Genomic DNA, 143316 nt, shown 5'->3' with positions numbered 1-143316 from the left:
GCAAGAACATTCGTTCGCAAGCCTTCTCGCTCACTTAACAAGCAGCTCCAGGCTCAACTCAGCTTCTCCATCTTTTAGTCGACCCGCCAAAACTCCCAAGGCTTTCTTCAGTAAGCTCCGATGGTCGGGCTGGCTGAATCCAGACCTGCCATTTGAATGAGCACCCAAACACACACAAAGACTTGTCTGATCGAATGTACCTCGGGGGCACAAAAAAACACTGATCCCTGGTGCGAAGTACTGCTTTCTCCTGCTCACCAGCTGAAGATGGTGTTGAACACTTGCAGGAGAAGCTGACAGCAAGTAGATATTAACTGGTGCTCCTGAGCATCTGTGGTGGGCCCGTCCACAATACCGTCATTGTCAGAGAGCAACGTCTGAAGATGCAACAGAACCGGGCAGACAAAAGTTGAAATAAGGAGGATCCCCTTTTAATCCCAGTCTCTTCTTTTCTACCTGAAAATAGTTGTGACAGTTCTCCAAGTGGGAGCAGAGGGCAGGCAGCATCTGGACACAGAAGGAAGCTACATCCTTGGGGCTTTTCTGTTGCAGGTGGGAGAAGCCCATGCTCTTGTCGGCCCTCGCCTGTCGCCATATAAATGACAATGAATAGAGAAGAATGGCTTTGTATGAAAGGCTATAGGTACCAATCCAAGCTATATATCATTGTAAAATAGTATTCAATGGTTTTTTTATTCCCCCACACAACTTTAATAACCACGTCATTTCGTAGAAATGTTCTTATTTCCACAAATGAACACGTTGACCACTTTTCAGATCAGATTTAAAGAGGAACTCAAGTCAAAAAATATTCTTGACTATTTATGATCAGTGCTATATTCTCTGGTAATGGATGCGATTTAGGTAGTCCAGGTGTATTTAATGCTGTGACCTGTGGAGTCTATTTGTGTGCTGTTGTTCTGGCAGTTATGCACCTTGAGAAAAGGCATTCTCTTGGCCAGGGCGGCCGTCAGACGAAACTCCAGTTTGCGAAGCATATCTTCCAGCAGGAAAACCAGCTCTGCCGGACCCAAAAGAACCTCCTGGTTCTCCTAAAGGAGATTCAAAACATACAGTGTGCTTTTGGTTTTAATTTTGGGGTCCCCCTGGAAAGGACACCTTGTCTCACACCTTGGCGCCGACATCAGGGTCCAGCGTTAAGCGGGCTCGCAAGCCACATTGCAGCACACTGAGAATCTCCATGTCAAGCTCTCTGAAAAATGGCCTGTAGGATGCCAGGTTGACTCCTTGTCGGGCATCCTTCTCTTTCTCTTTCTCCCTCTCCTTCTCTGGATCCTTTAAGAACATGTACAGGCTCGTTACTTATAAGTGGTCCATAAGTCAAGTGTACAAGAAAATTATACATTTTTATTGGTAGTGTGTTAGCTCAAATTTAGTTACTTGTAAGCCTACATCTAAATTAACTTTTGTTGTTGTTGTTGTTGCAAGTTTCTATTTTGTTTACCGTGATCATCTAAACCAAAGCAGAAATGCGCTCACTTCAAATTTGACCAAGTTTAGGCTGACTTAGCTTCCACCCCATTCATGCACATAAAAGCTAAAGGCAGAACTCAAAAACATCCACCCCCTAAGTCAATACTGGAATACAATTTGTATTCATTGTTCACCTGCTGTGTTTCATCTTCTGGCGTCTTGTCCTCCCCCGGAAAGCTGCCTTGAGAGGAATTCTTCCCAGGCGCCTTCCTCTTCTTTCCAGAACCATCTTGAAAGCATATTCAAAAAGACACCCTCGGCTCTCAGTGCCTTTTCCCTTCCTTGGATGTTTTTCTCTTTTTAAATAATAGAGCAATAATATAAAATATCTCCAGTGCCGTTTGCTTACCTTTCTTTGTCTTATTCAAAGGAGCGGCGGTGCTGGGTACAATCATGTCTGTGCTCTCTCCATCAAAATTAGCAACAGGGGGAACATAGCCAGGAGTAACTAAAAGCAAGAGTGTCATTTGAAAACTCACTGAGGCCTGTAATGAGAGTCGATACTGTGCATGTGATGCCCACCGGCTAAAGCCCTCTCCAACAGGGTGTGAAGGTAGGTAATGTTCTGCAGACGGGTCATCACTTTCATCTTCATGTCTTTGTCCTTCATCTTACAAAAGGCATTTACCACCTGCCAACAGACACAACAGCCGTTATGGTGACGGGCTGTACAAGTGGACAATTTTGACATCTATGTCAGTATATCTGTTAGTTTAAAGTTCAAATTAAAGTGGTGGCCATTTTGAGTCAATGCAAGACCTATGTATGATTCACTAAATAAGACCACTTGAGTTGGTGGTATGGCCTCTACCTGATTCTATATCACAATATTGTAAGAAATTCTGCTCTATTTGTTATGTACTCTATAAGAGGAAATATGGTGGACTCATGGCCAGCATGTTTGCCTCCCAGCTCTGAGGTTTAAATTTCGACTCTGGCCTTGTTCTCTCTCAGTTTTCTTCAGTCACTCCAGTTTCCTCCCTGATTCCGAAAACATTCATGTGAGGTTTGGAAGATTTTAAATTGTCCATAAGTGAGAATTTGAGTGTGAATGGTTGTTTGACTTTGTCTTTAGCTGCCCTTCAATTGGCTGGCGACCAGTCGAGGGTATACCCCAACTCCTGTTGAAAGTTAATTGGGATATACAGAATCCAGTAGAGGTGGGAATTTCTGAATGTCTCACGATTTGATTCCGATTTTTGGGTCTGCGATTCGATTCATAATCGATTTTTGATTAAGAACGATTTTTGCTTCAAAATGATTTGATTGACAATGATTTTTGCTTCAATCTATAGATGTGCAAGGAATTGTAATGATCTACTCTAGTTTGACTCACTAATGCTAATTAGCGCGCTACTTGCGTCACTTTTATCATTCAAAAGAACAGCTCCACACTGCAAAAAAAATTTTGGAATAACTTGATTGTGACTTTTTCCTTCCACTCTCTAATGTGGCTACAACTTAACAGTGTATTAGACCACGTGAAACCACACTGCCCCCAAGTGGCCAAATTGGGTACAACACAAACAGCGCTCCCAATAAAAGGCACACACAGACAAAGGCAAGACAGTATCAAATAATTTAAATAAAATCGATTTTGGGACATTTAAAATCGATTCTGAATCGTACTAAATAAGAATCGATTTTTTGGCACACCCCTAGAATCCAGGTCATCAAATGTATGACTAGGACACCTTTCCATGTGCAGTTACCTCTCTGAACCAGTTGATGGTGTGAAATAGCAGAGTGCAAATGAACTCCTTCTCCACTTTGGACAGGCTGTCTATTTTTTCTACAACATCCATGTCTGTTAGGATGAGAGGGCAACCTGGAATCCCCAAAACATGCACACACATTTATTAATGTTTTTTAACAAATGCTCAATAAATAATCATTCTAATTATTTTCTCACCCAATAATGCATCGATCTCCTCTAAATCTCCTTGGTTCTGTTTCTCCTCACAAAAGCGCAGCAGGCGGAAAAATGGGGACAAACAGAGAGAACTCCTGATGACAAAAAAAAAAGTGTTCAATTCACCGGATGTCAGTTAAATATGGAATCTAGGAAAATGACATCAAAGTAGCCGACTTGTTATCCTTCTTATCCCGACTATGCTGCTCCGCCCTGCTGAGCATGTCTTTGGCCAGCAAAGGCATCAAGTTGATGGCAATGCCTCCTTGACTCTCATCCTGATCAAGGTCATACATGACGCGGGCTGGGAAAGAGAAGGACCTGCGACCATAACCAGCATTAACACAGAAGGGTTAATTATCAAAGGCACAGATGAAGTTGAGTTCCAGTTGCTGATCACTGACCCTGATATTTCTGGACCCAGATCCACCACAAAGTCACCCTGGAAGACATCTAAGACTCTGTTGCAGATCTTTTCCTGCACATGAAGAAAAAGAATAGCACACCACACTGAATAAAGAAATGTCATTGGTTGAATGCAGAGAGACACTGAATTATGGCTATTGTCAAGAAAATTATTTTTCTTTCTCTGCTTCTGCTCGTTTTAACCAGCAGTGCCATCAATAATTGCACTAAGGCATAAATGTTCAAATTTTTAGTTGTTTTTTTCTAAACATTTTTTTAATGGATTCCAGATCAAAGATGAGCTCATCAACAGAATAATAAAGATGTTTTACGGCAAAACACCATCAAAGCATCCATCAGATTTCTCTGATATCCCTATACAATCAACTCAGAACTCCATTTGCATGGCTTATAGTGATCTAAACCTGCAGCACAAAACACACAGTTTCTTGTTTGGAAGATTTGGTAGTCCTACTTACCTGTACTTGTGGGTCCAGAGAGGAAGTTTGAATCAGATTGGCCAGCTCATCACAGTACAAAGCAGCAGCTTCAGGTGACGTCTCACTACTGGACTGCACCAACTCCAACAGGGCTGACAACTGCAACAAGAAAAGAAACCATACATTTTGTCCAACAAACTTCAACTGGAATGAACCGCTACAAACACAAATATGAATGAAACAAAGTATACAGCAACTTGTCTTTATGTGTACCTGTCTGAATGTCTCGGGTGGTAATGATTTGTCCTGAGTATCTTCGGCTTTAGGTCTAATTGTGCAGAGCGTGATGGGGAAATAAAATGAACAGGCATAATAAAAAAAAAACACAACAATAATCTGTGAGGAAAAGCTCTTACGCGATGGCCCCCATGCTGCCTATGATCATAACGCCACCGATGATCCCGATGCGCTTGTACTTGGGCACGGTGCTGGAGAGTTGTTTGCGGATCACAATGTGCATGTCGTCCTGAAGGGAGGGAGGGAAAGAATGTCAGACGCAGGTCCAAAGTTATTACAAATAGGGCTGAACGATTTGGAAAAATAATCGAATTGCGATTTCACCCCCCCCCCCCTCTCAATATTGTGACTGTAATTTTTGGCCTTTTTTTTCTTCTTACCTTTATTCTAACTTGTCCCCTTCAGATGCTAGGTAAATGCAGTATGTGGAATTTGTATCAAATTTATGGTGGAACAATTTTTCTGTACAACATTGGTGTTTTGTATACTGCCTCTGTGGCAATTATTTATTTTGACATCACTTTACCCATCGAGTTTTCTTTTCTTTTGCTGTCCTGTATTTTATACTCATGAGATTTCCATGACAATGTTTGTTTATCTGGTCCATTTTATTTTTACAATTTAATCAAACTTATTGGTGCTGTGATTTATGTGCGTGTGTGATGTTGGTATTATTTATTGGCAAAATGTGTCCTTCCATAATTAGGTCTTCCTGAAGTAGATAAATTGAGGTGATATAGATATGTATTTTCATGTATTTCCAAAAGGCAAACTGTAATATGCGCTTGCACCCATGTAGTGCGTGAGAGAAAGAAAGAAGAGAGAGGCTGTCTTCCATTTTTTTCCTCTTCCCTCAAATTGCAACCAATTATTTTAAAATTGCTTTCTACTACATTGCATTGCAATGTCAGTTTGATTTCAATTAATCACTCATCCCTAATGACAAATGTCCCAAATAAATGATGAGTAAACACCTGAATGTGTGAGCCTTGTTGTGATCCAAAAGCCAGCCCGCTTAGCAGATGGAAAAGTCTGCGAATTTGCTGAGGTGAAAGATTGTCCAGGTAGTCCAGAATTCCCTGCAGAAAATATTGGTGTTACAGTAATTAGTTGTGACGAGGCTGACAAATTTGTCGTCGCATCAGAAGAATGACAGAGACAAATGTTATCAATCTTGGTGGAAAAAAAGAGAAGATCGCTCTTCTTTACCAGAACGGCATTTTCTAACATTTTTATTACATAAGCAAAAACTGAACCTATAAATACTTAGGGAATAAAATTTATTGAATCGATGTAAAATTTGACATAAAAATCACTATATTAGGCAGCAATTTAAAGAAACTCCTTGACAAGGATAATAATATAGGTAATTGGTAATAGGACGGGCCTGGGGGTGTCTACCGTCTTTGGAAGAAAGCATCACTCTGCTTTCCTTTCATCTACATAACTTTTTTTCTGTTTCACGACGGCAGATAAAACGACCTTCGCCTGACCTTGACAAATACAGCATACGGTCCCATTTCAGCAGGTTTTTCAGTAACCAGACCGCAGAGCAGCTCCAGGGCCATGTCCACCTCGCCGCCAACACCACTGCAGACGTGGGTCACCAGTGAGCCCACAACCTCCTTCAACAGAGTAGTACATGAGGCATAGTTTATATTTTTAAAAAGATGAGACACATTTGTGTATTTAAACAAAAATGCTAACCTGTTGGCAATATGTACCAAAAGCAGTGAAGGAATGCCGATACATGTGCCCGGCAAACGGGACCACGCACGGGTCTGGCGAGCGCAGCAAACTCTGAGCCAGGGCTAGGATGGAGGCAAAATATCCCCGTAGGACCTGAACCCAGGAAGAAACCCGCACGTCAAATAAATTAAAATCCTCCCAATCGTGCGTCAGTGAAAGCACTTGCCTGCTTGTTATCCTTAAAGGTCTTCTGTAGCAACGCTTCGGAGATCAGGCCAGTCCTCACTTTCATCTTCAGCACCTTCTCGGCACCCCGGCGACTCTGGTTGGCGTTAGTGGAGTGGAGGATGAACAGCACCAGCAGATCGATCACCTGGAGTAGCAGCAACAAGATTTTATAATATAGGTAACGCACAGATGACACAAAAAATCCAGAACACATTTCTGGTGGAAGTTTAAACATTGACTGCTTCAATAAAAGTTTTCGTATAGAACGAAGAGCAATTTAATAATTACAGACCTGTATCCAACTTGCCGTTTTTAAGTAAGATTTTAGAAAAAAATTGTTTTATCCAATTAAATTATTTTTTAGATACTAAAACCTGACTAATATTTCTATTAAAATATTAGTCTGGTTTTAGGATGAACCATAGTACCAAGATTTTAAATGAATCAGGTGTGATAGAGACCTGAAAAACTTAGTCTTGGTGCTACTGGATTTAAGTGCTGCTTTTGATACGGTAGATCGCCACATTTTATTAAACACTTAGAAGCCAGGTGGGAATCTCTGGTACTGCTTTTTACTGGTTTTATTCCTATCTCACAGATCGATATTTCTTTGTAAGTATGGATACATGTTCCTCTGGAACCCATGGAATTAAATGTGGGGTTCCCCAAGGTTCAATTTTAGGCCCATTACTTTTTAATCTTTACATGTTTCCCTTGATTTCATTGTTTAGCACCTTGAGTTGCATTTTAATGTATGAAAGGTGCTTTATAAATAAAGTTTGATTTAATTTGATTTCAGTTTAAATTTTCAGGGTTGTAAATAAAATGAAACTTTTGTGTATTGATTTTTTTTTCACAATAAAAAAGTGTAAAAGCACAAACATATTTTAACGAATATTGAAGTGGCAACTTTTGAGTAATTTTTGGCCTCAACATGATCCAATATAAGAACTGCATCTAAGATTCCACTTAAACAACAATAGTATCAGTTTTGTTTAAAAATGTCAAATAATTATTATTTGCATAGCAGTGTTTTACTATGATAAATCACTGAACAGCAAACGACAACCACAATACTAAAGAGTACTTAACATTTGATTAAATAAATTATTCTCTAACAGCGTCAATCGAAACTTTGCATTAGGTTGCGCAAGTGTATTTTATTCCTCGATTTCCATACGTGTGTGTCTACAATGAAACTATGGCCAGTAGATAACAACTGCGTTAGACGTATCCCGTTCATTGACTTAAAAGTATGACATTCACCTTGTGGTCCACCACTTCTTCCACAGATTCGATTGCCTGTGGAAAAAAAAACAGTAGTGCCATTGAAATATCTGGTTTTGTTTAAAACAGGAAGAACAGTTATTAACAATTGTACACCTTGAGCCAGGCTTCAGATATGGTTTTCTGGAAGCGCACTGCTGACTTGATGGCATCCACAATCAGTGTAATGACATCCGGGCTGCCAGTCGTTGCTGTCGTCGAGTTGGACCTGATCCACGCAAAAGACTTATTAAAATTAGGCTTTAGCAGCATCATTTATGTCTGATATGTGAGTCATACGTTGCTGCTCCTTTGCTCTTCCGACGGCTCTGGGACAGCACAGAAGGGAGAACACACTGCTCCAGTTCTAGTTTCTGACGGAGCTCACACACCACCTGCCAAAAAATAAATATTGCATGATTATACACTCATAGGCCACTTTCACACTTAGCTATGCACCACACATTCTATTGTGATCCAATACAACAGCTGCCTTTAATGCTCACATTTTAACAATACAGTATAGTCAAAAAAGCTATTACTTTAATATTGCATTTGTTCATATGGTTGTAGTTTGGAGTGGTGTACAAAACTGAGGATTATTCTTGAATAAAAAAAGAGGTTTTGTTATCATGTTGTCATTAGATTATGCTTTGGCCATGGAGTGCACTTGGAAAACATGAATATGTTTTGTTTTATCCATAAACAAAACGTGCTTTTGATGCTAGCGCTCTGACCTCGTATGCATCAGATGCCGAGATGGAATGCAGAATAAATTTGACCACCACAGGCAGGTCTTCCAGTTGCACGGCGGTCAAGGTGGCCATAACGGCACCACGAACCTGAAACATTAACACAAAAACACTGAAAATAGATGGTTGTTGACATAAAATGACTGTAATTCTTAAATGGTAAAAACCTACATTTAAATCCACACTTTGATCACATTAAATTATTTTTAATCCATTGTAGTGCCTTAGGAAGGCAAATTAATTTAAAAGAAAATCCCAATACTTCTGGACATAACATACAGCAGTTGACTTCTCTGAAATGGGGTACGTGCATACCAATAAACTCAAATTAATAAGAACCCATTTGAGTTTGTTCATATCCCGCGAACATTTAATCGACCTTATCATCATAAACACCAACCACACAGTTTGGGAATAGTTATATAAAGACATCATAGATGACTTTCATCAAGGAAGGGCAGAAGGCCACACATAATTTAACAATTGAATCCAGTATTTAAAAAAAAAAAAGTACACTGGGGAATATTTAAATATAAATATTTATATTCTAATTAAGAAGGTTGCCTTATTTTTTATGCGGTACTAAACAATAATAAACTATACACTGACATTGTTAACTTTCGGCAACAACAATACAAAGACTGACTGTTCATGAACTGCATTTGAGTAAGTACCTCAGTCAGCAACGAGGAGCTGAGGTTCAAGCTTGACAGCGCATCCAGGATTGCCACAGTCAACTGAGTGTTCTCCTTCAGCAGAGAACTGCATGGGTGAGAATTGTTCAGCAACATGGTCGCTGATTATGATTCTAGCTGCTAGTCTCCAGCACGTACTTCAGCTCCCCGGCTATATCAATGTGCTGCGAGTCGTCCAGTATCTCTGGCAGGCTGGTGATGATATCACGCTGGACGTCCACCGGTGCCACTGCCAGCAGCTCCATGAGCTTGGCCGCCAGCTCCTACATTAGACACACACACACACATTAAAAACGCAGAAGTACCCAATTAGCATTCAGCATCTGTGAGCGCCTAATCAGAACGTTCACAGAGCAAACAATTGAACCTGTCGTTAAAGAAATGACTACCTTGCTTTCCACAACTCTGTCAAGCCACTTGAGCTGGTTGATGATAATGCGCGGAATACTGAGCCCGACATCGTCAGCACTGTGAGACAGAACAAAAAGTACCATGACAATTATATTTTACTTTACTTAAAGAAATGAATAGCAAGATCTTTAATATTCAGTCTGACCTGTTGAGCATATATTCAGGTAGTTTCTCAAGCAACGTGTTAATGATAAGTGTCTATATCAAGGAGAGGAGCAGACATCAGTGGTGCATATCCGAAACACATTCTCATTTATATTCGGGACCAGTCGTACCTGAAGCATGTCAATGCCAAGCAGCATGCGCAGCAGGCTTTCCTGGAAGGAGCTGACGAAGCTGCAAAAAGAACAAGTGCGTGTCAAGTACATCTCCGGATGCTACTACCACACGTTCGTGTTGAATTTGAAAGTCACCTGGAGTCATCATCGGGCAGTCTTGGAACACAAGGAAGGAGGCAATTTCGAAACCTGTCGGTGTCCTCAATATGAGACTGCAGTCCACTGATGAATTCCTGTACAATCTGTGCAATGACATGCCAATTGATCTTTAATCACCAATGATCAATGTTTGCTTTAATGTTGTGTGTTTGTATGCATCTTGTTGCTTAAAGCTTAATAACAAGAGCCATAATTACTCTACCAAGTACCATATTTTTCGTACCATAAGTCGCACTTTTTCCCCATAGTTTGGCTGGTCCTGCGACTTAATTGTGGTGACTTTTCTTCGGTGGTTGGCAAATACTTTTGGTAAGACATCTTCTTTAGCATGCAGAAGAAGGTGGCGGTAATGCAGCAAAAGTATTTGTCAACTGCCAAAAGTGTAGTAGAAGAAGAAATAGCTGTAGTCATGGCAACTACCGGTAATGTGACATATCGCTATTTTAGCATGTGGCTTAAACCACAATCCTACCTTTGGCCACAATGCAACGCAGGAGTCTAATTAAGGTAAGCCATTTTAAACTAAAAAAGGAAAATAATTTGTTAATAGTAGAAGTGGAAGTGTAGGGATCAGGTGGATTTGGAAATCTTCATTGTTTGTGTTCGGAGAGGCTCCCATTAACTTCCAAACATAGCCTGTTACAAACCAATCAGCAGCTCGTACTTCCACTGCTTCAATCTGTATGGTCTGATGCACTGGCCTCCGGCTCAGAATGGTCATCTTGTATAATACATTTCCCTATAATAATATGACTTATACTCCAGAGCGACTGTTTTTTTTTTTTATGATGCATTTTTTGACTGGAGCACATGCAAATATTCCTCCCACAAAATGTTGGTGACAAACAACACAACAACATTAACTCAAATCTCTGCTTTTTTTCCCCTTCAAATTCATATCAGAGATGTTTAAGTGTATACTCACACCAGGGTACCTCGGACTCTTCTGTAGCTTTTGCGTTATCCTTTTTTGAAACACCACCTGATCAACAGCTGGAGAGAGATAGAGGCACGAAAAAAAATGAATGGTGGGTTACATTTTAACAACCGGACACGTTTTTTTTAATTTACCAATCTCGTTGGAGGCACTGCCATGAGTCAACGTGACGCCCGCCTCTCGTACAATCTTACTAAAAGCACTTTCAGCTATCTCTTCTGGCGCAGACACTTTAGACTGGCGACCAGTGGTGCGACTCTTCTTTGACTCTGTGTGCAAACAAAACAAAACAAAAGAAATAGGCATATAGTGTTGTGGGATACGGACAATACAATTGCTTGTATTACTGATTTAATTAAAGGAACCTTATTTTGCATTTAACTGCTGATGGTAAGCTACCATTGAGGCATGTCAAATCCTACCCTAAGTCTATTAATTAAAAGCACAGTGCCTGGTGACCAGTCTCGGGGATAGTCTCCAACTCACTGATGACCCTAGGGATTATGGATGGATGCATCGTGGGCCTGGATTTAGACATCTGTGGGCTGTTAGGGGCGGGGCCTGGGGGAATTGACTGTTGTGACATCAGCAAAGATGAAAGAGCAAAGGCACAGTGCAGCTTGAAGGTTGGCTAAAGTCAGTGAATCTCAGTGAGTTTTAACTGATAGCAACTCGTATAAATGTGAATTCTATTGCCACTCACGGTAAAAACCGCTGAGCGACTGTAATCTTGACAACACAAGAGGGCCTTATATTGAACAAGAAGATCCGATGAACAATGGCCAACATAAGCAAAAACTGTTGACATGAATATGGTCTTTGTCCGTGCTCACAAAACAATTACATTTTTGGATGTCAGGATAATTGAACACTCTAAATTGTCCATAGCTACATATGAAACGTTTGCGTTTATATGTGCAACATATGAAACGTTTGCGTTTATATGTGCAACTGGTCAAACTGATTGGTGACCAGTAATTACTTAAGCAAAGTAATATTATGTTTAATTATATTTAAGTAAATTCATTTTCTTTTCGGTATATCTTTTATTTCTAAATAGTTCAAGAGTTTTTTCAAAGTTTAATAAATCAGTCAATTTCACAATGTGTACAACTGGGGGGGGGGGGGAACTACTGTACTGATCTACGCCAACGACATATAGTGACAGACAAAACAATTAAAAGCTATTGCATTATTTCAGCATTTATACTTTTTGTGACCACTTTGTTTGTAAATGTGCCTGGGATATTGCATTAACTTACTAGTAGAAGAAGGGGCGTGTTGCTCTCCATTATCCACAGGCGAGCTTCGTCTTTTCCGCAACATCTGGTAGACAGAAACACAAAGTTTGCTACATACAAGACCAAGCTAATAACGAAGCTTGTTACTCCAAACAACTCGTTACGTTACACAGCAACGGCAAGAGATATAGCCGAAGTTAGCATGTCATGTCGAACGGCAGCAACCGTAACATGCCGATCATTCGAGGGTGTCCGTTATAACAACGTTCCGCTTTTGACAATCATAGGAAATATAACCTTGATAAGCTGTTTGACACGAAAAACTGGTCCCCCACAGACGACCTTTTCACTGCGACAAACCTTACAGAATATAATTCGCGCCAATTATAATACGTCACCTGTCGGGCTAAGGGACTATCTGCCATTACATGGTGGAAGTGTGTATATAGAATCACGGAAATGTGTAATTTTTCAACTATATAACCTACATATTGCATATTTAAATGTATTATACTACTCAAATCTCCTGTCATGCAATGGCAAAATATTTTTTTTCCCGGTAAAATACATTTTAATTATAAAAATAAATAAATAAATAAAAAATGCAAACGGTTTCTGGTTCAAGTGTATAGCTTGATTTAGTTATATTGTGGTCTTGGCTGGGCGGTAGCCTGAACTTGCTAATGACATTTACCTACTCCGGCACAGACTGCGCTGATAAACAGACACACCCCAAAACACGGTACCTCCACAAGCACATCCGACAAAGAGGATAGAGAGAGAGAGAGAGAGAGAGAGAGAGAGAGAGAGAGAGAGAGAGAGAGAGAGAGAGAGAGAGAGAGAGAGAGAGAGAGAGAGAGAGAGAGAGAGAGAGAGAGAGAGAGAGAATTCCTGTATTATTATAAATATTGAAAGTATTGCGAGAGCTTCAAAATTCACACTAGACTTGAATATTGAATACCATTTAGTTTTTTTCACAATACTCGTTTAACGTATTGTTCTGGTTAGGCAGTGAACTATCTTGACAGATGATGGAAGCTCTTTGGCACACCTCAAGGTTTCGTCCAGACTTTCGGGAAGTGGATCAGTCGGTTTACGCAGGGACTTTAGTCAGAAGCGATATTCTCGAGCTCCGCAATGGCAAAGCGATTCTACGATCTCTCGGGCAAGACGTTAACGGGGGAAACTTTTAATTTCTCCTCGCTTCAGGGCAAAGTGGTCCTGATCGAGAACGTCGCGTCTCTCTGAGGTACGACCACCAGGGATTACACTCAGATGAACGAGCTCCACGAGCGATATGCCAGCAAGGGGCTCGTTATCCTGGGTGTACCCTGCAACCAGTTTGGCCACCAGGTAAGGAAAACAAACTATGCATTTTTTTTTCATTGTTCTCTTGTTATTCAGTACCCCCCCCCCCCCCCCCCACTACATTTGAGTTGCTATTAGTAATAATTTGGTTAATTGAATTGTTTCAACTGGAAATTTGCAGAATTGCAGGTTTGTCAGGTCATAAAGGCTTGGCTTTTGTGGTGTACACTACAGTAGTTAGTCAACACATCAACTTTGACACCTAAAATGCTGGAAAAGATTTTTAAATAAAATAAATATAAAATAATTTGCATGCATGTCTGGTCATGAGTGGAGAAAATGTTAATTGTACTTATGTTTTAATGAATTCCTTTCAGGGATTAAGATATATATATATATATATATATATATATATATATATATATATATATATATAATGTATTAATTTGCAAATTTATATCAAAATAAAGCAAATATTCAGTCATAATTGTTCTGGGTCAGCAAAGTGGACTATAGGTTTACATGTCTGCTTTCCAATTTGAGGGCTACAGTTTAATATGTTGGAATGAGGAAATGGCTCAACAGTTTACAATGTTTACTACTCAACACAAAAAAAAGCTATTGCTATTTACAATGTAGTTAATTCTTAAACTGCCATGACCAGTAACATTGTTGGCAAGTCATTGATAGATTCCATTGTTTGTAGTCATGAAAGAGGAAGCTCAACACACTTCCCAGAAAGTAATCTAACCAGTTTTGTTATTGTTGCATATTTGGATTCATGGTTTGTTAAAATAATCCTTATGATGATAATCACAGGAAATGGTTGGGAATCATTAGACAATGACTTATACTATATTAGTATTGATTTGAGATTGGTGAGGACCGATAATATACTTAAGGCAAAATAATATGATGTCCATTAAGTCCTCCTTGCCAGTAGCTGGTTCACATAGCAGTGGTTTGACAAATCATCATGTGTGTCAGAAAGAAAGGTCTTTGTTTACAATTGTCTGTCATTGTGTTAATAGAAATGTTATATATGAATGTCTGAGAGAGAAAAAAGGGGTTCAAACATCCCAACTTTTAATACCATCATTGCTGTCTTCACATGCCAGTGTAATGTTTGTGTGCAGGAGAACTCCAAGAATGAAGAAATCCTTCACTTATTGAAGTACGTCAGACCAGGGAACAACTTTGAGCCCAAATTCAAGCTCCTGGAGAAGGTGGACGTGAACGGGAAGGACGCCCACCCGCTGTTCGTGTTCCTACGGGAGCGCCTCCCGCTCCCCAGCGACGACCCCACCCACCTGATGGGCGACCCCAAGTTGATCATTTGGAGCCCCGTGTGCAGGAACGACGTGTCCTGGAACTTTGAGAAGTTCCTCATCGGGTCGGACGGCGTGCCCTTCAAGCGCTACAGCCGCAGGTTCCTCACGAGTGACATCGAGGGAGACATCAAGAAGCTCTTGAGCCAAGCAAACTAACAAAAGTGTGTCGGGACCACCTGTGCTCTCGTGTCGCCATGTACGCTGTTTTCTGCTTTTTTACTCGATGAAGGCGACCTCTGAAACCAAGACACTTGTGAGGGGGTTACCAGATGCACTGTAAAGAAACAGAACACTTCAGCTACGTTAAATACATGTAAAGCACAGCTGTGGTTCAAAAGAACAAATAAATGTGTTTCTTGAATCTTCCTTCATGTTTTTGTCTGTCTCCTTGTAAAATTATGATCATCCCATGCACTACTTTCCAGTCTATTTTGCAACACACATTTCACAACCACCACTGGAACATAAACCACACAGCGCTATTATTGCCAGTACAGCGAAACCACCTACATCGAATGAAGTCAGTTTTGTATTGCACACTTCAGAAGCCAAATTTCAAAACAAATTATCCCTTAAGAAATGCCACGTTAGCAGTTTCTATCACAGCAACCCAGTGCCAGGACTTTTTTTCTTTTTAAAGCCATTCAGTACCGTTGAAAACCCACTGTAAAAGAGGATCAAACCAAATCCTATGCCACATCTCAAATTTGTGAACATGGAGTGCTACCAGTGAGCTACAATTCCTGCTGACATTGTTCAGTACCTTATTTGAATACTCAGGAAGTGAAGTATGCAAAAAGCTAACTTTCTTTTTCTTAAAATAATTTTTCAATATAACACACAATACCTGCTCTTTTTCCCCCCCTACACCCCTCACAATCGATTTGAAAGTAGTCTGCGGTCTACCAGTTATGGTAACAACACAGTGCACTCGGCCTCCTATTTGTCAATGAAAACCAGACATTTTCATAAATTTATACCAAAATCCCCCGGGACGGATTCCAAACAAAGCATGTTATCATTGAGGCATCCAGTCTTTATTGTAGTTTGACTTCAAATATTTTCCATTTAAAAACAAATCCTGTAGATATCAGCATGATAAATATAAGGACAAGAATGTTTACACTTATTTAAAATAGTGTGATTATTTACATTTTTTTCAGTTAGGTTGGATTCTTTTGAATTCAATGACCCAAGACCAAAATCACTGATTAGGTTTTAAGCGTTTCAATTATGATTACATATGACATGTCAGTGGCATGTGGAAAGCAGCGCTTGCCTCTGCATGACAGCGATCAGTCATTTTACCACCACTGCTAATACCTCAAGTGCCTTCGAATCAACAGCACAATCAAACATCCATAACTCTGATTAATGTGATTGTTTATTAGAGACTAGTCGAATCTATTCAATCTAGGACAGGAGTAAGATCATTGACTGGATGCTGCTAGCCCTGCCTCCATCTGACAATACGCAGACTGACCAGGAGGATCAATCTTCTTGAATAAAGCTCTACTTTATGTCTCCTAACTCAATGTGCTTGTAAGACATCAAACAATGTAGCCATTTCAACACAGCGGCGCATTCATGAAGCAGTTTGGAACTATATGACAGATCGCAACCCTGAATGCCCGGGCTGTACACCAAAAGCAGGTAGATGTTGTATTCACGAAGAAGTCAAAGTGCCTCCGTAACAGTCAGACAGCAGCAAGCTAAAGGCCGCTTTTTTTGCAGTTTACCACAACTCCATGTGTGTGTGTGGGGGACAGGTGGCTCATTTTGGGGTCAGAGAGGCTGACAGCAATGCCAAAGTAATGTCCAGAACAAGTGGAGTCGACCTCACAGCAGGCTCATCAAAACTGACTTTCATACACAACTCAAAACACTTTGGTTTAGGGGATCTTTGCATTTGGCTTTTACAAGAAATTTCAACTGCTTTGCGTGGGGGGCTTCAAGCTTTTTGTTCATCCAGAGTGACCATCTTCCTCTTAACTAACTAGCTTTACTTATTATTCTTTCCGGTCAGCTGACAACAGACATAACTCAAAGAGGATATTGTTATGGTGAGGATAACTGATAGTCTTGGTCACTACAGCAGCGTCTGTGTGTCTGTTTGCCATCATGAGTTCAATTCAAGTCCATGTGGTCGTCGGCAGCGTCGGGGTCTCCTCCAAGCGAGGCGGAGGGCTGACCTTCCTCTTCCCTGCGCTGATAGAACAGCACGTAGGCCGCTTTAGTCTGCGAGGGGATGGCAAGGGTAGGGTTACAAAAACGGGGACACTTGACACCGAGGCTGGAGAGCATCAGACGGGAGTGGAAGCTATCGAAATGACAATGCATTGTATGAGGAATGCATTCAAACTCACCACAATCTGGTCCTCCGACGAGGACGACACACTGCTGTCATCGAAATAATACCACTTTCCGTCCACTTTATTCTTGCCGTACGCCGTGTCTGTCGGACAGAGGCAATTGTTAGCTGATGGTATGTGAGCACAACTTTCACTAGCAAAACACATGCGAAAGCAACAAACTGGAGGAAACACGAGAGATGTCTTGGTACAGGAATAAGCTGAATCATATCATGTCCACACAAGTATTGGTGATAAAGTCTTTTCCCTTCATTTATCATCGTTTCTGTGCCATTTCCATGACTTTCTTCAATCATCTGATTGGCTAAAATGGCCTTGACGTTTGGGGCTATAAAGAAACGCAAGATTTATTAAGATGCGAACGAAGGCCCTAGCGCTAATATAATGCATCACTGGGCCTGTAGTACCCTATAATGGAATAATTCCCTGAAAATGTAATAACACCTGAATCAATGTTAGGCGGAAACTTTATACATCCAAATATGGTCAAATAAACCTTCCCCCCCCAAAAAAAATTATACTAATAGTCAATCCCCACTTTGTCTGTTACTTTTTCCACAATATTAACCAATTTAAAGCTGTGAAAACAGCTTGGAAACAAATACAGTGCCGTTCTGTGGAAGTTGCGTGGCATAACTGTCATCGCTATTTAACGTCTGAGTGCATTTTAGACAATAATTATTATTTACTTTGACATTTTCAAGTCATCTTTATTTATATAGCGCTCAGATCGCTGCAACAAAGTAGAGTCAGTGTTGTATAATATTGCAGCGCTATTGTTAGTGTCTGTTTATTTAGAACAAAGAAAAATCTGCTCAACCAATGAGCAACCAGCCGTGGTTTAGGCCATTGCCAGCTGAGTTGGTCCAACAATGTTGTGGAAAAAAGGTTGAGGGAAAAACATGAAAGAATGACAACTTACAGTGGCCTCCTCCCATTCCTCCGTAATGGTTGGACACAGCGACAAGGTCATACGTGTGAGGCCCAGTCTTGGGGTCGCATAAAAACTCTGACATGTTCAGATCCCTGGTTAAAAAACATCCAACATAACATATGTCACTGAAACAGACACAAGATCAAACTGTGGTAAGCATGAGTCATCATTCAGAAACTGATTTGGAATGTTTTCTGTTAGTAGTTCTTCCTCTACCAGGCCACAAGAGGAAATAGGCTGCACAACAATTGTTGGTCTAACTTCTCTCTTTTTCTTTTTTTTTCGTTTGCCATTGTGACTCATGCACGCTGGAAAGGTTGCTTCAGATGAAAGTTAGGCACGCAAAACCAACCATAGAAAATAAGGGTGTCATTGTTTTTGTTGTTTTGTTTTTTTTAGGAGGGGTGAGTGTCATTTCTTATTTCTTAGTGTCAAGTCCAACATCTACTTCCATATTCAAATCACAATGTCAGTTTGTTTTCAGAGCCATCTAGCGGCATGACAAATAAGCGCCCCCCCCCCCCCCCTCTCTCACAAATGACATCCACATTGACATACTCCACTCCACTACACTTGCATACCTGATGGGAAAATCCACCACCGTGTCCAATTTGTCCCTCCAGCATCTGTTGTAAGAAAAGCGCTTTAGGTGAACGACCAGGATACGAGGCAATGACCAGAGGTCGAACTTTTTCGTGGCCCGCTGGTGTTTCTTGCACGTGGGACAATACCTGGAAAACAAATGAACATAAAAGTGAAAAAAATTAAATAAAAAAAAAACATTTTCATTTTTCAATATACAATTAAAAGAGCACTACAACTTTACCATGGGTCATGAGCGCCAAGTGTCTCCATGGTCGTGAAAAGCTCGATGCATTCTCTCAGAGCAACGGTGGCTTTCTTTTTCTGGGGCTGGAGCATGCTGTCATGCTTCTCGTATGCCTGAAAAACAAAATCGTGTTGACATGAAAATAAAACACACAAAAATAAACAAATGCACAAAAACACTAACCTCTGCTTCCTGTTCATCATAACACATCTTCCTGGAGTCAGAGTCCCAGTCGATAGCCACAGTGGAATGTGCTGCACAGATACAGCCCCATTAGAACAAGCTGCTACTTAAATACGCAAAATAACAGCGTAATTATAAAACAAACTGACGATTAAGTTTGAGGACGTTTCCTTCACAAGGCAGAGGGCTGATGTTGGCTGTTCCATAAGAGTTGACAACGCTGAAAGTGAAGAGCTTGTTCGGTAGGGAGCCCGTCTTGGCTTTGTCCTCTTTCCTTCCGTTTTCCAAATCAGACGTTTCCTCCTCTTCCTCCTCGGACTGGCCGTTCTGCGGCTCTGGACTCACCTGGTGGTCCATGGCCTCTTCCTCCCCTGAGAACATAAAAAAAAGGCTCCAATTAAAGATGGCAGAATAACCAATTAGTCAATTATCCCCAGTGAAAATTGAGTGGAACAGATTGCTGATTGATTCTGTGAGGCAAATTGTACTGGGCAGTGTCAATGCACGTTCAACTAGTTTGTTACCCGAATAAGCACTAAGACTATTAAGGCATCTATGGACACAAATCCTTCAATACGGCACAACTACTTCTGGCAGCATTAAATCTACTCCTGGAAATGGAAGTTGTGAACATCCCATCCTTGTCAAAAAATACAAAAACTGCCATTGTCAAATATAATCGGTGTCAATCAGAGACTTGAGCTATTTGGTAGAAACAGGTGGCTGAAAAAGACACAAAAATGATCAACCAAAAAAAGAGTTTGTCTTGCCACGGAATATGTCTTGATGCCCTCCTTACTATGTGCCCCTCATTAGAACAGATACTGTCTTTTATTCCTTCCTACCATTTTTTGTTTTTCTTTTTATCTTTCATATGAAGTGTTTCATTGGTATGCACTACTCTTATCTCACATATTTATTTATTGCAATCCCATAACCTATTTACCATGTATTCTATGACGATGTCTTAATTGTTTGTTGTAGATGGGGCAGAAAGCTGTAAATTAACTGCCTGCACCGGGATCAATAAAGTTGCAAGAATCCGAATTGTTCGTTGAAAGAAACAAGTACAGCTGCCTTGATTCAACTTGTATTGATTACCCTGACTTACTCTAGTCCGTGTAGTAAAAAAAAAAAAAGAAAAAGAAAAAAGAAGAACAGGTGGACAGCTTCCCTTTCCAACAAAAAAAACAAGTGTAAAAATGAATAATTCAGCGATAAATGTCTTTATGTGGTGACAACATAACCTTCATTTGTATTTTCTGCTATTTACAATAGTAAAGCAATATATTTTGTTTCTAAAAATAAAATTTTCCTCCAAGGCAATCAAGGAAATTTTGAACCAGCAATTCCCATTTAAAAATAAAGTGACCGAAGTTAGCCACTGACCATCATACACGCCGTTAGTTTCAGTGCACGTCCCCGAGTGGTTGCTGCCGTTACTGGAGCTGGCACTGCAAGAGGCGCCGTCCGATAGTGGACTGCCGCAGCCACCCAAGCTGGCATTGGCACTGGATGATGTGGAACATTCAGGAACTTGACTGCAGCTGGCAAAGGTAGCTGAAGCCGAGGCTCTGCTTTCAATCCCCGCGTTTGGTGGGTGTTTTACATAGCGCCTGCAATGGGAGATAGAACGGATCAGTTGAGTAACGGACACACCCAGGCCTCCTTTTCTTGTTATCAATGGCTTCTCACCCAATCCTCTGAAGGATCTTCTCATAAAGAACGTCTGCTATGAGGTTTTGCCGGGGCACTGTAATGAGTAAAGGCTGGCCAAACAGCATAGTGCTGGAGGAGCTTCCGGCGTGTTTTGAATGTCGCTCCCTGAAATAGACTGGTAGGTTCATCGTGTCGCTGTCCTCCAGCTGCACCTCATACCTGTGCCAGACAAACGCACACACATGCTTGTCAAGCAGGAAGTAAGCACACACAAAATTGATCAAGGAAATGTCTTACACAAAGATGTCATCTTTATCCACAATTTGATTGAGGCCATCGTCCTTTCTGTAAATTTTATGGAACCTATGATTATAAACATCAGCCACCACCATCTAAAAGGAAGACATACAACAACGTGAGCAGACGGAATTTCCGTTTAAGCTTGAAAATGTAAGAATGAATCTGATAGTGTCGAGCCCACTTGATTTTCAGAGTAAAGTGTAACGTCTAACATTTTCTGGAGGAATTCCACAGAGTCTGGACAAAGCGCTGCATAAGTCCGTCACCGTGCCCAGTTTGTGAACCACAACTCGATACTATGACAAGAAAAGAAAGTGAAATGCAACATTAATCAGCAAACGACACACTAATACAAAACATACATTCTACAATGTCAAATAGAAGACATTTTTAAGTTGTTTCTTACACTAACATACCCACTTTAAATATTACATACAAATGATTGTTTGACTCTATAAACAAATGCCGAGTTTATGTTCATAAGTGCGCCTTCTTCCCACATCACAAAAACATGCAGGTAAGGTTCACTGAAGACTAAATTACTGATAAGTATGAAGGCGAGATGGAATTGTTTTGTGCCTAGCAATTGGTTGGCTACCTTTTGCACAAAGTGAACTAGGATAAACTACAACTCAGCCGCCATGACCCTAATAAGGACAAGCGCTATAGGAAATGGATAGATGTATTCATACATCTTATTTTACATAAAGAATATTGTATTATTCAGTTATGTATGTATTAGTTTCCCAAGACAATTAAATAATTTGCATGCACGCGTGTGTCCCGTAAATTCAGTAAGACAGCTCACCTGTGTGGGTCTGGACTGCGGGTCTGATCGCACAAGGACGACCTCCATGGTTCGGTCGATCTTCATGGGCAGAGGCAGAGTGAGGTAGCAGAAAGGGTCGAAGGTCACAGATACTTTGGAGCACTCCGGACACACCAGAGTGGATTTGAAGAGGCCATGAAAAATGTCGACAATGACAGAGTCATTGCGTAAGCGATGGTTTTTCCAGGCTTCTGCTGCGACAATCTGGGATGAAAGGTCAAAATTTTAGATTGGCAGTAAAGTGTCATCAAAAGAAGTTAAAGAGACGATGCAATTTAAAAAAAAAAAAAATCCCCGTGCCTGCTGTCAAGAAGCACAAAAACAACACAGTTTACATACAAAGTGTTTACACTCCGGTAGAAATTCAGTTTTGTCCAGTTTTGGGAGGAGGTTCTTTCTGTCAAAGTATGTCCTTTTGTTACCACCACAACAGAGTGGAGAAAAGAAACATTGTGACACAGTCACGAGGGCTACTCAGTGTTGCCAACTTAGCAACATTTCTGACCCCTTTAGCAACTATGTTTCAAAAAAACAACAAATCTAGTGAGTTTTTCCGGTATTATTGGAAATTTTTGGAGATGTCCACAGTTCACCCCTCTGCGTTCAGAGACACATCGCTTAACACTCCACTATTATTATTCTATTTTATTAGCAAAACATACTGCATGGCTTCATTTCTCTACCTCATCAGGACGGCCCTCAGCATCCCTTTGGGCCAGATAAGGCTTCTTCTTCACACGGTTCAGATCCTCGTGGAGCCCGTCAAGCAAGAAAGCCAACAGCTCTTGGGAATCCTGCTGCTGATAGCCTGAAAACTGGGGAGCGAAGCGCCCCACCTGGGTCTGGAAATAAAAATGGTGAAGTTCGATTATTTGTCCGAACATATAAAGTTTGTCTCAGAGGACGTACTTTGAAAGTACGTGGGGCCACAGAGCTGCTCCGGCTGAGCCACATCTGCTTCACTAGATCAGCGTAGGCCTCTGCAATCTCGCCCCGCATTCCCAGCGGATTGCCCCGGTTAATCTCGGCCTCGTACTGGTCGTTGAGGAAATATTCGGTGAGCGGTGACGCGTTGCTCAGGCACTGTGGGAACAAAAGAAAAAAAGTACACGATTAGATTATGTGAACAAGAAGTACACAAACATATTTCAGTCAAGTTAATACCTGGAGAGCAGAGTTCATGAAGCACGTGTTGCCAAGATTACTGAGACCACATAGGCCAGGCTGGGACTGCGACTCTCTATAGTTGTAAGAGGAGCTGTAGGAATTATAACTCCCCAGTCTGTTGGAAGAGCAGTTATGAATACTGTCAAGAACAACACTTCAGGTAAATGTAAAAACAAAACATTCAAATGTCTGAACAACTGCTTTCATTGCTGACACTGTCCCCGCTATGCAGTCATAGTTTAACTTTTTTTTTGCATACATTTGTTTCTTTAAGACAGGCAAACAATCTTCACTATTGCTGATTTAACTGTTAATGATATGTGGAGATGTAACAGTAAGTTAAGTGCCACTACAAGACTTAAGTACACTATTCATCCATCCATCTTCTATACCTGGCTGACATTGGGAAAGAGGTGGGCTACAACCTGGACTGAATTGCCAACCAATCACAGGGCAGATATAGATACACTCCTAATGACACTCCCAATGATGCCACTGAACAATTTAGAGTCTTCAGTACACATAATTACATGCAAGCACGAGGAGAACATGCAAACTTCACACAAGAAGGCCAGAGTCACAAAACAAACTCCAAAATGAGAGGCAGACTAACAGCTAACCCTCCATATCATTGCCACTACACTATAAAATGAATTCGAATAAATGAAACTTTGGGTGTATAAGTGTTACGTCAGATACAGACTCTTGCCTGTTGCCAGCCGTGGTGCTGTTGTTGAGCGTGTAACCGGCCCCGCAGCTGCTGTTTCCATTGATGACGGTGGGGGAGATACTGGCTGGCGAGCTGGAGGAGAGTTTTGGGGAGGTGGTGAAAGTCCTAGATGAGGTTGTACTAGACCTGGTGAAAAAGAAAACAGAAAATGCTATTAAGAAACAAAAGGAAAAAAAAGGGGGAAAAGGGTACAGGTGTATTTATTTACTTGGGATGAGAGGCTTGCCTGGGCCACGTTCCATCTTCATTCCTGCGCTCAATCACAAGCGCCTTTGGGGACAAAGAAGCTGTATTAAAACCAACAAAACTATGCAAAACCAATTTACTCCTCTCGAGTGGTCTACACTTTGCTCATACTTTATATCAGGTGCTTGCACAGAAACAAACTACACCAGTGTCAGTGTTTTCGTAAAAACATTATTATTGTGTTATGATGTATGTCAATGACACACACACACACCACTATAATGCAATGGTGTTTTTCCAGGGATTAAATAGTTATAAAAAAAAGTTTTTTAGTTCCTCCACATGTACCAAAGTCAGATTTTCAACTTGTTCAGCACCCTTACTGCATTGATAAATGACATATTTATGCAATTACATACTCTAAAAACAGTTGGGTTAAAAATAATATGGGCCAAAAATAGACCGATCCCTCTACTTGGGTCAATTTGACCCAACTTTGAGTCAAGAAATTGGTCTTTTAGTGTAAAATAACTATATTTATATATTAGTCAGATCCTTTACTTGGGTCAAAAAATTGGATCATTTTGTATAAAACAACCCAGGAAGTTGGATCAAATTCGCCCATAAAGTGGATCGGTCCATTTTTTATCCATAATTGGGTTACTTTTAACCCAACCGTTATTAGAGTGTACAGTCAGGCGTACACATCTTTTTCCATCAAGTTGTCACTGATTCTGTTTGTCTTTCATGTCATCAATCATTTGGCGCACTTTAAACGCACTTAATCCAATTTTTATACAAGTATAGTCTTGTAACGTTCCAACTTTTTTTCTTCATAATTTGCCACTTTTTCTTTTCAGTGTGGCCCTCATACTTGTTTGTACTTTTCAAACCTTTGGGAAAAAAACATCAAAATGAAAGCATACGAAATTGCTATTTGTGTCTTTCATCCTTCACTCGCTGTCCGGAGGCGGGTGTCCGCCTTCACTCAACCCAAATCGATCTGGACTACGCCGATGACATTGTAATTCTCGCTTCTTTCCTGGATACTCTCTCGGATGCACTGGTAAAATTCTCGGAAAAGGCCTCCCCATTAGGGCTGACCATCAGCTGGGCCAAAACAAAAATACAGTCTCTGTCCGACTCTCTGGCGATGCCCTCGCTAACAGCCAAGAGGTTGTGGTCGTCCAGGAGTTGAGAACCCGAGATACTCCGCCGCCTTCAACTGGCCCGCAGTGCATTCGGTAGACTCTCCAGGGTCTGGCTAAGCTCCTCCATCCGTTTATACACCAAACACTGTCTCCTCAACGCTCTTATTATTCCCGTTCTCCTCTACGCCAGCGAAACCTGGATGCTCCTGGCAGCTGCCGAACGCCAGCTTGACGCGTGCCATAGACTGCTGCTCGCCCACGACAGAGACGCATTCCGGCACCTAGTCGCTACGATCGGCTCACATCGGTCATGCAAAAACCTTGACTTGACTTGTCTTTCATCCAGAAAACATTTGTGTTGTGCATCAATCATTGTGCTTGAACAAGTGTATAGGTCTGTTAACGGTGGCTCAGTCGTTTCAGATCCGCCACCAACCCTAAAATGTTGATTTATCTTTATCTTACCTGCCCCTGGAAGAGGCCAGCATCCTGTACGGTGCTGTCAGGCTTGTTCAGTTGCTCGTAGGTGTTGCTCGTATATATGTTCCAGAGCCTTGTTTCCTTTTCTTGTGGAATATTGAACAGTGTCCTCATCTCTTTTTCTATGGTATCTGGGGTAGAAAAAAAACAGCATTTGGTGAAAAGGGGTCATCGACAGGTCATCCTAATGGTTAAAGGGAAGGCCAACCCAAAATGTTTCTTTACAATAATATGTTCTATGCAGCCCCACTAGACTTAACACAGCATTTTGATTAATATTGCGTTTGAGCAATATGAGCTAAGCAGCAAAATCCACCCATTTTTATCTGGTAACAACCAATTACGGCTCGCCTGTTTTCTGAAGCTGAGCCGTGATGTTATTTTCGGCCGACAGCAGCTGGCAAAATGGCCGAACTTTGATATGGATAAGAACGGGTGACTTTTGTTGCTTAACTCGTACTCCACAAACACAATTTTAATCTGAATGTTATGTTTAGACTATTGTGGGCATATACAACTTGATTGCAAAGAAAATTGTTTGGTTTGAATTTCCCTTTAAACAAGCCTCTGGCAAGTCTCTCACCAATGGTGTCCGCTTTACTGAAGTGCCGTGTGACCACAACGTCCATGTTATCATTCTCACACAGGTTCAGTTCCAGCAGATAGACCTCCACCTTGCAGTGTTTGACAAACATTCCATGTTCAACGACCTGGGGGAGAAAGAGAAACAATACTTATGCTGACTAAAAGTGCAAGTTAAGTGAAAGCAAAAGTAATAACCGAAGGTAATAATACGCAAGTAAATAGTAAAACTGAAAACAAAAGTAAAGTAAAAACAGATTACCTTCCTAACAATGGGTCTTTGGTCACCCAAACAGCTGTACCAACTGACAAGCTTATTCCATGCCTCAGTTGGCACAATGACATAGTCCAGCTCATCTATAAGATGGTCTTTCAGGACCTGTTTGTCCTGGTCTATAGGAAGGAAAAATGATACAAATGAAGATAGTGGCAACTTTTCTAAACACTGTTCTAGAGGCTATAAGAGGCTGTGACCAAATGTCAGTTTACTTGAAAACAGGCCCGAGTTATCAATAGGTCCCGGATAAAGGCTACGCTCTCCAACGTTGTACATGTCCGAGTTGTCGAAGCCCACATATTTCTTCCACTGTTTGAACCAGCGGCTGTCCACTAGATACCTGTGGAAAAACATTTGTATTGAAGACATGCCAGCACATATCTAATTTTGGATATCAAGCAAGGACTCAATGGGCTGTGAGATGAGGAAATATATGGCTTGAATATTATGCAACTGGGACATGCCTTGAGATACCGATATCTACATCTCTCACTGAAACACTTGAGCGCTTCCCCATTCTCAATCTGCTTTACCTAAGAAGCTTGCTTGAAGGAAATCACAGGGAAAGACGACAGTACATGAAACTGAACGTAGAATTAAAATGGAGGCCGTAAACTGTACGACATCCTTTTTCATCTCTAACCGCTGTAGAATGAAAACATATTTTGTTGCTTTGTTATGATTATGATTAAGAAAATGGATGGATATTGTTAAATGTTTGAAGTTACGGCTTCTATTAGCACTTTGAGACAGCTGCAGCTGTTGTAATGCGCTATATAAATAACGATGACTTGATTTCTACTTTGATTTGACCAGACTATCACAAAGTCCTAGAGACACTGATACTGTACGTCAGTACAGTACTCAGTACTTGTAACAATGTTCATTGTTAACACATTCCTACTTGTTTATATTCACCACACTAGAGTATGTTCTTCATCCGTCTTTAAAAAAAAAAATCTCCTATGTATGTATGTACTGTTATTAAGTGCCCTCAATTGAATGACAATAACGAAGTGAAACTCGTGTTGTGAAAAAGCTGGATGTTAAAATGTCAGGGACAAAAGTTATTTTAATTAAATTAAAACATGGAATGACGACTTCAGACGCTCTAAAATCCTCCATAACTACATTCAGAGGAAAAAAACAATTGATGACTACAGTACATTACCTATTGTCCTGCCCATACTGCTCTTCTCGTGAATAATGTTCCATTTAGTATGACATTGTTGAATTAAAACATGACAGTAATTTTGATGCGTCGATTTGGAGAAACTTTCAGGAGGCACGAGCTTATTGGATATTTTAAATAAAGCGGGTCAGCCAATCAAAAAAGAAGTTCTCCAAGTAGCAGACGAAATATATCATCAAGATATGTTATAAATAAATTATGTTTAACTGTTCTATTCTAACTTGAAGCCTTTTTTTTTTTTACCAGATTTTCTATGGGTGATATCACATTGAAACATTTCGGGAGGGAACTTTTTTTTCTTCAACACACCAAAAATAATAATTTCTCTGAAACACTTCATCTGATTTTCTAAATTATTGGTGCATGGTTGAAGTAGCCATTCCAACGATCTTACATTTTTGATAGACTAAGTTTAGGAAAATGTTGCACATACATGTATTATAATTACAACTGTGACTTAATAAATGGCATCAACTATCAGTACTATAGGAATTTAAGTACTTGTACAGTTACCTTATACCCAACATCTGACTGATTAGATCAATTCTAACAGGACAACATAGGGCGGAGCAGTCTAAACTATAGGGGAGCGTTTGCTAAGTACACCGTACTTCGTATTAAGTACAATAATGTATTGCCTAATATAGTGTCCCACTACTTCACATGAGCATGACATGACAGTGCTGGATAGTCCTGTCATGGTTCTGGGTCTTCGACCGGCGGTTCAATCCAGAATCCGGAAAACAGGGCCTGTACAAGAGCCAGTGATCTACCTCATCAGCCGATGACAAAGGGCGTTGAATCCAAATAGAAACATTTTAAATCAATGCTCATACACAAAATCAGCAATCGTGCTGCTGAGCTATTTGCTGACAAAAGCTATTAAGTGTCAAGTGTTAATGGCTGAACGCGGGGCAACAATGTAAGAAATTACACATGGGCTACCTACCAGCGAAAGAGATTTAAACGTCAATTATTATAATGAAAAAACTAGCGTTGTTGTTGTTTTATTTGTTTGTTTGTTTTAAGAGTAGCAACTAAGCGGTGTTAGCTTCCTTGTTGTAGCATGTTAGCATTTCCGGTTTAGAGCTTTGCTAATGGCTAGCATCAGGCTAGCATTGGCAAGCTCGCGCTAGCTTATCAGAAGCGCCCCGAGTCGGCCCCGGCTTGGCTTCTTCTCACCATTCGTCGCCCTTTCTCAGCGTGGTCTTCAGGAGCGAGCCGATCGTTTGTTTTTGGTTTTCCGTGGACGTGGCTGGCATCTCAGAGTCGGAATCCGCCGAGCCGCCCGAGTCGGGTCCGCCTCCCTCGGCCATCGTGTAGGCGAGTGTACCGGTATCAGTAGCGCGCGGCTGCAAGCCTGCAAGGAGAAGCTTCTCGAGGCGCTGAGGGCGTTCTTTCTCTACGGTGGCTGCGAGGCGCAAACGGGTTGCTGCATTCCCGCCCGGCGTAGCTGCTGTTATCGTCGTCTCCTCGACACCACACACAGGCACATTGTGCCAGCATGTTTCTCCACACGTCACGCTTTTAACATCAATTAAACTGATTAGAACGACTTTACGTATTGCAATAGAAGTATGTGCAACTGTTATTTACAATTCAAAGTACGTAGACCAGTCTAGTCACTGAACACTGAACAAGAATCTCAATGTACAAGTAATATACTCAAGAGTACTATTGCTTTAATATGACAAGTAAAAGTACAAACCCAAGATAAGAAAATACTCAAGTATTGAGTAACAGGTGAGTAACTTTTTTTTTTTTAACCAGGGCATTTATGTCCATCCATCCATTTTCTTCCGCTTATTGGGGTCGAGTCACAGGAGCAGCAGTTTTAACAGGGAAGCACCGACTTCCCTTTACCTAGCCACTTCATTCAGCTCTTCCGAAGGGATCTCAAGGAGCCAAGAGACAGTTTCTCCAGCGTGTCCTGGGTCATTCCCGGAGCATCCTCCTTGTTGGACATGCCCGTAAAAACCTCACCAGGGGAGGTGTCCACGACGCATCCTAACCAGATGCTGTTGATCTCCCACTCCACCAGTACCTCTCCTCACTCAAAACAAGGCCCTACTTTAAGTGCTCCACTTGGGACAGGATCTCATCCCCGACCTAGAGAGGGCACTTCACCCTTTTTCCGACTTAAGACCATGGTCTTAGATTTGGAGGTGCTGATTCTCACCCCAACCGCTTCACACCTAGCTGTGACCCGCTTCAGTGAGATTCTGTCCATAAAGGTTCTGAACAGAATCTGTGATTTGCTGCTTTTGTATGTTTCGTCTGTTTACCCAAGTCTTCACCATCATACTTTGGCTCAAACCTACACTCTTGAACATCCTCTTTGTATTCATCTGACCAGGTTTGTTGCAACAGCTTTTTAACAGATTTATTCAACTGAAAAAACTGTCCCAAGTGTTCTCCAAATTCAATCAACTTATTGGAATCTGTGTCCATCCAAACAAGCCTTTTGGTTTTCATTTTATTTAGTTGGTCTGACTGTTTTGTTCAGTGGCTTCTATAGTCTCTGAAGGTTGCACTTCCGTTACAGCTCTGTCCATGGTTTCCTCTTTAGGTTCCACTTGTTGAGTTTCCATGTTAGCGTTATGTATTTCAGTGGCAAGATGAAAACCTTGCTAGCCGCTATTAGCTCAGAAGCAAAACAAATTCCTTGTGTTTCCTTGCGTTTAACGCACGTCTACTGTACTTTATCCACGTTGTTAGTAATTCATTTGAGTCTGTACATGCTTTTGAAGACTGATTTAATTACTAACAAAACAGACAATGAACATATAAGACCAGGCAAGAGAACTGTGTCTGCTGCTCAACACTGCCTGACTGAGCCGTATTTCACACAAAGCCCAAGATCAAATCTTCTTGCTGGACGCAATATACCGGTACATCACCGTCCATCCATCATCTTCAGCTTACCCAACCTGAAAACCTTCCTCCTGTGTGGGGCCACACTGCTGACACTTCAGTCATGTGACTCACTGGCTCTGTTTAATTGGTCAGATGGAGTCAAATGTTACGACCAGTTAAATGGATTGGTGAAATTCATCTAACAAGTCTTTCTGACAAACCAAAATAGATTGCGTAATCAATAAGTACCTGTACTAAAAAAAATTACAAACATACATACATACAAAAGTACATTGTGTTAACAAAACCGACTGACACAATTTATCCAAAAAGTTACTTTAGTAACGGAGCTTGTGACTAAGCACCTCTTACTGTATGCAACAAATAAAAAACAGTTATTTAGTCAAAATGGGTTTTAGTGTACAAAACAAACACTGGAAGGTTAAAACAAAATACATCTTTTACACCAAAACAACAACAACAAAACAAAATCAATCTGTCACACTTGACTGCTTCTTGTGCCGATTAGTAGTCAGTCCTTAAGATTTAGGGCCCTATTTTCGTAGACTGGCGCACATGTGCGCAGCGTAAAAAAAGAGGCACACCTTCATTTTCGTCCCAGGGTAAGTCTATGAAGTTTACTGCGATTCAGAATTTTGCAGATCATATTGCGCCTCGCTGGGTAATTCATTACACACCCACGGTGCACCTGCCAATTTGGTGACAGAAAGTAGACTACAATTGAGACCATATAAAAGCAGGTCTAAGTTGTGGCACAGGTGGTGTGACACGAGGTGAAGCAGGTCTCGCTACCCCATCAGTTGTTCACATGTGCAACCGGAAATAGCAAATTAGTGCCCGGCTGTACCGTCGTAAAAAGAAAACCACTTTACGCCCTTACGAGGAACAGTAAGTATGGAGCGGTCAACAGCGTCGCAATGATGTCGAACACTACGCCTCCGTTCGACATCGTTGCTACAGCAATCTGTCAGATGGGTCAATAATGTAGCTCAGTCTAAACATGGCCAGATCGGATTTGGACACTTGCTAAAGACAGTCCGGACAGTCAGTCCTAAAGATCGGAGTCAGATATGTCTGCAGTCTGCACGCAGCTTTGGGATGAGGATTTAAAGAGTAGAACCATGAGTGGACCCAACCAAGTCGGTTGTGTTCCCATGTACCACAATACTAAAAGAAAGAACACTCCACCCATTCGCACAATTAAAGACTCAACTTTGCGCTAGACACGAAAATAGGGCCCTCACGACACAAGTTGTATTTTGCACCCGATGGTGCAGATGAACACAGTAACATTAGCTACACATGAAATAGTATGAAAAAGGAAGTTGTTCACATTATTTTACCTATTTGGCTTTACTATGACATAAACTACTCACAAAAACTAAAGTACACTGTATGTGTGCTTCTCGGGTGAAATTTCAGGATGCACTATAACCTTTACAGGTGAACTTGATTTGGCCTTCTCTCAACTTTTGAATGCACATATCCAAGTGTTTAGAGATGGACAATTACATTCAGCTGTGAAGGCTATAAAACATTTCATTTTCATCCTGAAATTTCACCCGAGAGCTGGATATGCCAAACGTTTTATGAATAATGTAATTCGCAAGCAAATTATAATGCAAAAACATGACTTGTCTCTCCCAGACATTCTCAGTCAATCATGACAAGTTAGTACAACGTGAAGAAAAAGGACCTCAAACAAAAGGAATGTAAACATTGCATAATAGGGAAGGATTTGTCCCATCTCAGTGTTTCGAGAGGGGGAAAAAAATCCCTGCATTTAAGCCCCCCTAGCAGGAGAAGCTAGCAGGGCCTCAGAAGATACCAGTGGGCAGCTCCTTGCTAAAAATGCCGTCAAAGTCCAGTTCCATACTCATGAGATCCTCCTCCACACTCTCCAGTGCCCACTGGTGGTCAGTCAGTTCCAGAGCCTCCCACTCCGCCTGGAATAAAGGACAAATATGGGTTTTAGTGTACAAAACACCAAAGCCCACCTAGAGTTTCAATTGATGTCATGCATGACACCGTGCAAGACCCTAACTTGTTTCATGTTAAATCAGTAAGCATCAACACTAAATTGCCCATAGGTGTGCGTGTGAAAAATGGATTGATATTTTTTCTAATATCCTTGAAGGTTCCACTAGATTTTAAAAATTGCAGGAAATTTCTATTAATGATGGGTAACACCTTATTTGTGGTGCAATACTATCACATTTACTATGGGATTAAAAAACAACCTAGTATATACCTTAAAAGCTTTATTTGTGTCAGCAGGCATGGCCATGGCAGCCCCGCTCATCTGCTCCTGCATAATCCTTGACTGGTCTGCCCCTGTTAGGATTAGCAACACATTTCAAATACTCGTTATTCACGCACGTCACATTTTAACACCAAAAATAAGTTTTGATCAACACCTAAATAGATGTGTTACCATTGTCCTGGCCAAGGATTAATGAGTACATGCTTCGCAGTCCGAAGACATTCAGGAAATACCACGATGCTGAGCTCACCCTGAATTGTCAAAAGAACATAAACAATAACAATCCCAATATGTGTTGATGGCTGATGTATGACCTTACCAGGAAGCATCCAATGATAGCAGCTCTATTCCTTGTTGCAGCATGGGCTTGAAGCGCAGCGTGAGAGGGAAGGGGACCTTAGCTGCATGAATGAAGCACAGAGTGCGCTCACTGTAAACAACGTCACATCTTGTGGCACACATGAGAGTGCCAAATAATGCACAATTAAAAAATAAATAAATCATTACTCGTTACAAATCCCGAAAAGGTCCAGTTGATCCAGCCTCCAATCAGGATCATGGGAAGCACATTGGTGACGTTTCCTTTCATCATGTCTGTCAGCATGCTGGGGTCTGCCAGAGTAAAGCAGCATGATACGCAGCACATTCTTACATGTTTGCTCAGTGTCTTTTAAAATCTAAAACTATTTTTTGCTCTCCAAAGTAATACCTCAGCTAAACTAAGATATACAATTAGAATCGCAGAAGTACAACCTCTAACATAGCATAATAATCCATCCATCCATTTTCTATTCATGGTAAAGTGTAACGATAACCTTAAAACCAGAAATGGAACTTAATTGCGACATAGGTAAGGTTGACTGTTCAAAACAATTACATGAATGCAATTAATAATGAAATATATACATATTAATTTTACCAAGAAGATGCCAACTGAGAGCATAATGGCTACGACTGACGAGGAAATGTTTTTTGATTACCAGTCATTGGCGAGGGCGGAACAACCTTTCTTTTTGTTTTCTTAAAGAATCCATCTTCTTGATTATTGAAGTAGAACTTCCTCATTAGGAAGGACTAAGAACACGGGGGAAACAATGTGTTATTGTTGGAAATTCATTGCAAAACAAATGGTACGCAGGAGTGTGTTAACACTTTATGTACAACACACACCAAAATACATACTTGTTTGGGAATATATTTTCCATTTTCTCTAAGGATTCTGCTCCGGATGAGGACCTGGCTGGAATGAACATGAACATGCATTCACTGCACTATTTGTCCTCGTACTGTTTTGAAATGAACAGCCTCATAATACATGAACCTTACCTGTCTGACACCTGCTCTAAAGTCAACTTCTTGTCACTTTGAAGAAGAATGGACACATAGTGACGGATGACGCCGACGAGAAAAGTGATGAAGACAATGGGCAACACCACCCACAGTCGGATGTTGGAGTCGAGCAGGAGTTCTGGCTCAGCCATTCAGCCTGCTGCTAGTCAGCAAAGAGAAGGTGGACGTCATGTATCCATCACCAAGTGATCAAATGCATGCAGACATAAATTCTTGTTCTACTAGGTTATTAATCATATACCGGTGAACTATAGGATGACTGATGCATTAAGTTAGCAACCAGGGTCGTAAAATGGCATATGATGCTAACCGTGGGCTAACATTAGCCAGCCGCCTACCTTTATTTCCTTTCTGATGAGCGGACACAGTTGCTTTCCTGACGTGGCGTACACCAAGAGTGACGTTTCTCCAGTGTGGAATCCACAAGGTGTAAATCGGTCGAATTGGTGGTTTAAAACATGTCAAAGCTTTGACAGACGCTTAATGCCATTGCGTTGTGTGATGAGATAAGAATTCAAAACTGCAGTGCATCCTCCTGACCTGGAGATGGCGGTGGCAAGCGTTTAATCTAGTGCTTTAAACTGCGCACCGGAAGTATATTTGAAGCTCACTCCCAGGCAAGAAGGCAGATGGTATGTGAGGATGGCTTTCATCATTATCATAATTTTTTCAAATCAAGCTTATAGAGATATTTCCTTAACGGTTTTATAACTTAAAAACGCTGGACTGTCGATTATTCTTTCGACGCTAGCATGCTTTACTTTGGTGCTCTTCTTCTGTATTTAGTCATTGCATGAATTATTTTTCGCACTAAATATTTTTGGCAATTGTGACCAGGCGGTCCTCAGTTCACTACGGTATCGATATACGACGTCGCGATTACGAACGGTGTGCATTGAAGTAATTTGCGCAGTGTCATCAGTGGCGTAATAACACGTCGTCACGCTGCACAAGAAGGCACACTCAGTTACTGCCGTGTTTGTCATTGGAATTTCTGTATAGCTTAAAAGTGTTTTACCTATGACTTTACTACTTCGTTAGCATAGTATGTGATTCTGCGTTGCAAAATGAGTACAAACGTGGGTTGTGTCGCCACCGGAGGAGCAGAACAACGTCAAAAGCTGAGGATTCCCTCCACAATGAAGTAGTTAACATGCATCCCAGGTCGGACTTGCCTTTTATTTGGAATAACATTATATTGACTGACAGGCATGCATCAGAAACCATTCCCCATCTTTGTAAAGGGATGATGGTGCAGGTATTTGTATTTGGTATGTCTCTCTTTGCCATACCGAGTTCCCACATAGAACAAACTGGGTAAGGAGCAGAAAGAGTAAGTGCTTTGCGCTCCAGCCACAAGGTGTACAGCTGTACACAAACATAGTGCAGCTCAGCCTTTGGCAACTGACGTCCGGTCTCCAGGCTAGTTATATAGTTACTTTTGGTACTATGTTAAACTCATTTGAATAACTGCAGAATGAAAAGGGAATTAGCCACATTTGAGCAGCATTTTATACAGCCTGTTATAGAACAAATGCATTTGTATTTCATGTAATAATTCAATACAGTATGATTTCAAATGCTATTTTTGGGCCATCTTTTGTTGTTTTTTTGAAAGCCACAGTTTAAGAATTATATTTTTCCCCTCAGTTTCTTGGTCAAACATTTTCCTGTCCAATAGAGCATGGGAGCTGATAAAAGGTAAAATGTACTATATTCACTATAATAGCTCAACAAACATTACATTATGTATATATTCTTTACAACAGTGGCATGACTCCCATATTCTGGTTTTATTTCAGGCCCAGTCGGGGCGAACGCAGTGGAAGATATGGCTCGGATGGCCAGAGAGATGATCCTCATTGGCGCGACAGACATAGTCGTGATTATGAGAGGGATTACAAGCGCCAGCGGGGAGATGACAGAGACAGTGACCGCTTTGAAGACTGCAGAGACAATCGAGAGGTGAGGGATAGCATATTATGGACCTTTTCCTGCCTTGATATGATACCATTATTGTTTCCTGCAGAGGAGTCGAAAACGCCACAACAGCGATCGATCAGATGATGAATATGATGGCGACTATGCAGACCACGACTACAGAGAAGAGCAGGAGGAGGAGGAAGAAAACAAGACAATTATGCTCAGGGGTCTCTCTCTTAATGCCACCGAGGAAGATGTACGTTCAGGTGTCACTCATGCTTTTGAAGGAAAAAGCTTGCACGGGAACTGAGTTCCTGCCTTTCGACAAAGCACAACTAGCAAACCTCTGCCTTTATTCCCTGTGTGTTGCCTGCCATATTGCAGATCCGCTCAGCACTGGAGAAGCTACCAGGTCCACAGCCAGTGGATATCCGCTTGATGAAGAAAAGGACTGGTGAGTGACGCGTGTGTGCTCAGTAGAGCGTCCTGCTTTCACCTTCACAACTCTCGCACTCCTCCTTCGACTCTCTCTCCTTGATTGGTTTGTGCTGATGTGACCAAATATGAAAGTAACTGTATATACGTGCAGTGGAACCTCCAAAGCCAATTTTTTTTTCAAAATTGAGAGTTCTGAGCATGTGCGATGTCAAAATCCCACGAATGTGTTTTGCCTTTTCTTTTTGTGATTGATGGTAAAGTGTAATAATTACCATGAACCTGGAAATGGAACTTAACTGCAACATAGCAAAGATTCTGGCTGCTCAGTACAATATGAGGAATATAATTGATTAAATGTAAATTTAATTTTAACAACCATATGTTACTGCAAATACAATGTAGCTGAAGGCATAATGACTAATTGTAGTGGATATAAAAAGTCTACACACCCTGTTTTGTTATGTGATGACTTTGTGAAAAAGGAGACCAAGATGAACTGTCTCATAACTTTTTCCACTATTGCCAGGAAGGCTGGCAAGAGTCTAACAACAACATTGAAGGAGTTGCAAGAGTTCCTGGCAAATACTGAATGTTTTGTATACGTGACAACAATCTCCCATCTTTTTCATATGTCTTGGGCTATGGGTTGCCCAGAGAAAGATTCACGAAAAATATCCGAGCCAAGAACTATTCTAAAGAGTGCTGTGCCCTCGCAATCTGACAGATTTTGAGCTTTTTTGCAATGACGAGGTGTCAGTGCTGGAATAAAAGCAAAAGGTTCTGCAACAAAGTATTTGGCCAGGTTATTATATGTATTCTTTTTTAATTTTTTTCTCATTAAAAGAAAAAAAAAGTTGCACTGGCTATAAGTCACATTAATGGTGGACAAGGTTTTGAAATGATCTTTTTTTTTTTTATGGACTTCACTTACCAGAGAAACATGAAATTTATACAATACATTATTAACAAGTGTCTTCAAAGGTTATGTGGTTTTATATCATTTTAGTTGTATTGAGTGTTGTACAGCGTTAACCTCTCCTCAAACCTTCTGAGTAATAATGGTGTAATGTTTCCTAAACCAATCAATTTACTTGGAAGACATTCCAGCATCACAAAACTATTAGTGTTCTTTGGAGATTCCACTTCAAAACCCTGCCATGTTTTTTTCATATTACATGCTACAGTATGATATGCCGACCCCCCCACAATCCCCCTCTTGACGTTTGTTAAGAGAACTCGTCCCCTCCGCTTGACTTTGATTTGGACTGAACACAACACGCCCATTGTGAGTTTGAACATTGCACCATAGCCTTCTCACTAACACACCTCCCGTCTATATTTGAATGCTGTCTCTAGGTATAAGCCGAGGTTTCGCCTTCGTGGACTTTAATCACTTGCAAGATTCTACCAAGTGGATGGAGACCAATCAGGTTGCCTCAACAATCACCAAGTTTCAAATTACTCTTGGCGATTAGAGCCCCGATACCATGATGATAATGCCATCTTATGACGCTTATTTAAGAGGATGTTTGTGATTTATGATACGCTTTCTCGCAACCTTTCAACCAAAAGTTAAACCAAAATGACTGAACTGCTCAATTCACACTGTTTTCAATTTAGTGTACACTGTTTTTTATGCTATTGGGAACTATTCACAATTGTGCTCTGCAGATAACATTCCTCAAAAAAAAAAAAAAGAAGCACATATTCTGCTCCAGCTCAGTCTCGTCTTCATTAAACACTAGTTGAGGCTGAGGAGTGAGCTGGCAGCACTCCGGCCCCAAACACAGCTGTTAAAAAAAAACACACACACACTTTCTCGTCTCTCTTTTCTCTCTCTTTCTCTCTAGCCCCTTTTACACAGTCTATAAAAGCCAGCATTCCCCCTGTGTCGCTGTTCTCTATAAACAGTACTGACACGGAATGGGAGAACAAAGCTGATCTGACTGAATTTTCCACCTCGAGTGAAGGAGGTGCGAAGTTTAAACACCTGACACTCTCTTCTCCAGCCCCTTTTGTATATCTCACACCAGATGCTGGCACAGACACCATCACGCATTTATTTATCAGATGGTGGGATGCCGTGTTGCTGTAGCCAAAGCGCACAAAGTTGTAATAATAACCTGCATTACTGGGGGCGTATAAATGCTGGATTTTCTGTTAAGGCTCTGATATTTTGTGGGATTTCTGTGTAAAAGAGGCTAATGTCTGCTCCCTTGCTCCCAATGGCTCTCTTGCCTAAGCAGCGAGCGTTAGGCCAGCCACTCTTTCCTCTCCCCACCGCGCTCATTCGCGTGGAGATTCGGAGGCAGGTGCCTCACCTGCCTCCATTGCGTGAACACCCGGAAATCTGAAATGACGTGCCTCTCTACTCCACAGAGTAAGCTGATGATCCAGGGTAGAAACATTGCAGTGCACTACAGCAACAGGAAGCAGAGGTTCGACAACTGGCTTTGCAGCACGGTGAGGTTATTTGAATGCACATTTGGATTCCGATTAGTCACCTGAAAACAATTTAAACAGTGACCTTTGTCTTTTCATTCACAGTGCGGTCTTTACAATTTCCGGAAGCGGTTAAAGTGTTTCAGGTGTGGGGCAACTAAAACTGGTAAGTTGACACCAAGGTTATTACAGTTAGCGTAAACTAACAAAATAACTAAACCTAACATTGGAAACACTTTTTTATTAAGAAAATAAAAACGAAAATGGGTTTTAAAAATGTAAAACGATCTGAAACTATATTTTACACTTATAAAACTAACTTTACTTACAAACGAAAGTGTAATTCTGATATTGCTGTGCGTCTGTACTAGTGGTGTTCCGATACCGGTATCGGGAGAGGCCCCGATACTGCATACTGCATGGTATCGGCATTGGCAAGTACTAACAAGTAACATGCCGATACTATTATTTCCAATGCTAATATAGGACTTTGTAGGCAGCATCTTGTGTCTTGCTTGTGCACGACATTTACTGATGTGTGACGTGTTCACTGCATGTCGAGCCAAGATATCCTATTGGCCCTTGAATGCTCTAAACCAATGGCAGGGCAGCTTTTTCATATTGGGGGGGAAAAAAACTATCGGCTGATACTTCAAAATTGGGTTTCGGTATCGGGGGGCCAAAAAACTGTATTGAACAACACCAATCAGTACAGAAAAAAGGAAGTCAAACCGTCTTTTGTCGAGAATTTTCTTTTGTGTTACTTTATTACACAATACGTAGTGACTTTTTGTTTTCATATTGCACTTGACAAAACACTCCATATATAAAAAAAAATAATAAATAAGTTACTGCTAAAACTAACAAAAAATAAACTCAATTAAAATTAATAAAAAACTAACAAGCTGAAAACTAAACAAAATGTAAAAAAAGCCTAAATAAATTTTTTTTTTTAATAAAAACTAACTACAATATTATGAAAAAATCCAAAACCATTATAACCCTGGTTGACACTCAAGTAAATTAAATGCAGTGGAACCTCTAAAGTCAATAGTTACACAATGGTGTTTTTATCTTTTAAAGAAAAGCAATTTGTTTACTTATTTGACTGTGGAGATTCCACTTTCTAATGTTAATTTCCATGCTGTATTTGTGACTGTTGACTATTTGTCATTCATCCATGTAGATGGAGATGCAGCTGGTTTGAGCGCAGAGTCTCAGCAGTTTTGGGAATACAGTGGGGACAGTGAGTGCAACTTTTGTTCATAGATCGCATCCATTCACACGGTGCATGTTTTTTCTTAAATGTTTTTTTCTGTTCACAGCAATAATTCTGAGGAACCTTCCCACTGCGTGCACTATTGACGAGATTTTGAAGGCTTTGGCACCCTTTGCCAACTTGTCTCCAAGCAACATCCGCTTAATCAAAGACAAGCAGACGGGACACAACCGAGGCTTTAGCTTTGTTCAGCTTTCCTCTCCCTTGGTGCGTTAGCTTAGTACTACATTACACATGTATATTCGCCGGTCAAAGCATTACAAACTTTTTTTTAGCTGTTGATGAGCACATACAGTTTGACATTGTTACTTTTTTTTCCTCACATAGGAAGCTTCGCAGCTGCTCACCATTCTCCAGAGCCTCCAGCCACCTCTGAAGATGGACGGTAAAACAATTGCCGTGGATTACGCCAAGAGTGCAAGGAAGTAAGGGAATACACACACTCCCCAAAAAATTTGATGATACATACAGGTGCATGTCAACAAATTAGAATATTGGGAAATGTATTCCAGTAGTTACCGGTACATCCAAAAAGAAAAAATCGTATTATGCAGATTCATTAGACACATAGGAAGGCCAATGCCTAACTAATTTCTATAGTAAACAACATCACTGTGATTATTGTGGGTTTTTGTTAGCTGGAAATTATGATAATCAAAAGTGCAAGAAATTAAATTATGTGTAGGAGTTGTTCAGGCTGCACCACTTGGCCACAGTGCAGGTGGACTGTACCTGCGAAACGTTAAAGTAAATTCTGCCATCTGAATCTTTATTTGGATATGTACCTGGAATTGCTAACATTGATAACATGGTGGTATATATCTTCTTCTTTTTTTAAACATATGAAGACCATCCTGTGGTATAGAGTACTTATGATTGTCTATATCTTAGCATTTTTTATTTTTATAGCATTAGACTAAGGCACATGCTTCTTCACATTCACATTGCTGAAACAAAACAAAAAAAATCATCAATACTCTGTCGCATCTTTCCTTTTTCAGAGAGTCGTCACAGGCAGATGCGATCAGAAATAGCGCACTTTCAGTTGCCAGCACAGCCATAGCTGCTGCTCAGTGGTCAGCAAGCCAGGTACTGTAGATTGAAACAGACACTGATGTTTTGGATATGTCATTATAAACTCGGTCACTAAGTCTACCTTGTCTGATCTGCTTTTGTTGTGCTTTTCCCCCTCTATTGTAAGGTAAAGCAAGGATTACCCATTACCCCTCAAGAGAGCTATGCACATCAAACACAGGTTAGATCACTGTACTTGCGTTGATTTTGTGACTTGGACATGTTTATCTAATTGAAATGGATCGGTGAAAAGAGCTGAATATGTGTTGCAAGTTACCTATTCCAATACAGTATTATTATTATTTTTTAACACAGTAAGTAAAATGTAATGTATATCTTTAAACTTTGTATTTCATTAATTATGGAGAAATGTTTTATTAATTTATTAACTGCTGTATGATTAGTGTTTTGGTCATCCAGATTAGATTGTTGTGAGTGATAACCAAAATCAATTTTATTCTCACCGTAGGGACATAATTTTCAAGCGTGGCAGCAGCAACCTGAAGGATTGCCTCCTGTCACTGGTGATGGATTGCTTGGAGGTAATTCAAACTTTTTTTTTCTCTATAAAAAGCTAAGAATGCTAAGTGCATCTTTGCCATTTGTGTAGCTGCTCCAGGGATGAAGAATATGCTTCCTGCAGGCGTAATCTTGCCGCAAATTTTGCAACCCGTCATTATCAACCAAGCTGCCAAGCATGTAAGACGAATATCAATTACTTTTTTACATTCCTCTCATGTGTGCTTAATACTTGTGCTGCCTGTCACATCAGTTGGCAGGGCCACTCGATGCAACCCAACTGGCTTCTAATTTTGGTACGCCGGCACTGGACCAAACAGCAGCCAACATTGGCATCCACAATGCTGGAAATGGTAAAACATCAGATATGAATGAGACAAAAAAAATGTCAACCGTATGTGTTTTGCGTACATAATTAGATCTTTTTGTTTGTTTTGGTTTTTTTGTCTCACCTGCAGCTGCCCCAGACCCGTCCACATACCAGTATGATGAGTCTTCTGGTTACTACTATGATCCAAACACTGGCCTGTACTACGACCCCAACAGTCAGGTATCATAGATCTTTGTAAATCTAGGATTTAAAGGGGAAATCAACCCCCAAAAAATGTATTGACAATAATATGTTTGATGTAGCCCCACTAGTCTAAATACGGTATTTTGGTTAATACTGTTTCAGTGGAATATGGGTTAAGCAGCAAAATGCAGCAGTTTTTATCAATATTAGAAGGCGGCCATTTTGCCACTTGCTGTCAAGTGAAAATGGCATCACAGTTGCTCAGGTCTCAGGTAACAACCAATCACAGTTCAGCTTCAGAAAACGTGTGAGCTGTGATTGGTTGTTGCCTGAGCCCTGAGTAACTGTGATGCCATCTTCAGTCGACCGCAAGTGGCAAAATGGCTGCCACCTGAGATAGCTAATAACCGCTAGATTTTGCTGCATAATTCATATTCCACAAATGTAATGTTGCATCAAACACCAATATCATCCCATCATCTCATTGAGCACATTCAGCATGCCCTCCCAACCTGCAGAGGGCGAGCACGCACAGATACAACTATTCAATTAATCAGAATGTTATGTTTAGACTAGTGATGTCACATATAACATATTATTGTCAAGAAATGTTTATGGTTGACTTCCCCTTAATACAGCTTGACAAACATAAGCATCTGAACCTGTTAGTTTTGATTTTCACATTAAGGGAGATATATTACACTTTTTTTAAAAATCATAATTTCAGTTGGTTCCCAGGTGAAGAATCCATGATTAAAGTCCACACCACGTTGCTATTTCTCATGCAAGTGAGCCAACCGAGACTCCTAGCCACAGTCCAGCGGCTGGCCTGCTCGTGGCAGACAAAATATTTACTTGGTTGTTAAATGTCATGCTTGATGGTTGAGCAAGCACTCCAGAGACACAATTATTTGTATCTAATACATCTTCTGGAACATATCCTCTTTATTTCTAAAAGTATACGGTCTGGATCAAATCCGAAAAAATAGTCGTCATATTTGTTACATCCCCGATTTGCCACAGGTAACAAACTAATGCATTCCTATTATGCTTCTTGTGTGCATTAGTACTACTACAACTCTGAGACACAGCAGTACGTCTACTGGGACAGTGAGAAACACGCCTACGTTCCTGCGCCGTCTGCATCGGACACAACGAGCTCGGCCACGTCCTCCTCAACAAGCAGCACCAGCAACAAGGAGCCTAAAGAGAAGAAAGAAAAGCCCAAAAGCAAGTCGGCACAGCAGGTATACACGACACTGAACTTCCGTTTATATAGAGACCATTTGAAAAACTTTTTTTTCTTTTAGTTTCAGTGTGCAGCGCTCTTTTTAACATGACAAATTTCCTCTTTGACTCAATCAAATAACATTCCAGATTGCAAAGGACATGGAGCGTTGGGCAAAGACCTTAAACAAGCAAAAGGACAGTTTTAAAACAAATGTTCAAACAGTGGGAGCGTCCAAGGATGAAGAGAAGAAAGATGCTGCAGATGCATGTTTTTCCATTTTTGAGAAGAAGGTAGTAGCATCCAAAAAGACATGTGTCATGGGTAGATCATATTTATTATGACCGCTTATATTATGAATAGATTTGAATGGCACTTGCTTCCTCTCAGCAGACGGGGGCCTTGGAGATGCCGACACTTCTAACTGAACAATTCAAGCTGACAGAGCAAGAGACTCCAGCTAAGGTTTGCTTGCTCCCCTGCTCCCATTGACCCACTTTCTACTACAAAAATGTGAACTTTTAACCGTTTTCTCACTGACTTCAGAGCACTCCAGTCGTCGCTAACGACAAGGAGAGCGAACCCGAGGAGGGCGGATCAGATCGCAAAGCAGACGACAGCGGCAAAATAACCGATTGGGCCAAGTTGGTTTGCCTCCTGTGTCGCCGGCAATTCCCCAATAAAGATGCTCTGCTGCGTCACCAGCAGCTCTCTGACCTTCACAAGGTGAGGATCAAGGAACAGCAGGCGATCTGCAAGTTGTCATGAATATTCTGAGCGGCGCCATCTGCTCCACGCACGACGCTGCCCCACCAGATGGAAAATGAATGTTAGATGTATAATGAGTGAATGCCATCAATGTGTATATCTAACAAGATCCAATGTTACAAACATCTACCTTTTTATCAAGACAATAATGCCAAGGTTTGATCAATACTAATATTTTTCAGTTAGGAGCCCTCTCTGAATATTGTTATTTCTCTGTACATAACAAAGAGTCTTCTGAGTGCCTGTATTGATCTTTCGTGCTTTAATTAGATTTCTGTTTATTTTAGCAAAACCTGGAAATCCACAGACGGTCCCAGCTCTCTGAAGCTGAGCTGGAAGACCTGGAGAGGAACGAGGCTGAGGTATTTTCCTTGTTTTTGTTTTAGTTTTTAGTAATATTAAGCATTTATGATGCACTGTAACTCCTTTGTCAAACAATTTGGTAAAACAAAATGATTGTCAACAAATCTAGTGTAACCTCAGTTTAGTTTTTTTCTTTTGTTTAATACCTATAAACTGTCACTAGGAAAAACTACTCTATCTTTTGAATGTTTTTTTTTTTATCCCTCTTGCATAATGATGGTTTTAACTTTTTTTGTTTCACTTTTTACAGAGCACGTACTCCTAATTATACTCAAAGCAGTCAACATCGTAGCTCATTTACAAGAAAAAAAAACTGTTTTAAATTAATCTTAAACGTGCTTTAGAAGCGCTTCAATTTGACCTTAGACAACGGTGTGCATGGATTGCAGTAATTACGTGATCTATGAATAAGTTGCCATTGTCAATGCCACAGTTGAAATACAGAGACCGAGCAGCAGAGAGGAGGGAGAAGTACGGCGTTCCGGAACCTCCTAAGAAACATTTCAAGCGGGCCGCTCCAACAGTGTAAGTACATCACATCACCCCCCCTCCCCCCCAAATTCACTTAACTCCAAACACAGTAAACTGTTTATAAAAAAAAAAAATGCCATACTGTGTGTTGTCAAGTAAAAGTAATACTTGTCTAATCATTACTATTTTAGTACATTTACTGTACTTGTGTGACCCGGATCAGTTATTGCCAGGTAATCATGTTTAAAAATTAGAATAGTGTTGAGATTAGGTTATTTTTTCCTATAGAAGTTTTCTGTTACGAAGTAGTCTGAAATTTTAGTTTACAGTGAAGCCTGTTATCCATGGGAGATAGGGATTGAGCCCTCCCAGCCATTTACCTAAAACGGAGATGATCATAAAGCATCAACACGATGCTTTTGGCGTGTGCATAATCTGAATGCATATTACATAGACAGACAACTGTATTCGATATCCTTCACATGAGACCCATCAATAGTATTAGCTAGCGTACTAGCCTCAATAACATGCTAGCACAAACTGGCGTGACATCACACATGGACAAATATGCACACTGGCACTTTACACAAATAGTATTAGTAAGTTATCAAACTCATGTTTTTGCATGCACACATAATTATAAATGTTAGGGAAGTAGGCACGTTGCATTGGCAAAGTAGACATTGTAAGAGAAACAAACATACTTTAAATTTTGTTGCCTTAGGTCGTAAATGTAGACCGTCAATGAATCTAACCTAACAATAACACAGATATTCCACCAGATGGCATAAAAGTAAAACAATGGACCCCGTATATTTTAAAATCAATTTGAAGGAAAATCAAATGGATTTACATTTAAATCCGATTTTTTTTCCATCAGACTTTCATTTTCTTATTTTAATCGGTTTTAAATGAAACAGAAAAAAAATCCACAATTTTATTTTAAAATGATGATTTTAAGTCCCATATGCAGCCAAGTGTTACTCAAATGCACCAATCTCCAATAGACACTACGAGCAACCCACCAAAGATGGCCTGACAAGCGATAACATCGGGAACAAAATGCTGCAAGCCATGGGCTGGCAGGAAGGGAAAGGCTTGGGACGCCACCAGCAGGGCATCACTGTTCCCATCTCAGTGAGTGCTTTCCTAACACCTCTCTGCACAGATGTTCGGCACATCTTCCCATTCCCCCATTCAGCAATTAGTGCCGTTACCTGAGGGACGTGTGCACTGCGTCTCCACTAATGATCGTCTTCATGTATGCTCGCAGGCTTCCTTAAGGACCAAAGGCACCGGTTTGGGAATTAAAGGAAGCGCCTTGGATATGCCGGTATCCGGAAACTACAAGGATGCCGTCCGTAAAGCCATGTTTGCCCGCTTCACTGACATGGATTGAAAAACGCAACCTCAACCGCAATATATTTTTATGGAGAAAAAAAATCCCATCGGCGTACCACGTTCAGGGTTGCCCCTATGTCAACTGTGTGTGTGTGTGTGGGGGGGGGGGGGGGGGGGATTATGCTCTGGATTAGACCTTTTAGTACAAATCAATGTGCTAAATGATCCTACTTTACAAAATACAGCTGAATTCACACTCTATACTTGTAATGTAATTTTCTACGACATGAGTTTATCTTTCCAACTGACCATTTTAGTTGCACAAAAATGTACAGGTACATGGGTTTGTAAAGACAATTGTAAGATTCCTTAGCAATATGACAATTAAAAACTTTTTTTGTAACTATTTTACTGTATTTAATTTTCTCTGTCATCCTGTGTTTATATAAGCGTACGCCGACCAAACCGCTAATGAAATCCAATGCATCATATTGTATATGAGAACAAACGTTAGCCTGGAACAGCTATAAGTTGTAACTTTACTGTATTATTCTTTCACACTTTGTAGCTTTCTGCTTGGTCCTAATTAAAAAAAAATTCTCACCAGTTAAGTGAAATTGGATAATTTCCCACAGCACACTGGTTGAGAATCACTGCTGGTTCTTGGTTACTTACTTCCCTCCTCAAGCATCACGCAACAATTATAGATGCTAATCAGAAGTTGACACTTTAATACGGAAGTGTATTGCATTCACTTTTTTCACAGTTTTTTTTTTTCAGAGTAATTTTTGGGGTGCGAGTTTAATTTTTTTTTGGGAGGGGGTATGATTTTTATTTATTTTTTGTTTTATTGGATTTTTTTTCCCCTGTTTAAAAAAAAAATTTGAATGTTTTTTTTTCTAATTTTCAGAATATTTTTCCCCTGTCTTTCTGAATATTCTTTCCTGTTTTTACTGAATATATGTTTTTCAGTTTTTTAAAAATAATTATTTTTCTGAATATTTTTCCCCGTTTTACTGAATATTTATTTTCTGTTATTTTTGTTACTGTTTTTCTGAGTATTTTTTTTATGGCAGAAAAAATATTCAATAAAACAGAAATTTTCTGTGTGTTTTTTAAACTACACAAAAAAGCTGAGGTGGCTCGGGCATCTGGTTTTGGATGCCTCCTGGACACCTCCCCGTAGAGCTGTTGTCCCACCTTTGGGAGGCCCCGGGGACGACCCAGGACTTGCTGGAGAAACTATGTCTCTCGGCTGGCCTGGGAACGCCTTGGGATCCCGCCGGTGAAGCTGGTTGAAGTGGCTTGGGAGAGGGAAGTCTGGGCTTCCCTCCTGAAGCTGCTGCCCCCGGGACCCGACCTCGGATGTGCGGTGAAAGATGGATGGACACAAAAAACAAAACTTGCCAAAAAATTAGTCAGAAAAATAGGATTTTTAACCTTTTTTTTTAAGAATGCAATACACTTCCATACTTTCATAGTAATTGTGTAGGAAACATTCCCTTTTGCTTCTGCTGCCATGGTCAGCCGTGTTCAGACTGCCTCTCCTACGATGACGTGGGGTGATTGGGTACTGACCAATCTTTCTGTTTTCCACAATCCTTCTTTATTGGAACACACAGGGATATATGAAGACCTCCAACACCTTCATTAACCACCTCTCTCTTGATTAATGCTGTAATGCATTATTGATGCCCCCATGTCTCAAAAGGGTCACTTGTGAATGCCCCCTCAGTTTTCAGCATGGCACCTCAGTGCTCAGCTTAGCAGAATCTGTGCCAGTTGACTAAGCCCCTTTTGCATAATACAGTCAGCGCGCACACTCGCCCTGTACATGGGATACTTGTACATCATGTCCCAAATGGAAGAAGTAGATCAAAATAGGGTTGAACTCTTGTGCTGCTTTTACATCCCAAAGACAAGTTCTTACTTGGATTCAAGTAAACATTTTAAGATTTCTTAGGCCATGTCCTTATTGTTGTTTTACAGGGTTTTGTCTAGTTTATAGTGTTGATGCCTTTCTTTCTTTTTTAACCACCATATGCATTGGTAGTAAAAAGTCTACACACCCCTGTTCAACTGCCAGGTTTTGGTGATGAAAAAAATGGGCCCAAGATCAATTTAAAAACATTTTCCTCTGTTAATGTGACCTACAGTATCACCTGTGTATTAAAAAAAAAAAAAACTTCAATAGTGGTCCAAACACTATCAGAATTTTGTACCTTTAAAACATGTATGATATGGTAATAATTTATTTCTGGCAGTCTTGTCCAATGAGATTTCAGCTTCAATGTGTTGCCATGTAAATGTAACCTGCCCCAACAGTTTCAGAATCCCAAAAAAACCTGGACATTGTTGAGGTTAGGTCAACCAACATAGAATAGTTGCTGGCTATCTTATTTCAACCCAGAAAATTATTTTTGGGGCACTTTTAGAGCAGTCTGTATCAGTACTGCTAGCTTACAGACAGGAAAGAGAAAATAAAAGAGGTCTACTGTGTCTGCATTAGCATCTATGGTGAGTATGAACGTAATTTACTTGACACTTTTATATTGATAAATAGTGATTGTTGTGTAGTGGAGGTGATGTATTGGAAGATAGGGCTAACTATGTTTCTTGGTTAATAATAGTAAACTTCATCCTCTTTACTGTCGCACATAACTATATAGTGTTTTTGTACATTATTTTTTGAAAGATGATGGCGTTATTAAGATGTTGATTAGGTCACTTTAGTCCCCATTAAAAGCCCATATCTGATTATTTTTTTTCTTATTCATATTTTTATAGCATTTTGTCAATGCAGATATTTCTTCCTTCAGGGAATTCCTCCTGCAGAGATGCACCATGTTGAAGTAAGTTTGTGTGTGCTTGTGTACTGTTTCTGTCTTGTTTCTTTGATGCTGAAAGAGAAGCTTGGACAGGAGGCCACACATTGTGAAGTTGAGTAAAAGAAAAGCGGGGGGGGGGGGGGGGGTATCCCAGATGATTGAAGTGCAGAGAGAATAACAAGCTGCATACCCTCTCTGCTATGACAGATGTCGTCTCTTGATAAAAGCTTCACAAACACTGATTACTCTCGCTCTCTTGTATTATGTAATAATTACATTTGCTGACAAGATGCTGTTTTGCTCTTGTGTCTTTCCGGACTGATGGATGTTGAAATCTTCTGTGGGATGAACAATGATATCTGCTGGCAACAACTCTCAGTGCTAAAGTATTAGCCCATCAATGGAGTTTTGCCATTGTGTGTTAGCAATAAGCTAGCCGGGCATGCTAAAGGCAAGATTAATTTTTATTTTTTTAAGTATACAAAGGGCAATTGTTTTGTTTTGTTTTTAGCTTGATAGAAAACTTCAACTGAGAGGCATTAAACAGCTTGAAGCCTCTTTTTTGTTTTTTAAGATTACAAAAACTCGCAAGTCGGATCTCTTGTATTGTCCATTACAAACAAATGTGTTTTTTCTTGATCTGCCTGTTAACATGTCTGTTACGCTGAATGTTTGTGCAATGGTTCTGATGAATTTTTCATCTTTTTTTTAGCTTAAAAATTAATTGTTTGGTAAAATCAACGTGAATTTGTGTGTACTAGCATAATCAGCAGAAAAGCTGCCCACGAAGATTGTGCTGGTTAAATGACAAGTAATAGAAAAGCCAATTGGGGACCTCTGGACTAGACTAAGTTTATTAGGTCCCGCAAGGGTCCAACGACAGGATGAAATAGTGATGAATGACCAGTAATGCTATCTTTTCTTCCTGTTTCTCCTTATTACATTTGGTATGTGGGCCATGTTAAATTGTCATCAATCAATGTCAATAATGTTTTCTCTGCACTGTCCTTTCTAAGTGCCATTGAAAAGGGTTGTTTGTTTTTGACTTCAAATCCGAGAGAAGCCCCCACCAAGGTGACTCATGCGCCTATACCTTAGGCGTATAAACATGATTCACAGATTCATGGAGAGCCATCTTTGCCGACTCGGGAAAATTACATATCCTCAGCATGGTGCTTTACTTGTTGCCCCATAGCGACAATTGGCTCGTCTCGACCACATGAGGAATGTGCAGGGCCAGTGACCTTGATTGAGTCTGATTGCAGCATCTTCCAGCATGGCTCAGCAAAAATGTACTAAATGGTGGTCTGTGATGTGATTTTTTTTCTTCCTTTATGTTGAATCGACTGAAGGCCAGATATCAATGTAATACGCCTTAAAACATGACACATCAGAAAGGTGCTTCATGCTCCCACAGACAAATACTGTAATTCCACTTTTTAAACCTCCCTTTGAAGCTTTTTAATCTACTAATGCTTAGTTTTGCACTTAGTTGACTGACCTCCCAGAAGTTACAATTACTCATTGTTTCCAAAGCAAAGTCTTGCTCCCTTTGTGGTCATGTGTTCTTCTTACAGGGTGTCAACTGAACAGCTTGAAAGTCTTGTTTGACTAGCAAACAGAATCAGAGCAAAATATTATTTTTCATTTTAGATTAAAAAAATATATTTTATTATATGTATTTTTTATCTAAAAATAAATAAATCTAATTTTCAGCAAGTTATTTCAGCAATGGCAAAAGGGTATTTTGTAATGGGATAAAATGCCACACGGAAGCCATAACATACTCATTCATTTTCTGCATCTTATGACTGAGGGAGTATGCTGCAGGTGCGTGTCTTTTTAGTGAGCTAAGAGAAAGGGAAGAAGAAAAATGCAGTCCCTTTAAGCAACGTGTGGAGATGACCTAGAAATTGAGTATACACACACCCACACAGGCACATAGGATTTGAGCACATGACTCCATCCGCCATATACGTTGTTCATTGCGTATTAAGTGACGTAAATGCATTGCAATTGGACAGGTTCGTCCGGCAGGTCCACGTGAGTTGTATTTTTGGATGCTATTAAGGAGACGTCCACGGGTGTTGAAAAACGAGAGAGAGAAAAAAAGATGTATGTGTGTGACGTCCTCACGCTCATTCACTGCTCCGCCGCCTCACTGCGCATGCGCGAGCAAACGGGCGGTAAATCCTCCGCGCTAAATTCCTAAACACATTTTATCATCATGCCAACGAGCGTGTGATTGATTTTATTTTTTATTTTTTTAATGCCTGCTTTGACTTTTCCGTCCTCACAACATTAATCAGACATTGCCATTCGCCTAACGATTAGAAAGGGGAAGAAAACAGAGGTGGGAGGGGGGGGGGGGGGGGGTTGTTGGGAGAAGGAGAGGGCGACGGGTGGTGGTGGGGCTCCATCAACATTCCCAACAATCATTTTGATTGGAGTCGCCGCCGTGCGTGCGGTAGGCGGACCTAAACAAAAAAATAAATAAACGCGCTCTTCACATCCCACCTCGGAGGAGATTAGCGACCACAATAGAGCCAGGGGGAGGCAAAACCCATGACATTCACCACGCAGGGGGGACGGCGGCGGACGGGGCTGAAGGCAGGCAGGACGACACGCGACTGAGCGGTCCATCTCGTCCGGAGATATTCGAGAGTTGGACGACACTTTGACTTCTCCGGTAAGGCTGCTAATGACTTGCTCTAACTATATGTCATATTAGAACTGAAAACGTCCACGTGACATTGGAAGAATAAATGTACAATAGCCTATTTTTAAATAGTGTTTAGGACATGACGAGATTTCTGTTCCAATGTCCTCATGTTTCAGCAAGAGGACAAATGTACCTGAAGGGGTGACTCCATCAAGAACGTTAATACTGATTATAATTGTATGAATATGTTTTTTTTTCTCTCTCTCTCAGCCTTTATCGAGCCAAGGTTTTACGTGGGAAAAATCCCATGTCATACCATGAAACAAAACTATCCTTGCAGTGGTGCCTTGAGATAAGAGTGACCCAACCTGGGTTTTTCCAAGTGATTTATTTTTTGCTTAAACTGTTGAATACGCCTCTCCCAGTTGATAGTTACTGTCAAATTAATCAAATTAGATAACTGCAAATTTTATTTTTTAAAACAACCACAGATTTAGCTTTTTTACATTTGCTTTTAGCTTAATGCTAACAAACAATACAAACCACCATAGACAGGTTAACGAATAACATCTGTGTCATAGTGTTAGTCGAATACAAGCCAACATAACAATACTCACAAGTAGGGGTGCACCTCTCTCCACAAAAGACGATTCAATTACTGTTTTTGTTAAATGGGGTTTGAAAATATTCAAGGACGGTTCGATCTGAGAGTGGAACAATTCAATTTAGTTCGACTCAGTGGGATTACGGTTTGATTTGTTCTCAGTTCGGGAGGGTTTGATGCAATTACTTTTGTTGTTCTTGCTATTTTACATATACCACATTGAAATGAACTCGCCAGTACTGTAAATGTACCATTTCCCTCTAAGACATCTCTCTCCAATAAAAGACGATTCAATACGATTTGATTCGATGCACTTGCATCTTTTAAATCCCAAAACGATTTTAAAGTTTTACACCCTTACTCACAGGTATGTTTTTTTTAATCCTTTGCAGCAAATGACTATTGTTACTGCAGTTTACTTTGGAGTTGTGACTGTCTCCGCGTGTAAATCTTTATGCATTATTATACTTCCCCCTAGTGGCACACACAGAAATAGCTGCACAATCACAATGATTTATTCACGATACACAAATTTCTTTACTTCTTCTTTACAATTCATTTGATCATGTTATTACTGTATTTTTTAAAAAAATAAATACTATTATAGAGTGCTATTATTCTTAATGAGTTACACGTAAAAAATGTTCATTTGGGGGAGGACGGAATGGAAAATTGGCATTTCCGTTTATTTCAATCGGGAAAGATTATTTGAGATGCTAGTGTTAATTACAAACGTGGACAAGAACAAATTTAATTTGCATCACAAGGCACCAAAGTCTATATATACTACTGTACTTATATACAGTAATAATTGAGGCAGCGCTTGTCATGAAGGGATCATAAACATCTCAGCGCACCACCAATTCAAAATGGTCCCAAAAGGCAGTTATATATATATATATATATATATATATATATATATATATATATATATGAAGCACTGAAATAATGAGGATCTCCTTCTTACTGAAATCTGAGCCTGCTTAGTTGAGCACAAAGCTACCATTCTGCTGTATGAATGGCAACAGGTGGATACACAGGTTAATTGTACCTTCTGTCATCTGGTGGAATAGCATTTAATTGTTCTGCCTGTCATTATAAACCAGTAGCATTAGATGAAGAAGGACAAAGAACATGATTTGTAGCAAATAAATAGCAGTCATGCCACAGTGGTTTTGAAATCACTTGTTTACAGCACGAGAATGAAATGAAATTTTGGAGTGCTTGGACTTGGGTGTTTTCCACAAACAAACTAAAGTGTCACAAAAAGTATACAGTATATCATGAAATAATGATTTCCTTTTCTTGATTTATACATAAATGTACTTCATTTTCATGTTGCATTGAGCACAAAGCTTGAATTCTCTTGAATGAATGGCAACAAGGGGATACATAACACAGGTTAATTGTACTTTCTTCTTTAGTGGATGAACATATCATTTTTCAAATGGGTGATCATTTTCTGCGACACAGTGGCAGGGAATCACTTTATATTGCATTATACTTTACCTATACAGGTGGTAGGACTCTAGTGTATACTAGGAGTCCATTGTAGTCCCCCAAACTAATGTAGCCCATTGAAAAGTCAGAAAAGGGTCCAGGTATGTTCCTGCATTTGGCAAGTTTCAAATGTAAAAAAATTATTAGTGACGAGCCATCGTACCTCTAAAGGTGCAATAATCTACTTTGTTCTGAAGTATACGAGCTTATTTTTCTGCCACCAGCAGCAGCCGGCTCACAGCGTAACATTGTTGGGTCAGCATTTCTTGCTCAGGGGAACTTTATCCTCTTTTACACTCTTTTTTTAATAGTCTGGCCTGAACATTTTCCACCTTCTTATGTAGTGTCAGAGGTTATACTAGGCCAGGGTTCTGCAACCTGCGGCTCCGGAGCCACATGTGGCTCTTTTGTCTATTGTGGCTTCCTGTGGATCTCTTAAAAAAAAAAAAAAAAAAAAAAAAAAATATATATATATATATATATATATATAGTAGATTTTTTATTTATTAAAAAAAATCTTCAAATTATTTAACAATTTAGATTGAGTAATAAAATATTTAAAAAATGTCAGAGTCTACATTTTTAAGTTGTCAGAAAAAGATGAAAGGTTGATCAATAAGTTTTTAAATGATACTTTGTTAAATGTCCAAAAAGGAAGAGGAAAAGCAAAAAATTACCATCAAATGTCCATGAAATTGCCAAAAGTGTCAGAGAATTTAAGATAAAATGCAGAGAAAGAACATGTTAAAAAAGTAACCATAAAATGTGCAAAAACATAAGAACGGTATTAAATATCTTTGGAATTGAAAAGCCATAAAATGTCCAAAAAAGGAAGAGAAGCAGAAAATGACCGTGATATGTCCATAAAATTGCCAAAAATGTCAGAAAGTCAGAAAAGTCTAAAAATGTATGAAAAAACAAAATCCCAAAACGAATGTCAAAGCATTGGATGCTGCATATTTTTGTGTTATGGCGCTGCGCTAATTAGCTCTTGTGCCCTCAGTACATGAGTCTAACACTAACACACTGCTTCGGTCATCACAATGTTCAAATGTTTTGCGGCTCCTGACCGATTTAAAAAAAATGTATTTGGCCTAAAATGGTTCCTTTGACAGGAAAGTTTCTGATCCCTGTCCTAGGCTATAGTTTTACTAAAAACTGTTGCCATTTTTTGCTGAAATTCTTTATTTAAGTATGTGACATGCTGAGCCAGAGCTCACGTCTGGCCCACCTTCAGGAATGCAGTATTCCCCACAGGGAGTTTGCAGTGAGAACACGCTGATCAAGTATCAGCTGGCATCAAGCGTGCTTTACTTTTGATCCAGCTGGTGATATGTCAGACCATGTCTCCTTGAAACGCTACAATTTTGTGTTGTTTTGATACATGGTATTTAGTTCATCCTTTTTTATTTTTCTCAATCTAAACAAATACAAATGTGATAGCTATTCTAGAACTAATCAGTCCATGTGTGGAATGTGTGTGGGCTGGGTTTAAAAAAAAAAAAATCAATATTGAATTGATTTTCTTTTTTTAGCCTGATATCAATTCATATAACCGTGAATCGATTATTTTAATATCTCTTTTTACAATAAATTAATAAGAAAAAATAGAATTTTAAAGGCCAACATTTTTTTTGCAATTGACTGTTTTCTTGAAATTTACTGTTCACATGAATTTAAAAGTATTTTCTTACATTGATGAAAGACCTGACTTATTATAGACAAATCATAATCTTTTTAATTATTATTTACAATTATTGAATTTGAATTATGAAAACATTTTCATCTCATCCTTGCTGATGTCAATGTTTGTGTAAGACTTAAAACTTATTCAAACCCCAAAAAGGTCTAAATACGTTTTTTTTCATTCCCAAAAACGTATTTCTACGTTTTTAATTATTTTATTTTATTACTATTTTTAATGCTAGAACATACAGAAGGCTTTGATGCATCTTCTGACCTGAAAAGGGCGCTTAAAGCAATAGTCATTATTACAAAAAAAATGTCCAGCAAGTGGCAGCAGAGTATAAGAGATCAGCCAGGGGCATGTTGCAACAAGCTCTTTTTGCAGTGTTTTCAACAGGAATGTGAATAACTAGGAAACTTAGCTATATTCTAATGCTAATTCCTGCAAAACGGAAACAGATACAAATATACTTTTTTTGCTGATGAAAGAAGAGGCTCTAATCTTTCTTTTGGTCCATGTTTTATAGCAATAGAACACAATATTCTGTGGGCCTTGCAAAATCAGTCAAAATCCAGTGAAACAACTTGGAGCGAAGGTGGTTGCTTCAGCGAAAATGGCTGGGAGTGAATTAAATGATTATAACATGTGTTACTTTCATAAATAAACTAAATCATTTAGCCAGTTACTGCCTCCCAAAATTTAATTTGGAATTTAATGTTTCTGGAGTTTTATATTTAAGAATAATTTATGTTAAATAATTAACCAATATAGGATTGAAGTGAAGTGAATCGAGTAGAAAAAAATCTAAATCAAATCGAACTGAATTCTTGTGAATCGAAATGTAATCGATTGAGGAAAATAGAATCGATACCCAGCCCTACTAACTAGTGAATGAATACCTGGCAAAAGCGTGGATGACCATGATTAAAAACGCATAAAAATGGTGCCAAGCAATTAACTGTGTATTGACTCCCCATCAGTCTTTGGGACCTCCACAGCAGTGTAACACTGTGCAAGTTGTACTTCCAGCTGGATGAATCCATTTGCCCTCACCATGCGCCCTTTCTTTTGCTCATATCCCGTGCGATGGCGGAGAGGCAGAAGAAAGACAAGTGGCAGATGCCAACAGAGGGTGGCACTTTGTTTCGGGGCACATGACTGAGCGAGGAGAGGTCTGGTATTATACAACAGTTGGCAGGTTTCAAGTTGATTGTTCTGACTAATATATGGGCATACGCTTTCCTCTGTGGTTGTGTCACTGTTCTCCTTTGTATTCGCTCACTGGACATGCCGCCTTTGTCTCCACAGCGCAAAACTTACCTCACTCGGATGACGATGTGCAGGAAACAAAGTCTTTTTGTTGTTTGCTGGCTCTTAGAGTATGTATTCTAGGGCAGCGTTTTCCAACCTCTATTGATCCTGGGCATATATTTGACATGAAAGCGATGTCATGGAACCCGCTAAATAGTAATTTCACACAGGCGCACAAACTGAAAAAAATTCCAACTAAGTCTTATTTAATATCGCAGTGGTAGTGAGATAGCGAAGCAGTAGGGGTGTGACAAAAAATCGATTCTCATTTAGTACGATTCAAAATCGATTTTAAATGTCCCCAAATCAATTTAAATGTATTTATTTAAATTATTTTATACTGTCTTGCCTTTGTCTGTGTGTGCCTTTATTTGGAGCGATGTTCACGTTGTACCCAATTTGGCCACTTAGGGGCAGTGTCGTTCCATGCGGTCTAATACACTGTTAAGTTGTAGCCACATTAGAGAGTAGAAGGAAAAAGTCATGATCAAGTTATTCCAATAAAAGTTGTTTTTTTGCAGTGTGGAGCTGTTCTTTTGAGTGATAAAAGTGCCGCGAGTAGCGCGCTAATTAGCATTAACGAGTCAGACTGGAGTAGATCATTACAATTCCTTGCACATCTATAGATTGAAGCAAAAATCATTGTCAATCAAATCATTTTGAATAAAAAATTGACCTGAATGGAAAATCGATTCTGAATCAAATCGCAGGCCCAAAAATCGGTATCGAATCGAATTGTGAGACAGTCAAAGACTCCCACCCCTACTAAGCAGGCAGGCTATTTGGTTTTGTTAAATGATTACTTTTATAAATTAATCATTTTAGAATGTAATTATCTAACTCAAATGACTTAAATATTTTTACAAAAACTGCAGGAAAAAATTGATTATTGCAAAGGGGAAATTGTACTAGAAAAGTGGAGGGCAGCGCCCTGGGTTCGAACCTCCGGCCTGCAGTCCTGTAGTCCAGCAAGGTTAGAAAGCTTCGAAGTAACCTTTGAGCTAAACCTCCACAGGATGTGACTGTTGATTATCATCAGCACACTAGATTTTGTTGACTCTTATCCTTACTTAATGTTTGTGCATTTTCCATAATAATCATGATTTTAAAATCCAATAAATGAAATACAAAATTGTATTAAAAACACAAACAATTCTAACAAAATTATATATTTTTTAAAATAATAAATTCATATTCCAAGGTGAAATGTAATCAGAAAAAGCAGAGAACAGTGTTCTGGGTTTGAATCTCTGGCTCATGGTCCTTCTCGTTTAGTTTAACCTGGCAATAACCAGATTGATTCACTCAAGGGAGTTCTTCACATTATCAATCTAGGACTGCTCCACGGTGATTTGCTCTGGAAAGGCGGGACTTTTAGTACGATACTTTATGATGATTGGACGATGCGGCATCTGCATGTTTGTTTTGACCAATCACGGCAACGGATGAAAATGTCATCTTCGGTCTCGTCTTAAGGAAAAAAACAAAAACCAAAACACGAACATCTTTACCAGATAAAAATGCAGAAAGGTCCTCTCGCTGTTCAACGTTCAACAAGGAAACGGTAAGTAATTATGCGAGAGAACAATTAATTGCAGCAGCTATTTGTTCATATTTGTTTCCCCCGACTTCCTGGTTTCGGCACAGCTGCATGTCCTGCCCTAAACAAAGCCTGATTGGTCCGACCTAAAAAAGGTCGGTTAACGAACACTGATCTGTATCTATTACTGGATAGCCGATAGGTCAAGACTTTTGAAGCCGCGAGGCCGCCATATTACTCCTCCCAAGAAACGTTTCTTGGCATACGATCCTATACATTTACGGGACATTTGAGAGAAACAGCATGATTTATGATGTTTTAAATGTGTCAAACATAAACAAGAGGACTTCAGACATTTTACAACCTGCCTTAAATTAATGTCTAAATGATATGCTTAGTCATATTTACTGGAGGAAGCTTGTATATTTTTTTGTAATTTTTTTTATTAAAGAATTTTACCTGCCAAATATAATATTGGGGTCTAAGGAACTGAGCGATAAAAGAAAAAGGGGGTCTTCAAAGCAGCACATACTGTTCACTTGTTAGAAAATAGTGACCACCCTGCCAAACACCCCCTTTCCCCCTGGCCCTATATTATACGCATATGTCTAATCTGTACGTATATGTATAGCTCATACAGTATTCTGCTCGCGAGATGGGAGGAGTAAAATGGCCGCCCTGTGGCTTCAATGGCTTGCACGGGCGCGTATCGGCTATTCAGTCATATACAGATGAGTGCTTGCGAACGTATTAGCGGGAGCAGTACAAGATGGATTCTCGTAGTATTTGTGAACAAATACCATGAGAATTAATCAACTAAACCACCGTATGATACGTCACGGAGCATCATCGGCAAATAAGCACGACAACGCCAAGTCATTCTGTCCTGAATGTTTACGATTCTCTCATCGTCAACTTACATATGAATGTGTATGAACGCCATCGTGTATGTTAATATGCATGATCAACCCACAGGGAAAAATCAGAAACAGATGGTCTGTTTGACACCATCACAGTGTTTACTACTTTTATTTCAGGCAGCTGCTGTGTTCATTGTGAAATGTCATGGGGTTAGAGTAAGGTTATTCACGCCTCTGTAGCTATTTTTATACCCAAGCAAGGACGTATGGACGAGCCAGAGCGGTTTTATCCTAATATCCCGCGAGATGCTTCCGTATCCGATCATCCAGACCATCTGAGGTCTCTGCTTTAAACCCAGTATTTTGCAATAAAATATTTAGATAGATCTATTGGCTGCCCATCAGTAAAATGGTGACCGTGTTTAATCGTTTAATCTGTTGAAAAATCTCTTTCTGATAGCAGGCGGAAGGATTTTGTCAGTTGCCTTTCCTCCATCCTTTCACTTCACAAATCGCTGACTGCCGACGATGCGTTTCAACAGATTAAGATTTTCAAAATTGCTCCCAATTAAGTAAGCGTCCGTAACAACAAGATCCTGCTGAGACCGTCGTCAAGTTGGAAGCACTTGTGACTTAGATGCACATTTGATCATTCTGTGAGGAAAATCACAAACACGCACATTGCCATATGAATGACGGAGGATGAATCAGAGTGCACAGTCAGTCTGTTCAAGGTATCACTTTAAGAATAACAATCAACCAAACTGCTCCGGAGCTGACGTCTCTCAGGACAAAAGGCGTTTGCGTCAGAGCGCTGCGAAATTGAGGCTCAACTTGCGCTGGCAAAGCGAGGTGCTGATTTGGAGGACGGCTCAAATAAACATCGCCTCGCCTGTTGCCATGAAAAGACTCATTTATTACTCCCACAAAGACCACCGCAATGTGTGGTTTACTCACCCTCCTCGGAGAGCAGTGATAAAACAACTCTGGATGATCAGATGTGTTTCAATGATTTATTACTCATTTTCATCTCCCAGTTCACGTTTTCAGGAAAGTTGCTTAACGGTTGGTTATTTTCTGTCTCCTAACGACTTGTGCGGCACAATCCGACAGCTGACAAAGGTTTATCCTCATCCTGTCAGTCTATCTGTGTTCTGCAGAGTTCTATGACGCATTAGGAAAAGAAAAACATCAGAGGAAGAAAGAGAGAGAGAGAGAAAGGGAGAGAACTGCCGTTGCTTTTTGCTAAGGAATTAATTAGCTCGGCAACACGTTTCTGCAGATGTGCGCATATTTTGGCTTGTCAGATAATTTTCTGCATGAGAAATTTGTATTTTTAGCATCTACATACAGTATAACTGCTAAGAAATGGCTTCTCTCATATTGTCTCGTAGGGGTGGGAATCTTCGATTCCGATTTTTAGGTGTGCGGTTCGATTCAGAATCGATTTTCGATTCAAAATGATTTGATTGACAATGATTTTTGTTTCAATCTATAGATGTGCAAGGAATTGTAATGATCTACTCCAGTCTGACTCGCTTAATGCTAATTAGCGCGCTACTCGCGGCACTTTCATCACTCAAAAGAACGGCTCCACGCTCCAAAAAAACAACTTTTATTGGAATAACTTGATCGTGACTTTTTCCTTCTACTCGCTAATGTGGCTACAACTTGACAGTGTATCAGACCGCGTGGAATCACACTGCCCCTAAGTGGCCAAATCGGGTACAACATGAACAGCGCTCCCAATAAAGGCACACAAAAATAAAGGGAAGACAGTACAAAATAATTTAAATAAAATCGATTTTGGGACATTTAAAATCGATTTTTTTGGCACACCCCTTTTGTCTAGTATATTTTTAGGATTGGGCCTAATTGGTGGTATGATGCTTTGACATACAAGTGAGCCGATTTATGAGGTTTCCGAGATATGAGCCATTATTCAGCTCCTTTTTTTTTTTTTGCTGTTGTTTTGACTTGTGAGCACAAACTTGAGATACAAACCCTGTATGGTGACAACTCCATCCATTCACAGTAAGCAGAATTTTGGCCGATGGTGAAACATTTTTCAAAAGAGTTGTTTCAAGCTCTGGCTAGTGATTAGCATTGATAGTCACAGTGTTAAGGATGTTTGAACACAAAACAGACAATATCACAATACTTGCAGGCATAAATGAATGAATGAATTTGCACTATAAACATTAATTATTTTATATTTAATTCATTTATATATATTTTTTACATCCCAACAGAGAACTACACAGCTTTAACGGATCAAGTCCATTCCACAGTTTTTACACCCAAAACTGATTTTTTTTTTTTAAATGTTGGTCCTCACTTTACGTGTTTCAAACAAATAAAATAAATAAAGCCCAAGTATTATCGTTTCTTTCTCTTAATTTAAAGATATTCTTAATACAAAAAAGCCTTTCCAGTGTCTTCAAATACACGATATCCATACATTTAAAAATAACAGATCCTATAAATAATTCATTATATATTGAATATATATATTCATTATCCTATGCGAAAAATAACACCATTTATTGCAGGTTACTCAGTCATTAGAAGTAGGCTCTTTTTGCCCGTATTGTACTGCCCCCGGTGGCCAAGGTGGGCAGACCAGTAGGAACAACACAATGAGCTGAATTCAAACAGTAAATCAGAAAGCCAAACTGTTATTTCTTTATATCCAATTTCTTTATGTTCTTACAAGTGTAGTCATTGGGGGAAAAAATCAAGGCAACTCTGTGTCCTCAAATAGTGGCCTCGACTCTAACAAAGACAATGTATCTTCATTTTGCTCGGTCAAAATAAACCACGGGTAAAGGATATAGGGTGACATAATTCGAACGCACTAATTATCTTTACTATAGCCATGTTCCATCAAGCGATACAGTTCGGTTCAGTACACTGCACCCTGAAGTGTTTAAGTGTTTCCACCACAGGTATCCATCCAATCACGATGCTGATAGCTGCATGAGCTCCTCAAATAGCATGACATCATAGGACCAGGACAGACACCAGTGATTTCAACGAAAGGGAAAAACATGTCGCAATATATTGCAAACGTCTTTAAATTCCCTCCCACAGAGTTGATAACAAAACCTTGTTGTTTGTTGTGTAGACAATTAGCACACAAAGCCTAAGGTTTAGGATAATAAAACGTTATTTTTGAGAGCAGGGATTCCCAACCACTAATGTGCTGTGAGAGATCAACAATTTCATTTAATTGGTCAGAAAATGTGGATTTCGAGATTTCTCTCAATCTATGCCGGTGACGTATAGTGAGTCGCGACTGACTGAACAATTATGGAACGCTCTTCCACTATGTGGCAGAAAATGCAAAATTAATTACACTGTCGTGGCTCCACCAATTTTTTTCGTTCACGTTCACCCTTATTTTGTCTCTGGATTCATTGATCCTTTTTTAGCTGCTTCTTTGCTCAGCTTCTTTTTACTTGTCTTAAGAACTTTGCTGACACGTTCTTATTGTTATTATTTGTGATTATTATTATTAGGAGCAAATGTGCATGCTGGCAAAACAATAGATCCGTGGATTTTGAACACGTCCAAAAAGGCGACTAATTACGAACACAAACGTTACAAAATGCGACCTTTTCGGAACCTTGTTGAACCCTGACGCAACATTCGGCAATGTTCGCAGCTCAGTGGGATAGGGGCTTTAGCACACACACACACACACACAAGTGATGTATTTACACACATAACTAGTGCTGTCACTATCAAATATGTTTTAGAATCGATTAATCTATCAATTATTCAATCGTAATCGACTAACCGGTTTCATTTTAATTTTGCATAGAAGTGTATACAAAAACACTTTTTCCTTTATTACTTTTCATTAACCAGTGATTGGTGTTTATTTCGTACTTAGTATTTTTATAGTGATAAAAAAAAAGAAAAGAGATTTGATGTTGTACTATGTTAGCGTTTCGGTCATTGATTTCCAAAGTAACAACAGATTAAATATTTTGATTAAACACAGAAGATAATCATGAAGGACTACAGAAATAAGTGAACAATTACTGTTGATATGCTGAAATCAGGCGATTTGGACAATTTTCACCCAAAAAAATGGCTCCAAACGATTACTCCATTATTAAAATAGTTGTCGATTAATTTGATAATCGATTACTTGTCGATTAATCCATTAATTTTGACAGCTCTACACATAACGACCTGCTGAATTTCTGAAATCTTTCCAATAATGATCCGTATCTCTCAATATTTAGTACAAGAATTACAGTATTTGTTTTGATTAGTAGTTTTTCACTACTTACTTTGGATGCCATACATTCCAACCAAGTAGGCGTGTCCTTGTGGCTAAGTGATAGGACGGCAAAGCCTCTGTTGCCTTTGGCGGTTATCGAACACAATGATTGCAGGGGCGATGACTCTCACCAATCAGCTGCGCCGTTTGTACCCGCGCTGCTTGAGGCCATTGAGGCGGCACCCTTGTAACCAGACAGCCCATCGACCATTGTCCTTGAATGGCTTCCCCTTACTCTCCTTGAGATTTGTAGACCCCGTGAGTGGCAGCGCGGTTCTGTGCGGCGATTTGTCCAATGTGAGAGGCCATCGCTGCCGTCAGCAATTCTGCTACAGCTGCACACGAATAAAAGACCGTGGCATTTGCTGAATCCAAGGTGGCATCTTTTCAATTAGTTTTTTTGTTGTTGTTGTCATCCTCTCGAGTGGCCCAGCAAACTACAGCCAAGGGGGGCCCCGGCAGTATAATGATGCCCTGGCACAATAGTACCACTGTTACCCAACCTGTTCCCAGGAAACGGCACAACATGCGCCATTGTGCACTGTGCTTTGCTGCCCAACCACGTTGCCCGAGTTTAGCCGGAGACACGGAGAGGCCTGGCTGTGCGGCGAAGCTCGCGGCGACGCGGTTGGGAAGACAGCTTCACAGGAATGATAGATGACGGCTAGGTGTATTCACCTCTCGCTGTGCTTGATGCGCTAATATTACAAAAAGCTACATTAGAGGGAAGGCTATGGAGCGGAAGAACCCTGGGGGGTGGGGGGGGGGTATTTGCTGAGTGCTTGCCAAGAATGGTGCTACAGAAAACCCTTACATTGTTGAACGCTCCTCAATAAACAAGGGGACCAAGGGAGAAGTGTCAAGCAAAACGAGAAAAAAAACCACAGCTGAAACCGGTTGGTAGCTGGTCCGAGCTGGTTCCCTTCTTTATCTCTGCGTGGCATTTGTGTGTGTGTGGCACTCAGCGTGCTCTCCCTTCTAGCCTTCAGGGGTGCTTATGCAGCACAGCAAAAGGGATCATTCAGTGGTGGCCCACTAGGGGGGGGGGGGGGTTTGGGAGGGGGGGGGGGGGGGCTGGTTTTGGTCTGCACCGTCCAGGAGAAACATGTCACAGGCGCCTTTCTGAGACAACCGGTTGGCTAAGACAGCACCGCACGACTCCCAGGAAATAGCCAAGTGTGTCACACTTAAATTGAAGGCTTTCCTTCCGTTTGGGACTTGACCTGTCACTTGACATGTCAATTATGATTGGGAATTTGTCAGGATCCACTCAAAGCTGTTTCTTGGACACTTTTTACTTTAGACGAAAGCTGACTTTTCTCTTATTGTTGGAGATAAAACTTCATTATGAGAACACTTTTTTTGGGGGGGGCCCACTTTTTATTATGAATTTTAGGATAATTGTTGGAAGGTAGCAAGGACCTTCCTGAGATAATATTTCCCAATATGCTGTTATACCGCTGCTGCATCAATGTTTTTTTTCTTCTTTTTGTTCATTTTTCCTTTCAGACATGTTATTACATCCTGTCCCAAAAATATATTTTAGGCACAGCAATCATCAAGGCCTTAATTCATTCATTGATTTAGCCTTATGTATGGATGTGTTTATTTATTTATAGTTTTTAGGGGTGTCAGGCGAATATTTTTTTTATCGTAATTAATCGCATGACTTCAATATTTAACTCAAAATTGGAATCTGTTCTAAATGTACAATAAAAAAAATTCATACTTGTTAACAAAAATGTTAAACTAATAGAAATATGGCTGCATCTTTTAGTGATACAGTAATTTCATAAGAATTCTTACGAATCGCGCAAATGGGTGTTTTTAAATTACTGTACAAAGTATTTTGATGTAAATATCGACTTTAACGGTGAAATACGACTTAAGTCGAAATTCGGGTTACATCGCCAGCGTAGGAACGCAACGCGTCCGTAACTCGAGGACTCCTTGTTTTTCGTACGAATTAAGCAGCAAAATCCAACCGTTTTTATCAATATCAGAAGGCGGCCATTTTGTCACTTGCTGTCGAGTGAAAATGACATCACAGTTGCTCAGGTCTCAGGTAACAGCCAATCACAACTCAGCTTTAGAAAACAGGTGAGCTGTTATTGGCCGTTGCCTGAGCAACTGTGATGTCATCTTCAGTCCACAGCAAGTGGCAAAATAGCCGCCCCCCTGAAATGGATAAAAACAGATGGATTTTGCTGTTTAACTCATATTCCACCAATGTAATATTAATCAGAATGTCATTCTTAGACTAGTGAGGTCACATATAACATATTATTGTCAAGAAATGTTTAAGGTTGATATATTCAGTGTTACTTGAGTCCAGATTGATATTTGATTTCATAGCAACTGTAAAAACAGGGTAATCCCTAAAACAGATGAAAGAGGAGTGTGAACCGCAGTTTGCCCCCCCCCCCCCATCTAGCATCACATGTTGGGTCACACCATGCAATCAAAACACTGAGCTGTGCTGCTTTATAATAATTTTCTTCTTCATTTCGAGCTATCTGCAGCATCTCAAATGGCATTCTTGGTCTTTGCTGACCCCAAATGAAATTAGTAATCATTTTATTGCATTTGGCAAATTGCTTTGGAGGGCAATTCAACTGGCCGGGCCAGGAAAAGATAAAGCAGTTTGAGGAGTATAATCATTTCTATTACCTCGACAATGTCGTGTAGATATTCATAGGCAGAAGCGACCAACAGTTCAGGTCATTCCTTGTATTCATTGTTAGGGGAATGTAATTGCGTATAAATGTCATCCAATTATTTGGGTAATTGATATTTCCCAACTCAACTCAACTCATTGCTTAATGTTTTATGTATTATTTTTCAACATAGCTCTAGTGCTACCATCACTTGATAAAATGTGTTCATCTTTTCCTTTCCGCAGATATTTGGTGGAACGTAACAAGCTTATTCCTCTACAGTCGACTACAACTGAAGCCCCTTGCAAAGCCAAGGCACCAGAGAAGACATGAGTGAGGATAAGCCTGCAGAGAGTGCAGAGACGGCCCCCGCTGAGATGAATGCCATTCCTAATGGGAAAGGTCACGATGCGATCGATGAGATGACTGCATCGTCCAAAACCTCACCTGTGGATGATGGACCTACGTGAGTGTGAAAACACTATTTGGCGAGATTAGCAATGCTAGTTGGAATACTTTGAAATTCAGAATACATGACAGTGTGATTCAGCTTCAAATAATATTTGTCTGATTTTCAATAAGTCATTAACTCATTCACTGCCATTGACGGCTATTGACGTAAAAAAAATCATTTGAACTATTTCTATTAGTTAAATTATTTTCCCACTTTTGTTAACAAGAGTATGAAAACCTAGATTTTTTTTTTTATCATACATTTAGAACAGATATAAAATTTAGGATTGATCGTGAGTTAACTATTGAAGTCAATAATTAATTACATTACAAAAATGGAATCACCTGACGCGATTTTTAAAAAAGAAGAAAAGATGATTAAAAATTAGGAGCGTCAGGCGATTATATTTTTTAATCGTAATTAATTGCATGACTCACGATTAATCACAAATGTTATATCTGTTCTAAATGTACAATAAAAACAATTCTAGGTTTTCATACTCTTGTTAACAAAAGTGGATTTTTTTTTTTTAACTAATAGAGAAATAGTTCAAATGAATATTTGACGTCTATAACCGTCAATGGCAGTGAATGAGTTAATGACTGTCAAGACAATGTGGCCTCACTGGTTAGTCATCCCTACGGCCTCGTCACTATAGTAACTGTCCCATAACTGCAGGGTTTAGGGCACAATCCTAACGGTGAATGTGATGTAACCACTCAGTGCAAGTGACTTTAAGCAAGACACCGACTTCCTCATTACGCACTGATTGAAAAACAGTTAGTGCTACGTGATTGCCTGAGCTAAAAGCCTAATTATCTTGTCCCTGTTGTCTGGCAGTCATTTTCCAGCATGCAATAGCGCTCCCTCCTTCAGTCATAGACAATCCTGTCATCGTATCATCGTTGTTATTGTATTATGACTCAGTATCGTTTTCTAATTGTGCACTCGTTGGGTGATGGATGGCCTCTCGACATTGCTTGTAGGGAAACGGTACACAACAGTGCCCAGAATGTTAGGTATGTCTCTACTAAAGATTTCATTTGAGTTTTAGCAGAGGCAGTATCACCATAAAGTGCCTTGGAGACATATCCATTGTATTCCCCCCCCCCCCCTCCAAAAAAAAGTTGTGATTTTCCATCGAATTTCACTGGTTGTGGACCTTTACTTCCCAAAATGATTAAATTGGCATGCTAGCTGTGTACTGTTTAACAAATATATTTTAAATTTCTAAAAAGGTTTTGGTAATTCACTATGACAACATCCAACTACAAAACACAAGTGTAAATATTTATTTCTACAGCAATCCAACCTTCAGCCTCCATTGAACAACGACAAAATGTTGGTAGTAATGGCACTGAAAACAGAGCGTTTCTTAAAGGGGCAGTTACCCCATTATGACAGGGTGGACAGAAATTTCATGGGCACATGCAAAATGCTCAATGTGATTATGAAAATAGCATACACATGATCAGAGTGAATCATTTTAATACACAACTCGGACAATAAAACAGTGATTTAGTATCATTTACTCACTTATTAAACTCATCGTAGTTTCCAGATTAGTGTTCAGCGATCATGTACATGTCATGAAAAAAATAGTATAAAACTAAGGAAACTTATTTTTACTGTTTTTAATGCAAATGTTTGGTCGCTTATTATAAGAACTCAGAGTTTTATTATTTTATTTAATTTTATTTATTTATGAGGACACCAAAAGGCACTTTATAGTGATATTGACCAAGCAACAGTTTTTGGTATTGAACGTCTTTTGGCTTGTATTGGTGCTGTTAACTTATTTTCCCCCCTCAATGAAGTCCTAACAGAACTGAGAATACAGAGGCCAACCAGCCAGATGGCCAAGAGTTCTCATCAGGTGCCGACAACAGCAAAACAACTCGATTTACTGATGTAAGGTCATGTGACTCTCAAGTGCATTGTACAATACATGCTCGGAAGTAGTAACATGTAATTCATTTCTGTTTTGGTTGTAGTTTGAGGGAAAAACATCATTAGGGATGTCCGTCTTCAACTTGGGCAACGCAATCATGGGAAGTGGAATCCTTGGACTGGCATACGCAATGGCTAACACAGGAGTCGTTCTTTTTTTGTAAGTTGTTCTCAATACATGAAAATACAGTGGAACTTCTAAGTGTGATTACATTCTGTCCAGGATACCTCTTAAAAAAGAATGGAAATCAAATTCATTTTTCACTATAAGACTTTCAATTGAAAATGTTCAAACTCATAATCAGGCATTTGACTTTTAATGTTCTAGTGTTTTTATTTATGACCAATTGGTGTCGTCTGACTCATTTTCTTAATGCTAAGTGTTTTCCTAAGATATCTTAGAGCATAAATAATTCCTAATTTGATTTTAATAGCCTCCTATTAAGCAGGCGAATGATGTAGGGCTAAATCATTAAATTAACACGAGCTCATGTTACGATACCAAATAAAATAGCACTCTGGGGAGCAAATAAACTGCCTCTTCAAAGGCCAATACAAGGCTGGTTTCAGCGATTTAAATATATTTCCTCAATTTAGTGGCTATATTCTTCTTTTTTGCCTAAACAGACAATTTTTTTCAGTAAAGATGATTCTCTACTTTCTACAATGTTATCTATGTGGCCCATATGTGACGGGGCTTAGCATCCCTAAGCCTCTACAGCATCAATGTCTGTCAGTAATATTGTCAGCAGCTCTCAGGTAATAAAAAGCAAAGGGTTTTCTTCAGTGTAAAAGATATAGTAATTGGAGTTGTAACATTGCCCTTCAGTAAGCCCCCCCCCCCCCATTAGGATTCTGAAATGAATGTAATAGCTGCTTATTAAGGTCATTATATTAGAAAGGATGTGATTCATTGAAGATGGCACTTGTAAAGGCATTGTGGCTCTCAAGCGCTTGTTTTTCCACAAAATAAGATCATTAGATGCATCTGATGCACAATGACACTTTTTTTTGGCCTCCTTTTTTTTATCTTTCTTCTTTTTTTTTGCACCAGAGGTGTGAGACTGTAAGGTGTTCAGTATTTTTCAGATGAAATAAAACTGTAATATAGAGCTCCAGCACAAAATTTTATGTACATCATAATATCCATAGTTGAGTCAGACTTGGAGACTATCTAGCTAGCTACGTGTCTAGCTAGCTACATGTCTGTCTAGCTGCTAGCTAACTACAGTATCCATCTATCCATCTATCCATCTATCCATCTATCCATCTATCCATCTATCTATCTATCTATCTATCTATCTATCTATCTATCTATCTATCTATCTATCTATCTATCAGAGTGCTAAAATATGTAAATCACATTTTAGTTTTAATCTCATCAGATTTGTCTCCTCCTTAAATTAAAATGTGATATATTCAAGGTGTTTTCCAGGGCAGTCATGTCTGGAGGATTTACCTTTGTAAGCTTCTTATATTGAGCTGAGTTGTGTTTTTCACTTTACGAACTGGATGAACCCAGTGTGTCTGACTCTTGGCCTGCGGTTCACATAGCCGACTTTTAGGTTGCTGGCATGTGCTCCATTCCTGGCAAATGCCCCATTCACATGCGCCCTACCACTGACTGGTGACCAGTCAGGGGTGTATTATGCCTTCTGCCTTTAGCCTACTAGGAAAGACACCAGCCTTTGAACACGATAGGAAGTAAAGAGAACAAATGGATGGGAGAAAATTGTACCAAAGTTGATGGTTTATTTGTAGTTACTTTAGCCAACTACATATTCCAAGTAACTTAAACAATATTATTCTGAGAATGGTTCAAGATCTGCATCTTAACACACGCTCTTCATTTATTGCACTGTAAAAAAGAAAAAGAAAAAGAGTATTTCACCATTTGCAAAATTTATAACATTGCAATTTATGTTCCTTTTGTATTGTAATGATTCAACCAAGCAGACAAACAAGCAAAAATATTGACTGCTTCCGAGGTTTCTGCATGTCCGTGGCTCAGGCCAAGCTTGGAATGCAGTGTGGCGGAAAGCTGTGAGCGGCGCAACAGTGACCCGAGTGTGTCACTGTGTGTGATTGTCAGCAGATCTGTCCTCCCACTGCCACTCCACTGACTAAATCCTCCACCTCAAGGCGGCCCGGCATTCTTCCGCATTGACCCACGCTGGAATAACAAACTGTTAATTGTCTGAGCATCAGTGAGAGTTTGCTCACAGTTTGTTTAGGAAATTGATTTGGGCGTTACTCTGAAAATCCATCCATCTTCTGCCACTAATCCTGTTCAGGTCCCTGGGGAAATGAGGCATATCCCAGTTGAGTTTATGGGAAAAGAAGATTGCATTACATTCATAGTCATTAAAAAGAAAGAATCGTATGCACCATTTAATCTGCCTGGTGTAGTCTGCCTTTTATATAGTCAGCTGTGACCCTGTCAACCATGTGAAGCACAATGAATAAATCTCATCTATTCATTTTCTATGCTACCTACTAAGGGTGTGCCCAAAAAAATCGATTCTCATTTAGTACGATTCAGAATCAATTTTAAATGTCCCAAAATCGATTTTATTTCAATTATTTTATACTGTCTTGCCCTTGTTTGTGTGTGCCTTTATTGAGAGCACTGTTCATGTTGTACACGATTTGGCCACTTAGGGGCAGTGTGGTTCCGCTCGTTCTGATACGCTGTTAAGTTGTAGCCACATAGAAGCAAAAAGTCATGATCAAGTTATTCCAATAAAATTTGCTTTGTTTTTTTGCAGTGTAGGATGTTAAGATGCTTCTCTGTATACATTCCTGAAGCGTTTTGTATGAATAGTCGTTCTTTTGAGTGCTAAAAGTGCCACGAGTAGCGCGCTAATTAGCATTAGCGAGTCAGACTGTAGTAGATCTTGACAATTCTTTGCATATCTATAAATTGAAGCAGAAATCATTGTCAAATATTTTTTAATCTAAAATCTTTCTGAATTGATAATCGATTCTGAATCAAATCGCAGACCCAAAAATCGGAATCAAATCGAATCGTGAGACAGTCAAAGAATCCCAGCCCAACTACTTACCCTGTTCAGGGCCACTGCAGGAGCTGAAAACACTATGACAAAACATAACCATGCACTGAAGTCACCCCTTGCCAGTCCATCACAGTGTGACTGCAAAAAAAAGTGCTCAACTATGTGAACCACTACATTATCAATTACTCTAATCATAAATTGACATTGTTTCATATTTCTGCTTGTTCTTGAAGCCAGTCATCAGTAGTAATGGAACAATTTCCCTATTTTCCAAGAAAAAGCTTCCCATACGGGGAGTTGAACCCGGGCCAATGGGTGAAAAACAGGGCTCCTGACCGCTAGACCATATGGGACATATATCTGACAGGTTGCATCAGACTAGTGCTATTTTTATATTCAGTATAAAGCGGCTGATCAAAGCTAAGAAAGTACAGGAAGTGCTCTATGGAAACAGTCAGACACACAAGAGAACAACATTTTCAATACAGAAGATTTTAATGCATATTCCAACTTTATTGGAATTAGTCAGAAATCACATGCACACATTTATTTCTAGAACACTGTAGAAGTAACACTTTAGTAGTCAAGTCACATCTACTTTTGCTAAATGAAGATGTGCCAGTTTCTACGCCTGAGCGCACATGCATGAGTGCATATTACTTAAGGGCTGACTGTCCCACATTTTAAAAAACAGTTACATATACATACAGTATACGTTTAAATCCAAGTAAGTGTATAAGACTTCATTGCGGGTAGAGACAGAACAGAACTGAGGAGAGAGATTATTGTCGGCTGGATTTTCTCCTCAATCTGTCAATAACAGCATTGCGTCGTTTCTTTTGAAAGAGTCCATCTGCTGTGTGGTTGCCTCGCGTGGTAGAGGGCAGAGGGCAGCCAACTTGATCAGCTGCAGCAACAATCCAAGATAAAGGCGAGCCACGGGGACCCGCCAGCATGTTTCTATATCACAGCTGTATAAATAGCAAACAGTACATGCTTAAAAGGGTAAAGAAATGGGTGTATGAGTTTCAATTTCTAATTTTGGCGCTGTGTTGGTTCGGTTGAGAAGTGAAATACAGTTTTTGCTGGCAGTCATTCTATTTATTTCAATGTATCTGTCTTTTTCAGGGTTCTCCTAACACTGGTGGCCGCCCTTTCATCCTATTCCATTCATTTACTGCTCAAGTCTTCTGGCATTGTAGGTATGTAACATGTTTGCAGCATTTAAAATGTGCCATGTATTGCACATGTCTAATGATTAAAGTCTCACTATCAATTCTGTGAAAGCCAGGATGTCAAACATTTCTTGGCAATAATATGTTATAAGTGACCTCGCTGGTCTAAGCATGACATTCTGATGAATATTACATTTGTGGAATATGAGTTATGCAGCAAAATTCGGCCGTTTTTATCCATGTCAGGGGGCGGCCATTTTGCCACTTGCTGTCGACTGAAGCTCAGATAGCGACCAATCACAGCTCACCTGTTTTCTGAAGCTAAGCTGTGATTGGTTGTTACCTGAGACCAGCAAGTGGCAAATTGGCCGCCTTCTGATATTGATAAAAACTGTTGGATTTCGCTGCTTACCTCATATTCCACTAACATAATATTAACCAGAATACCATATTTAGACTAGTGGTGATGCATAGAACATATTATTGGGGGGTGACTTCCCCTTTAAATATTTAGAAGACAATAATAGACTCAATTGGTAGTGTGCAAGTGTTGAACCAATATATACAGCATTCCGTAATAGTGATATGGAAAAATACTTAATACTCGCTGACACCCATGTCACTCACCATACACACTCAAAGTCACAGATACTACAGTGGAACATGAGGATGGTGACCCCCAAGTGGACATACAATAATACTTACACCTCACATGTGCAAAATCAGTTTTTTATTGAATACACACAATTAATCAAGGGACTAATCAATAGAGTACTTGATTCAAAAAATATTTGAAAGCTGCAGCCCTAGTTGAAAACGCATGACAATAATTAAAGTGCGTAACAGTACAGTACTACAGTCACTAGCTTTCTATCCATCTATGGTTTGCTCCTATAGGTATTGCACTGGATTCAATGAATTTAAAAACAAAAACATTTCTTCATGTGTTAAGGTATCCGTGCTTATGAGCAGCTCGGCTACAGGGCTTTTGGCACCCCGGGGAAGATGGCAGCAGGTATCGCTATCACGCTGCAAAACATTGGAGGTGAGCACGCATGCTCCAAATTTGTCTTCCCACGTACACGTCTCCTAATATATCCGAGATAATCCTCTCCGCCTGAAATCTAACTGTGTGTGTCTCCCTTCGACAGCAATGTCCAGTTATCTATACATAGTCAAGTATGAATTTCCTCTGGTCATTCAGGCCTTCCTTAAGGTGGATAAACCAGCAGGGTGAGTAATCGGTCCAGACGTAATTTATTCCCATTTTGTAGCACCTAAAGCGTCTTGCATATATCACGGTGGGAAGCAATAGATGCCGCGTTTGTTTTTATTTACACATGCCTGGTATCAGCGCTATCAGATACTTCATTAGGTGCATTCATCAGCATTTTTTTGCTATTGGCTGAAAAACTCACGTTGCTAATTCCGCTCTTAACTTATTCACTGCCATTGAACTATTAGTTTAACATTTTTTTCCCACTTTTGTTAACAAGAGTATAAAAACCTATAATTATTTTTATTGTACATTTAGAACAGATATAACATGTGTGATTAATCGTGAGTTAACTAGTGAAGTCATGCGATTAATAACGATTAAGAAATTTAATCGCCCCTAATTTTTAATAATCTTTTCTTTTAAAAATAAATACATAAATAAAAGATTATTAAAATTAATCGCTTGACGCCCCTAATTTTTAATAATTTTTTCTTTTAAAAATAAATAAATAAATGAAAGATTATTAAAAATTAGGGGCGTCAAGCGATTATTTGGTTTTTAATCATAATTAATCGCATGACTACACTAGTTGATTCACGATTAATCACAAATTTTATATCTGTTCTAAATGTACAGTAAAAAAAATGTTTTCTAGGATTTCATACTCTTGTTAACAGAAGTGGATTATTTCTTTTAAACTAATAGAAATAGTTCAAATGAATTTGTTTTTACGTCTATAGCCATCAATGGCAGTGAATGAGTTAAAATGCCACAAGATGGCGCCAAAGCCCCGAATTGGTGTAAAATAGTGTTTGCCAACAACGAGTACAGATACCCAAGCACTTTGCTGGTGGTAGCTAGAAACATTAAATATTTTATTTACAAGATAATAAGTAAATAATATTACTCATTTAATAAGCCCGTCCATAAAATTGTATGTGTGTGCTGCAACATGAAAGTGTTACTTTATTCACAGTCACAGTCACATTTTGGATAACAACAGCAGAACTGTTCGCTTGAGTCCGCCATGACAGAAAAAAAACCTATTGGCACCAGTGCAGTGACTTATTGTATCATTTCATGCGTCGGGTTATGAACCGGAGCCTTCTCACTGTCATGCCAGTGGAACATGCGGCGCAGTTGGCTTGCGAACAGCTGTGATAGTAACCCCAGAGGAGGAGAGCAGCACGGCCAAACCGGGAAAGTCTCACACAAAAACATGGCTACTCTCCACGAGTGCTCATGTAAACCATAGGATATCTCTGACCAAGCGCAGGTGGCCGCGGGGACAAACAACATTCACGAACTTGGGATGTTACACTCTCACCCCGTCACTCTTACCCCACTTTCAACCCTCTCTTTTGCTTGTTATACACATTAAAGGAGATGTAAAGCGTTTCTCAGTATGGTTTTATTGACCATTCAGGATTCGGTGGATTTGGTTTTGTCTGCCCAAAAATGTGGATTGTCCAATGGTAAGATGAATATAAATATGGCTGGCCAGTTATATACAGGTATATCCGGAATCAGAACAGACACGGATCAGAATGCCCACGATATTCATATTTATTACCTTTTTTAACAGACAACTAATTCAATTAAATATCAAATAAGTCAACGACTATTATCACTAATCGTTTAGAGCCATTGTTAAACTTAAAATAGTCCAATTCCTTAAAAATGTTGCCTTTCAACAGTAAATGTTCTCAGATTTCTGTAGCACGAAAATAAATCAACCAATCAAAATAAGACATCTGTAAAATTGCTTTTATTTTGTAAAATGATTATCAAAATTTGTCTGACATGTTACAGTGCCACACCAGTAACTGAATCATAATCAATACGTATTCTGCATTTTCTTCGCTGTATAATATAGGAATGTCAAATAAAAAAAATCAAAATCTAATTCACCAATTAATTGTAAAATAATCAATAGATTTATTATTTATTAGGTGCAACCCTAATTGTATCTCAGGAACCGCAAAAACCAAAATATCCATAATAATTTATATTCAACTTCAGTATGTGAGTTATTCTTGGCTTTTTGGGACCGCCATCTTGAAATTTTGTGTGGCCACTGGAATTTGTTTTTAAAAGAGTGTGATTTGGTGCAAAACAAATACATTAGCATATGGAGTTCAGAATATCCAGAGAGGTTCTCCCATCCCATAAAAAGTAATTAATTGATTGATGAAGGATACTTGGTCAAATGTTCATCCAAGTGGATAAGAAAAAAATAATAATTATATTCTCACATTTCAAGAAAAAGGAGGCAAATGAAGATAAAGATTGTTTTTTTTTCTGTCACAGTAGAAGTCATAGACTGTGACATGATGTCCACATTATTTTCTGTATGTGTCAATCATCTGTGCCGTGGCCAGTCACTCACTATTTGGTATGACATGCAAACTGAATACACTTTATGCCGCTTATTTTTTGGCCAAAAAAAGAGAAACGTTGAAGATCCGTTTTGTTTTTAATTAAAATCACATCTTCTTTTCTGAGAGCGACGCTCAAGTCTATTTTCTCCAACACAATCAACCTCATGCATACTTATGCATTGCTGGTAAATTACTCAGCATGTCAGTCTTCCTTGATTGGCAGATGTTATTCTTGCTTATAACATCTGTGCCTTTATTAAAAAAGAAAAAAAAAACTGTAGGGTGGTGTGTCTGTGGTAATCAGGGAAAGATTGTGTCCCTGGACCAGATGGCCAGAGGGCAGGATGACAACAGGCTAGATGAGCCACTACATTTTTGTTGCACCGTGTGTGTGTGTGTGTGTGTGTGTGTGTGTGCGTGCGCAAGAGCTAGACAGCTACAAAGAGGGAGTGTGTATCTATGCAATTTTCCCACTTGATAGAAGAGAAGAAGTGAATCACCCTGACTAAAAATAGCTCCTTGTTTTGGCAGTAGCGTGGCGCATTGTGTCACGCTCATGCTTGGCAAAACTTCTCCCCTTGAGTCAAAATCTTCCAAGCTTCTCCCCTTGAGTCAAAATCTTGTAGCAGATACAACGGACACACAACAATGGCTATCTATATATGTTGATATTGGCTGCACCCCTATACTGTATCTGGCCCCCTCTCATACATACATACATACATACAGTATTGTCTTCTATTATGTGTTTGTAACCGGACTTATGTTTTTCTGCCTCTCTGCAGTGAATGGTACATGAACGGCAACTACCTTGTGATCATTGTATCGATCGCCGTGATTTTGCCACTGGCGCTCATGAAGCAGCTTGGTGAGTCTATGAACCTAAAGCTGATAGCAAATAGTCACCTACAGTATAATAGGAAGGAAGTATTGGGACCACACTGTAGTATAAACACATTATAGAGTCCAAAGCTTTTAACGTTGCACGTCCCCAGCTTCTGGCAGCAACTCAGCCCAGCACCGCTAGCTTGCTGTAGCATATCGCTAATTGAGCAGGCTAGCTCTCTCGGGCAGGCTGTTGCATCAAGTTAGGCTGTGTTTCTTACTTTTATTGATCCGATATTTGACAATTATATGACATAGTTAAAAGTTTTCATTCAGAAATGAACACCGGAGGTATACACATGAAATCCTTCTCAATCAACACCTGTGGGCTTCTGTTAATGTGTGCTGGTGATTTTGTCCTGAACTGTTTTGTTTTTGTTTCAGGGTATTTGGGATACACCAGTGGCTTCTCCTTAAGCTGCATGGTGTTCTTCCTCGTCGCGGTAAGTCTAGTCTGACATTTGGTGTCTTAAGTATAAACATAACGATAGGCATAACAGATGAGTACATGCTGATATGTTGTGATCAGCTTTTAATAAGATTGGCACTTTCACCTTCAAACCGGCTTTTGTATTCTCTTTGCGTAATGCTGTTCCAGGCTATGTTGATTGTCTGACTTTCACTGACCTACTTTTGGCTGCGCGAGCTGTAATCCATGTATTGCTCTCTCCCTCTCCCTTCCTGTTGAGCTATACTGTCCACTGAATATGCTAACTGCTTATTTAGGAGTTCGTTCAATTCTCTGCAGGTCATTTACAAGAAGTTCAACATCCCTTGTCCATTTGTGGACTTTGCCATCAACGGCACTGCCGGCGGCCTCCTGAACATCACGGATCCCGGCGGGGCGGAAGACCTCTCCTGCGTTCCCAAAATGGCCAACCTCAACTCCCAAGTAAGGGTCAGGCATGCCACTCCTACTGACTGCCACGAAGAGACACCCACTTGTGTCATCTCCAGCATGCCGCCAGTGACAAATCACAATCCAAGCATGGTCACGCTTGGCTTGAAGCACTCTATCACACCCTGCGTGAGATTGAGACATTTAGACATTTACCAAGCTGGTAATGATAGACAGACAGGTTCAAACATCAAAGTTGGTTGGTTGGTGACCTCTCAACTTAGCAGTGTGCTTAGTGAGCACAGACAAGAGTCCAAAAAAGTTGCGTTTAGACAAGGTTTGAATGACTGAAGATTTTTTTCAGTCAACAACTATAATGTAATCAAAGTTGAGTCGAGGTCAATAATTGATGACGTTGACATTTATTTTTTTTAAGGCACTACGGAAGCATGGAACTGCCACTGTGGGGCAAACATTTTTGACTGGCAAATAGGTGTAAACGTACTTGCAATTACGTTTAAACGTATTTGGAAGTACGTTCGGTACTTGTAGGCTAAATGCTAAGAATTTAGCATTTTTCCCATGATGCCGCGGAGTATAGCGTGCGCATGTGCAACTTAAAAAGATTATACCAATATTAATTGAGTAAACAGTATTTATTCATAATTTTTATGATTTATTCTCATGTCTGTTGTACATGATTTCCCATTCTTTACCCCCCCTCCAAGTACATTTAAAAGGTACGTGTATTTGCAAGTACATTTAAACGTACTTGAAAATACTTTGTGATGTATTTGCCAGTCAAAGATGTTTACCACACATTGGCAGCTCCATGCTCCATATTTCGATGGACCACATGGAAACAAAAACAAAGGATTAAGAAAACAGCTTATCATTACGCTTAATATAGTTGTAATTAGTGGGAGCCCTGCACATTTCAACGATTTTGTGTTCCATAGCACAGCCTGTTATGAAACAAATCGTAGACCTGTGGTTTTATTGTCATTTATTTCATCTCTCTGAGACAGCATCTCTCAGCAGTCACAAGCATTCTCGTTACTAACGATGTAACTTTTTTTTAAAGGCATTTTAAAGAATACAATTTGAATTGTTGTCAATCTGCAGCAGCTAATTTGTAAGTCAGGTTTAGCAAAAGCACAGCCCTGGTGCTTAGCAGCTTACTTGGGAGGTTCATCACAGGGAAACAATTAGCTCTGTCAAGTATTTTGCCAAATAACGGCCAGTAAAGAGCAAAATTAGTGGTAAGACGTCTGGGATGGCGCTGCTGTATCTATGGTGACCTTATGGGGTTCATTTTCAGACTGCCTACACCATCCCCATCCTGGCGTTTGCCTTTGTGTGCCACCCTGAGGTGCTGCCCATCTACACAGAGCTACGCAAGTATGTGCTTATGTGCTTTTTGGGCAAATAATCTGCTGCCTAGCAAACAAGAGGGCTACAATGTCAACTTTGTGTTTGGCTGATCCCCTCGCACTGTTCTTTTTTTGTGGAAATGTTTTGGCACTCCTTGAATGACCGAGCATGTTGTTTGTGTAATGCCCGCTTCAAAACACTTTTGCTTCCTAAAATTAGTTACAGTGGAACCTCTAAAGCTGAATGCTATAAGAAGTGTACATTTTGTACATTTGGATTTCAGTGGAAAATATCCCTACACATTTAAACAAAACACAATTTCAAACAATCATTAGTGTTGACTTTTAGTTTCACTTCATTATTATTATTATTATTATTTTCATTTTTTTTATTTTTTTACTACAACATTGCCTTAATGACGATTTTAAGATGGCAGATAGGAATATTTGTTTTCAAATTAAAAGTCAAGCATTGTGATAGAAAGTCCATTAACTTACAGTAGGAAGTTCCACTGTATGAATCCCAAGGCTGTGAAAACGTTCATGCCGCTAAAGCTAATGTACTAACTACTTTTATTCTCTGTTTTGTTCGTGTGTTTGTATATGTGTGTGATATCACGTGGCTATATTTTCATATTTCAGCCCCACCAAGAAAAAGATGCAGCATGTGGCCAACATGTCCATTGCAGTCATGTACGTCATGTATTTTCTGGCTGCTCTCTTTGGATACTTGACCTTCTATGGTGAGGAATTTTCCCTCCTCCCAGACCCACTGCAGAATATTCACTCAAGTTTGCTGCATTTAACCATTTGGATGACTAAATTCTGCTTGGGTGCTTTAAATTGACTGACCCAACATATGGCAAATTATTACTATTATTATTATTATTCATTTTTATTATTCTTATTATTATTATTATTATTGTGTGCCAGTTCAACTCTGTTTTGAGTTTTGAGATTATGAATGGCACATGCCATAGGAATTATTTATTGTTAATTATTAATTCTTTATTGTTGTATGTTTAGGCCAGGTCGTTATTATTATTATTATTATTATTATTATTATTATTATTATTATTATTATTATTATTATTATTATTATTATTATTAAATTTTTCATACAAATATTTACTGTCATTTTGGCTTGAGTGATACGTATTTGCGTCAACGTCTACGCTGTTGTAAACTGAGGAACATTTACCTGTTGTCGTAGCCAAAAAGTGTTGTTACGTGTTGTTTTGTCTGTAATGTTCACGTTGTAAGGTTAATGCATCATTGCCATCTAGTGGACAAAAGCCTGGTTACTTAACCCAGTTTACTGAGCATTTATTTACATTATCAGGAGTTCTGTAATATGTGTTACATTATTATTATTTTTTTTTTATATTGTTAAAAAAATTTTTTTTTTATTTACTACTTTTTCATTTGTCTCATTAAATGTTGCTAAGATATACATTTAACATTTTTAATTAAATTATATTAATTTCCAAGTATCCAATATTAAAATGAGCATGGATTATTATTCAATTTTGCATCTTTTACATATGCAATCATTATTTTTTTCTCATTTTCTAGGACTAAACTGGCCCATCCATCCATTTAAAATCAAATGTAGCCCTTGAAGTACAAATGTTTGCCCACCTCCGCTGTACAGGTGCTCGTCAAAAAATTTGAATATCCCCAAAAAGTTTAATAATTTCCGTAAATCCATTCAAAAAGTCAAACTTTCATAGATTATAGATTCTGGGCTCATAATTTAAGTGACTGTATTGTGGCCCTTGTTTTCCTTTTGCAATACAGTACATCAAGAGGAAAAGGGCCACCAGACAAATTTTTTGACATCCTGTTTTCATGGGTTTTATGATCTGGAAGCCCAAATAATTTAAAAATAAATAATAATAATCTATGAAAGTTTGACTTTTTGAATGGAATTACAGAAATTATTCAACTTTTTGAGGATATTCAAATTTTTTAACGAGCACCTGTATATGATCGTGTTCCAATTATTTTTGAAGATGTGTACAGTATGTACATTATGCAGTGCCATTCGTGTCCTTTTATCTTGCAGGTGAAGTGGAGGCCGAGTTACTTCACACCTACAGTCGTATTGACCCTTATGACACGCTGATTTTGTGTGTGCGTGTCGCTGTGCTCACTGCTGTCACGCTCACTGTGCCCATCGTGCTCTTTCCCGTAAGTACAATTGATCATTAACCCACTGGCAGAGTCACATTATGGTTATTATACTGTACTGTCAACCTCAGATACAATTAACACCCCTTTAAAAGTGAATTGTAATTGTGTATGGATGCCACAAGATGGCAGCAAAGCACTAAAACAGAGAGGAGCACCCAGCATGCAGACAATCATGAACCTATGTTACATAAATGACAATACCAAAAAATATGCTAATTCACAAATGCCAAAGCATTCACTCGAGTAGCAACTATGCTATATGGTATGTCGTGTCTCCTGTCATCAGGTTCGAAGGGCAATCCAGCAGATGATGTTCCCTAACAAGACCTTCAACTGGCCACGACACGTCGCCATTGCATTCACACTGCTCGCATTCATCAACCTGCTGGTCATCTTTGCCCCAAACATATTGGGCATCTTTGGGATCATAGGTACGCACGAAAACCCTGGAGAAAACCCCCCACAATATTCCCAACCTTAAGATGAACTCATTCACTGCCATTGACGGCTATAGACGTCAAAAAATCATTTGAACTATTTCTATTAGTTTGACATTTTTTTCCACTTTTGTTAACAAGAGTATGAAAACCTAAACAAAATTACATTTAGAACAGATATAAAATTAGTGATTAATCGTGAGTTAACTAGTGAAGTCATGCGATTAATTACAAAAAAATGAATCGCCTAACGCCCCTAATTTTTGATAATCTTTTCTTCTTTAAAAACAAAAAAATAAAAATTTGATTTTTTTTTTTAAATAATCTTTTCTTTAAAAAAGAAAAATGAAAAGATTATTAAAAATTAGGGGTGTCAGGCGATAATTTTTTTTCATCATAATTAATCGCATGACTTCACTAGTTAACTCACAATTAATCACAAATTTTATATCTGTTCTAAATGTACAATAAAAAAAATTCTAGGTTGTTCTTGTTGACAAAAATGGGAAAAAAACGTTTGAATGAATTTTTGATGTCTATAGCCGTCAATGGCAGTGAATGAGTTAATGTAGAATTCCTGATTTTTGTTTCCAGGTGCCACATCTGCCCCTTGTCTTATCTTCATCTTTCCTGCTGTCTTCTACATTCGTATTGTACCCAAAGAAGAGGAGCCGCTGCGCTCAACCCCCAAAATCCTGGTGAGGAACGAACTACAGTGACACAAATAGTGTTACTTGTGCTTATGAGTTTACATACCCCGGTGGAACACTGAGGTCAAGAGGCTGTGATGACCACATCACAACATTGTGACCACAAAATGTCGACTTGGCCTTGTGCTTTGGATCATTGTCACATGTCCAAGTGCGTCCCATGAGCAGTTACCAGATTGATGAATGCAAACTGTGCTCCAATATTTTCTGATAAAATGACGCAGTCAGATTTTAATTAATTTTGACATATGCCGTGTGCTGTTGTGCCTCAACATCATCAAAACTTTGCCCAACCGGAAGCTAGAAATTAAAAGGTCCGAGATTGTAGCAAATGTAGCTAATAAAAGCGTTGTTCTTTACATACAATTAATAACTGTTTTGGTCGAACGCTCATTTATATTGGGTGTAATTCCGATATCGACCACTAGATGGTGGCACACTTATTTAGTTTGTGATGGTGTAATTTGAAAAAAGAAGAATGAAACAAGAAGTACTGTTTTTTAAGCATAGCCTAGTTTTTGTTGGAAATTATTGAAATTATTGCTGTAGTCCTGCTTTTTACGCCTACTGAAAGCAACGGCTATAGATTAATTTTATAATTTACGTCTTTGGCTATGATTATTGATGTATATTGTGAAATGAAAAGTTTGTTAGTTTATTAAAAATGGGATTTGTTAACTGAAAAAGATTTTTTTTTTTGGGGCGTTTGCTCTCTCAATATACTATGTGTTTAAATGTGATTATATATATATATCATGGATTTCACTTTTTGTGGGGGTGGTCTGGAATGTAACCCCCACCAATGGAAGGGGGATTACTGTATGAGTCAAAGTAAACAAGACGCTATCCATTTCCTCACCTCAATGTAATATTTTTTTGTCTCTCTTATAGGCAGCCTGCTTTGCTGGCCTCGGTTTCCTGTTCATGATCATGAGTCTCAGCTTTATCATTATTGACTGGACTTCAGGCAGCAGCAAAGCCAGCACAGGCCACTAAACGGGCCTTCAGGTCTTGTCCAGGAATTTCCTCTTGGTTGATTTAGTTTATGTCTTAGTCATGGTTTTTACTTTGGATATTCCATAGAGAATTTTGGGGGAGTGACAGGTTTTGGAGGATGCTATGTCTCTGCACAAAACAAACTTTGTACTGTACATCCTGCCACACAATACTACTGGACAAACAGAAGTCTTGTTTTGATTTTGTAAAGTTGAGAGGGTGTGCCTTGTTCGGTGGGATGCATTATAAGATGGAAAAGCAACAATGTAGGAAGCTGATTTCATTCCACATTCATCTGTCACTGTGCTGACTGTGAGTCTAATCTGGTTGGCAGTGTTGCTGAGATTGCAATACACACGCTCCTTTTAGCCCATTCAAGTATAAAAAACAAACAAAAACGTACAATATATCCGCAACCTTCAGCTTACCCGTCCAAGCCGTTGTGTAGCACAAAAAAAGCACATTTTCAACAACATTCCTTCCTCGACCTCTGTTTTTTATGATTAAACTGGATGGTTTTAATTGTGTAAAAAATATGTTTACTCCTACTCAATTCAGATTTAGCTCCAGGCCGTCCAAAAAGGATTTAAAATGAATACTTATACAAGAGGTGCCTTGAGATATGAGTTCAACCTTTCTTTCCATTTCTCAGTTGAAATAAATTGAAATGCCATTTTGTCTTTATAATGAGTTTTTAATAACAACAATCACATTATAGAATATTATACTTTATAATATTTTACAGTAATACCAAATAAATAGAATTTAAACCACATTTTGTGCTTCATTTCAATGGACATTGTGCTGCTCCCGCTGTTGTACACACCTTCGCCACCAGAGGGTGGTATAACGCGAAGAACAGTTTCACTGCTGTAATACTCCACGGTTTGAGTTAAAATCTCCATTGCGTAATAACGCCGCAACACTGATGCTATTTGCATTAGCCTGTTAATGGTGTTTTGCATTGTTTGTTAGCTTTAAAATAATCAGACTTTATTTAGGCAAAGCTACGAATACACAATGTCTAATTATCCTTACTTAAGTCAAATCGTCTGAACGATGACTCGTGTTGTAAGCAAATTAATCACTCTTATCTCAAGGCACCGCCATAGTATGTTTTTTTTGTTTTTAATGATTGCCTATACTGAAGACCTCAAGAAAGTTACCTCTCAGTGTTCCTCTTCCTTGATGATATATATTAAAAAGTATGTGCGTTGTTTCTGAGATAACCTAGACAACAGGGTCCATTTAAGCAGCGACTAGCAACAGTTTTGTCTTCACTAAAGTGGAAGTCAAGTTAACTCATTCACTGCCATTGACGGCTATAGACGATTTTTATTAGTTTAACATTTTTTCCCACTTTTGTTAACAAGAGTATGAAAACCTAGACATTTTTTTTTACGTTTAGAACAGATATAAAATTTCTGATTAATCATGAGCTAACTATTGAAGTCATGCAATTGATTACAATTAAAAAATGTAATTGCCTGATGCGAGTTCAAAAAAGAAAAAGAAAAGATTATTAAAAAATTAGGGGCGTCAGGCGATTACAATTTTTAATTGTAATTAATTGCATGACTTCACTCACTCATGATTAATCACAAATTTTATATTTGTTATAAATGTACAATAAAAAAACAAGATTTTCATACTCTTGTTAACAAAAGTGGGAAAAAAATGTTAAACTAATAGAAATAGTTAAAATGAATTTTTGACGTCTATAGCCGTCAATGGCAGTGAATGAGTTAAAAAAAAAAAGAAGAAGCAATAATATGTTCTATGTGCCCCCACTCGTCTAAACACAGTATTATGATTAATATTTCGTGGGTGGAAAAATCTTTTTCAGCCATTTTAAGGTGCAGGTATTTTGACATTATACTGCCCTCTGCTGTTGACTTCCATTGACGTTAAAATGCCGTCACGTCACGTGACCAAACTCAGAAAACAGGTGAGCCGTGACTTCCACTTTAATGTCTGCATCCAACACTGAAAACGACAGACGCAATACTGTTTGCAACGTTGCTGTTTAGCATTAGCACTTTCTTTGACTAAAAGCACAACATCTGGTAGCCGTTCTTACTGACTGTGCGAAACATGTTTGATGTACCGGTATGTGGGCGTGTCCCTTTTGTATAACACCATATATGCTGTATTGATTAACCCAATGTAAATTCCACAAGTAGCAACGTGTCAATGGGTGTTCTATCAGATATTACTTGAATTAACATGAGTTTTTCTAATGTTCCTCTTCTGATCTACTTAGTAGAGCAAAGGCAACCAATTTAGATGGATGTGTCGTTGCCATTTTGTCATATTTATGAACGGAAACATCACAACTGTGGTGACTATATGCAGTGTTGTTAAATTTGAACGTGTACTCACAAGACAACTCATAATCTAGTGCAAATGTGTTTATGATGTCACCAGTGGTAACAGCTGCTCAAAATCATTAGTGATCTTGTCAACCTTTCTGTGTATTAACTTCATTCTTTTTTTCCACACCGTCAAACCCGGTCAGTGCTGTGTGAGTGTGTTGTCGTTCTTTCAATTTGCAAACATTTGCCGTCCCCCTTTTGTTATCTACTGTCTGCTTATGAGTGTTTTCTATTCAAACGCAGTGGGGTTTATTTTGGGTCAGTCACTGTATCCTTTGTGATTAAAATGGTTGTCGAAAACATTTTGATGCACAAAAAGAAAATGCCACAAAAATGATCAATCTTAATAACTGTGATAATCAGTGTTGGTGGCTGGCTGAGCCAAGAACTCTATGATTATTATTTTTTTGGTCAGCTCTCAGTGAATGACCCTCTTTGTGATGTATTAAAAGTATTAAACGTTGACATTGGCCAGCATTTATAAATAAATGTAAATACATGTATACCCTTTATATTCGATATGCATATCTAGTTTGTATAATGTAAATAGCAGTTACAGTTTTAGTCAAATATAAAAAATATATATATAATAATTTTCAAAGTGCTTTTAAACCTCTTGTCCTTCAATTGGTGTCTATTTTCTTGTATGTCTATATTTTAATATGTCGCTGGCAGTATTGTACTGTAAACAGTGTTGCAATAAAGATAATGAACGTTCCCATTTGGGTCGATGTTACTTATTTGTGTCACATGCTACATTATATTGATACACAGTAGACTGCATTGACACTTCATGTAAATATCATTCACGAAGCAGTAAATGAAAAATATTCTCCTTCATACAGTATGCTTTTGTTGTACAGTACAGTACAGTACAGTTAACTTAAAAGTTACAACATCGTCCACCAGGTGACGCTGTAGTCCTGCTTGAGAGGTCTTCGAGAGGTTCTGTTCTTTTGTTGTAATGGACCACTTCAATGAGCTTTCGACATGCAAGGCTTTAAAAAATATATAGTTTTGTGATTTTTAACGTTATATCATATTGATAACATGCTTAATCTTTTTTTCTAGTAGTGGAGATAATTTACCTAAAAACAAACAAACATAAAGAAGAACATAATTAGGGCTGGACTATACCATTACACTTATATGCGTCCCTTATTGCATTGTGTACAATTTGCTCCTTTAAATTATAATGAAGCAATAATTATAGAAGAGAACAGGCGTTCTCTGTTGCAAATGACCTCATATTTGCACCCAATATATCCTGGGATAGGCTCTAGCACACTCCCCCTGTGAGAATAAATGGCACGGGAAGGATGGATGGATAAATAATACCAATTAAAAAACAAACATGTATGCTTTAATACAAATTATGTACCTTTACATGACAATTCTTATTTTAATATGAAATAAAGTATTTTAAACATATTTACATTTCTTTCTTTTTAACCTCATCATTGAATGACCTGGCCCATCTGTTCATCATCCGTTCAAAATCAAATGTGGCCCTTGAGCACAAAAAAACTGATGTAACCCACCCACGTACACACACACACACGCACACGCACACGCGCACAAACACACACACACACACACACACACACACACACACACACACACACACACACACACACACACACACACACACACACACGCGAAAAACAGTTAGGCCTACATTGTGCAAATAGTAGTACTATCTTATATCCACTTTGACTACATTTCCCATAAAGCCCTACATGGAACGAGGAGGCGGGTGCCTAGTGTCTCTCTCTCTCTCTCTCTCTCTCTCTCTCTCGCTTTCTTTTTGTGTGTGCCAGTAAAAGAGTCGAAGGTAATGAGGGGAATTCCGGTTCTTTTCGGAGAACTGGCTCTTTTGGCTCACCTCAATAATAAATTTTTTTTTAAAAAAGAGTCGGCTCTTTTGGCTCCCAAACGGCTCTTAAGATTTGTGTTGTTATTACCAAAAACAATGTAAAGTTAGTAAAATTATGGGTACAAATGTAAGAACAAAACATAACAAAAACAGTTTGAATTTTCATGCTCATTAGAAGAATTTATTTGCTTTACATAGTGCTAAATTTTTTAAACTATAATAACATTTGAACTTAATACTTTAGGCTTGAATATTTTTCTTCCTACTAAAGTGATTTAAAAGAAACGACACAAAATCACTTGAAAACACACAATACAACAAAATAAGTATATATATATATATATATATATATATATATATATATATATATATACATACACACACATTATATAAATCAGCATCCAGATAAATTGTGTAATCTGTAGAAAAAAAAATTCACTGTTGATCATTTGTGTTGTATCTGTCGGCCCAACCCCCTCCGCTTGGCTCTCAATCGGGAGTCGGCTCTCTTCGTTCATTTCAAAGAGCCATTTCGTTGGCTACCGACACATTACTTGTCGGAGGGTGACTACAGGCTGACGCCGCTTGTGCCTGTCGTGGCTGGAGGGGAACTTGACCGCGGCTCCGGGTGTGGCTTCAAACGTGACAAATCTCCGCCGCGTAGAAAGAATGCGTGATGTAGCAAAGACAGTAGGACAAAGATTTCTCTAAAACAGCAACCGTCCAGCGCGAGAGTGCTTGCCGACTCTCTTTGATTGATCGCCTTTCGATACAGCCGGAATACTTTTTTTTTCTTTCCACGGAACTTCCGGAGTCTTTATTTCGTGACTTTATCATGTGTTGAAGAAAGCGTCGAATTTGTTCAAACTAAACAAAGTAACCTGCCCGCCGGGAAATACAAGTTTTTAGGTCTGCTCCTTCCCCCCCAAAAAAGAGGCTCTAATGCTGCTTTTGTGACCGAGCAAGTCGCTCGATTTGACGGTTCGGTTCGGTTCGGTGAACCGTCCCTCATAAAAAAAGAAAGAAAAGGAAGTCGCTTTACTCAACTTTAAAATTTTCCTCCCCAAACAGAAGGCTTCGAGCCTCGTATTTTTTTTCTCCCAAGTGATTTTTACCACTTAAGCAGCAGCCCTGAAGCGAGCACTCGGAACCATGGGTTGCACCGTGAGCCAGGAGGATAAAGCCGCGGCTGAGAAGTCCAAAATGATCGACAAGGGCCTGCGAGAAGATGGAGAGAAGGCGGCCAGAGAAGTGAAACTGCTGCTGCTGGGTGAGTACTCCCTTTGCGCACTCCCCCCCCCCCCCCCCCCCCCACTCCTCCATCCAAGCACAGCAACTGTGCAACTGAAAGTTGAATTGTGCATGCCAATGAGTGCTAATGGCTGGATTTACTACCTTTATTCTATAGCCTTAAGGTCTCACCAGTGGACAGCAGAGCTTTTTGTGTGGTTAACAATAAGATGACCCCTGACACTTGCACTTTATGGTCTGCAATTGCAACCTGTGTGGCCTTGCATCATCACACTGGCTCACTCACAAAGGGCCGGTTGAGAGATTTGTTAACGTTTGGAGTCCAAACAAGACCATATGTTCCTCTCCAGACATGTTGGATGGAAACCAGGGTTCTTTTATGGACAGATTGGTAAAAAGTTTGCTGGGTCAGACTCCATGACAAGGTCTGCTTGATAATGAGTGAGCTGCTGTTTGGTCAGAGGGTGAACAGCCCCGACTTTTCCCAGAAGTGTCCAGACTGGAGCATGCTCACCTCTCGTCAAAACAAGTCAGCGAGTGAGTGACGAGAGAGAGAGAGAGAGAGAGAGTGAAGTCCTTCCAACGCTTGCGGAATTCTCTTTTTGGGTCCAAGTAGGGGATTGTGAACGCCTAATTTCCATGCAGTCACATTCGGTCCAATCATCCTAATGTGTCTTCATATTTCTCTCCGAGATGAAATATGAGGAATGGAAATCGTGCTCTGCACTGAATGATTAAAGTTAACGTACTGTGTTTTATTAAATTTCATGCTCAATGATTCAAATGCTAAATGAGCTGCTTGAACATAATAACCACTTTGTTGAACTCTTAACACTTTTTTTTTTAGGGAGTTAAATGGCGCCAGTGGGAAGATACCCAACTTTATCTGCCTCTTATTTACCATCACTAATACATAATTATGGAAACTATCCAAAGTATACAAAAACAGAACACATCTGTGTCACATGCATCATCTGGGGAAGATCATAATCAATATCTATCTAATAATAACAAAACATTTTTATTAGAGCTGTCAAACGATTACATTTTTTAATCAGATTAATCACATCTTAGAATTTTGATTAGTCACGATTAATCGCTTAGTAAAAAAGGTATTTTTTATCAACATTTTTTCCCCCGACACATTTGAAGAGCAACGGTTGTGTTAATTCTTTTGACATTTAATGTTATGAGGGCGTCTTAAATTTTTTTTGACCCACTGCACACGTTCATCCTCCTTTTTCTAATCAGTTAATTACTTGCACAATTTAAAATGTAAAAAAAAAAATGACCCCAATATTTTGACATGAACAAATATTCTAAATGTGACACGCAAACATTTATTAAAGGCTTTACTTTAATGCACGTAATGATGTTTATTGCTCAAACACAACCTGTGCTACCTTAAACGTAGCCAGCCGCTGTCGCGTTAAAGGATCATCTATGGTCAAAATTAATAGTGCGATTAATCTGTGTTAATTTATGATTGATGCGGTAATTTTTTGTGATTAATCAGTTAGCGCTTTAACTTTGACGGCACTAATTTAAATAAAACATGTCATACTGATCAGAGATGCTATAAAATAAATGTATTACTGTGTGCTTGTCGAACTTAGCCGTAACAAGTTTTGCTTTCCAATCAGAGGACAGCAAAATGCTGACATCACTGAGGGTCATCTTGCTAAACTTAAAATTGGAATGGTTAAAGAAACTGTCCCTATAGTTTCAATTACATCCGTCAGCTTTACTGATTCCGAAGGCCCTGGGTAGATTAGATTGACTTGGCAACACATCTGAAATCTGATTGGACCAAAAAATCTTAAACACACTGGAAGCAAGACACAATGAAATTCAAATGATAGACATTTGTGAATAAGTTAATGCAAATTACTGGACCAAATACTTGAATTGCTGTTTCAATTGTGTTAAGATATGATTAATAAAGTATCAATTCATCACAGATGGAAAAATTCTCACAGATGAATTTGTCGATTGAGTGTCGCCATTCCTCAGTGGAGACTCCAAATGTAATATTTCAGACTGTCGCCCTCCTGACTTGAGCGAGAACAAAAGCACGTGCAATACACGGCGGACATTTTGTGAAATTAGCGGATTCCCGTTCGAAGCATTTCGATTCCTGGCAAGTCCCAATAGAGCATCTGATGTTAGGAGTATTTCACTTCCCTGCCAGTCGAAGATGATGCTTCGTTAGGCCAGGAATTGACCATCAATAGCCGCGTGGGTGAGTGAGCACAGTAAAGATGGTCAGACTGCTAATGTTCGCTTCTTGCTGCTTACTATTTGACTTTGACTACGCTCTCATCGTTTATCTTTCATTTTTACACTTGTCACTGTGACAGTATTAAAGCGGAAGTCAACCCCTCAAAAAAATCTTGACAATAATATGTTATATGTGACCTCACTAGTGTAAACATGACAATCTGATTAATATTCCATTTGTGGAACATGAGTTATGACGTAAATACAGCCGTTTTTGTCCATCTCAGGGGGCGGCCATTTTGCCACTTTCTGTCGACAGAAGATCTCAGGTAACAACCAACCACAGCTAAGCTTCAAAAAACAGGTGACAACCAATCACAGCTCAGCTTCAGAAAACAGGTGAGCTGTGATTGGTCGTTGCTTGAGCCCTGACCAACATTGATGTCATCTTCAGTCGACAGTAGGGGTGTTAAAAAAAAATCCATTCTGCAATATACAAGCACGCAATTCTCGACTCGATCCGTTTCAGATAAATAATAAATTTTCATACAAATCTTACATTGTACATACATGTACAAGTTTACTGATTAGCATTTTCTAAATTTGAGTAAAACATTTTTTTTTGCAATCAACATATATATTCGTGGATCAGGATTAATTGGTATCGAATCAAATCGTGATACGGATCGAATCAACCAGGTACTAGGCAATTCACACCCCTAGTTGACCGCAAGTGGCAAAATGGCCGCCCCCTGAGATGGACAAAAACGGCTGTATTTTTTTTCATAACTCATATTCCACAAATGTAATATTAATCAGATTGTCATGTTTTCACTAGTGAGGTCACATATAACATACTATTGGCAGGAAATGTTTAAGGTTGACTTCCACTTTAAAATGTGACTACATTGCCTAAACGGTTTCAAGAATTCCCTCAGGTAACAATTAACAAATAGTATTGTCAGTTTGCCCTGCGTCCTTACAAGGAGTGAGTTTGACTATTAATGTTCCACTGTAATGTGTTAATGTTTGTATGCCTTTTTGATACTCAGCCACCACGCTGGTGCCGCCTTCTTAAATTCTGAATTAAGCACACCATTGAAAGGGGCGTTTCATCCTCTCCGTTGCAAATTGAGCAGATTCTCTAAATTGACTTGTCGCCTCGTGGAACATATCAAAGAAAGTGTGGATTAGAAAAGGCCATGTTTGTCCTCTGCCTTGGATGTTTGAAGACACGACTGGTTGTGAAGTTGTGCTTCCGGGTTAGAAGGCTAATGGTACACTCTGCTCTGTACTGCAGGTTTCATATCAGTAATTACTATCTAGTGCCGTGTGTGAGGACTTGAAAGGGATTACGCTAGAGCGCTTAATCCAAACTCTGTTCATGAATTTTTATCTTAAAGACGCTTGCTTTCCAGAAACGGGGAAATTGGTCACCGAGTTGTAAAGCTCATGCTATCGTTGTATTTTTGTGGCCGTATATTTGACTGTGCTGCCCACATGATTGCAGTTGGCAGTCATATATTATGGTAGTGCGATCGTGGTGTGACACCCTTCAAGTGTGCTACATCACACCTCCAACTATTTTTTTTTTCTGCCGCCATATAGTGTCTGTTGCAGCGGCTGAAAAAAAATTCTCACTTCTTCCATTCTTTGGCCACATCACCTGACTGGAAATGGGCTTTTGAGCCAGACGCTGATGTTAGACTTTTAAGAAGTGTTGATCACCGTTTCATGTAAATGGATCATTTCTCAATTGCGAATTAATTTTGTGTAGTATCTATTGATGCTGTTGTTTTATATGCACATTCGCCAAACCCTCTTTAATTGTATTATTATTATTTTTTTTTTAATACATACATATAGGATTTACTGGTGAACAAAATGAACAGGGGAAGTCGCCTTTTCATAAAATCTGGCTCTCTTTGAATTCAGAAAATGTTTTTGTAATCCCCATCTCCAAGCGTCTTAAGGAAGTGTTTCTTTATTTTCGCTAGAAAGCTAGATTTGTTTGACTAGAATTGCTCAACTTGGCATTGCAAATCCTGCAGTTAGGGCGCTGTGATAGTAGGGCTGCTCGATTTTATATATATATATATATATATATATATTAAAAATCCAGATTATTTTGGTAATAATTAAAATCGCGATTATTCAAACAATTCAAAACAAAATGTCTTTAAACATTAAAAAATATTAAGACAAATACAATTATTTGAAAACACTATAATTATGTAAGTTCCTTTCGGAGCAAACAAGATTTATTAAATTAGTCATTTTTAAATAAAAAAGGTGCAAATATATACATTTAAACGACTCAAAATGAGTATTAATAATCTTTTATTTTTGTTTACGACTATGCCAATTTTGTAATTGTGGAGTGTAATAATGGAAATTGTAACTGAATTTCAATTAATGGCACCGCCCTATGTGGTAGCATATTTGACACATTTGTTGTCCGAGCCTTGTTGCGAATAGCGGAAAAGTACCAGAACTCCTTGAAAAATGTTGAGAATTGCTTATACCAATATCTGAAACGATAAATACACCACAAGCTATCATCCCAAAAGTACAATTTCAAACTCATCTGGTTTACAGATAGAGTTCCCAAAAATGTACTCTGTCGCCTTGGCAACCGGTAAATATACCATTTGTGAATCAATAAGGAGAAGTATTGTTTATTAGCTTGTGCTTTTTTGCCACTCGGAGCATGTTTTTAACATTCTGTTTGGTGTATTTTTTAGTTAAGAATTTGAGTTTATGGGGAGTAGCATGATATGGTAAATACATGGTGGATTCATTGTTTCAAATACTACTACGACTTCCCAGGCCCCCGTTTCGAATGTTTTCCTGTGTTTCCAATTCGAGACCCACATTAAGAAAAGTTTCGCACATGACCTCATTTAAGACATCAGAGTGCTGTAATATGACTGACGATGTCATATTCAAGAAAAAAAGCACATCCTAAGTTTTCAAAGAATGCCGTATTTAGCATTTCAGGCTTGCTATGCAGGTGTTTGAATGTTTGTAGGTTCCACAAGCCCGTTGTTGTGTCAACAAACAGCTAAAACAGCACATTTGTTGTCAGTTTTCAGTTAAAAATTGTGTCATGTAGACAGCCTCTTGCGGTTATAAACTTACAAACTGAAACCAATGTTAAAATGTTGCCCTTTTAGGGAGCATATAACACAACTCATGACTGTCTTCAAATCTGAAGGTCAGGATTATAAAAAATCTTGATGTTTTTGTTTTTTCGATCACTCTCCCCCTTTGGATGTAATCATATTCCCGCGGCCTTCACATTAGCTGGCATACGTTTTGTGAATTCCACTGGAGTCAATGATATTTCTTCATTGTTCATTTGCGGCGTTAACCACAATGAAACTCAACAACTTGCCTTGGCATTTGTTTTGGCACAAAAAGAGTAGATAAAAAAAAAAACTGCAATGTGGACATTTTTCTAAAATATCAAGGCTTTCTGTAAATTACGAGCTGAATTGAAATGACCTTGTGACAGCTTATTTACTTTAGTTGCGGAGTCTGAAATAATTTATGAATGTCACAGTTAAAGCAAGTACTTTGTATTATTGCGGGAGCAGTGTACTTTAATTGCAACATTCTGTTAAAATTGCTGCGTATTGCTATACAGTAAATATTTACTCCACCCCAATGCATTAGCCTGTTTATTGCTAAAATGAGTTGACACTGTGCTACTGTGTACAAACAAATGTAATGAAGTGTTTTTATTGTATGGGCTCTCTTGTAATTACACCAGAAAAGCTTTCATTGTGTACACAGGGCAAGTCAGTAGTTAATGTGACATGATGGACAATTTAATAGGCTTAAAGCCCTCGTTAACAGGTAGTACTCCCTCCCTCCCTCTCTTGATTGACATTTAATCTCCTCCCCTCTCCGCAATGGACTCGCAGAGATTTTCTCATGACTTTTTTTGGCTCAGTATCATTTCCAGTTTTGCCTAAATACCAAGTTCATTGGCACAACGTGACATTGTGAAAACACCAGCTTGCAATTGGGGAGTGTTTCTGCATAATGCACTGCACACACACACACACACACACACACACACACACACACACACACACACACACACACACACACACACACACACACACACACACACTAGCATTCATTATAGAAGAAGTCGAACGCATCATAGCAGAAATTTGACAGGAATTGTTATGCAAATATTTTGGCACGCATGTCGCCTGCAGGCACACCAGTAGGCAACTTGTAGCACAAATATAGACGTACTAAAAATAAACTCCATGTTTTAAAGAAGTGTATCAAGTAGTGCAACGGACTACAACCTCACATCTGTCTACTTGATGACATGTTTGGTAGACAGTTGTCTTCCTTTAGGACTGGAAGCGCCAGACAATTACTGTATAATCCTCTGTGGAGTCAGTCTACAATGTTGACTCGGCCTGCGTGCTAATTAGCTGCTAGCAAAGCGTCGAGCAGACCCGCTGAGAGTGACCACAGTCAGTCCCAAAATAACGTTTTTTTCAAAAATAACACTCAATTACTGGCCAAAGCCTCTTACATTGTCAGTGAAACAACACATGCCCATTCAAAGAAACTCATCGATTCTGCCAGTTGGCTCCACAGCTAGTGGCTCACGCTCAGTTGTGCTTTTGTGACGCTAAAGTGACGCATGAAGGGAAAAAACACATGGGGGGGAGCAGTCCATCACTTATCTGAAAAAGTAGTCATACACCTTCTAGATAACAAGTAAACAGATTATCCGGTACAACTTGTATAGCCGGTTTTGTAATTAGCCGGCCTTTAAATGAATAATTAGCTTATCCATTATGACGTTCATCCTGACATCAACTTGTGCTTTTTGCAGTGTTTTGTCTGAAAATGTTGGTCAAATTACCAGTTGAACCTCCCGTGTGTTTGACTTGACAGATGGCTTTGTATTTATGTATTTGTTTTCCATTGTTTTTAAACATCTTCTGCAAAACCCCTCTCACTTCCTGTTTCCTGTTCCTTTTGGCACATGACCCATTATGTCGTCACACTGACTGATCTCAAGTCAGCCTGATTGCATTGAATATTCTTCTTTTGAATTTAAACAATTGAAATGAGTCACATTTAACTAACGGGCTGCAACAAAAGATGTGGTGGAAATGGATGGATGGATGGATTAGTAGTTATGTGGGGGCATTGTTGTTGTCATTTCTGTGTTGATGGGATAGACAGGGAGCCTTTTTAGCCTGGGAGCTATTGTGCACCAGGTGAAAAATAGCACAGAGAATTTAGATTTCAGTAGAATCCCTCTTTCCAGTTTGATGGCTACCAAAGGTGGCACATACTCCTGCCCCTCAGTCCATGTGCTCGGCGCCGCATCCACTTCGAGTGTCTCCCTGTTATTAAAGGGAGCAGCAGTCTTAGTAGTTGTCAGGCACAATAACAACAGGCTGGTTCAACTTCAGTGACTGGGATTTCATCTGTAACTAAAAAAAGAAGAAGTGAGGCTAACTTGTTGCTTACTCACATTTCATGTAATTTCTATACCAGCTATTTTGTGACACATTTTCAGTCATTTAGGGCACGGTGAAATAGGCCAGCTTTATCAAATAAGCTGATGCTTCATGTTTTCAGCCTTGTTTACTCAAGAAACTGTGCCTCAGTGCTGCACAATTAGTTGTGTGACGCACACGATAGCAGAGCAGCGAGTGTGAATGTGCCAGGCTTGGATAACGAGCAAGCTCTGCAGAATGGGACATATTAAGACCCTTTCCCACTGCACTTAGCGCAGATCAGTGCGCAACCTGCTCATTATGTGCCGGCAGTGCGATGTGACATCATCTTTGCAAGATGGTGATTTCCAAGTGTTCCATTCTCTGGGACACAAAACATGTTATACTGTGGTGTGAATAATAATCCTTTGAATATACCAGGTTGGTTAAGTGGTAGAAATGTGTGATTTGAGCATTTTTAACAATCAAAATATTAGCATAATAAATTGCATAGCCACACATCCTTCACTTGAATCACAGCTCCTACTTCCTGTTTTTTGCAAATACAGGAAGTCCTCGCGTTATGTCACACGCGACCTACGTCGCTTCGACTTTACGGCGCCCGCGCCTCGTCCGTAGCACCTTCTTTTTCATTAATTTCCCACAGTAATCACGCCATTTTAAAGTTATTTCAAGTTAGGTCGTTGTTAGCTCAGCAATGTACGTCCATCCAGCAGGTCGTCTTTTCATCAGGCGCGTCACATTTCCGTGTTTATAGCTTCGCTCTGCCGTCCATCAGCAATGAATGTCCGTGCGGAAACACGAAATATTGGTTCAGGCTTTTCGGGTTGCGCAAGTATGTTTTTAAAAATTACTGTACAAAGTCTTTTGATGTAAATATCGACTTAAACGGGGGAATTCGGGTTACATCACCAGCGTAGGAACGGAACTCCGCATTAACTTGAGGACTCACTGTACTGATTGTCCTCTCCGTTGCACCCTACCCATATCATTTCCTTATTGATTTGTTTTCTTTGATGTTAGTATTTTTGGTATTACTCTAGTATCACATTAAGTTATTAACCTTATATGTAGGAATTCACAAGATGTTCTACTGACTCCAGAGCCTTATTTGGCATATGTGCCCTTTACGTCTGAAAAGAAGTGAAGGAAGAGGAAGTGGATACTTAAGCATGTAAGCTTGCAGACAGTATGCACACAAACGGGAAAAGGAACTGTTGCAAGACAGAGAAGCTGTTTAGCCTCCCCAAGTCAGATAGTTTCATAAGCAGTTTCTCTTAGGAAGTGGCCAGTTTTTGCAAATTATTAGTTTTTAGTTGAAAATACAAGTGTTTCTGTTGAACATGTTAATGTGTCTATGGTCCATCAGTTTCATCCGATATCTGTCTTTGGTTGTTGTCTCCAGCCCAAATTTTCAAGTCATCAGCAGACATCTGACTGTCACTCTGGATCTCAAATTAATTTTCTGGTCCAAGTGGAAGGACCCATATTTCAAAATATGCAGTGCGCTCTGTCTTACGCAATTGCTAGAGGGGTAAAAGGTAATTATTGCTAGTGATTTGGATGACCTGACGCTTGAAACCGTTATGTGTGTACTTTTCTCCTCGTCTTCCCTATTTTGCCCAAGGGCAGGATAAACTATTTTGGTTTTCAGTTTCCACTCGGGACGTGATGGACATTAGCATGTAGAGTTCATGCAGTACTCCCTTCGACTCTGTTTATTTTAGCAGGGCTCTGCAAAAACACAATTCGCTCATCAAGTTGGTGTCCTCCATCGCATCGCCACACACATTCTAGTGACCCCTCTTCCCTCCTCCTAGTCATGCTTACATGTTCAAGTTCCTTAGGGAAGTTTGGGATTGGGCCTTTCTTTGTGTGATCATATCACTAAACACATACTGTAAACCATTATCCTGGCTCACCCCTCCCACAGTCCATTTCCTCCTCCTTGCCATTATAGGAAATGAGCTCAGTTCTGTTCCCCCGCCTCCAACGTCATCGCTTTATCCTGTCATTTTCTAAGTCGTGAGGCCTGGCACTCCTGGAGTCCCCTTGGGGCCTGCACTTTCACACGTAGCTGAGACAAAGTACTGTACCCCAAAATGGTCTATTGACCAAAAGGCCAATGGTGGCGGTGAGTCTTTCTCAGAGAAGTGTGACAAAATGGCCGCCCTCTGCAAAACCAGGTACTATTTCGGGTACCTGGTCAGCTGCGGTTCCATGTGTGCTAAGCCAATTCTACTGATACTTTTGATCGTGCTATGTTTTTTGCAGTTCCCTTGAAGTAATAAACTGACTGCCTCAACAGTACAAGAAGAGGCAGAACTTGTTGGCACATTAGAGAGAAGGGGAATTCAGAGCTGCGGCCAGCAACACAACAAGTGGGGTGCCTAACATAACTGAGGCAGCAGGGGCCCGTAGGAGGTGAAGGATGGTGGGAATAGTTTGGATGTCATACAGGGCGAAGTATGTTTCTTTCCCGTAGAGGGCTTCATGGTGATTATGTTGTGACAGCTGCACTTGGCAAGACTGTAATTGAATGGGCAATTTGCTTCAGTAGAATTGCCTGGCCTCAGTTCTTTACTACTGGTTGACAACATTAAATTGCACAATACATCTCCAGCGCAAATTATTTTTTTTACAGTGAACACACCTGAACAATGTATAACTTTTCATGTTCTCTTTGTACTTGTGTGGTTTTCTGGCTCCCTCCCACATTCCAAATTCAATAAATTGTCCATAAGTGTGAGTGTGAATGTTTTTTGGTATATATTAAATGTACTCTGTGATTAGCTGGAAACCAGTCCAGGGTATACCTTGCCTCTCAGGCTCTCACCCACAGAGCCATCTCTCTTGTGCTCTTATGCCCTTTTCACACTGCATTTAGCAATATAGTGTGCCATTGTTAAACCCATTCATTGTGTGTGCGGTAAGGTGGTGGGTCCATGAAATGGAAAGCTGGGCGGCACGGAGCGGAGCGGAGCGGTGTGGAAAGAGGACTTCTGCCACGGTGGCAAGGCACCTCAAATTGGGGAGGAGCTGGCAGAATGATTTAGTGTTATGGCAGTGTTTGACAAATTTATTTAAAAGTAACAGCATAGTTAAACTATCCAAGTTCCCGATGAGCATTTGTTTTTCTTTGCTACTCGCGTCTTCCTCTTGCTTCTCAAAATTAGCAGCCAGGGTTTTCTTTTGCAACAATGAAAGATACATTTTGTCAAGATGCGGTTTAACCAGCAGCAAGCTCAGTTTTTACTTCCTAATAGGTTTGTACGTCAGCACTTCCAAATATGGGCACATTGTCAACCCTCCATTTTGCGTTGCCTCGCACCTCTCCACAATGAAAAGTGCAGTGTGAAACAGGGTTATTATAGTTTGGGAATTTTTCATTTTAGTTTTTATTTCGTTTTGTTTTTAAATTTAGTACATTTTAATTCGTTTTCAAGGTGTTTCTGTTTAGTTTTAGTTAGTTTCAGTATTAGTTTTAGTTTTTACTGGGAAAAAAAGTGTATTACTTGTGCGCAATATTTAAAAAACCCATTGGAGCAACGTCATCTGAAGGTGCTTTTCTATTGGCTGCTGCTAGATGACATCACTTGTGTGACACACTTTCAAACTTCCTTATTCTGGTTAATATAAAAATAAATCTATCTAAAATCATCCCCAAAGGCTCATGCATTAGATTAATTACCAAAGACTAAAACGAGGGACATTTTTGCGCTAATCAATTATAGTTAGTTTTAGTTAGTTTTGTAAACATAAAATGTATTTTCAGTTAGTTTTCGTTTAAAAAAAAAAAAAAAAAATCCTTTTTATTTTATTTCGTTAACAAAATAGTTTGGGGAATTTTTTTTCCGTTAGTTGTAGTTAACTATAACTAATTCATGAAGGGGTATGGTTCCGAAGAGTCTGACGAATTGTACCACCTGAGTGTGTCCTCTGTTGTTTTGCTATACCGACCTTTTGTTTTGTGTAGAGTTCCGCATGTTTACACACTATTGCTGACCTCTTTCAATGACCCCAAAGGGCGCATTGGTTAAGGGTAAGGGAATGCTCAGCTTGGTTCTGCTTAGTTCCCCGCCGGTTCTTAGTGGTATCAGGTAACATGTTGAATGCCTGCTTTGACCTTCTTCTCCCTAAGAGGAATGTTTCTGGTCATAGTGATGAAGAAACAGCATCAGGCAGCCCTGACTCTTGTAGTTTTGAAACCATTTCTACCAGAAATTGAATCTGTTCCAGGGTCTGTTATCTTAAAATGTTTTAGTGACTGGGCAGCAGTGTTTAAAATAATAATTTTACAACATCAGGGGTATTTAATAAAAACAGGTTGCATCTGTCAAATAAAGTACACACAACTCACCCTGCTAATGAAATAATGGATGAACTTAAGTTCCACAAATAGTTATAGAGATGCGCGGTGGCTGTGTGTAATGACCGCAACTGAGGCTTTAGTGCTGTGAAGACTGCAGTAATGACTGAATTGAAGCCATTTGCTATTTTAGAGCGAGGTGGGGCAAATTGAACTGTCACATTTTTGCCACACTTTTCATTTCATTGGTGCTGCTGCTTTTGAGGCTGACACAAACAAAAATGCTTTCAAGCACTCCAACGGTCTGGTTATCACACATTGGTGCAATTGTGGTTGTTTTGCTTTTTCTTTTTGGGTATATTTTGTAGATGAATGAGCATTATTGTGAGTTAGATTATTTCAGGCTTTTAATAGAGTATTTTAAAACATAATTGCAACATGTCGCTTGTTGACATGCAAATTGCATTTGTCGAACATATTGTAAATAAGGCAGATTTGTCTGGTCAGAGATGATCTGAGTGTTTTGATTGCACTAATTAAATTTGTGAGTAAACTGAGACAGCATCATCTCGGTATTTCTACCTTTTGTAACGGTATTTTTTAATAGTGTACTGTGATATTTTTCAAATGTAAAATGGGGCCCTTGGCTCAGTAAAGATTGGGAACCACTGACTTAGAATTACGGGTAATGTTTTGAGCATCCGACAAACGTTATAGTCACTGATGTCGATAGATGTATACATGTCAAAATGATGTGGCTAAATTGAAATATAAATTCCTCAGATTTTAATGTCATTTCCTTACTTTGTGGAACCATGTCTGCTCACATTATTACAAAGTGAAAAAAGGACTCAGAAATATCCCTCTTCTTAGTACCATGCAATGTGGATTTATGACTTTTTCTACTTCTGTTGGGTGAGCCCTTCTTTTTTGTCGAGCTAATGGACATTTCTGCAGTCAGCATGCCAATTTGCTCGCTCCATCAAAACAGAACATCTGCGGCATTGTGCTGTGTACATTTTAGAATGCCATTTTATTGTGGAAGCACACCTGGGCGATCATGCAGTCAAATTAGCATCTCAGTATGCCACGCCTCTGAGGTGGATAGATTGTCTCGGCAAAGGAGGAGTGCTCACTAACACAGATTTGTGAACAACATTTAGGGAAATATTCCTTCTTTGAGTTCAGCTCATGACAAATTACAGCAAAAACAAGTGTTGCCTATAGAGGTAACTTCATATATGTGAACACACACCCACAGTTGTTTATCTTTGCCATTTCTGAGTATGGCCCTTATCTGTTATGCAGATGGGAGTGACGTAATTTCCTTTTTTGCCGCTCATCTGTCACTTCCTTTTTTAAGCTGTCTGCATGCAACAGAAGTCGATGCAAGTCTTTTGTTTGGCTGGTGGTGGAAACTGACACACACATCCTGTTGCTCGTTTCTGCCCAGAAAAATGAAGATTATTATTAATAAAATGCTAAAAACTAATTGACAAGCACATTTTGTTCTCAATTGGTTCACTAAAAGTGACTGCAGTTAATTTTCATGAGTGAATTTCACAATGCGAGTGGCAGAGGTAGAAGTGGAGGGTGGAGTGCTCAATTATTTCATTTATTTATTCATTTAGATTGTTGGCCAAAAGCTTCACGTGACTGAAGGTTAAGAAGAAGTCTTGGCTGTGATACAGACAATGGTCTGGTCAAGATAGTTGTTTTGGCCGGTCAAAGGTTATGGAAAGAATGTGCTCGAGCTTTGAAATGTTGAAAAGTTTGTTTTTGCTCTGCATTAAATCAGCTGGACAATAATTGCAAAAGGCAAAATAAAAGCCAAATAAAGATGATCCACAAACTGTACACAAAACAGAACAAAGACAAAATCATCCATAGCTCGCTTCACATTGGCACTTTGCATACAAGTGATGCAGAATTGTATCCTCTCTTGATGCACATTTGATAGTACGAGGGCTCCAGGACACCAAGATGTCGCAATCACAGCATGCATGACATCACTCGCGCTTGTTGCAAGATGAGTTTGAAAGCAAACAAGCAACTGCAGTATTCAAATAGCCAAAGTTCATCTGCTGCTGAGTAACACACAAAGATTCGTTCAAACAGTCCCATTCAGTTGTCTGTCTAGCTTTTCTGAACTTTCCACCGCCTTTCCTCCCCACATCTCCAGCGGGACGCAAACACGGCTCCATGTTTGTGGCAAAGCTATGTTTTTTATGTTGTCACATGGAACACCTTTTGTATACATTTTTGTAACTTATCTACATGACATATGGAACTTATTATTGGTGGAAAAACAACAACAACAACCATCTGTTCTTTACGATACTATAAAAATATTAACTAAAAATGTAATGTTGCCAAATAAAACAAGCTTTTACTTCCTTGTTCGTAGTTTAAACACACATCACTTTAATTGAGCTGTTGGGAAATCAAGAGAATATAAATAGCAGTTGAACTATTACTGAACTTATAATGCAGACTCATTTTATTGCAGCATGAAATTCCTTTTCGTTTTTTCACTAGTAACATGTCAAGCATCAGTCCGGCTTCACTCCTTCACACCTGCCTTTTTCTGTCAATCTTTCACCCATGCATTGCTGGCATCCAGTTAACAACTGTATTAGAAGAATGTTTACATGAATAAATTAAAGACATTTAGCGCCAAACATCCGCAATTCTATTCTGTCAACTATATTCAAGGCGAGTGAAGCCCCATTTGCCTTCGTCTTGCATAACAAGCGTTGCTGTTGATAAAAGCAGCTTTCTTCTCGGGTTATCGGGGAGTTGGAACATCATTGGAGTAATTGACTATGATTATCCTTTAATATACTGGGATGATTTAGCCCTTGAACTTGAATGGAGCTTAAAGAGTGGCTTATGGGAGTTTGCTCAAAGCTGGAGCTTAACCTCTGTATTAGACCGTAGTGCCCCAGCACCAATCTTTGCCTCATAAAAGCACACTGGGGTGTTTCTCGTCATCGCTCACTCGAGAAATCAGCACTCGCCTACTGCACTTGGTGTACATGGCACACCTGAATACATCTGCTCCAATCTAATAACCACGTGATCTTCAATGTGAAGTTATATGCAGGTGATCGTTCTGTGGTCATTGAACTATTTTGTCACAAAATTACCTGCATTTTAAGTATTCATAGCACACGCACAGAAAAGATATGGATGATGGTTTGCTGAAAAGGAACTGTGGAATTCTAAGGATTTGAATGCCTTGCTTAGAAGCACTTCTGCTCGCGCTAGTGTTAGTTAGCATTGCATGTCTATAGGAGGCAAGCTAATCTGCAAAATATCTTGAATATTTGCTAGTGAACTGTTTTGTTTTGTTTATTTGTCCTGATTCATTTACTCATCCATATGTTAAATGTTTTCTGTGTTTACATTCTTGCACTTCCTGTTGACCAATACAAAGAGAGTGGAAAAAGTGCAAGGAAATGGAACTAGGAGGAATTAAGTAGTGCTCTCCATTTTGCCTTAATTGCTTCAAGACAATCAACAGTCTGATACACACAAATAACTGGGCTGTTTTTGTCCCAATTTTGCCCCTACGCAATGCAACCAAGGATAGCAAACACCCAAAGTTCCTTTTCTTTTTTTTCTTTTTTTTTTATAAGATTTTGATAGGGTCTATAATAGGGTCAGAAACATATCAGTGAACATATCTTAAATATCAAAATTGTTCAATATTTACTGACCAAAAATCTTTAAGTGTGTTGGAAAGCCGGCAAGTCATGACTCTAAATTGTGATATGAAGCAAGTTAGCCAAATGTAGCCAATCAAGAGGCAACCTGATTAAGGAACATGGAAGCGGGCGTCCTGTCAGGACTTCTACGCAACCGTGCTGGCCCAACAATAATCTATTCCAATTAACCAAATATTACCGATCAATTAATCAATTATGCCCATCCATAGAAATCAGTATCTTTAGCTCTCATGGTCCACAGACTCCACACCATGATGCACTTGATTGGTGTTTTCCCCTATGAGAAATGTTGCATGGAGTTGAACACAATCTATGGTAGACATGGACAAAAGCAAAGTGTGAAGAGAATAGATGTACAGAGGTTGGACAAGTGAAAGAGGAAAAGAGGGCATGGGTGAGCATACTGAAAGAAAGTGGTGAAGGAAGGAGGGGTGAGGTGGGGGCGCTGTGTAGCAGCTAGCACAGAAACGGAGCTGAAGCAGGTCTGGATGCAGCTGAGTCTGGCAGCCACACAGCACTGAGGGCTTTATTGTGATTTGTAATTATGTGGCTTTCTGTGGGGCCTCAGCTTGGTGCGCTCCCACACTGAGGCTCTTTTTAGTTGGGGAATACTGAGTAGGAGAACAGAGAGAGGGCGGGGCCGGGGTCGCTGTTAACTATTTCAGTTAAACCGCGGGCATGGCAGGAGCAGGAAGTGGCGACAGTCTTGCTGTACTTCTTGGGCAATTCTAACTTTACTTTGATGGCTAGTTGGTCTGTCTCGTTGTAGTAGCATCCAGTGTGCCCTTCATAAAGAACCGAGTTGTCATACTTACCTTTACTGGACAACAACATGTGATCTACACTAGTCATCACCAACCTTTTTTTGCGCCACGGATCAGTTCCACGTAAATAAAATAAAATACAACTAATTATTAAAAATACAACTCTCAGCTACGCAGAATGTAGTCATGGCAATTAGTGGGAGTTTAGTATCTGAGCGCGTATGGCTCCTTAAGACGATACCTGGTCTGGTGAGTGACGTGGGTGTCAGTGAATGAGCGTTTAGAGTTGGCTGGTTGTTAGAGCCAGCTCGTGTACAAATGTGCTTATTGCCTTACTGTGTGTTCAATAAAATGAAGGAAAGTGCACTAACGGCTGTGGAAGCATTACAATATGTTCCAACTAGCAATGATAAGCAATGTTAAATTTGCTAACATCGATCGGTTATCTTGTGTTGTTGGCGTTTGTCTATGTTGTGTTGTGGTACACTGCACTTTGTCTTTGTGTGAAATGATTACTGACTTTGGAGATTTTCTGTCTTTATATACTTGCTCCTCCACTTATTTCTAAATGCTAAATGCAAAATTCTGCATTAGCCCGTGAGTAAAAAGGATCCCTGCAAGGTTTTGAGGCAGAGGTTTTGCTTTGACCTTTTTCATTTTGGAATTATTTCAATGATTCCATTCCATTAACCATTGCAGCCCTAATCCATTTAACTTTTCAAACCTAAAAAGTAGACTATACTATGTCTTGACAAGATACAGTAGGTCTCTCGAATGTAGCTGTTGACTGGTTTCAAAACATGTGCATTCGGTGTGATAAATGGATCTGTCAGTTAGAGCACTGGAGCGTTGCAAAAAATTCTGCCCTCCTGCATGGATTTCTATCAGTTAGCATCTGAGATGTGTCTCTTAAGTTGACCGGAGATGACAGATGAGAGTTCCTTTCGAAAGCCTCTCGCGTCTCCCTTATGCACTTCAATTATGGCGTTAAAGCCTAGAGACTATGTTTAAACTAGACAAAAAGGTTTCCAATAATTTTATATTGATATGAGTCCGATAAAGCTGATGGTTTTGAACAAAAACATTTTTTGGGTAGGTGTGGAGGTTGGTAGGTCCAGACTCATGTGTGCACTTATTGATCAGTCCTCTTAACCTGCCCTTTTAAAGCGTGCCACGCTAAAATGTTGACCATGTATCGATTCAAACCTGCCAACACGGACTGCCAGTTGCAGCCGCTTGTTTTTCCATCTTCTTTTTTCCACTGCGCCTTTGAAACGCTACACACATCTACAATGGCAACATTTGGTATAACCACAGGTTAGGAAATGTCAGAGCTTGCTGAGGCGATAAATTACTTTTTAGCGTCTCGTAAAATTGTTTGTCACCTTTAAAAGCCCACTCATGGCCTGCTGTGACTGACCTGCACGTTCCTCTCAAGTTTGATTAAAATACTGCTCAGAGATAATTGAGGGTACTATCTTGGGGGAGGACTTCTGCTTTTTCAAAGGGTTCGGGAGTCACTCTTTCTCTCTAAATACGGTGTTCCTGTCTTTACAGCAGAAATGTTTAAGCCTGCGTGATCATGATGTTTTCCGAGCGCCGCATTCCGAGCTTTCATTGGCTCACCCTTGTGTTGGTGTTGGATGTCAAGTTTACAGTGTGTGATGTGAGAGAAGAGCTGTCTGGAAAATGTAATGCACGTCTTCAGACACATCTTTATGTTCAAATAATGATATTGTCTTGAACTAGGAACGGGCCATAATCTCATAACCGGCAAAATTGACTATTCGTGGATATTTTTATTTTATTTTATCCATATCTGATTGTGAGTCCAATAGGTAAATCTCCTACTCATTGTTGTGCCCTATTGTTTCCTTTTGCCATAGTGCAAGTCTCTGTGAACGTAGCTAACCTTCCCATACCTGACATCACAGTCCACTTCTTGTGAACTCTATTTTGCCATTTTCCTTCACGACTTAATGGTCTATCAATTCAACACAATCAACAAAATTGATTACTATACAACGGAACACATGAACCCAAGTCAATAGAAGTAATGGGTACATCCCTTTTAGTGACGTGTTTGTAGGTGGATTGCAACACGCCTTCTTTTCATGAGTTTCAAAACACTTAATTGTATGATACTGGGGCTAACAGGAAGGACATGCTTATTTATTTATGTACAAGCAGGTAAGGAAAGATATTGAGAACAGTTTCTCTTTAGAATGCCTAGTTAATAGGTTATGAGGAGAATTGATTACCAGTTGTCAGCGTTCATTTCCAGGTTGAGAATATTACACAAGAAAAGAAAATCTGCATTTGAATCTTTCTCGCAGAAATTCTATTCAAACAGTTAAATGTTACGATACGATATACTTTTATTTGTTGTTGTTGTTTGTTATTTAAATGTTGATAGTGAAGCTAACTGTTGAACTGAAAGTCTGGCAAGCCTCTGTCTGTGAGATAAAAACCTCTTCATAGGAAGTTAAATGTAATAAAATAAAATAAATCCAGCCCACTAATTCTTGACATATCCAAACTCAATCACACCTATGTATACTCATGGGTCAGCACCATCGGATTAGCATATTATTTTCAACATTCTCTAAACTATTTTTGGGAGAATTTTTTCTCTCCCCCATTTCTATCAGTTTTTTGTTGTTGTGAGAAACATATTGAATGTTTATTAACATTTTGTAAAGAATCTTTTGGGTTTAAATGCATTGGCGTACCGTAAGGTATACTTTTATATACTTTATTGCGATACATTTTCTTTCCAGTTCTGAAGCACTGGCGGCAATACTGAACAGCCATCAGAAAGAGTGCATGTGTGAATACAGGCGTAGAGAACAGGAAGGGCGGGGCACTGTGTTTCCTGTGAGGCAGGAAGTGAACCGAGCCATTCTACAGAAGCAGTGCGAGTTATTGCTCTGAGCTGCTGGTGCTGCTGCTGCCAAAATCCAAAATAAACAGCTCAGTGGGCCCTGACTTTCCCCTTCTGATTTCATAACATTATTCTGATTAGACTATCTGATTCGTTTACTGGATGACATATAATTTTTCTCCCCTGGTTGCCTGCCCACGTTTTTTTGCCAGAAGGTCATCTCACAGACGGAAAAAGCCATGGGTGTCGGTGTAGCGTGGGGGAGGGCGACAGACTTTACTTGAGCATCAAATTATGACCTTTATATAACATAAAAGTGCATTAGTGTGTAAAGTACTGTTTTGATTAATTGAATAAATAGATACAATTTTATAAATTGTATTATAAAACCATTTGTTTTCCGATTACTGTTTTTTAATTTATCTAGAAGCAGTTCGTAGAAAGAATTTGAAAACAATTAACTTTTGCCTCTAATATGACTGTTCAATATTACGTCATAGACAATGTTAGCTACGTCACGGGCGTGTGTGTAAGACAAAGAATAACTGTTTGTTAATTGGAGATTATTTACGCAATGAAAGTATGGTCGGTGTACAGATGGCCTTGATTGCTTTTGTTAATGACAAAGAAGAAGCTATGTGCTGAGTTGCACCAATATTGGTGCAGTTGGCTGAATGAAGCAATGTGACAATGTTAAACATTTACATGATGTACATTCATAAAAGTAGCACGGCGCCGGCATAGTATTTTTTTCTTCAGCTTCTGAGAGCTCAGCAAAGCCGTGATGAGGGCAAGCCACATATTCAGATCAGGACTTCAAACTGTGACAGCTGGGTTCAATGTGCTCCAGTTTTTGCCCTGGAGCGTTCCTTATTAACTCTAGATTGGAAGGAGGCAAACTGACCTAATATTAGCTCTTCTGCTTCAGTGTTGTCAGTGTCACAATGAAGAAAAGGACCCATGCGTGCCATCTGACACGATCTTGAAATTGTCTCAAATGTGTTTAAAAAGCAGGTTTTGTCCTCCCCCGCAAATGTGCTAAATGTGCACAGCACATCCAAACTTTGCAATATTGGCAAAGCCGCAGCCGCCTATGGTTAAGGTCAAACTACATATGGGCGGTAAAATGAAAACGGCTCATGCATTTAACTGACGCACGCTTCTGAGGTGCCCTTGAGCTAGACACTTGATCCCTTTAGTGCTCCGCCCAGAGCTTCCAAGCGATCAATCGATCCGAGCGTGATTACACACGCACAGGGTAGCTCCTCCCGTGTACGTGAAGAGCCTTCATGCTCAGTGAATCCAGCCTGGACAAACAAGAGACAAATAGTCAGCAGCTGTATGCGCTCGGCAACAAGAGCTTATCTACATCTTTTCTTTCGGCCATCAACTTAATGAAAGCTGTCTCCAAGGAAATGAGCGTTTTGGCCACTCGGCTTTATAACAGTCAATGTGTCATCTTTGCCCTCATGTTTGATAGCAGTATTCTCTATTATCGCTATGACAGCTTCAGCTAGCTGTGACATTCAGGCCCTGATAGTTTAGGGTTTCAGATTTGTGGTCTCTATAGTGATTATCGCTGGTACTGAGTATGTTTGGAAAGCAAACAGAGCTTGACACCGTAACCAGCAGTAAGGATTTCACTGACAGAAGGGGAATAAAAGGAAGGTTTCAGATTTGGGTATTATTGCGAAAGGTGTCAATAATTAAACTGAGCAAAGAGGCTCAAACCTTATGACATGTTCTGCCCTGCTGACAGGATGAGTAAGAACCTTCCAGGAAGATTGATGCCAGTTATTACATCACTGTGGCATGACACAAAATAAATTATATCAGTGTTTTCATAATTTAGGTGCATCAGTTTGGCAAGTAGTCAGTTGCGTCAAACTTAATGCTTTTATTTTCCGTCTGTCTGCCTTGCCTCACTTGATTGCTCACTCCTGACCATCGCTGTGGTCAGCTGCAGAGAGCGGCCTGAGAGGAAGCGGAATAAACAAAGGAAGAGCAAGCCAAACAAAGCTGCAACAGGCCTCTGCTAGCTCCACTAGTTTGGGTGCAGTGTGCTCTCACAAAGAGCTCTCTGTGAGAGTGAGAATGTTCTGTATTCCTGCAGAGTACGTACCGAGTCACACACCCAAAGTGTGGTTGGGAAGTTTGGGACAGGCACAAAGGAAATGAGGCCAAGCCGCCTCTAATGTCTTCAGAGGTGCTACTATATCCAAAAACGCCACACAATCCAAATAATTAAGACTAAAACACACACATCAGGGAGTCAGTTAAAGCCGCCGTTTGATGACAAAAACATAATTTAATCGTTTTATTTTGATAAGATAATGAGATTCAGTATCATCCCCTGCTTTTATTGTTACAAATCACCACAAGAAGTGATTCAGAACACTTTGTGTTTACATTTGGTTTTACCTTATATCATACGTTATTGTTAGCCTAATAGCATAATCGGCTATGTCATTTTTAACTTACTATAAAAATAGCCTACCAATTGGTAAAAAAATATGTGTTTTTTTGTCTGTGTATATTCTCATTCATCCTGTTCATGGTTGAATAGAGACAACTGGTCTGTTCTTGTTTTCCGAAAGCATTCAAAAATGACTCACGCAATTATGCTATTAAGCTAACGATACTGTCTCTTCAGTTAGCCATTCGTCATACACAACAATTCTAAATCTGTCTAATGTGAAATATGTTGCAATAAAACTGTTTTGTTGCTTCTTAAATAGTCAGAAATGTAAAACTGTGCTATACTTAGGTTCGATATTTTAATGCTGACAATTGTGACCATATAATCACTGGAATAAAACTGAAGAGAAAAACGTCTGTGACCAAACAGGCCTAAAATGTCTGTTCAATGACTCTTCCCTCTGAAAATGCATTGGGTGGGATCTACAGAGTCTAAAAGCAAGCTTCCCTGCTATTCAGTCTTGCCTTCCATGGTGCCATGTGGTAGTTTCGATGGATGTCAGCTCACAGTTAATGGCCCCACTGACTTGTGAGCTTGACTCAAGGTTGTTATTGGACCACTATCAGTGTTGTGAGGCTCGTTCCTCAGGGAACCATCTGAATTTTGCTTCACAGTGATGCGAGTTGAATGGACAGTTCGAAGGCTTTCCATAGAGGAAGCCCTCACTGTGTGGTATTTCCCGAAAACAACATACAAGAAAAACTTGTGTTCTATTTCCCTCTACAGAAGCTGCAACAGTGACCACAATGTGGTTTAAGCTGGTCAGATGTCTATATTTGTGTGATTGGTCTTTTTTTGTCATGTACATGTGGCTGTCCAACCAAAAAAACTTCTCATTGACCTGACATGAATATTATAATGTTGTCTTTCAAGCCATTCTATCCCAAAACAAACTTTAACCACAACTGCAATGGTCTGTCTGTAATTCCACAAAGCAAACTACATGTGTTGACTCGCGTTTATCTTAAAATTCACCGTCAGACATAATGAGGTCTGATAGCGTGATCTTGTCAAGGTGTTCTCCTTGCTTGTGCACATGCCTAAATATCCCAGTGGTACACAAAAAAAATCTAATTAAAGCAATGAATTGCTGGATGTCATCTCAGTATGTGATCACTTTCTTCAAGATGAATGAAGTCGTATCTCTTGGTTGAGGGACCTTAATGATGTTTTAATGTGAGGCTGTAATTCAATGTACTCGCAGCAACTGTATTGCCTCCCACTGTCTGTCAGCAGTTTGGCAGTTCACTTGATCTTGCAATCTCTCCACACATTGACAAACACTTGAGATGTGGTATGCTTTCTGAAGCCAGTCAAAGGAGTCATTATAAAAATAATGTGTTTTGGAGATTCCCCACGGAAGTATACTTAACACATGCATTTTGTTTTGCTGCTACGTTATTGAGCTGCTTGAGCAACAAGGTTTCAGGACTTATTGGGGCCTTTGCTGCATTTTGCTTGAAATTCTTTGAGTGTAAATGAAATGGTAGGGCAGGTCAAAATTAGTGGTGTAGAATGTGAACTCCTGAATGCAAGTTTTAGCTTGTAAGTTCTGAGGAAGAAGTGTGAACTGTTGAGAAACTTCCAATTTTACTCCTCCCCTTTTTTTTCATTTCCTGTGCCTTTCAAAAAAATATAGCTTACACGTTGAAGTTGCTATAGTTACAAAGAGGAAGACTTAACTCTGGTTTCCTGTGGTTAAGTGTGGCTTCTTTCTTCATTCTTCTTCTCTTGCTCACTTCAGTTTCTTCCCCACATTTTGCCCTTCATTCATCTTCATGAGTCATAATCTACAATACATCTTGTAAACGTAATTTCACGTACCCATTTTTTTTTTTATAGTCACTATGCATAACGGAAACAACAAAATGTCACATGCACCGCAGTCACACAAATAATGAATGTCAGTGTGGACCATTAAGAGACTGAGGAAAACTAGCATCGCAAATGATGCTTGATATTTGTATTTCTAGACAATCATGAAGTCGTGTTAAAATCAACCTTTATCCCTCTGTCCTAGCTGGATTTTTTTTTTCAATAAACCGCTTATACAATTTATTTATTGAGTGGACTCCTCATTATAAAATAATCGTATTGCCTCCACACAGTTTTTTGGGGGACGAAGATTTGAAACAGAATTCTAACAAAATTGGCATCTGAGTGGTTCTCAGAAAACTTGATTCAGAAATGTGTCATGGGGGAGCCCAAAGGCGAACTTTTTCAGAAGCAGGTAAAGATAAATTAAGCTTTAAATCAAGCCTTCCTGCATTGTGTTATGAATAAATAAAACCGAGTTCACTCAACAATTTTTTCCCAAGCGATTGTTGAATGTCGTGGTCTACGCCGTTGTTTCATTTTGAGTGCTTCGTACGAGGCACACTCAGCACTCAAGTAAAAAAAACAAAAAATTGGGGAATGAGTTATTTTCATACTTAAACAGCCTCACTATTATGCAGTTGAAAAACTGGTACTGGTACTTCGTCAAAAATGACCTCTGAGTGATGAACAATGGCCCGGTCGTAACTTTCGAGGCAAGATAGACACCATCAAATGATCATCGTGATCATTCGCTTCGCAAATTACAAAATTCCTCAAAATATGACCTAAAAAATACTGCTAGCGTAAAAAATACATCTTTTATTGATCGGTATTGTGTTGGTCTGCCAGTTTATTGGGCTAGGGCTAGCCCTAACTGTTTTTTGGCAGTGATACATTTTAAGGGTATAAAGGGCTCTTAATTACATGGGTGTGTTGGCTTGTCACCAACAGGAAGTAGCCGCGATGGCTGTTAACCTTTCACTATGTTGAAACGTGTGCTGCATAGTGCATACCGAACCATACAGTTAGTGGGGGCTTGTCTGAATTAGCTTAAGATCTCGCCTCCAACACAACATAGGTCCTAGTCTAGGTAGGTTAAATGTCATGTCTGTGAAAGGTTTCATATGATATAGAATTCAAAGTCACAGTTCTTTTAACTCAAATGTGTGCAAAAGCGCTGAATGATGTTAGCCGTGGCCTTGCGCTGGGTTATTGGGTCCTTTAATGTCCGCAGACTTCAAGGCCGGGACAACATCTGATTTTTCGGCCTGTCAGAAGGCCAGTCATCAGAAGCAGCCTTGCTCGCCTCGGCCCCCTCTTTGATCGATGGCCTTTCACTTTCAGTAATTATACCAGACAGGACCGAAAGGCTGGTGACGTTGTAGACTGCCACAAAGATCAAGGTGCATAGATCTTAAACTTTAGTTGTGTCTTAAATCCTGAGGTCTCATTCATTTCACAAATGGGATGCATATTTGATTCATTTGCCTAAACTCTGCATGTCACTTTCAGTTTCTTCATTTTTACTGTCCACCACTGTCAAATCAATGCAAATGTTATTTTTCCCGTAATATTATATGGCCTAATAGAGTGGTACCGTGACTTGCGAGTGACCTGACTTGCTAACTTTTCAAGGTAGGAACAATTGCTCTTCCATTTTTTTTTTGCATTGAATTGCGAGCAAAAATTGGAGATACGAATTCTCGGGAACTCGACTCACTTCACAACAGGCAGCAGTCAAATTAAACAGCCAATATTATTGCACCTTACTGAGTCACTTACTGTAGTTGTGAAACTCATCCTCGTTTGTGTCTTTATGTCTGTATTATACTGCCACCTGATGGCCTCGGCGCACCAAACAAAATGACTAACATAATTTCCATACATTTCTGTAGTGAAAGACGATTTTGGTCATGGAATGAATTAAACGTGTAAGTCAAAACACCACTGTATAATCAATTCTTCATTACTGTTAAGCGGTTGAAGCGCTGACCATGCCTAATTAAAATATGAATGAACTTGACAGTTATTGCTTTTGCTATTAAATAAACATTTGCACCACGGTTCCTCCCCAGCTTATTTTCTGATGGCACTATCCATTATTCATTATGCACATGCCCGATCCTTTATGACTGAACATGTCGATGTGCACGCCTGAGTACAATGGTGGGTGGGTTAGGGGGTGTGGGGAATATGGCGGCAAATGGCTGTATATATTATGCAACAGCCATACATTTGCAGTCTTCCATAGTTCATGATGTAGCAAGGAATAACCATTACCGATCCGCCTGTCGGGCCACGACATGGCATAACAGACAAGTTGCTTCATGGGCTGGATCGTGCTTTTAATGGGCTTTTCATGGCGCCCAACAATAACGGTGCCTGCCACATAAATGAACAACCTGTTGCTCCATAATTGAGCAACCTGCTGCCAATTTAATTATTGTTTCCCCAAACAATATTTCAAATAAAATCCAAAGCCTAAAAGCAATAGAAAATCTCAGTGTGTGTTCCTGACGGCCATTAAGACTAACCAAGGAATTCCTAATATGATGGGGTGCTTGGAAAAATCTATTCTAAATGTAATTTCACTTGATTAAGGCTGAATTAAACACACCAGGTGGTTGGTTACCTTATCATTTTTAAGTTATCTTTAGTATAATACTACTACCGTCTGATTTTCTCTATACAGATAGGATGTTTGAGAAATACTTGTTCCTATTCATATACGCCAGTGTGTGTGCTTATGTTTTGTGAATGCAGACAGATTACGTTTGAGTAGCCTGATACAAGTGTACTCTCATTTTAGATGACCACAATTACAATCCTGGCCCTGCCAGATTCTTGCAAGCCCAGGGCCTGATTAAATTATAAGGCAGAAGGTGTTAAAGTGAAGCGAGGGCAGACAGATCGACACAAAGACATGGGTTTCTACAATAAATATAGACCGATGTGTTTTTTTTGTTTTTGTTTTGTTGTTGTTGTTGTTTTTTTTACAGCCGTTACTGATTAGTAGTCAAGGACAGGCTGATAACCAATATTTGGAGCTCACGCTCACTTTTACTAAAAGGGAAAATATTGATGAAAAAATACAAACCAAACAAATTTTTTAGATTTGCGAAATGTTGATGTTTTTTGACAATAGACATTTTTGTTTCCAAAATTCTACCCAAAAGTTCAAGGAGCGCTCAGTCATAAATAACAGTATTTGTACAGAAAAAGTTTTCAAAATTTCTAAATATCTGAAATGCTACATTTTCACTTAATCATAGATTAATTTCAAACAAAAAAAGGTGCAGGAGGTCCAGGGTCAGCGGTATTGCTTATAAAGTTAACGGAAAATTTTAATAAACAGTTCTGTGAAGTGAATGCAACATGTACATTTCAATTACTATTATCATCCATCACATTTTGTAAAAAAAAGAAAAAGAAAAAAAGAAGGCCCATGCCGATATTCGTCAAAATGCTGAATCTTTATTCTTGAGTTATTTGTTGGGCTTCAAGCAAACTTTTTGTATTACTTTATAACAGTCAATAACTGATTGCTTCTAGTACTGATTTTTATGTATTATGTATTTAATCAAAATCAGACAATTTACAACAACAACAAAAACAGACAGTGTAATCGGAAAGTTTGCCACCACTACACACAAATTACTTGTATTTTATTAGTGGGGAAAAGTTGTATTGCTTAATATGCTCCAACACCAAACAGGTCCGAACGTGTAAACACGTTAAAAACAGCTGAGAGGTCAGCAGACCTTCAGCATCCTCCTGTTTGACGCCCCTTCATTCAATATGAATTTGCTCCATCTGGTGGGCCCGCTAGACATCCCTCCTCACAGCGCTGTTAAAGAACATTCCAAATTTAGAAGGAAAACGCAGCTTGACTCAAAGCCAAATAAGTTTGTCGGCATTTTTAGCAAGCTCTTTGCGAAGCAGGGGTTAAACAATTATATGGGACTCCTCCTCCAGTACGTTTCAAGTTCGCTTGCGTGCGTCCAAGGCTTCTTTCTGCTCGGGCCATTGATTTGGCCGCTTCACTGCGGGACCTCACTCAAGTGTCCCATCAGGGTCTCCAAAGGCCATACCTTTCTCTCTCTCCTTCACCTTTCAGCCGCCTCCTTCCCTCCACTGTCTCCCAAGATTAATAGCTTTCCGCCTCACTCATCACAACATTCCGTCACCATCTTCTCCCAGGACTAAAACGCTACACTTGACGATTTTCTTGACCCTCGCTGTCCTACCTTCGATGCATCACTTTGCATGTAATTTCAACTTTGCTTCTTTGAAGTCAGTTTTTGCAGTTGTACTCTTAAATTGCATTGCTCTTTTACTTTAAAGGTAAAAAACCCCACAAAAAACTGCAATCCTATCTGATGCTTGTTTTTAATTCATATTTCAAAACTAAGCACAGTTGATGCATTGATGCCAGCTGATCTGAGCTTTGAGATTTGTGAAAACTTGGAATATGCTGGAGCAACACCCCAAAAAAGTCTGACCGGTTTCCCAATTTCATAACCTTAGTGTTGAACGCACTTTTTGAACACAATGTCCAACTAAGGCTTTCTGAAACTTATTTTTTCCTCTAATGAACTTTGACCATGGCCTTGTGCTACGTGTTGATTTATCCTGACTGTGAATGACAAAGTAGCAAACCTCTTAACTGGAATATTTTGTTTTTGTTTTGAAAAATAGAATAGAAGCATTTTTCAGTTACGATCAGTTTGTTTGTTTGTTAACTATTATGAACAATAGAGCAATTGCACACATTTATTTTGTTTTTGTTTTGAAAAATAGAATAGAAGCATTTTTCAGTTACGATCAGTTTGTTTGTTTGTTAACTATTATGAACAATAGAGCAATTGCACACATTTGACTGTTCAACCCAGCCACTGCTATTCCTGGGAACTTCCTAATAGTCCCATTTCAACACATTTTGCCTTTGATATTTTGTCTTATGAAGTGTGTGTATTTAACAAAATCTGTTATGTATTTTAGGGAATAGCCACTATTTTTTTAAACTCATTTGCTCCCAAAAATGTATAAATACGTTCTAGTTTAAATATTACCATGCCCCCAAAGACGTATTTATAAGTTTTTTTAAATGTTAAAGAATTCTTTGATGCAGCTTCTGAACTGAAGAGAATGCTTGAAAAAATTGTAGTTATTACAAAAACAGCCAGCAGGTGGTAGCACAGTATAAGAGATCAACCAGGGCCATGTTGCAGAAAGCGCTTTCCCCCGCTGTTTTAAACAGATTTGTGAATAATGATGAAACTTAGCTAAATTCTAATACTAATTGTTGAAAAACAAATAGAAATAAAAAAAAATCCTGATGAAAGAAGATATTCTAATCTTTCTTTTGGTAGATTGCATGGTTTTATAGCAATAGAACACAATATTCTGTGGGCCTTGCAAAATCAGTCAAAATACAGTAAAACAGCCTGGAGCGAAGGGGGTTGCTTCAATGAAAATGTCTGGGAGTGAATAAGTTAAACAGTTATTATTCTGAACACAACTGCACCTATAACAGAGACTTCTGTAGTCTAATTTTTCCATTATTGTTCATCTGGTGACGGCGGTCTGCCCACAACTGAGTGCTCTTGTTTTTTTTTTTTTAATCATTTCTGGTTAAATGTGGAGCAGCAGAAATGCCATCATTGAAAGACATCAAACATTCATTTATTCTTTTCTGTCTTGCTCGATCTTGCCTTTGTGTCATTCCGAGTAGATATGATCTCGTCTCTTTGGCGTCAGTTGTCAGCGAGCTGTCAAGACTTGCTCTTTGCCCCAGGCACCCGAGCCATCTGTTGACTGGATTTCTTTGTCGCCATCTATCAAAACCACAGTTATGTTATGTATACGCTCATAAGTCTTATGTGCCAGCTGTGTCTATTTCCTCCTTGGTAGGATTACAGAAAGAAAGTGGTGCTTGTGTCACTTGGAGGGCCTCCGATGTGGAGCTCGTTGGCAGCCTTGTGCGCTATTGATACTTGAATGTAGACGGGTGACGACGGAGGTTTGGGAAAAGATGGACAATTAACTTAATTGACTTAGAGAATTAAAAAGGATGTTATGGAGATGAATCAAACTAATTGAGAAGCAGTGGTTTATATAGTTCTGCATAGGGACTAAATAGGTTTTCATCACTATGCAGCTTTTCATTGCCAATCATTAGGTTGCTGAAAAGATGTTAACCAATGAAACAGAGGTCAGAGGCTATCTTGTAAGATGCTGACCAGCTCATCATTAGGATTCACATTCACATGGTGATGCGCGATGGCTTATCTTATCAGGCTATTAGTTGCCCGTTTAAGGTCATGTCGACTCTTGCAACTTTCACAATACAAAAACACAGTCATACAGACTTGCTGAGTTATCGCTCCCTTGCAGGAACAGAAGAGATGGACGACAAAGTAGGAAAAGTAAATATTCATCCAATTATTTAGAATGAGAAAAGGAGCACTCGTCAAGGTCTACTTTTACAAACCTTCAGGGTTTAATGTATGACATTAATGTAATGTATGATTACATCAGGAGACCTCAGTTAGTGACTTGGTATAAAGTATGTACACTATACTAATAGATTATAGAAGTTATAAGATACTAGACATGGGATTGTGTTAGAGGCTTTATGAAATTATGCATTGATATAGCTTACTCATTGTTTCCCCCAATTTTTACTTCAAGGAAAGCAATTCATGGTGCAGGGTTCACATTTTGAAGCACCAATTTACCACTGTTCTCTGCCTAAAATTCAAAATTTGAGATTTTTTTTTTCAAAAATCTCATTGATGTCGTACTGTAAAGGAATTTTGGGGCACTGCATTGCTTGAATAAATAAGTATAAAACATTCATTCTTACCAATATTAAGTTATTTTCTAGCAGTTAACATGTTTCCTTATATAGATTTGTCTGATCATTTTCTGCAATTCCCATATACCATATGCTTGTCGTCAAACTTTACAATCCACCCCCGCTCTGGTTAGAGCACGTACTTAATCCTTTATCTAATGCACTCTGTCCCCTTGTACTTCTTCCGTCATGTCATGTTAGGTCTGTTCTAGCAGCAAATGAATGATCTTGAAAAGTGCGAGTAACCCGTGTAAGGCAATGCGCAGCGTCTGGAATGATGAAGGCCACAACATCAACAGCGGGTCTGTGTTCTCTGCTGGCAGCGGCCCACACTGCAGCCTTTGTGTGCGGGCTCCAAAGCCCCATCGGGATGGGTCAACGGTTGCCCAAAACGACACGCGTGCCTATTTCAGCCCGGCTCCTAATGCAGGGTAAACTTGCGAGGTTGGTCGCAGGATGCCGATGCAATTAGTGGGCGCTACAGAAAGATAAAAGAATAAAATGATTATTTAAAGTTAAGGATGAACAGTGGATTTGTTTCTTTCAATCTTTTTTTTTCTTTCTGGTACATGTCTTAGTTTTGTATTCCACAGGGGGAACATAATCTTTTTTCACAGTTTGGATTAGCTGATTATACATTTTCTGCCTTTTTGATGACAATTTTTGTCAGGGCATTTTCTTGTATATTTAAGAGACTCCTGATCACCCAAAACTCTTGCAATAGCGCCCCCTTGAAAACTAGAAAAAAAAATCACTTTCACGCTCAACATGAAATTGGGTGGACTGGACTATCATAACAGGATGTACAAAAACGTCTCAAGAAGCCTCGCCCGAAATTAAACAGGAAAGTCTACCTTTTTGTTTTGATTGAAGCAGCCATTTTGGGCAAATTTCAGGTGTACTAGACAAGGTCAAATGTATTTGTCCTTTTGAGAATCTGTCATGAGAAACTCTTCTGGTACATATGTATACATTACGTCTGGTGGGATAAACTGTCTGAAAGCAGACATTCATATGCACACTTGAACCGAATCTAATGAATAAATGCACCTGACTTTGTCACTCAAACAGCCCCTAACTTGTTATTATTCACCACATTTCTATTTCAACTGAGACATTTTCAATCAAATCAAGTTGGTCTTGATGTTGCCCTAATGTGTAGTTTAGTCTTTTGGAAGTACACACACAAAAAGGTCATATGTAGTTATTTACCATGAATAAAAAGCGCTGCAGCTGGAGCTACTGCAGCAAAGCACACGCTATCGGTCCTGCTGTCACATTTCGTATCACAGATTTTTGGCACAGAACCCCAAGCATCTGCTAATCGCCCTGATCCTTGAGTGGAATTGCTCCTTCATATCACATTAGACACTCCTCACTTTGTATCAAGTCCCAGCCCTCATACTAAAGGTGCCTTTCCTTCAGTTACGGAGCCATTAATAAATGAGCTCGGCCCTTCAGGAAAGCCTACGCATTGTGTTATTAAAGCACACGCGCATGTGCAATTGTTGGTAGCCTTTTACTTCCAGCTCACAAGTGAATGAAATATTTAGAACGTACTGGACTTGTACTTTTCTCCCTATAAATACATGATTAAAAAAATAAATAAATACATTCTTGAAAATGGGCATTTGACTCTATTTTCTTTATGAAATATGGATTAAATTGGAAAATTAACACTCAATTTAGTATGCTTCTTTTTTTTTTTTGTCAACCTTAAACATTTCTTGACAATAATCTCACTAGTCTAATTATGACATCATGGAATTTGAGTTATACAGCAAAATCCAGCTGTTTGATGACATCACTGTTGCTCAGGCAACGACCAATCACGGCTCACCTGTCTTTTGGAACTGAGCTGTGATTGGTTGTTACCTGAGAGCTGAGCAACTGTGATGTTATTTTCACTCGGCAGCAAGTGGCAAAATGGCTGCCTTATTCCACTAACGCAATATTAACCAGAATAATAACCAATATTACAATAATATAATCATAATAATAATTTTGACAAAAATCCAGATTTCAACACAGAACTGAACTGTTGATATCTGTTAACCAGCCAACAGTTATTTTTCATTATTTTCAGCCAGGCATGTCTTGGCATTTGCCCGCTTATGAGGATCCTGTCCTATTAGTCCCTCAACGAAATAAACAATTAGACGCAGAATTGTTGATGGCTGCGCTCGAGCGAGGTAGCTCATTTCCTCCATGCGAATATTTCAGCGGAATGAGTGTGAGCAGAAGCTGGTGCTTGGCTTGCTGTCCCATTTGTCGCCACGGTCAGAATAAATAATACACTTCATATTTCCATTCAACCAGCCGACATTGTATTTATTACTCGTTTTCATCACTAAGGAGTCAATTGACAGTTTTAGTTGACACTGAAGGGGATGCTGCCACTCGCGTGGAACATTTGTTTTGCCTCGTCCCCACCTGCTTAGCAATATGGCCCTCTGGCTGTTCAGAAAATGGAGTGTGAAATTTATTGGCGAGCAGATTGTACGTGTACAACATTGGGTACATCTGCACATGTTTCTAATGAGTTCCACAAGAACTGTATCTGTAATTTTTGCATAATATATTCTCATTATTATTATTATTAAAGAGAACAAGGATTATGGGTGTCCTGATCCAATCTTGATATCAGTTTGGTAATAGCACCCCCCCCTTCCCAAAAAAAAAAAGAGTATCGGATTATGTCTGTCTATATCCAAAATCTGCTATGAAACCGCCCTACGTAACCCAAAAGTTTGGAATAAATGGGTCATATTTTCTCATACCTACTGTTGTCATTTGTTTGAATAATATCACTTGATCAAGCCTCTTCTAACGTTTCATGCTAAAAGAAAAAAGAATAAAAGCATGTATCAGGACGCCCCTAATAAGAATCAAATTTTTTTGTGATTAGCGAGTACCGATACCAAGTATCGGGTCAATGCTCAGCCTTACTTCAAGATATTGGTACTCTTTTGGCCATTTTACAATCAGGAACTAAAAATGAGAAGAACAGGAAAATGCTATATTGGATATTTTGGGGAAATTATCTGTCTTTTTTTTTTTTTTTTGTATCAAAAGTACTAGTTGTATCGATGATTACTCAAGAGTTTTGTATTCGTACTAGTATGGCTCTGAAAAAAGTGGTATCGAATGGGGGTGCACCGATCGATTGGCCTGCAGATTTATCGGCCTAATTTTGGTGGATAAGTGATCATCCGATCCCTTAAAAATAAGCCGATCTTTTCCACCGATCTCATCTCCCTCCTGAAAAGTCTGAAAAAGTCAGCCACTGTCCTCTTCTGCTGAAATAACTCATAGGTTTGTGCAGTTAAAACAACCAGTTTGTATTATTTCACAGATATGTTTCCATTGTTTTCCAATAAAACAAGATTGGAACACTGTACGTACGTGTATGCTGCTTGTTATGAAAACAAATCTTTAGATGTAGTGTTTGTTCTATTTTTGTTGTCTTGGGGAGGGTGCAATATTGAAAGAAGCAGCTATCAGTTTCTGATGATGCAATGCAATTGTACACCACGGCAAACAACAACCACAGTAGTAAACATCTAACATCATATTAATACCTCGCTGACAATGTCTGCATTGATCGATACATCGGTACTGCTCTTCTATTGGAGCTCGTAATTCACTGAAGTCTGTGACTTAATCCCGTGTGACATCCAAGCATTTACTGTCAATTCCATCTGATATTAGTAAAAAAAAAGAAGAAGTGTATACTGCATTTCTAGAGCAGTCTGAGCTTCTATTCCATTTCTAAGTTGACAGCTGTATGTGCGAAGCATCCTGGCCCATTTCTACCCAGAGGCTTCCTTGTGGATGTGCATGCTAGTAGGATCCATTGAGGGACTTTACCCTGGGCCGGCGCACTGACAGGAAGCCCCATGCGTGCGTGCGTACGTGCACTGTTGGATTCCTTGTGGCAGATGAGCTCCCTCGGGTCGCCTCGGGCTGTTAGAGTAAACATAGCAGAGGGTAAGAAAAGCCCTGTCAGTCCGAGGCATTGCCATTCAAATCAAAATGATAAAGTGACTTGTCGGAAATGAAAAGAGCACAATAAGGATGGCTGGGGGACTTTCCGCTGTGAACTTAAAACTGGCCAAAGGTGCGTTTAAAATTCATACTAAAGTGTCAGCTGGGTGGTACTGCGGTGGATGTCTCAGTGAGCAGGATGTAAATGAGAGTCGGGAGGTAGAAGGAGGGGAGCCGGACAGACGTTCCAGATGTGAGACGGCCTCTCGGCTCCACTGTTTACATTTCCCGTCTAACAGGAGCGTATTTTTAAGCTTTGCCTGTTTTTGTTCTCTTTGCAGGTGCTGGGGAGTCTGGAAAGAGCACCATTGTCAAGCAGATGAAGTGAGTGGCTTTTATTTGACTGTGAGACCGACGTGCTAACCGTCAGATCACTCTGCTGACCTGAAAAGAGTATTTCAGTTGAAAATCTTTATTGATTACGTAGTAGTTTGTCGAGTATGAGAACAAACTGAAGCACTTCCTGTTTCTGTTGCTTGTCCTCCTACGGGCCCTCCTGGCCTGTCTCCCGCTATCTCCTCCACACACACACACCGTATCCTGCTTGAGCAACTGTGGGCTTTTCTAGAGACCACCTCGTACCCCTAGCGGCTTCTGGAAAAGTGCAAAACCCAGCCAGTCCATCTAGGACAAGTAGAATGAAAGCTACACTGTAAAAAATGGAGAGTGATATTTACTTGAAAAAGCCTAGTAAAGGTTGATGCACTCAGAAATTCTAAGTACATTTTAAAAATATATATATTTATTATAAATATGTTACAAATATTTTTTTAATTTCCTCTTCTTAACTACTACTCCGTCCCATTTGATCAACAGTCAGGGGGGAAAAACGTTTCTCAATAGTTTTTTTCTTCCTTACTGGACAAGTTGACCCAGAAGTGTGATTGGTTTAGAGTTAAACAGGCATTATTGGCTTTATCTTTGGAGAATTGTACTCTTGTCTCTTTGTGTGTCTACAATAGAGCTGAATTATTTTTGAAATTTCATCTAATTGATTTTCCCCCGCTCAATATTGCAGTTTAAATTGCAATAATTTTTTTAAGATCCTCTTCCCAGGAGCAATAAAGTCATCTAAATTACAATTAGTGATAGCATATTTATTATACATAAATGTTTTGGTCTTATGCCAGAATAAAGGCAACTGAACCATGAATGAATATCAAACTCATTAAATTTATCTACTTGAATTACAAGTTGTTGAACAGAAATGCAAATGTGATCATTGAAAGAGTTTCACCCGCAGATTGGACTCCTCCTCATGCCAAGGAATGTTCCTGCTATGATAATTGCATTTGGAAGTGCTCATAAATTTGCTAATTTATATTTTAACAATACTAAAATATATATCGTAAAATCTTTGAGTCAAAAATACTTTAAGAGGAACCCCGACTGTCATGACAAGTTTGCTCTATATTATCCATTTGGTTGTTACTAACATAACTATGAGATTCATTAATTTCCAGTTGAATACATTTTGCAGAAACTTAGTTTTTCACGTACGCCGCCATTGTTATTTATGTGACGTGGAATGGCTGCTCGCTCTCTGCCCAGCAATGCGAAACGTTAAAACGTTTATTAATCAAGCACTTTAGATACATCTTAACAATGTTTTTGACATAACACTTCATTCTGGCTTGTTTTTGTACCATTTGGTCAATCAATAATGAAAACAGTACGCTGCATATAAAACTAATATTTTTCAACAACGGCAAGAAAACCAATTTCAAATCCTCCCAAATGTGACAGTTAATCCTTCGTGTGCTGGTGTTTTAAATTGCGTTAACGACATGACGGTGTGTTTGCAGCATGAGTCACAATCAAGCCAATCAAAGCGACACTTGACAAAATATTGTTTGGGTGAGGAGGGAACAGTGGGGGCTTTTAATCTTCTATTCCGTCTTGCGGCTTCTCAGCAGGCTCGCTTGCATTTTAATGAGCTTTCATTTAGTGCATGGCTCACGATTGAGCATTCTGGTTTTGCTACCGGTCTCGGGATGATGACAAACCAGAGTAGATGCTTATTTTAGCAGCTCCTCTTCCTGTCAGTCTCCGCACCTGCGCTAGGAAGTAGGAAAACACCGAATGTTTATTTCGGGGCCAGCATGTCAGGACTCCTCCAGCATATCACAACTGTGACATTGTTTATGGTCTTGATTTGATTGTTTTTGGATACAGTGGGGCCTTGAGATACAAGTTTTTATGTGGTGACTATGCTCACATCTCAAATCATCCTTCCCCCCCATTCATCTGTCGCACCCTCTACTTTATTGTACTTCATAAAAACATACAGTTATGAGATAATTGATTAATTAATTGTAATTGATTAATTAATTGTAATGGACCTTTGGCCTTTTAGGGGCAGTATAATACAGAATGTGGATATACAAAGAGCTGGTCAAAAAATGGCACAAAAGCAGATTAGTCATGGAAAAGAGACAGACAAAATGTGTTGCTTCATAGCTTGTTTGTGTTTAAATATCCATTACTTAAAGCAGCAATGGGAAACTTATTAAATAGTGTAGGGCAGTTCTCTCCATACTACGGCCCGGGGCCATTTGTGGCCCACTATCTAATTTTCAGCGGTCCATGACATATACAAAAAATGACAATTTGACACGACCCACTAGGTTAGTTAAAAAAATTAAATTAAAAATAAAGAAGCGGAGGGGTATAAAAAAAATTATGATAAATAATAAACAAATGAATAAATAAATAGGTGCCACTACAACAAAATGAACAAATAAAGTGATTTATATACTGTAAAGCTTTTAATAGGCAAAGATACAAATAAACTATTTACAACTAAAATAACTAAAATTTTCTTCAAGAACATTGTAGTGAATAAAGATAATTACATTTTAGAAGCAAAAATAGTTATACTACATTGTGCTCTGTGTCAAGGTCTGATTTATGATAATATTAATGATGATCCTCAAGGAACTGTCATCTGTCTGCAACTTTCTCTTGTATTGGTTCTGAATGTAGAGATGAGATACAAGGCTGATGGCCACCCCAAAATGTCTTAACTATTTGTCTTATCGCCTTTAAAGCAACACTTTCAGTTTACGTTGATTATGGCGCCGCCATATGGACAAAGTTGGTAACGTTATGCCTGAAGGAAGACCACGTTTCTCATGAGGACAAGCACATTGCGTAATTTTTTTAGCTCACGACGTTCAAATTGACTTCCGTCTTTGTTATGAATGGGTAAAGCGGCAAGTGACGTATGTCATAAAGCAGTCAGCACATTTGTAGTTTTTTGTGTGACAATGTTCCTACCATCCTCCTCAAAGTTGCTTAGTGCCAGTAAAAATGATACGGACCCCCCTCAGGCCATGGCAAAGGTACCATTCAACTAGTTTTAAGTCGATGTTTCATCAGAAGAGTTATGAAAATATTTTATTATGGTTAAAAAGTTCCTTAGTGCTACTTTAATAGAAAGTGGTTATGTAATGGTTTATCAAATTAAATAGTAAACAGTATACAGTATAATTGATTGATTGATTTTTAGCATGTTCAATATATTAGTCAGTCAGTTTTGCTCGCAAGTTAAAGCAACAAAAAACAGCCTAACAACTGCTCATATCTAAATAAATAAAAACTCGTAATTCGAGGCACCACTGTTTTATGAAATTAAGGAAAGACATGAGATGGTATCTTCCTTGCACGCTTTTTTTTGGGGGGGGGGGGGGGCATAATCCTGCAAACCCTAGCTCATGTGGAATATCTTCAATAAAAACAAACAAAATCTTGTTTTACAAGATTTACTTTTTACAGTGCAGTTGAAAAAAAAACAATTGAGGGGGCTTGTAAATTTGCTCATAACACTCCAACAAGTCCCATTTTGCGTGTTTGTTAGTCTGCCATGCTTTTTTTTCTTTTCTCTAGCTTGATATAAACCTGTCACCTTTAAATCCCCGAGCCCATGACTTGGCGCCTCATCCCAATTGATCCCTAAGAATTCTGTCGATTGTGTTTAATGGACTGTTGAATGATCGCGTCTTCAGGCAATTCAAGCAAAATGGAGTGCACGACTTGGCTTTAACCAGCAGATGAGACGTTGATTCAGTCTCACAACATGACAAGTGGCAACTCCTCCAAGCAGCAGTATTTTTTGCCTTCACACAAAATTGGCATCGAAACAGCATGCGAGAGACTTTCCCACCCGTTAATTTATTTCACCCATTGGTCGATCAAGAAAATGCCATTAATGTCATTGTCGGATCATGCATTCAAATAAATGCTTCCTTGGCATTCTAACCTCCTTTCTGGTGTTGGTTTACAGAATTATCCACGAGGACGGCTACTCAGAAGAGGAGTGCAAGCAGTACAGAGCAGTCGTGTACAGCAACACCATCCAGTCCATCATGGCCATCATCAAAGCCATGTCCAACCTCAAGATTGACTACGAGGAGGCTGCACGGGCGGTAGGGCTAATCATGATTCAGTCTTATGTTGCGATTGATCTGGAATATGATATGGCAAGCTGCTGGAAGGGCCCGAGCAATGTGAAGCTCACCTGTTGCGTCATAAGAATATAAGGCGTTAAAACACATCTTCAGGGAACCTGCTGCAGCGCAGTGTAATTTATCTTCTCGGCCCAGCAATATAATCACTTCTAATCGCCATCAAAGCCGCTCTCTTGCCTTCATCTTTAACACTCATATCGTGCCCCGGGGATTTTGTGCTGCGGAGTTTACGCAGCGATGATTCTCTCTCAAGAGAAACGTGACCGTCCCCGCCAGGAAATAAAGCGTGTCGTATTGTAGATTCTGTCGACCGAGTCTTTCGGAGTGCTGCATGTTCTGTCTCTGCACGTGTTCCTGTGCCTATTCGAGAGAGTGTAAAGGATAACCTTTCAACGGGCGACCACCCGGGGACGCGCTGAAAGGATGTGGAAATTAGATGAATACCTCTCAGCAGTAAAGAAAAAAAGAAGAAAATATATTGAACATGATAGAGTGCTGCTGTGACTCACAGTTTAAAACTGTAATAGAAAAACAAGACTTCCTTTCATTTGTTTCAATTTGTCATCTTAATTGATCAGAACTGACAGCTTGCTAGCAAATTTTCACAGATGCACTGCATATGTTGAAAGTTGGACCGTCTCCTTTAATTGTAACGTCTCAAAATGTCCAAATTTACAATCATGTTGTATGTACCCCCACTTGTCTAAACACGGCATTCTGATTGATATTGCGTTTGTGGAATTTTAATTAAGCAGCAAATTCCATATGTTTTTAATCCATCTCAGGGGGCGGCCATTTTGCCTCATACAGCCACTTGCTGTCGACTGAAAATGACATCACAGGTGCTTAGGGCTTCATTAACGACCAATCACAGCTTGCCGATTTTCTGAGCAAAATGGCCGCTGTGAGATTGATAAAACGGGTGAATTTTGCTGCTTTATTCATATTCCACAAGAGCAATATTAGTCAGAATACAATTATTAAACTAGTGGACTACATAGAACATACACTCTAAAAACTGTTGTGTCAAAAAATAACCCAGCTAGGGGTCAAAATGGACCGATCCTCTATTTTGGTCGATTTGACCCAACTTTGAGGGAAGAAATGGGTCTTTCAGCGTTCAACTCTTAAATATTGGTCAGATCCTTTATTTAGCTAAAATAAATAAAATAAAATAAAATAACAGAAAGTTGGGTCAATTTTTTTATCCATAATTGGGTTACTTTTGATCCAACTGTTTTTTTTGTTTTTTTTTACAGTGTATTAAAAATATATGGGGGTCGACTTCCCCTTTAATAGCTGAGAGTTGTTAACGCTGAACTGGTGATGTAACTTAGTGAACTAAGAACTTGATAGAATTGTACACCTTGAATTATTTTAAAATATTAGTTTAAAGAAAATTGCAGTAATCCCCCTCATACTCATGGTTCACTAGTCACAAATTCACCAGTTTTTTTTTGTACGTATGCCATATGTTTGAACTGTTATAAATGGTCTAAAACAACATTTCCTCAAATTGTTTTGGTGTCTATTGACACAGGAAGTTAATAGCTGATTTTATTTTATTTTATTTTATCAGTACTTGTCTTTTGCTTCAGTTCAGTGATGTGTTCAAATGGACACTTCTTTGCATCAACCAGATGCATCTTGATTGATTAAAAAAAAAAATACATATCTTGCGTGCTTAGTCCAGCAGTTTGGAACATTTTTGACTAGTTTCACGTAAACACTTATTTTGACAGACTGATACAGAAACAAATAAAAACAGACACTTAGACTCTGATCAAGAAAAAAAAAAAAGTTCAGTCTCTCAGTGCAGCCCAGTCCGTGGCCCCTGCGTTCCAACTTCCTTTAACTTCATAAGGACGCATAGTAAATCCAATTGAGGCAACAGTCGGAAGGTCCCCCCCCCGCTATACTCGCATTCTTGATTTGAAAAGCATCATTAGTCCTGATTGCATTGCTCATATTGCTTCATTAAGGTTAATTCCGCATCTCTTCATCCCCGAGAATGTCATCCTGCAATTCCTCAGCGGTAATTTGATGTGTTTGTTTTGTGTTGTCAGGACGACGCCCGCCAACTGTTTGCCCTGTCTGCAGCCGCCGAGGAGCAGGGCGTCTTGCCGGACGACCTGTCAAACGTCATCCAGCGACTGTGGGCCGACGGCGGCGTCCAGAGCTGCTTCACACGAGCCCGAGAGTACCAGCTCAATGACTCGTCTTCCTAGTGAGTGACCATTTCATCTAGTCAGTTGGATATCCCAGCTAACTGGGTGAGAGGCAGATTACAGCCAATCACAGGGCACGTACTGTATAGCGAAATACATTTCGAGTGTTTAATTAACCTAACAAGCATAAATTCTCCGTTTTTGCTTTGTAATCTGTACATTTACATCGCATGGCTTCTGCTTGCGTTATCATGTCGGATCAGGCATCCTCATATCTGAATTACCTCAGTGACCCCCATCTCTAAGGACTCCATTAGTGGAAGTATAATAACAGAGCACCTAGGGTAATAATAGTGCTGGTGATGAGGGATGCACCGCTGTCTGAAATGGGCGATGGGGAAAAAAAACAGGAATAAAAGAAACTCATCTTGGTTTCCTTGCTGTGTTTAATACACAAAGCCTACGACACACATTATGACACCTTTCGGCCAAAGCTGAGGAGACTGAAATCATGTGGTCCCCTCTTGAAATGCCGTTAATCCGTTCCAGCCTTTGTGCTCCTTTTGGTGTGCACGCCTTGGCCACATGGGGGCAGTATAATGCAGTCATGCAGACACAAACGAAGAAGAGTTTACAACTAAGTTGTTTAGTTAGTATTGTCTGAAAAGAGGATAGAAAGGAGGAAGAGGCTGCCGACAAGTCATTAATATAAAAATGGAAGAGCAGAGGTCCCAGAATAGAACCCTGTGGTACTTCACATGTCCATGGCACAGTCTCATGACCATCCATTCATGCACACAAACTTTTGCCTATCATGAATAGAATTTGCAAACCATGTGTATGTGTAGTTCCAGAAAAAAACATAATGTAACAGTTTCTGAAGTAAGATATTATAATTAACAGCATCAAAGGCTTCAGATAAATAAATAAAAAATAATAATTAAAATTAATTGTTGTCGAATGCATTATTAACTTTGTCAACTAATTAAAATATAGCCATTTCAGTTAAACACATATTTATATTGTACAATTGTTCTATTATGAACAGACATAGACATTCATGTATTTATTTTTCTTTGAATCACACATTTTTATTTTTTATGAGAAATTATTTTATTAAAATAAGCTGTTTTTGTTGCAGTAATGTAACTGTTTATTTCCTGAAATTGGTTGGTTAAAATAAATGTATTAATTTTTATGCATATGTAATTTATGAAATGTTTATTGTAAAAAAAGAAAAAAAAGAAGTTAAATAGTTTTACATATGTACATTTAATTTTAATTTTATTTTATAAAAAAAATATTAACTAATGTAGATAAATGAATTATACTTTTTTTTTTTTATATATTATATTATTTTACCTACATTTAACATCCCCCTTTGAAGTTCAGTTCACTCTGTTTGGGAGCTGTTGTGTAATCAGTGCAGGTAAATATGCACTCCTGAAATTGGCTCATAAATTTGAACCTGACTGGTCAGTGTCTTTCCAATGTTGTTGCCCAGCCAGTTTGAGCTCCTTTCTGCTTTTTTTCTCAGGCCTGTGTGAGCGAGCATGCGGGGCTTTTCACTTGAAGACTCCTTCCTGTCCAACCAACCTCACCTAACATGACGAATTTTAAATCTTTTTTTTTTTTTCCTTTTCACTTTCCCCAGCTATTTGAACGACTTGGAGAGGATAGCCAAGCCTGATTACATCCCCACACAGCAAGATGTGCTGCGAACCCGTGTCAAGACCACGGGCATTGTGGAAACACACTTCACCTTTAAAGACCTGCACTTCAAGTAAGACTTTCACTACACCCATGCACTTTAATCTATATAATGCTCTCAAGTCAGTCATTCACTCAGGAGGATGGCCCCAGTAACAAAGTAACGCAGCGATGTGTGACGTTGCTTACAATACAATACTTCTGTCAGCAAACATCATCAACAAACACAAAGGGATGCTTCCCCAGTGTGAAATGTCAGACTTGGCCAGGCTACTTATTAAACACTTCTTCTCACGCCCTTACATTAAAATAAAAAATAAGGCGTGTATATCTGGTTTGCAGTTACTGGACTGTTAGAATGGAAATTGACATGAGCAATCCCAGAAAGTTTTACACACAAAATCCCCATTCAAGATGCTGACATAGCTACTTAACTCATTTGCTCACAAAAACGTATAATAACATTCTATTTTAAATATTGCCATGGTCTCAAAAACGTATTTATGCGTTTTTTATGCTAAAGCATACAGAAGGCTTTAATACAGCCTCTGACCTTTTGACCTTACAAAAAACAGCCAGCAGGTGGCAGCAGATTATAAAAGATCAACCAGTTGCAACAAGCTCTTTTTGCCAGTGTTTTCAACAGATTTGTGAATAATGATGAAACTTAGCTATATTCTAATGCTAATTGCTGCAAAATGGAAACAGATTTAAAAAATTATTTTTTATTCCTCATGAAAGTAGAGACTCTAATCTTTCTTTTGGTAGGTTCCATGTTTTTATAGCAATAGAAGACAATACTCTGTGGGCCTTGCAAAATCAGCCAAAATCTAATAAAACAGCCAGGAGCGAAGGGGGTTGCTTCAGTGAAAATGGCTGGGAGTGAATGAATTAAAATAATACAACATGATTTATTGTAAATTATTTTGCAGTTCCCGAGATGAGGCTCACAGACACTGCGGGGGGGGTCTAGATAGTTTTAAGAACCACTCATCTAAATAAGGCAACCCGAATATTGGAAACACTGCCAACGTTGCCAACTTCCACCACAACGAAAACAAATACAGTTCAATTCAAACTTCTCTGACGTCAATCAAAACTGTTTTGATGACGCCAATCTCACAAGGATGCGCTGGTGTACCTAATGTTATGACCCGTGGCTGTATCTCCAATACGCACGGCCGACATCTGCGCACTGTACCAACGAATGCATTTATTTATCCGTGTGTAATAATTCAACCTCATAATTGTGTCTGGATGTTTTCTTTTGGATTGCGAATATAAAGCAGGCCCACAAAATATGACTGTTTATCTTGGCTGAGGCCCAGCCAATCCACAAGAACACGCGGCTGTGCAACCGTGAAGCCTTCTAAAGTGTGTCAGTGTTATAACGAGGTATGCTAACTCAGCCTGGAGCTCGTCTCTAGCGAACCACCAAGCCGCGGCTGTGAAAACTGCTTGCCTTCAGCGTCGCGCCATCAAACATCCGCTCTGTCCTCACTCCACCTTGAGCAGCTGCAAAATCTCCACATGAGCACCCCGCATGCACACACCTTCATAAATAAGTCAAATGGCTTGAAAAACGCACTGCCCCACCGCCTGTTTTAAGCCGTTTTTTCCAAAGCAGCTGCTCGCAGATTCAAGAGAGAGGACCAGGATGTGTTGACAAGACTGCAGAGGGATAACGCGGTGTGGCTACGCTCCTGCACTCACACAAACACTTAAAGGTTGCGCGCGTGTGCATTGTGCCTTTGCAGGATGTTTGACGTTGGAGGCCAGCGCTCGGAAAGGAAGAAGTGGATCCACTGCTTCGAGGGCGTCACAGCCATCATCTTCTGTGTGGCCATGAGCGCTTACGACCTGGTCCTGGCTGAGGATGAAGAGATGGTGAGTTCACAAAATGGCCGCCATGTTGGAATGCTTCTCAAACACAGTGCAAAATATTAAAAGGGAAGTTAACCCCCCCCCCCCCCCCCAAAAAAAAGAAAACTTGACATTTTCTATGCAGCCCCACCAGTGTAAATACGGTATTATGAGTTAAGCAGCCAAATCTAGCAGTTTTGATCAATATCAAAAGGCGGCCATTTTGCCACTTGCTGTGGAGTGAAAATGACATCACAGTTGCTCAGGTGTCAGGTAACAACCAATCACAGCGCAGCTTCAGAAAACAGGTGAGCTGTGATTGGTCGCTGCCAAAGCCCTGAGCAACTGTGATGTCATCTTCAGTCGACAGCAAGTGACAAAATGGCCGCCCCCTGAGATGGATAAAAACGGCTGGATGAAATGTTACGTTTAGACTAGTGAGGTGATATATAACACATTATTGTCAAGAAACGTTTGACTTCCCTTTAAGGATGGGCGAGTACAGCCTTTTTCAAGGTATCGGGTACAAGTGAAACGGCCAGCCTATAAAACGACATAACTCGACATTGGCACTGAATGTTTTGGTTGTCGGGACAGAGGTGACTGCACTTAAAAATATGAACTTTAGAGGCATATTCTTGTTTGTATTAAATTAACTCGACTGTAAATGCTGCAAATGTTTTCACACACACACACAAAAAAAATCTCTTTCCGATTGCACTCCCAAGAACGTCTTTGAAACGTATCTCTGCGTCCCACCCAGAACCGCATGCACGAGAGCATGAAGCTGTTCGACTCCATCTGCAACAACAAGTGGTTCACCGAGACCTCCATCATCCTCTTCCTCAACAAGAAGGACCTGTTTCAGGAGAAGATCACCCAGAGCCCGCTGACCATCTGCTTCCCCGAGTACACAGGTACGGCACCGGAAGCCCGCATGAAGGCATTCCGAACATTTTGCTGAGCTAAGTCTCGTCGTCGCCCCCTTCAGGCCCCAACAAGTACGAGGAGGCGCAGACGTACATCCAGACTAAATTTGAGGACCTGAACAAGAAGAAGGACACCAAGGAGATCTACCCGCACTTCACGTGCGCCACCGACACCAAGAACGTGCAGTTTGTGTTTGACGCCGTCACCGACGTCATCATCAAGAACAACCTGAAGGACTGCGGCCTCTTCTAAAAAAAAGCCAGGTGAGTTTGACGGGCGTGAAGACGCCGTGTGTGGCGAGTCGCCGTCTTCACGCCGCGTGGTGTTTGTGTGTCTTATCAGAGGAGCTCCCGTGGGAAGTCGACGCGCATCCTGAACGACCGCACTGGCCAGCCGCCATCTCGCTTTCCTCCTGCAAGAGACTGCCAAGCCCGGCAGCGTTGCGGCGCGTCCACTTGATGTTAACTCTCTTTGGGCTATGACCACAAAAATCAGCATTTATTCTTGTGTTTATCTTCTATTTTTCTCCAACTTTTTTTTAAAATATATATATATATATATATATATATATATATATATATATAATTGCTTTCATTTTCCTTTTAGAGAGTCCCATTATTCAATTCCTAATCACGTCAAGCTTATTTTTTCAGATGAAGCACACGCATGGACTCCAGATATGATTTATATCGGAATTGTTTTTGTTGTTGTTGATAATAACGTTTACATAGGCTCGTCATCATCTTTCATTTATAGCTTGTATTGTTCTGCATGACTCAACGTGATGGCTTTGAACTCTTATTAGTTATCTGCACAAATGATCTAACATTCCTACAGAATAAAACGTATTAATAAAAGGCAGACGAGACGGCAACGTTCTTACTGATATTGAAACTTGTGTAGCTACATAACTTTGTCACTTTTTATACCGTAGTCGCCGCTCCATCGTCTGTCGCATCGTGTGTGCGTGTGCCTTGACTTCTGTTTACAACTTTTTTTTTCCCCCCTTCCCCGTCCTCTCCCATTTTTCCGCTTTGCATCTATGAACATATAGTGATTATTAATGAGAGACAAAAAAATCTTAATTACGGAAAAAGCTTAGAATTGTTTTTTTTCTTTTGGTTATTAAAAGTGCTTCAAAGTCAGTATGATTTAATTTAAATAAAAGTAGAGATCACTTGAAATTTTTTCTCCTTTACTGTGTGTATATATTCATGGTTGCTTATTTGTCATATACAAATTGATTATCATACCAGGATGACAGTTAAGAATAAGTATGCTACAGTCATTTCAGGTCAATTTGAATAGAATTTCATTAGAAGACACACTTAGGACCGCCCCCTCATATGAATAACATTTCGTGTTGCATGACATGAAATATGAGAGCAGAATTTTTGTTTTTATTGATGGATATTTAATTTTATTTATTTTTGTATTTATTTCAAAAATTGTATTGTATTTATTATTTTTAATCTTTTTTTCTTTCCTTTAAAAAAAAAACTTTTTTAAATTTATTTTTTCATTTATACTATTTTATTAAATTTGTTATTTATATTTTTTACTTCCGTTTTTATTTTCACTTTTTATATTTTTTATTTGGGCATTTTTGGTCCTCCATACACATTGAGCTGACGGATATAAAAAGTTTACACACAGCTTTTTGTGATGTGAAACCTAGAGCAACTTGAATTATTTCAAAACCTTTTCCACCATTAATGTGATCTATCTATCACCTGTGCAAGTGCAACTCGGCTGGAGAGAAAAAAACACACAAACACCTTTCGAGTGGATGGTTGCACAAGTGTGCACACCCTCTTACTGTTTTACCGGCTCCTACTTAAAAGAAGACGTGTACACTGTTGCAACCACTTTTCAGTTTATTTTTTTACTTCCACTAAGATTTGTTTCATTTTGATTCACAGGATATTATTCCTATTAATTATTATTAGTTTTTTTATATCAGAAAAACTGACTTTGCACAAGGATGTGTACTGTAGATGTAATGTCCACTATAGAAATACCACAGTGTTTGTGGTTTCGTACAATGTGTTTAATTGACTGGAGCACGGAATGAAAACAAACATGTCTCACTAATCCTCCCGGAGACTTCACACAGGCTTACTTGGAGCGCCACCTTGTGGACATGAGAAGTACTTGACATGTCTCTTGACGACAGGAGTGCTCAAACTTTTGGGGTCAAGGGAGAAATTCTCTCTTTCCCTCTCTCTCTCTCTGTCTTTCTGTGTCTTTCTCTCTTTTTTTTAAGTATATATATTTTTGCCTTTAATTTCACCTCTCTCACCCACTATCTCCAGGGGCCACCACAGTTTAACAGTTAACTTGAACCATAATGTACTTAAAAACCAAAACGGCCCCCCTTTACTGGAAGAGCCAATCGTGAGACGTTTGCTGGTTCCTACTGAATGAGTTGAATTACAATTGTGCTTTTCAGTTCCTTACAATCAACGCAATGCAAATGCTTCCTTTACACGGTCAAAGCAAATATTGTATTGCTTTCGCCTGTGACAAACGCACAAACCATGCAGCTAGTCGAGCGACATTTCATCACATTTTGGAATCTAAATCGTCCTCACAAATGAAATTCCAACGATCCAGAGAGCTTTCACCGAGTTGACCGCCATTTTGACTTGTGATGTAAACTCGGAAGTGTTCACTGTTGTAAATGATGTTCAAATGAGGTGAGTTTTGCTGTTATATGGTCACCTTTGGACTGCGAGTTAACGATGTACAGTACAGATAAATCCCAACTCCTTCATTTTCTGTATATCTTTATTTTGTTCTAACGCACGACCTCTTACCCCAATTATTCCAAAAACAGCGCTGATGGCATTTGCATGGGGGCAGTTGTTACAATGCAAATGTAGGCAGTTATGGAGGTCAATTTGCAGGTAAATGCAACACAAAGGCCTGCCATTGTGATCATGTTCAAGTTGCTGAGGGTCAAAGGTGATGCTTGCAAGTTAGGACATGTTCTCATTATCTACTGCTTCATGCTAATGCTGCACTTGAACGCCAGCCATCCAACGCATCAGCATAAAGAGTGAAGTGGTGAATAATTTCTGAACGACAGTTAGTGATCAACATTCCGTTAATGCAGATTGAGCATTTGTTTACACTTGAATTACAATGAACCATCACCACTACAACGAGGGCTTCATTTAGAAAGCATTTGGAGGAAAAACAAAGCGGGGGCAGGCTGTGATTTTATTACAACCTAGTGGAAGCAAACTTATGAAATTGTAGTTTGCAGCTACACTTTGGTACAAGTGTTATGTTGCCTTTAGACACCCAACACGATTCTTTTGAAATTGAAAAATCAAAACAATATGAGGCGATTAAATGTCCTTCCACTAGATGGCACAAGGTACAATTAACCTCTGTTTCAGTCCTGCTGCCATTCATACAAGAGATTGGAATAACGCCCAGCTTCTCAAATAAATTCTGATTTGTCATTTTGACATGACACACCTTGCGATGATAGACTTTATGGCGTGTAATATGTACAATTGTATTTTAAAAATAAAACATGATATATATATATTTTTTAATCTGCCATTTAGTCAGAGAGGTGTTAATTTAACCTTATTCTGTATGGTTTTATAAATGTCGTTTTATTTTGATACTGTTTTTGTAACTTCAAAAAAAGTCACTTATAACTTTATGGCTAGTTAATTTTGCCAGAACTAAGATGAAAAACATAGACGCAGTTATGTTACTGCAAAGTTGGTAATTACGTAAACTATTCTAACGTGAGGGGAAGAACCTGTATGGGTTGCATACGTAGTGTTCACTAGCGCCCCCAGTGGCGAGAAGCAAATTCAAAAGCTTCCCTGTTTCAAATATGTCGTTGAACAACAGTTAAAAGGTAAAATAAGCTTTTCCACCTATAATTTGATACGTGAATCTAACTCCATTTAATTTATTTTAAAAAAGCACTTCACACAAAAAAAGAAAAAAGAGGAATGAGCTTCGCGCCTCCTGTTCAACGATTGGTTGTTTTGTGAGCGGGATTCGCCGATTGGCTGCTCAGACTTTGTCAGTCTCTGATTGGCTGCTTGTCGCGCCGAGACGAAGACCCAAAACAAGGCTTCACGCACATCAGCACATCTGCACTCGGCCGACCAGCTGGAGGCAACACCAGCATTCAGGACTCTTTTTTGTTCTTTTTAAATAACACTGTTACATGGCACTATTTTTTGTTCCACTTGGACTGGAGCGGAAGGAGGTAGTCCTGTTTTAAACTGCAGCGTCCTTTGTGTTAAGCGGAAGAAACGATATGGTAAGTTTTCCTCAGCACTTTACAGTATATCTATTTGAAAAGTCTGTGTCATGCTGCTAAGCAATATCTTAATGTTATCATTAATGCAATATAATGGTTTATCTACTGTCCAATTCGTTATGCTTTCCCATTTTAAATTCCATATCTCATTTTTATGACATCATCACAGACATCCAAACAGTCTTCCACACTTTTTTTGCATCCCCAGGTCAGCCTCCACTCTTCCTCACACACACGCGCGCGCGGACAGCATCACATGATCCCTCACACATTTGAAATTTGAGGCACCCACAGCATTCCAGCAAATCAGAAAAGTGTCACAGGGAGAAAACTTTGGTATTAAATTGCTCTAGTTTGTCACTGGATACTTTTTTTTTTTTTTTTTTTTAAAGAGACAGGACCCTTTTCTGGACCTAAATTAAGATCCACGAGAGTCACGTTTGATACGCTGCAGCTGTTTTCACTTTGGAGACATGCACACTGGATTTCCCCTTGAATCGTTCCAGATTCAAAGTCATTTAATGGTACCATCACTGACCTTCACATTAATAGAGAAGATGAGCAATTATATGTAGCAGGCGGACTGTTATATTATCTAGCAGTTCCTTTTAAAATGTTGAAACTTTCCAGACTGTCCAATTAGACCTAAACGCAACTGCCCATTTATAGAACTAAGAATTGTGGGCCACCAAGAACTTGGTAAAGCTACAGCTAGTAAGTACACTGGTCTCACATGGTTTTAATAGGAATAATCTGTTGCAGAGTCAAACTGTCACCAAGTCACATTTTAAGTGCAACAATTACTGTTAAATAGTCCACTATGACTTTGATAACATGCAGCGTTGCATGTAGTTGACGCTGCGAGTCTCGCTGCTTAGGTTTGAAAATGAAGCTTCGTGACATCTGTATTGTTACCCCTTTTTGAATTGACTCTTAAGTGCCACAAAAAGCCAAAGAAAAAGCAAAATACTTTTTCTCCAAAATACTGGTGTAACTATAGGCTACCTGTTGTAAGTCGACATTCGATTGAATTGATAGATACTGAAGAAATAGTCATATATCAGTGTCAAGGGAAAAGCCAATACATTTAGCAAATGCACACATTTTGGTAGCAATACACTAATAATGGCTATGAGCATTAAAATAAACCTGGAGACAGCCATCTAAATTTCCTCTTATCATTTACTGTACTTTATGCCCATCCCCGAACAGCATTTACTGTTTCATGAGCGAGTACCACTATGTCGACATTTATTCGGCAAACTCTAGCTAATTATGGTTATTTATTATATCATTTGAGACCTATTAAAAACATCAATACAAATTGTTAGCTTACTAGGTTTCAGTGGATTAAATAAAAAAAGGTAGTGGTTATTTTGCTGTGACCAACAATTCTCCAGCTCAGTTTTATTAGCTTAGCTTAGCAATTAGCATCGCAAAGTCACGTCAACTTAGTTGCTACAAAAGACAACCTTACTGTCACTTTCACTCGCTATCAACGGCAACCCTGATCCTCTGCAATGTTGTAAAATTGTCATGAACTGAGACCTGTGTGTTTGAGAAATTCTTCAAACGACAATTTTGATCTCAATGTCATGAATCAATGCTAATCAATTAGGCTAGTAATGCTATTTCCAGTGCCAAAACAAATTGAAAACTTTATGAAATGAGACAGAGGGGGTTGGAGTGAGGCAGGCTAATCACGGTAAAATAGCCGACTCACGGCAGGCCAAGAATTCCGTCACAGCAAAAATAACCAGTGGCAATAAAAAATGTTTGATGTCGTCCCTCGTGACCACTGTCTAAGCACGCTTTTTGTCTCTCTTAGCTGTGCCTCCGAGAGTCCGGCGATTGTTTGAGAGAGCACATGCACTGCATGATGAGGTCCCTCCAAGACCTGAAACACCTGAGGAGGACGTGCCCTGCGACCTGCCGGCACACTCGCCCTCCCAGCGTCGCCCAGCTCCCCGTCTCCGCTGCCGGCAGCCTGTCGGCAGCGCCGCTGTCCTGCCGGCCCAGAGATCAGCGCGCCCGTCTCAGGATATCCAGCGCCAGCACGGCCAGCACCTACGACTCGGCCTGCTGCCTGGCCGCCCCTCTGGAGGAAGAAGAAGAGGAGGACGACGAGGACGACGGTCGCGGCAGCCGTCTGGGCCTCAACTCACCCAGCAGCCACAAAAGTTTGGACTTGGACTCCGGGTACTCGGAGGCGTCGTGGCAGGACGAGGGGGTGGTGCTCAGGAGGACGAGGAACGTTCGCGTGTCGTCTTCGGCTTGCCTCCGCACAAATAGGGCGGCGAGCGGACGCGTTCGGCCTAAATCCACGTCGGACGCTTGTCTGGAGAGGTGGACGTCCTTCGAGGCGGGCGACCCGGAAGACTGGGCCAACGCTTTGCTGACCAGAGGACGCAGCCGCCAACCTCTGGTCCTGGGAGACAACAGCTTTGCGGACCTGGTACAGAACTGGATGGACCTTCCCGATTGTCCCGAGCCCCCCGAGCTGAAACCCAAACCCCGCCGCAGACTGGGACGAAGCCTCTTGGGCGACGTGCGGAGGAAACTGGCCGGCTTGTCGAAAAGCGTGGAGGAGAAAGTGAGGATGAGGTCCGCGGACTCTCGCCTGAGCAGAAGCGCCAACGCCCCCAAACGTCTCTCGTGCCCCGTCGTCTCGTCGGAGCCGAAGGTCGTCTTTTTCCACCAGTCCCACTCGGCCATTCACCAACTGGACACGGACTTTTACCACTTTGCCGCTCTCATGAAGTCGGGGAGCCGCCAGCCCATCATATGCAAGGACATCATTGGCTACATCTGACACTCATTATTTCTATTTGATGACGTGTTTCTCATGTTTAGATACTTGACTTGTCCTATTTAAATACTTTGTGGTCAAATCTACATTGACTACTCCTACGTGAAGGATTGTGAGAGAGTTGAAGGAACGGATTGTACTGTTACACTGCAAATAAAATCACAAACTGATCATAAGCATCAAACGAGCAAAGTTGTTATTCCGGAGCCTTTGAGTTATTTTGTAACGCTCTTAAATGTGTCTAGCTCATTTTTAAAGTAAAGTCAAGCGCTCCAATATTTGAGAGGCCTTAAAGTGCAAGTCAATCTTAAACATTTCTTGACAATAATATGTTGCATGTGACCTCACTAGTCTAAACATGACATTCTGATTGATATTACATTTGTGAAGTTGTGCAGCAAAATCCAGCTGTTTTGATCCATCTTAGGGGGCGGCCATTTTGCCACTTGCTGTCAACTGATGATGACATCACAGTTGCTCAGGTAACGACCAATCACAGCTCACTTGTTTTCCGAAGCTGCGCTGTGATTGGTTGTTACCTGAGATCTGAGCAACTATGATGTCATCTTCAGTCGACAGCAAGAGGCAAAATGGCCGCTCAGGTAACAACCAACCCGAGCACAGCTTCAGAAAACAGGTGAGCTCTGATTGGTTGTTGCCTGAGCCCTGAGCAACTATGATGTCATCTTCAGTCGACAGCAAGTGGCAAAATGGCCGCCACCTGAGATGGATAAAAACGGCTGCATTTTGCTGCTTAACTCATATTCCGCTAACGTAATATTAACCAGAATACCATTATTTAGACTAGT

At 39.6% G+C, this 143316-nt stretch overlaps 8 protein-coding genes across 16 annotated transcripts in view; 5 read left to right on the top strand and 3 right to left on the bottom strand.

Annotated features, from left to right (window-relative positions):
• The window catches only part of fancd2 (FA complementation group D2), a 17837-nt gene extending 5228 nt beyond the window's left edge, over nt 1-12609 (bottom strand). For both annotated transcript variants that reach the window (XM_086086836.1, XM_086086837.1), the window contains exons 1-33: nt 12502-12609; nt 12226-12289; nt 11098-11232; nt 10952-11019; nt 10003-10109; nt 9865-9925; nt 9735-9787; nt 9568-9646; nt 9317-9441; nt 9158-9245; nt 8469-8573; nt 8032-8126; nt 7849-7960; nt 7732-7767; nt 6464-6610; nt 6256-6390; nt 6042-6173; nt 5523-5627; nt 4668-4777; nt 4525-4579; nt 4291-4410; nt 3811-3884; nt 3584-3727; nt 3407-3501; nt 3207-3322; nt 2017-2125; nt 1844-1942; nt 1629-1723; nt 1132-1296; nt 936-1052; nt 457-585; nt 259-377; nt 35-145 (exon numbers count right to left, since the gene is read on the bottom strand). In XM_086086836.1, the coding sequence (XP_085942962.1) occupies nt 35-145; nt 259-377; nt 457-585; nt 936-1052; nt 1132-1296; nt 1629-1723; nt 1844-1942; nt 2017-2125; nt 3207-3322; nt 3407-3501; nt 3584-3727; nt 3811-3884; nt 4291-4410; nt 4525-4579; nt 4668-4777; nt 5523-5627; nt 6042-6173; nt 6256-6390; nt 6464-6610; nt 7732-7767; nt 7849-7960; nt 8032-8126; nt 8469-8573; nt 9158-9245; nt 9317-9441; nt 9568-9646; nt 9735-9787; nt 9865-9925; nt 10003-10109; nt 10952-11019; nt 11098-11232; nt 12226-12289 (3305 nt within the window). In that variant the 5' untranslated portion in view covers nt 12502-12609. The remainder of the gene's footprint in view (nt 1-34; nt 146-258; nt 378-456; nt 586-935; nt 1053-1131; nt 1297-1628; nt 1724-1843; nt 1943-2016; nt 2126-3206; nt 3323-3406; nt 3502-3583; nt 3728-3810; nt 3885-4290; nt 4411-4524; nt 4580-4667; nt 4778-5522; nt 5628-6041; nt 6174-6255; nt 6391-6463; nt 6611-7731; nt 7768-7848; nt 7961-8031; nt 8127-8468; nt 8574-9157; nt 9246-9316; nt 9442-9567; nt 9647-9734; nt 9788-9864; nt 9926-10002; nt 10110-10951; nt 11020-11097; nt 11233-12225; nt 12290-12501) is intronic.
• A 644-nt stretch (nt 12610-13253) lies between these two features.
• Nucleotides 13254-15209, top strand: gpx1b (glutathione peroxidase 1b). Its single transcript, XM_086087372.1, has 2 exons — nt 13254-13557; nt 14649-15209. The coding sequence occupies exons 1-2, from the start codon at nt 13342-13344 to the stop codon at nt 14997-14999; spliced, it is 567 nt and encodes a 188-aa protein (XP_085943498.1). The 5' UTR covers nt 13254-13341; the 3' UTR covers nt 15000-15209.
• A 649-nt stretch (nt 15210-15858) lies between these two features.
• usp4 (ubiquitin specific peptidase 4) lies at nt 15859-29194 on the bottom strand. Of its 2 annotated transcripts, none has more exons than XM_086087362.1 (22): nt 28897-29194; nt 26735-26862; nt 26508-26638; nt 26247-26373; nt 25649-25794; nt 24055-24116; nt 23820-23972; nt 23114-23231; nt 22859-23032; nt 22633-22791; nt 21929-22153; nt 21333-21416; nt 21118-21212; nt 20857-21039; nt 20551-20777; nt 19311-19532; nt 19162-19232; nt 18976-19091; nt 18731-18880; nt 18138-18241; nt 17210-17298; nt 15859-17081 (listed from the first exon to the last, which is right to left on the bottom strand). In XM_086087362.1, exons 1-22 carry the CDS (start codon nt 29028-29030, stop codon nt 16971-16973), a joined length of 3009 nt encoding a protein of 1002 aa, XP_085943488.1. In that variant the 5' UTR covers nt 29031-29194; the 3' UTR covers nt 15859-16970. The 2 variants fall into 2 exon arrangements, with proteins under 2 accessions (XP_085943488.1, XP_085943489.1); XM_086087363.1 differs by having other exon boundaries at nt 23826-23972.
• Nucleotides 29195-30453: 1259 nt separating this feature from the next.
• On the bottom strand, nt 30454-34750 carry emc3 (ER membrane protein complex subunit 3). 2 transcript variants are annotated; one of them, XM_086087371.1, is made up of 9 exons: nt 34543-34750; nt 34181-34346; nt 34037-34094; nt 33835-33928; nt 33362-33466; nt 33174-33255; nt 33026-33105; nt 32843-32925; nt 30454-32537 (listed from the first exon to the last, which is right to left on the bottom strand). In XM_086087371.1, the coding sequence occupies exons 2-9, from the start codon at nt 34333-34335 to the stop codon at nt 32409-32411; spliced, it is 786 nt and encodes a 261-aa protein (XP_085943497.1). In that variant the 5' UTR covers nt 34336-34346; nt 34543-34750; the 3' UTR covers nt 30454-32408. The 2 variants fall into 2 exon arrangements, with proteins under 2 accessions (XP_085943497.1, XP_085943496.1); XM_086087370.1 differs by having other exon boundaries at nt 34181-34343.
• On the top strand, nt 34736-46715 carry LOC147167206 (RNA-binding protein 5-like). Of its 5 annotated transcripts, none has more exons than XM_086087368.1 (25): nt 34736-34836; nt 35855-35905; nt 36007-36169; nt 36234-36383; nt 36512-36581; nt 37922-37995; nt 38945-39028; nt 39113-39173; nt 40194-40253; nt 40333-40493; nt 40614-40711; nt 41288-41375; nt 41488-41541; nt 41830-41902; nt 41971-42059; nt 42133-42232; nt 42338-42429; nt 43461-43640; nt 43771-43914; nt 44015-44086; nt 44168-44347; nt 44677-44751; nt 45186-45277; nt 46231-46360; nt 46497-46715. In XM_086087368.1, exons 2-25 carry the CDS (start codon nt 35889-35891, stop codon nt 46620-46622), a joined length of 2433 nt encoding a protein of 810 aa, XP_085943494.1. In that variant the 5' UTR covers nt 34736-34836; nt 35855-35888; the 3' UTR covers nt 46623-46715. The 5 variants fall into 5 exon arrangements, with proteins under 5 accessions (XP_085943494.1, XP_085943490.1, XP_085943492.1 ...); XM_086087364.1 differs by having other exon boundaries at nt 44012-44086; XM_086087366.1 differs by lacking the exon at nt 34736-34836 and adding an exon at nt 34847-35368 and having other exon boundaries at nt 44012-44086.
• Nucleotides 46716-51791: 5076 nt separating this feature from the next.
• Nucleotides 51792-87231, top strand: LOC147167205 (sodium-coupled neutral amino acid transporter 3-like). Of its 2 annotated transcripts, XM_086086586.1 has the most exons (17): nt 51792-52081; nt 66753-66973; nt 67948-67980; nt 68779-68872; nt 68956-69071; nt 73057-73130; nt 74056-74148; nt 74255-74336; nt 77489-77571; nt 77973-78031; nt 78337-78480; nt 79748-79827; nt 80442-80542; nt 81868-81992; nt 82282-82426; nt 83027-83130; nt 84034-87231. In XM_086086586.1, the coding sequence occupies exons 2-17, from the start codon at nt 66837-66839 to the stop codon at nt 84136-84138; spliced, it is 1575 nt and encodes a 524-aa protein (XP_085942712.1). In that variant the 5' UTR covers nt 51792-52081; nt 66753-66836; the 3' UTR covers nt 84139-87231. The 2 variants fall into 2 exon arrangements, with proteins under 2 accessions (XP_085942712.1, XP_085942713.1); XM_086086587.1 differs by lacking the exon at nt 67948-67980.
• Nucleotides 87232-88911: 1680 nt separating this feature from the next.
• Nucleotides 88912-136582, top strand: LOC147167204 (guanine nucleotide-binding protein G(i) subunit alpha-2-like). The gene is made up of 9 exons (XM_086086175.1): nt 88912-89659; nt 124540-124582; nt 128544-128685; nt 130794-130954; nt 132550-132678; nt 134363-134492; nt 135232-135385; nt 135460-135661; nt 135741-136582. The coding sequence occupies exons 1-8, from the start codon at nt 89542-89544 to the stop codon at nt 135648-135650; spliced, it is 1068 nt and encodes a 355-aa protein (XP_085942301.1). The 5' UTR covers nt 88912-89541; the 3' UTR covers nt 135651-135661; nt 135741-136582.
• Nucleotides 136583-139526: 2944 nt separating this feature from the next.
• Nucleotides 139527-142677, top strand: LOC147167203 (PAK4-inhibitor inka2-like). Its single transcript, XM_086087244.1, has 2 exons — nt 139527-139698; nt 141527-142677. The coding sequence occupies exons 1-2, from the start codon at nt 139696-139698 to the stop codon at nt 142508-142510; spliced, it is 987 nt and encodes a 328-aa protein (XP_085943370.1). The 5' UTR covers nt 139527-139695; the 3' UTR covers nt 142511-142677.
• Nucleotides 142678-143316: the final 639 nt, after the last annotated feature.

Source organism: Leptonotus elevatus, chromosome 10, assembly GCF_054856555.1.
Source record: "Leptonotus elevatus isolate MCC_2025b chromosome 10, RoL_Lele_1.0, whole genome shotgun sequence".
Taxonomy (NCBI): Eukaryota; Metazoa; Chordata; class Actinopteri; order Syngnathiformes; family Syngnathidae; genus Leptonotus; species Leptonotus elevatus.
The sequence above is the reverse complement of the archived record's forward strand: the minus strand, read 5'-3'. Positions and strand labels throughout refer to the sequence as shown.

Excerpts from the sequence above, each read along its gene's own strand:
- usp4 (XM_086087362.1), bottom strand. The coding sequence starts at position 29,030 with ATGGCCGAGGGAGGCGGACCCGACTCGGGCGGCTCGGCGGATTCCGAC. Across the intron at positions 25,795-26,246 it reads CAGTAAAGCGGACACCATTG|ATACCATAGAAAAAGAGATG; the intron begins GTGAGAGACTTG and ends TTTCTACCCCAG. Across the intron at positions 21,213-21,332 it reads GTGGAATTCCTCCAGAAAAT|ATGGTGGTGGCTGATGTTTA; the intron begins GTTAGACGTTAC and ends TCTTCCTTTTAG.
- emc3 (XM_086087371.1), bottom strand. The coding sequence starts at position 34,335 with ATGGCTGAGCCAGAACTCCTGCTCGACTCCAACATCCGACTGTGGGTG. Across the intron at positions 33,467-33,834 it reads TCCGCCCTCGCCAATGACTG|ACCCCAGCATGCTGACAGAC; the intron begins GTAATCAAAAAA and ends TTACTCTGGCAG. Across the intron at positions 32,926-33,025 it reads AATCCTTGGCCAGGACAATG|GGGCAGACCAGTCAAGGATT; the intron begins GTAACACATCTA and ends TAATCCTAACAG.
- LOC147167206 (XM_086087364.1), top strand. Across the intron at positions 36,582-37,921 it reads CTTGATGAAGAAAAGGACTG|GTATAAGCCGAGGTTTCGCC; the intron begins GTGAGTGACGCG and ends TGCTGTCTCTAG. Across the intron at positions 42,430-43,460 it reads ACTACGACCCCAACAGTCAG|TACTACTACAACTCTGAGAC; the intron begins GTATCATAGATC and ends TGTGTGCATTAG.
- LOC147167205 (XM_086086586.1), top strand. The coding sequence starts at position 66,837 with ATGAGTGAGGATAAGCCTGCAGAGAGTGCAGAGACGGCCCCCGCTGAG. Across the intron at positions 74,337-77,488 it reads AAGGTGGATAAACCAGCAGG|TGAATGGTACATGAACGGCA; the intron begins GTGAGTAATCGG and ends GCCTCTCTGCAG. Across the intron at positions 82,427-83,026 it reads GGGCATCTTTGGGATCATAG|GTGCCACATCTGCCCCTTGT; the intron begins GTACGCACGAAA and ends TTTTGTTTCCAG.
- LOC147167204 (XM_086086175.1), top strand. The coding sequence starts at position 89,542 with ATGGGTTGCACCGTGAGCCAGGAGGATAAAGCCGCGGCTGAGAAGTCC. Across the intron at positions 124,583-128,543 it reads ACCATTGTCAAGCAGATGAA|AATTATCCACGAGGACGGCT; the intron begins GTGAGTGGCTTT and ends GTTGGTTTACAG. Across the intron at positions 132,679-134,362 it reads TTTAAAGACCTGCACTTCAA|GATGTTTGACGTTGGAGGCC; the intron begins GTAAGACTTTCA and ends GTGCCTTTGCAG.